The sequence below is a fragment of the Ptychodera flava genome, assembly GCF_041260155.1.
Source record: "Ptychodera flava strain L36383 chromosome 23 unlocalized genomic scaffold, AS_Pfla_20210202 Scaffold_24__1_contigs__length_23054250_pilon, whole genome shotgun sequence".
NCBI lineage: Eukaryota > Metazoa > Hemichordata > Enteropneusta > Ptychoderidae > Ptychodera > Ptychodera flava.
The window spans coordinates 13383418-13513202 of NW_027248278.1; the positions used below are offsets into that span (position 1 = coordinate 13383418).

The 129785-nt window shown below is 37.2% G+C and overlaps 7 protein-coding genes across 8 annotated transcripts; 2 read left to right on the plus strand and 5 right to left on the minus strand.

The window, feature by feature from the left end:
- Positions 1 to 12963: 12963 nt before the first annotated feature.
- On the minus strand, positions 12964 to 13365 carry LOC139124666 (NXPE family member 3-like). The gene has a single exon (XM_070690789.1). The coding sequence runs from the start codon at positions 13363 to 13365 to the stop codon at positions 12964 to 12966; it is 402 nt and encodes a 133-aa protein (XP_070546890.1).
- A 1594-nt stretch (positions 13366 to 14959) lies between these two features.
- Positions 14960 to 17110, minus strand: LOC139124458 (NXPE family member 4-like). The gene is made up of 4 exons (XM_070690597.1): positions 16949 to 17110; positions 16307 to 16629; positions 15591 to 16135; positions 14960 to 15013 (listed from the first exon to the last, which is right to left on the minus strand). The coding sequence occupies exons 1-3, from the start codon at positions 17051 to 17053 to the stop codon at positions 15640 to 15642; spliced, it is 924 nt and encodes a 307-aa protein (XP_070546698.1). The 5' UTR covers positions 17054 to 17110; the 3' UTR covers positions 14960 to 15013; positions 15591 to 15639.
- Positions 17111 to 27012: 9902 nt separating this feature from the next.
- LOC139124668 (NXPE family member 3-like) lies at positions 27013 to 29713 on the minus strand. Its single transcript, XM_070690790.1, has 3 exons — positions 29100 to 29713; positions 28595 to 28647; positions 27013 to 27987 (listed from the first exon to the last, which is right to left on the minus strand). The coding sequence occupies exons 1-3, from the start codon at positions 29711 to 29713 to the stop codon at positions 27257 to 27259; spliced, it is 1398 nt and encodes a 465-aa protein (XP_070546891.1). The 3' UTR covers positions 27013 to 27256.
- Positions 29714 to 39400: 9687 nt separating this feature from the next.
- LOC139124669 (NXPE family member 3-like) lies at positions 39401 to 39802 on the minus strand. Its single transcript, XM_070690791.1, has one exon. It carries the CDS (start codon positions 39800 to 39802, stop codon positions 39401 to 39403), a length of 402 nt encoding a protein of 133 aa, XP_070546892.1.
- Positions 39803 to 41822: 2020 nt separating this feature from the next.
- On the minus strand, positions 41823 to 44821 carry LOC139124670 (NXPE family member 4-like). The gene is made up of 3 exons (XM_070690792.1): positions 44637 to 44821; positions 42545 to 42867; positions 41823 to 42372 (listed from the first exon to the last, which is right to left on the minus strand). The coding sequence occupies exons 1-3, from the start codon at positions 44739 to 44741 to the stop codon at positions 41823 to 41825; spliced, it is 978 nt and encodes a 325-aa protein (XP_070546893.1). The 5' UTR covers positions 44742 to 44821.
- Positions 44822 to 56043: 11222 nt separating this feature from the next.
- Positions 56044 to 114534, plus strand: LOC139124474 (serine/threonine-protein phosphatase 6 regulatory ankyrin repeat subunit B-like). Of its 2 annotated transcripts, XM_070690613.1 has the most exons (30): positions 56044 to 56172; positions 58930 to 59023; positions 59831 to 59926; positions 73670 to 73768; positions 74430 to 74519; positions 75112 to 75210; positions 75967 to 76065; positions 76699 to 76797; positions 78375 to 78473; positions 79154 to 79252; positions 79378 to 79476; positions 79703 to 79801; positions 80529 to 80627; positions 80753 to 80851; positions 81079 to 81177; positions 86694 to 86792; positions 87413 to 87511; positions 88098 to 88196; positions 88732 to 88830; positions 89417 to 89515; positions 89904 to 90002; positions 90381 to 90479; positions 91443 to 91565; positions 94877 to 94936; positions 95534 to 95662; positions 97025 to 97276; positions 98080 to 98206; positions 100755 to 100903; positions 104927 to 105106; positions 113199 to 114534. In XM_070690613.1, the coding sequence occupies exons 2-30, from the start codon at positions 58994 to 58996 to the stop codon at positions 114438 to 114440; spliced, it is 4260 nt and encodes a 1419-aa protein (XP_070546714.1). In that variant the 5' UTR covers positions 56044 to 56172; positions 58930 to 58993; the 3' UTR covers positions 114441 to 114534. The 2 variants fall into 2 exon arrangements, with proteins under 2 accessions (XP_070546714.1, XP_070546715.1); XM_070690614.1 differs by lacking the exons at positions 98080 to 98206; positions 100755 to 100903.
- A 4075-nt stretch (positions 114535 to 118609) lies between these two features.
- On the plus strand, positions 118610 to 120337 carry LOC139124671 (fucolectin-like). The gene is made up of 3 exons (XM_070690794.1): positions 118610 to 118628; positions 119172 to 119414; positions 120117 to 120337. Exons 1-3 carry the CDS (start codon positions 118610 to 118612, stop codon positions 120335 to 120337), a joined length of 483 nt encoding a protein of 160 aa, XP_070546895.1.
- The last annotated feature ends 9448 nt before the right edge of the window (positions 120338 to 129785 follow it).

Sequence of the window (129785 nt, forward strand, 5' to 3'; positions counted from 1 at the left end):
TGTCTTAGTCGTCATAGCCGTCGTCATCATCATCATCATCAATTATGTCGTCGTCATAGTTGTAATAATTGTCTTCACCTCAAATTCGCGACATAGGTTTTGACAATGGCGTGGCATATTTTGTACCTTTACAATAATCAATACTATTAGCCAACATTATTGAAGGTATACTTTGCACCAGCTCCAAGATTTACGTCATTTCCATTCCCCTTCGCTATCAATATTATACGCTTCACTTTCTTTTCAAGTACAGATGTTTCTTCAGATGAACATTATCCAAACCAGTGTGCTGACTTGAAACCCGAAATAAGGCGATGGGCAGAAGTAGGTGCTGAAGCATTGTCTAATCTAATGAAGGAAGAGCACATAAAATGTATCTATGTAGCATGCCCTCTTTGGTCTTTGGTAGGTAGATGTTTTGATCTTTTAAATGGCTGATTGGTCGATTTAGTGATTGATTGACTTAACTAGCTTCAGTGATATGCTCACCAGTTTGTTTGTTGTTTTTGCTCAATATTTGGCTATGATACCCAGTTCAATTAAACGGGAGTAACCGTAGATAATGAGTCAATGTTAAAAAGACGAAGAATCCATGTTTTCGATGATCAACCGTCCCTATGATTCCGATACATTTTTCTTTGTAATAATGTTCAAGTGAGAAACACGTGAAATTCATAGTATTAATCAAGTGGTTATGTATCATTGTATTTCAATAATCAAATAAATTAAAGGGCTGTCTTCGTTGTTGACAGCACGTACCTGTTTTCCAATTTAAAGGTATACTGTCACCTGTTCCAATTTTGCCACAGTTACCATGGAAAGAGAAAATCTAACCAATCACAGATTTTAAGCGGGTGGCCGCTTTTTAAAAACAGCGCCCTCACATGGGCATTTTGAATACCACGGAACGCCCCTTTGACCATATACGGGCATATTTAGATTACAGGTGACTGTATTACTTTAAAGTAAAGGTAGTTTACGCCTTTTGAATATATGATCATTCTCTTTTAAAATGAAGAATAAAACTCAGGCGTTGCCGTGCAAAGTTTGTTACTATATAGAAAACAATAACCAATAATATAAGGCAGCATAATTTCACTCGAATTCATAGGTTTTGGACTGACCACGAATTTTATTTGGGAAGTACTGAATGCTAAGAAGCATATGATTTTGTAAACAATGTAAACTTTTCTCTTCTTTTTCTCCGTGTGGACGTAAAGGTGTTTGATAGCGTCCAATAACACCGAAAGTTATTGTACTCCGCGTCAAAGTTACTGAACTCCGTGTCTTCTGATACCGAAACTTACTCTACGACGAAACTCCATAGGTTCAAATCGCCGCCATCCCTGTGTTATTTTTGTGGAGCAAAATAACATAACCGATTTTTACAATACTAGGCCAATAAAAACTTTATTTACTACACAAACTCAGAAGGAGCCCTCACATGTGGTATGACAAAAGAAAAATATAAAAGTACAATATCTGTACCCGAGGCGCATACTTCGATAGAAGAATTTAACACAGTGCCCCACATATATTGCCAATGTCCTAAGCTATCGTACATGTACCTTTGGACTATAGTAATGTAATTTCGAAAAAAATAAATACAATAAATGAGTCACATTCCTCCAGTAACACAACACGTTAACGACTTGTTTATAGTGAGTGAAGTCTGATTTATATAACGGTAAACCCTGCAACCATTTTTGTTGGTAAATATGCATTTTCGTCAATATATTGCCTTTTAGGAAATTGTGGATGTCTTGTCCAAGTGGATACAAAGAGACCGAATCTACATCTCGGAAGATGTCGTAAAAATGTCTAAGCACAAAACATTACTTGAAGATTTCTATTTGTTGTCACTTGTGGAGCAAGAAATTGCATTCCGTAAGTTTTGATTATATTTGTGAGCGAGCATGAGTGCTTCATGAACAACGTGTGGAGAAGTTGCATTTAGAAAAATGTAACAACTTAGCCCAGCTATTGAACTACTCTTTCTGAGAGTGGGGATTTGCTTCTTCGCTGGTGACTGGATGCCACATCTTGTGTAGCATAAAATCACGATATAGCTGGTGCTCCAAACCCGTTAATATTATGAAGGTGATTTCAACAAACATAACGATGTATACACATGGATGCATCAAAATGAACTTTTGAGTGCTGCAATTATTTGGACAATAATTACAGTGCAACTCTCTTCTAAATCATCAAGTCTGCATGCATTACGTCGGTAAAAATGTGGTAATAGTAACGATTACAAGACTAGTAGCTTAGCATCTTGTCGTTCATAAAAATGACAGAAATGTGTGATTAATAACAGACTTCAAAGAATAAATAGCGAATAAATATAGCATTTTCATTTAATGTTTATTTGGCTATTTCCCAAACTCCATTTCCTCACAAACAACATCCATCCCTTATTGTTACAGAAAATATGCAGATTTCCAAAAAGGTAGTATACAATTGTCGATTTACAGGTCTCTAGGTCATGTGATATTTTGTCAAAAAAATTGTACCCCATAATTATCCCCATATACCAAATGTCTGACATGTGGCTCTATTAGCTTGCCCATAATTAGATATTTGCATAATTAATGGGGTACATGATGTGGCGTTGTAAGATCTCCCATCATACTAAATATGCAGGGTGTACGAAAGAAATTAAAAAAGAAGTCATCCTTCAAACTTTGCAATACATTTTTTTCTATGACTTGTAGAGGATTTTGAAGAGTAACTTGGCAAAATACCTGACTTTTTTGTGAAAATCCAGCTTTTACTTTTCCCTTTAGAGTTTATACATGGATAATGGCCATTTTAAAATATCAATAGTTCATTAATGTTGTTATTTTGTGCTTAGTTTTGTATCAAATTTTGCACCTTGGCTCCTAACCTTTATTCTTGATATCGAAAGAGAAATAGTTTCCATAAGGAAAGTCTGGACGCAAATTCTACAGCATCAAGATTTTAAACTCCGAGGCTCATATTACCTTTAGCAGACAAATTTTATGAAAATTAATCGTACTGTACAATATTGAGTTTACCTTTGTTTTTTTGTTTTGGTTTTACCCAGGAGCCGCGATATTTGTCGCTGCAGGTTTCTCAAACTGGTCAGATTTCGTGACGGAAGGCAGAGGGGCGATCGGAAGACTCACTTACGGCATACGGGAACTCGCAAACATCCCGGATACCGTCGCCATGGATCTGATTAAATAAAAGTCTACTCGGAAAAAGTCAACAAATATAAACATTATAATACAAACAGCCCACATTTGACTCCATATTTCAAGGTTCTAAAACACCGATACAGTCAAGCCTGTCTTGGTGATCGACCTTACAGAGTGGTCATTATATATATAATGGTCACCTTTTGGCAATTCCGTAACATTTTATATATTAACGACCCTCTACAGAACATACTTCTCTTATGTGACCAATGACCACATTTTTGTGGTCCGGTTTGGTACAAACCTTTTTAGATGTTCAGCATATTTGACTCTGAATGACCTAAGTCAAAACATTCTCAGGCTGAAAGCAACAAATGAGTAACACGAGTGGAAACTAATCTGGGATAATTGGATGGTGAAGTAAGTCGTTTTAACCTTCAAATTAAGCTCATCTGATTTTCTTTTTAAGTTACGAACTTGTTTATGAGTAATTTATATTATTGCAACATTCAGATATGGCACCAAATACCGGAGAGAAATTTGAAAATGTGAGAATCCAATTATCCCACATTAGTTCCAATCGTGTTGAGTATATTTTGACCGATTTTAGTAGTAGTAGTAGTAGTAGTAGTAGTAGTAGTAGTAGTAGTTTTTATTAGACTAGTGAAAAAGACACCAAGCAACAACGGATTCATTAGTCACTACAAGCTAAATTGCATACATTCAGGACAAATTTTCCTGGAAGACATATTCATTAGTTGTAAGCTTTCAAATACAAAATATATGAATAAATCAATGCTATCAATAACCCTTAAAGCGATACTAATTAAAAGTATGACACTTTTCGCCGAAGACTGGGTATTTTATCCGGAATTAAAACATATCTGGAATAAGTAAAGCAACACACCAATAATATTGTCGTATTTCAAAACATCAAAGGTATATTGGTAGCACCTGTGACCTTGCCTACATGATGTGGAAAAAGTCTGAAAACACACACATTTTGAAGAGCCGATGTGCTGATCCTGTTACCCAAAGAAACAGAGCCCTCTTGCACCTCTTTACATCCACTTGATAATTGTTTCAGAAGTTACATGCATATTTCATACGTTTAAAAGATTTTTATGATATTGAACTCTAGTATATGTACTATCATTCCTAAATTAACAATCCACTTCCAACACCGAAAATTGTGGAACATAATTTTTCGCTTCCCCGTGATGTCCACTATACCACAGACAAGAACAAAGTGACTATACACAGATTTAACAGTCTGTTTATGGTAGAAAGCATTCAGAGCTTGTGTGAAACATTAGGATTATGACGTAATGACTGCATGAAACTGCTTGAGTTTATTATTATTTTGAATAAAAGTAAAGCCATGATTTGCGCGAGCTAAAAACACTATCAATTTAATCACACAGGTTTTTTTTGAAAGCGTGCTCATCCTTGGTGTAGCATGTTAGCAGTGTACACTTACCCTTTCCGGACACCTGGTACCGACGCTGACAATCAGCAGTTTGGGATGGTCCCACTTAACTTAGTAAATCACAAATGTCCAATGAACCTGGTAATGTATTACCTTGCATGAAAAGGATTATTGGACTAGTTTAATGTCATATTGTTTCGAAATATATACCAGATTAAGGCATTTTTTTGCAAAATCGATGTAAAGATGATCATGGGATTTTTGGCAGCAGCCACTCTAAAGTAATCAATTACAGTTTTCACCTGCAGGCAACAATTCATTTTATTAGCATTCATTCGATAGCGTTCTTAAATAACTTTGAAATACGGTATGCGATGTTTGTTTGTAAAACTGCAGTTGTAACTTCCTACTGATTGTCAAATCTATGACGTCGTTTTTCTGGCATCTCTCACTTCATTCATGACGTCATATATTCAAAACAAAGTCGCCTGCGTAATCTGTTCGGAACTCTCTCGGCTCTCGATGACATTCAGTACGGTGACTAGTAAACCGTCAACAACATTTCGCTCTGAAAAATTTCAAGTTCAGAAGGCAGCTTTCGATTTACGCGCTCTGTTTATAGAATATGTAAACATAGTGTCAAAATGCGTCTCTTAATCCGGTATTTCAAATAAATGGAGCGTAATATGGAAATTGCTTCATGGATGTGAATGAGTTTTTAAACATAACGTTACACTTGTGTTAAAATATTAATCTGACGTTGGATAGGGGTTGTGGGTATTTCAAAATCCAAGCGAAATTCTAAATAACAAAATAGTGCGGAGTAACGGGAAGCAAGATGATTAAACCGTGGAGGAGAGGAGGGTCGAGCAGTGATCTCGTCCTGGGTTGTCTTCAGGTCGTCAAGGGTTCTCCTCCAACGTCGATTCCCAACTATCTTTTTCTCAGTCCCTTTTATTCTTATTCTAACCTATTGTTCATACCCGCACGTTTGCGCCAGTCATGTTATGAATACTTAATTGGTGTGGGCTGTGGCGTCAGCGTCGTTTATCACCAGCATGGGGAATCTTATATGTACGGAAGTTAGAATTTGGCTTTAATTTTGAAATACCCACAACCCCTATCCATCGTCAGATTGATATTATAACACTTAGATAGAAATAAAGGTATACGTTAATTACTGTTAAAAGTGGGTTGTGACTGAAAATGGAAGAGTAGTGTGCAGGTAGTTCCCTTGTAACAATATCTCGCCTATTGAAGCACTGATAACTTTGGAGGTACAAGAGATTTGAAAAGTTGCCACATCATACAGTGTATTCCCACAGATAGTGTAATGACGTGTCCTCTTAGGAATTGGACTGCTCTCTCCTCAACTCATCCAGTTAACTTTGAAGGAACGACTTGGGAAATATTGACGTAACACAGCATCGTCCTCAAGGAAAATTACACAAAATACCTGAACGCACGACGTGTTCATATTTTTAAAAAAAATCAACACAGAATGTAGAGCCCTGCTAGCTATAACTCTTGTTGATCTCAAAATATTTTCTTACTCTCTCCTGTTTTTTTTTCTGAAATCTACGCCATGAAGGGATACGGGCTTTTACTGAACCATTCTTTGTAAAACATTTCACAAGTTAATCAAACTTTAATGGTCATTTTTATTTCCCGCCGTTTTTTCGTAATATTACAAAGGAAACAGAACATGCAATGTCACAGTTGTAAACATTCACGCTATGTATTTCATTGGACTACTCTGTGCAGTCTATGTTTAAGATTTCAGTGCAGTATGCACAGTATCCATGGTTTTTGCTTTTCCACATGGGGCTGCCATTTAATGTTTTGGCTAACATTTAATCGGCTGTAGTCTTTTCCTTGTTCAAAATTGCACATACAGTCCCAGACGGTAGTGAATAATAAGTGTATACATACACCTAGATTAGTTAATTTTCACAAACGTATTTAACCTTGAAAATAAAATCATAAAAAAATAATGCTATAGGATACAGCCAGTTTGGCTTTAATCCAAATAAACAAGAATTTTCCTTTTCCTTGGTTTCAGGAAATTTAAATAATTCGTTCTACTCTTACTTTTGTGACGGTGTTGCCAGCAAAAACGTCATATATTTAAACATGAGGCAGTTGCCATGACGAGGCAATTACACGCATTAACACCGAACGCATGGCATAACACCGAGCGCATGGCATAAGTTGCTATTACGGAACAGAAACGTAAGCTTACATTTTTATGGAAGAGATTAATTAGATAAATCCTGGCCACCATCTGCTATCAGTGTTTCGGTTCGATAATTTTTTCAAAATACATTGAAAATCATGACAAAAAGGAAATCAATATTTTATTCAAAGTCATGGCTGTGGACATTGGAAAAACAATCACTCAAACATGTCGTGCACAATACTGTGCGAATCCATCGTATTCAAAATATGATTGTATTTTGGACTGACAAAATACTACGGAAACTGTTGATCTGTTAGACAAGCTTCTCTATGTTGATTTGAAATGCCGTCGTTGTGCTAACAAAACGTCAGGAATATTGAAATGATTGATCCGGCGATAACATGTGTTCTACAAACTTATTTAATGCTACGTTTCAAAAGTTCTCAGGCAGAATGACGCGTTTGCTCTGGGATACGTACTTTTACTTCTAATTGTCACAATCATGATTGAACAAGAAAATGAATGTCGAAATTTTCTTGTTTACATATACCATATTTTATGCAAACACACCGACTTCCCAAAGGGGTCTAAACTTCACAAGATCTTCAACAGGAACACAATTAAAGTGAGTTATAATTGTATGAAGAATAATGCAAGTATAATCAAATCGCATAATAAAAGGGTAATCACCGTAGATCAACGTGAGGACCAACCAGCTGATTGTAATTGCCGGGTCTAGTCGGCATGGCCCTTGAACAGTAACTATCAGGTCAAAGGCATGGTTTACAAGGCCAAAGAATCAACGGAGGACAGCGCAGAGGTTTACATCGGCCTCACTGACAACACCTCCAAGACGCGCTACATTAACCACATGCATTCGTTCCGGTACGAGAGATACAAAAACAATACCGAGTTGTTAAAGTTTGTATGGAACTTAGAAAGTAAGGACCAAGTCTTTGGCATTTCATTGTTAATCATTGACAAAGCATCGAGCTACTCTAGCATAAGCAAGTGATGTAATCTTTGTATATCAGAAAAGCTGCACATTATCAATGCTGACAAATCTACACTGTTAAACAAACGCTCTGAGTGGGTTCAAAATGTCGCCACCAAAACAAATATTATTTATCAAATTTTAACTCAACCTTTAAATAGAATGGTTCCTCACAATCATATATGTAAGAGTGTCAAACTAAGAATTCTTCCACTTCTACCTGAGGATTGCAGGATGCATGAAACTTAAGTAATTGATTTCATTACTTTGTACTTGAAGAAAATTGTATATATACATATATATATAATATATATATATATATATATATATATATATATATATATATATATATATATATTGAAATATATTGAAATATATATATATATATATATATATATATATATATATATATATATATATATATATATATATATATATATATATATATATATATATATATATATGTACACACACACTGCAAGGACATCCTGTAATACTTACCGTATTAGCATTGATTATCGCCTGTATTTTAGCTGAATAGTGTATACATATATATATGAATACAGTAAAGAATCCATAGCTTGTATTCAGAAAGCCTGTATCCGTGTGGATTCATGTGTATTCACGTGTATTATTCTACAATACAATCAACTCATCAGTGTGAATTTATCTGTATTATTACATTTTGATGCAGTGATATATATATATATATATATATATATATATATATATATATATATATATATATATATATATACATGCAGTGATATATATACACACACACACACACATATATATATATGTATATATGTACATATATATATATATATATATATATATATATATATATATATATATATATATATATATATATATATATATATATATATATATATATATATATATATATATTAGTTTCCCTTCACATCGGCCATGTTCCATTTCAAGTCAAAATTAAAGAGAGACGCCAACGAAACAGAAACATCATATGGTTCAACCTCCTGTTCAGGCCCATCGTAGCCACCAACATTGGGCGAAAATTCCTGCACCACCTCAGAAAGATTTTTAACAGAAACACCCTGAAACTCAGCATTAGTTGTATGCCAAACATCAAAAGCGTCAATTATTCACACAACAAACCAGTGCTTATCAAAGAACTAGACAAAAAGAATACTTCAACCTCAAACACAGAATGCAACTGTAGGCAGAGAAGTCAATGTCAACTATCGGGAAAATGTCTCACGCACGGAGCACTGTAAATAGCCACGGTAGCCAGGACGACAATATGACACAGAAGACATACGTTATACATACATACATACATACATACATACATACATACATACATACATACATACATACATACATACATACATACATACATACATACATACATACATAAGCTTATCTATATCTATATCTATCTATCTATCTATCTATCTACCGATCTATACTTATATATATATATATATATATATATATATATATATATATATATATATATATATATATATATATATCATAACTAAAAATTACTTCAAGTACAAAGTAATGATATTTTTACTTAAGTTTCATGCATCCTGCAATCATCAGTACATGTAACTTAAGAAACTTAAAACAGATATCATTACTTTGTACCTGAAATAATTTTGTGTTATTATTTATAACGCTAAGTATACAGATGTCCTCGCGGGAAATTACAGTGCTCGATGATAAAATAGAGCGTTATAATTATCATACAAATTACTTGAAGTACAAAGTAATAACATCTGTTACTTAAGTTTCGTACATCTTGCAATCATCAGACAGATGATGTGAAAGGATTCTTAGCCCCACACTCACTTTTATATCTTTGGCACGTACCATTCTATTTGTAGGTTGTGTTTAAATTTAATTAATAATATTAGACTAAGTTTTGGTAGCGACATTTCTAAACCAACTCAGAGCGTTTGTTTGACAGCGTAGATTTTTCAGCATTGATAATGTGCAGCTTTTCTGGTATTTAACGATTACAGTAGCTCGATGCTATTCGATAAGTGCTCGTAAAAATATTAACAGCTTCTCTACAAAATCAGAATTTATGTTATATACGCCATCCATAATATGAGGTTAATACTAAAATACCCCAAAGGATTCACGAGGACATTGGCGCCGCGTATCGCCCGACGTGAAGCCGAGGGCGATGCGCGGCGCCCATAGAGAGGTTAGGATTTCACAAGGGAAAGGAACGAGAACGGATACGTCATCACTTTCTGCGCGCGCTTATCATGTTCTGATGATGTCACACATTCTCTTGTCATTTGGCAGTAGTTTTCTACTTGAAACGGCCACTTATCTCGTACACCTATTCCGAAAGCAATGTTCACGCTTGCTTTGCAATACACTTGATATTCAAACTGATATTCCTATCTTTTGTATTGTTGCTCTTGGTTTTATCGGTCGCCTTCTGATTTTGAGATATTTTAGGTAACGAGAAGGATACAAAGTTGCGCTGAACAAATCAAAAGTACCTCCTGCAGTGCACTCGCAGACGACGGCAAGCGCGCGGCAGACATCGCATACACTGCACAGCGTATACCGTTCAGTCTAGATGAAATTAACATTGTCATTTGTTTTTTACACACGCAAGGTATAATTTCAGTATTTTCAAGTTCTTGTCTCTGTGTTCTATTAACCTGAATTCAGAGCAAAATCCTTTAGACAATGTGACTATGTGAATCGAATGTATGAGTAGGGACGAACACGTCTTCATCTAGGCTTGCTTCAAGTCTATGGGCATGTAAAATCAAAACAGAGCAAATTGAAGGTATACACTTCAGCAGATTGTCGCATTAGTTGTAGGCTGTTACGTAGACCTTCAGGTGAACACGATGGCACTCGGACATATGAACCTTGCTCGGCCAGCCAGTTACTGCTGCCGAGGAAAGCCAGGGGATGGGGGCCAGTCAAGTCTTAAACCGAGTCTATGCAGAATGTTACGCGCACGGAACGCGTAGCCACTCTACCTTACGTTCTCGCTACAGATGCAATCTATGTCAGAATCCTTCACTTTCTCGGAAGTCAGTGGGCCGTCGTGTTCACATCACGATCTACGTAACAGCATACCACTAATACGGCAGTCTGTTGAAGTTTATTTCTCTAATCTATTCTGGTTTGACATGGCTGGAAATTTGCGGTAATCCCGCGTCCACAGACTACCAACCTTTCTCTGGGACTAACAAAATCCATGAAATGGTAGCCCACACGGACTACCAAAGCCCGGGACCCGAAATTCAGTCAGTACTTGGCATGCTGTGTCCGGTCTGTCATTTTGGAACAAACTAAATGCAGTCAAACCGGCTGTGCGGTGAAACTTTGCAAGTTTCACTCTGACGTACTTGAATGACAGGCGCTGGAAGAGATGACCACTGAAAACCCATTTTCATTGCATTTTGATAGGGACTGTGAATTTGATCATAATTAATCAATCACAATTACACGATAATTATGCCTCATTCCTACAGCAAGCCCATGGCCTATTTTTAGCCCTGCTACAGTATGTCTCAGTGCTGAGAAGGATGCGTCGTTGTCATGACGACTATCAAAATTTGCATCCAACTCCAAGAGTGAAAGGGGTTGTCAATAGGTCACCAAACTTTTGAATATCACTATCGTCCATTATACCTGTTTCTACGGGTATTAAAGGTGTGCAATATTCACATCAAATGACTAGAAAAATGAGCCTTTTCTTGTCTTGTTCATAAAAAAGGATATCCCTGAAATAAGATATGCATTGGCTATCAGCCACTGTCACTGGGTTACCTACTTCAGAAGACTGTAGCCCAAGTGGACTACCAGGGGAAAAGTTAATTTCAAGCCCTGTTTGATATTAACACGGTCCACAGACTTGACTAGGACATGCCGACTCACTCACCAAACTCACATCGCATATTCTAGAGAATTTCGCTTTGATATCAAGTTAATATAACACATCGATAAAAACTTGAAATACTGAAATTTTAATTTGAGTTTGAACAGCCGGACAAAGCTACGGAGGTAAAACAGATGTTTCAGAAGCCTGAATATCAGCAGTGCGTGTGCGATGTCGTCTTCCGTGCTGTGCTCTGCGAATTCACTGTGATGTTGGGGTTCTGTCTGTGGCTTTGTTCCGTGCGACTTTGTATTTTTTCCGTTACCGAAAATAGCTCAAAATCAAACAGCAATCGATAAAAGCAAGAACAACGACACAAAACATAAGAAAAGTCATTATTCAACATCGACGCTATGACGAAGCGAGCGTACAAATCACTCTCGTTGTATACGTGTCCTAGAAAAGTGGCCGTTCCACGTATAAAACGTCTGCCAAACGACAAGGGAACGTCTGACACCATCACGAGCGCGCAGAAAGTGATGACGTATACGTTCATGTTCCGTTCTCGTATGAAAATGGACAAAATGGTACAAGCATGACGACGTTCAGAAAAGGGCACAAAAGAACGTATATTTCTATACGCGTTCGTACACGATGGAGCTTTGCACATTTGTATACACCCTGGAGATACGCACATAAAATTTCATGTCATTTTTATTTCTGAAACATTACAATCCATTGATTTTGGTCATTTTAACATCTTCGACGGTACATTTACATAACAATCCAAGTAAACACATATTTACGACGCCAATCATTAAAACATTACGAGCAAGGGTAAGTAACACGAGTGTACATCTCTTAGGGAATAAGAAAGATATTGACAATTGCTCGCATTTTGCATAAAGTGTGAGAAATAAAATATTCTTTGTCCCATTTAATGCGCTATCAGCTATTCGGCTAGAATTCGGTAGATTTGCAGTCAGTCAGTGGGATGTCTTGTACTCACAAAATCTGTTTCTCGGGGGTCTATGATCTTTGCTATCAATCCTTGACCATCAACTGTGCAATACCAAGTACTAATCGATATACCATGAGAATTCAGAAACTCGCAGATATTTCGAGAAAACAAATGTTAACTAATAGATTACAAGAAAAATGAATTCTGTTCACAAACTAAATACGGGAACGAAAGAGTTCGTCAGAACTGAAAGTGATCCGTGCCATTTTACACTATTATTCCCTTCTCGTGCCAAGGAAAATGTAACTACATAATAATATAACATTAAACGCTACCAAACCAGAGGCAAAAAATGAGTCTGGAATGGTCTGGATAGGGCCAGACAATTACATCTCCACCAATTCAGGACAAATATAGTTCAACATCATCTGTACCTGTTGGTCGATAACATGGCTTCCCATGTGGACACTATTCGGATCAGGGTGTGAGAGTACCATATCCCAAACATCGATAAATCGGACTCCAATCCCCCCAAAGACATGCCGAATCATTCGGTTCATGTCATACAGAATCCAATCCCCGCTGTGAACACATTGTGAGGGAGTGGTGTTTTCTCTGGGGTTAGCTAATCTTATCAGAACCATCGCATTGGGGCATCTTTTGAGTAATCTCTCAGCAGCTAGTTTTGCATTGTAAATTCTGGACAGATAAGATCTCTTTGACCAGGTGACGAAATGAAAACTAAAATTGACGATGAATACCACGGTTCCCGTTTTACATTCTTCCATCGTGATTCCGTCCATGTAATCGCTTTCGAAGAGCATTTTGGATGTAGGCTGTTCGAATGGACCAATACGGAGAGCTACAAAATAATATGTTTTGTTTAGAAGTGCCTTGTCTACAAGGCGTGAAAAGGCTAGATTTACGTGCCACATAGTTGATCCTCCACTCAGTCGAATATACTTATTCTTGAGACATGCTTCACGTTTATTTTGGGGCCATTGCTGACCTTTGCACATCATGGGTACAAAGGTCAAATTATCACTCCAGTAACCGTCTGTCATTGGAACTTTCAGATCAGGTCCACATGCAGGTAACTTGCGGATATTTGTCGAGCCTGCTAGAAAAATAATCAATTTTAGAGTTTTCATCGAAGTCTACAGTGCCGTAAATGTCTATTTACCAATATATTTAATATATATATATATATATATATATATAATAATATATATAATATATATATATATATATATATTATATATATATGCATCTAAGCATCTACGTATTCATGTACCTGTATGGCAAACCACATTCCAAGCAACCCTCCCACCTACCAATCAATCTATCAATCCATACATCCACCCACCCACTCACCCGCCCACCCACCGATCTATCCACCCACCCTCCCCTTCATCCGAACATCCATTTATCCATCTATCTATCCATCCATCCATCCTTTCATCCAACCACCAATCAATCCGTCCAGTCATCCATCAATCCATCCCTCCGTCAGTCCGTCATAGTCCGTCCATCCATCTTTCCGTCAATTCATCCATCCATCCAACCATAAATCCTTTTATTTATTTATTTATTTATTTATTTATTTATTTATTTATTTATTTATTAACTTAATTACTTATTTATTTATTTAATTATTTGTTTTTTATTTATTTGTTTATTTATTCATTTATTTATTTATTTGTGCTCATAAGTCACTTGTTGGGCTCCGTGCCTGGCACGAACTCTTGCTCATCCTTTACTATGTATATAAGTCTAAACCATACACTAAACATCTGAGGCCGAGTCAAATACTTGCATGCTCCATTTAATTGTCCATCAAATGCTGTTATGAAGCTACAGGTACACATTTACAATATTCGGCCAGAAATTGTTTTTTCAATTTAGTTTCGAGTATTCTACCTATTCGCTATGGAATGGTCTGCCACTGACAAGTAGGTACATTGGTTCGAATTACAATTTTAAGCTAATGGTATAGAGACATCTTCAAATGTTGTATTTTTGCAAATAGATGTGAGAGAATTTCATTTAGTTTTCTTTGTTTCCATAGTTTTCAGACTGATGTTTGGTACTAACATATGTTGCCTCTATTTTCTATATTGCAGTGATGTGTAGTCCTACGTTTGTGTCTGCTGGCCTACTCTTTTTAGTAACGTGCACAACAGAGCTGGTGGAAACAATTAAGGTTTAATGTGTGCAAAGTAAATGACGAAATTATATGAAAAAAATCTGTTCAAAAAAGTGTTTCCCTATCTATGGTTTGTTTGCTAACGTAGCCAGGCCGTTCTAGGGACACTTCAGCGTGCGATCACCTTTAGTATTTGGACATGTCTATGTCTCAGAAACAAGTCTCAATGGTACTCACCGGAAATTTGGACTTTCAATGGAGTAGCACTCAGTAATCCTCTGTAATGACCCCTGCAAGACGAATACATTGACCTCAAGCTTCACGCATGATAAATTGATTAGCGTATACAAAAGGGCTGGTAACTATTAAAAAGTTTCTTGTCCTATTCCCAGTGACATGTTGTGATACATAAAAATCAGCTTGTCAACTCAGGCTGTACGCGAGTAAAAGTATAGTTTTTCTATTTACAAGTGGATTCAGTAAAGAATAGAAATCAAATCTTAAATAATCACAATTCATATAACTGGGTTGACACACTAAACAGAAGATTTGTCGACATTCGTTTCGGCTAGAACAAGTTCTCGTTTATGATGAATCGTCTTTATGTTTATTGACTGGTTAAAATCAAGACGACTCGGCGTCATTCAATAGAGTTTTTTTAAAGTACCGTATGTCACTCTAACACTTTCAGAATGAACTACATGTCAGACTTACAAATTTTCTGAATCATGTACGATATGCTTTGATATTACCCATCAACAAAAGATGATAACACCTTTACTAATGAAGACTTGTTTGAACTAAGATCATAAACTTGATCATGCATTACAGAAAGAGATAGAAGTAAACGATTACAATTTTCCTTACACTGTGAACAGGAGTTCTTTATCTACAATTCTTTCTTCGGTGACGTTGACTACCTTTTTATAGAATGAACGATGGAATCTAGGGTGTTACATGGCAATGATTTCGGTTTATCACATACAAATGCTGTGCCTCCGAGAGCATTGTGGTTAGTAAATTCACACATATCTTCCCATGATCCTTCGCTGATGACGTAGCACTCGCTAGATTCTGACGTGTTACCTTGGACGAAGTTACCTATCCAACCAGGCGGCTCTTTGTACCTGATTTCGTTATCCAGGAAGAGTATAGCTTCGCGTGTGAATGCAAGTGTGATGTTGATGGCAGCAGTACCCTGCCAGGCAGCGTAAAAGTAGACACTGTACGTGCCGTTACCGTAATCAACCACCCTCCCAGCTGTACTTTTTCGGAGTTTTTCATTGAACATGACCGGCTCGAAGAAGTCACCACCTTTACGCCGTTTTCCGCCATATTTGTCGAGACCCTCGATTACAACATGAACGAAGTCACCAATCTCATATTTCGCCTTGCCTTCATAAAGATAAACCCTGAAAATAGTAAGAAAGAAGGGGGAATGGGTTCGTAACTGTGTATTTAATGATAACATGAACACCATTGAGAAGATGATGTTCGAAAATGTATAGTTTGAATAAACAATACTATCTGCCTTACTGCAAAAATTTGTAATTCTCATAGTGAACTAAATAAAACCATCATACCTTGAATTTGTAGCGGACGTCAGACCGGCACTACCAACACGTATACTGAAAGGTTTTGTGTTGTCGTTTCCAGTTTGATGTGAAGATTCACTCGACCAGTCTAATTCGTCTACAATTCCTGTCCATTCTAGCCCGAATCTGGTATATTCATTGTACGGAAAACGCACAGGATTCAATTGTTGTGCTCGTGTATCAGCTTTACAGGTGTTAGAGCAATTCGATCGACTGGCAGACTCAGATTTCGTTTCCTTACAGAGTGCAGGTGATACCTCACGTGATCCTTCCTGAGTTTCTTTTCGGGTGACAGTGTTAGTCTCAAAGATCTGCCAAAAAATTATATGTATAAAGTATTAGTATACATAATGTGTATGTATGCACCAAATCGGGATATGTGCCATGTGTACATCACATATACAAATACAACTCAGATCTCTTCGCTTTTATTAATGTAAAAATCACTGATATTGCAACAATTGATTGAAAGTCACAAACATGAATGGAATAAGACCACAAATTTGATCATACCTACGTTCACCTGTCATGGATAAACTATCCATTAGCCTTTATTTCTAGACCTTTCATATCCAATGCATTACTGGAAAAGTAACTGTCGATCGTAGAAAAGAATGACGATGCACCCACCTGCGTAAAGACAGCGACACCAACGGATAAACCAAGAAAGAAAACGATGATAAATTTAGACTCCTTGAAAAAGAAACGAATGCCGGGATAGAGAATGTTCGCCATAGTGGAACAACTCACAGAAAGCGGTAACGTTTTGCGAGAAGTGTCGGCATGAATAGATGTTGCTGACAAGTGGACTCCAATCACCGAGACGTGGCTGATAGTTTTAATTAAAATCGTGGCCAGCTGACAACGCTTGGAAGACAGATGGCACAGGATATAAGGTAATCTAAATTTGCACCTCAGGTGCACGTCCCCGCTGATCATCTACGAGCGTGGTAAAAACTGATTCATTGCATGAACAATCACACACCAAGCAGTTACTCGACAACTATGGGTAACTTAGCATGAAATAATATCTGTGTAGAGGACGTTTAACAGTTGAAGTGATATCATTATGATGTAGTTTTAATCGTTCCACTAAACAGATAAAGTTACTACAGTCTGTAGCTTTCAGGTCTGTCTGCTGACCCTTCTTCAGCATGAGTGACAGTAGTTGAATGGACAGTTGGCATAAGTCACGTGGTTCAGTGATCACATGTAAATCACATGGCTGAATAAGGCTACTGAATAATGATGGCAAGGCTAGGCGGCAGTGGTAAGTTCGGGATTCGAGCTACAGAAGCATGTCGTTTCTTTTTCAAGGAGTCTAAACTTATCCTCAGCGTCAAGAACGTGATGATCATCCGAACATTTAGACAATTGGTTGCTATTTACATTATTACCGGATGATGTATATGAGTTTCAGAGATTTGCACCTTGGATCGGAATCTCGTTAGAAAGAATGGATAAAATCACGTATGTGTCAACGCAAGAAGTAAGATCACCAGGCCGAGAAATTTCTCAATCGACCAACATCTTCAGACAGAGAACAATAGCCTGATCGCACCAATCAGTGAACGCGATATCGAAAAAACTAAGAAGAAAAGGGTTGTAAATCTGTAAGATCGAATTTAAACACGGGCTGAACGATCAATCTTTAGAAAGGACCAAACTTCACTGTCAGCGAACTCAACAAACCGATGTTTGAATTTATCACCGCCATCGAATCAGTATGTCGCCACATCAGACCCCAGTCTGAAGAGTCCTTTCATTTAAGATCAGAATGTGTTAATATCCTCAAATAGGCGAAACCCCGAGAAGCTATATTACCAAACAAGAGCGGCTCGCTTTGTCATCTCTGAAGAAAGACAGGTCTATCACAATACTGTCAGCTGATAAAGGACGCTCTATCGTTATTATGCCCCGAAGTATGTACCAGAAGAAGACCAGTTCTCTGTTCTCCGATGAAACACTTATAAACCTTTAGCCAAAGACCCTACCCAAAGTAATTCAAATAAAATGATTACATTGTTGAAATCAATTAATGACATTGGTGAACTTTCAAAAGATCAATATCGTCGTCTGTATCCGACCGCTGCTGACATTCCAAAGTTTTATGGACAAAGAGTCAGTTTCACTCCGACCGATCGTAGTATCCAGGGGATTCATAATATATATTATATTATAGCTTTGTCAATACCAGTGAATTTTGTGACGTCATACCCATACATTATTACTGATAATGTATTCCATTATTCAGCGTTGCGGCCCCACAGCGAGCACGTTTTGTTTTGAAAACGGAAAAAGGGCTGCGCATTTAAAAGGAGGGGAAGTATCGGATAACACATGTAATACACAAAACCATAAATCTTGATCATGGTGCACAATATTGATAATAATGTTTTACTGAACGATTTATCACATTTTTTGAGTCCTCACACGACATACTGCTGATGTCCTTGCCCCATTGGAGGCAAAACAGAACATCATATTCACTATAGTGTTGACCTGGTCAACAACCTATCCAAGTTCATCCTCGAATCAGACGAATGCCCTCTGTTCCAATCTCATATTCCAATCGGGGCCGATAGGTAGATGATACCATGTCGATCATCAAGCGATAATTTGTCACAAAATTCACTGAATCATCTCAACAATACACATCCAGCTATTCCATTTACGATTGAGTTGGCGAAAGACATGTCATTCCCTTGCTAGACACACTCATAACCAGGAAACCAATTGGATCGTTAAAGTTCTCTGTACATCGCAAACCCACCCACACAGACCAATACCAAAACTTCAACAGCCACCAACCCTTAGAACACAAGCTTGGCGTGATCATGTCCCTGACACATAGAGCTAATACCATGTATTCGACCGGAGAATTACAACGCAACGAATTTCTCCATATGAAACAGAAGTAGAGTATATGTAATTATCCGAAGTGGTCGATGAATATGCCAAGCAATCAAAAGATAATACCCTATCCCAGCTACAACAGGGATACACATACTAAGGGCCATGTCACGTTACGTCACGTTACCCTATATGGAGGAGTTACAAAAGCACGGAGACGAAAAGTTCGCTCGAAGGGTGTTTGTAAGTGGCTCCCAAGGACAAAACCAACGTATTGGATAAATCTGATGTAATATATAAAGTGCTATGTGAAAAGCGTCCTGCCCATTACATAGGTGAAACCGAGAGACGGTAAATTTTATTATATTTAAAAGATAATATTTGTCGTTGTGGCGATATTTTACAACCAACCGTCGCCACGAAAACCAATATTGTTCATCAAATTTTGAAACCACTTAGAAATAGAATGGTGCGTCCCAATCATGTAAATGAGAGCGTAGAGCTAGGAATCTTTTCACTTGTGTCTGAAGATTGCAGGATGCATGAAGCTTATGTAACATATATTATTACACTTTATTATATGATAAATCTTAAGATCTACTTAATTAATATCCTAGGTATGGGATCCAACTTCGAGAATTTTGCTGGCATAGTATTGATAAGCTTTTCGAATCTTCAATTAATGACAGGATCAGTCGGTTGAACGTAAGACAAATTCTCACGAATCTTCTAAATCTTTGCGCGAAAGAACTCTGCAAAAGTGTCCGGCAAAGTCGATGGATCAAAGTCCGGGACAGTCGAAGAGAGGGCCTCTTTTGTGCCAATAATACTATCGATGATGCGAAAAAGGCTTCTGATGTCAGCGCCAACAATACGACCACGATGGAAGGGTGCGTGTACATCAGGAAATTCAACTGTATATTCACCTCAGGCTGATTTGACGATTTGTCCATGAACCACAATTCTGAATTTTTCCCATCACCTCTCCCATCGGCGCAGATTTTCATGTGACTTAATGAGTTCTAGTGTGAACCATGAAGGCCGCACTTATCTAAAAATTGTTTGATCACGATGGTGCAATTCGGCCGGCAGCCAATGTCAGACGTGATCGATTGCATTGGTGACCTGATTTTCTGTTGAAGATCTTTTACATCTATATTTGCAAGATTTCGAGAAGACCTGGTAATTTTCAGCGGATGGGGTCGCGTAAACGCCACTGAAAAAAATCTACAACACATAGATCATCTGCCCTTGTGATAATTAGATCGAGTGTGCGGGCTTTAGAATGTGTTGGACCAAGAACGTGTCTTGTCGATCCAAGGGAGTCCAGTACGTCAACAAACTTTACAGAATCAGCATTAACAGGATTGTCCTAATGAATGTCCAAATCCCCAACATCAATCAACCTCTCCGGTGAGTAAATCACACTCTCCAATAGATCAACAAATTCATAGAGAAAGTCGATAAGAGGCCCCTTTGGTGGATGATAGACAACAATTAGTCGAATCAAGGATGATGAAAAGATTAGGTTGCCGTCAATGACACCAAACGACTTGAAAGTCATCGTCTTGTTGGGACTAAACTTCAAATTGGACCTACCATAAATGATATGAATGATATGAATGATGAATGATAGCTACACCTCCTCCCTTCTTGTTTAGGCGTGGCACATGATAAGCAACGCAATACCAAATAGTTATCAATATTTGAAATTCAAAATGACCGCCATCCCTGTGTTATCAATAAGGAGCAAAATAAGAAAACCGATGTTTACAAAACCAGGCCAATAAAAACTTTATTTACTAGATAACCTCAAAATGAGCCTTCACATGCCTTAGGCCAAAGAATAATGCAAAAGTTCGAATATCTGTACCGGAGGCGCAAACTACGTCACAAAAATTTAACGCAGTGCCCTACATATATTACCAATGTCCTAAGCTATTCTACAATATCATACATATACCTTTGAACTATCATTAAATTAATGTAATTTGTAATACGATAAATACAATGAATGAGTCACATTCATCCAGTAATACGGCACAACACGCTAACCACTTTTTACATTGATTGAACTATGATTTTTATAACCGTTATGGTAAACCCTGCAACCTATTTATTGGTATATATACATTTTCGTCAATATATATTCCCTTTTAGGAAATTGTAGATGTCTTGTACAAGTGGACACAAAGGGACCGAATCTACATGTCGGAAGACGTCGTTAAGATGTCAAAGCACAAAACACTCCTTGAAGACTTGTGGAGCAAGAAATTGGATACCGTAAGTTTTGATTATCTTTGTCGGGAATGAAGGACAGGTGTAGCATAAAACCACGATTGAATGGGGTTGAAAATCCATTACGATTATAAAGGTTATTTTAACAAACATAATAATGTATACACATGGAAGTATCAAAAATCTTTGAGTGTTTCAATTGTTCCGACAAAAATCACAGTGCAATCTACTTCTAAATTATCATTTCTGCGTTCATAAAATACCAGAAATATGTGATTTATCACAGGTTTTAAAGAATATATAGCGCATAAATATAGCACGTTCTTTTAATCCTTATTTGGCTATTTCTACTAGACTCCATTTCCTCACAAACAATATCCTTCCCTTATTAGTATGGAAAATATGCAAATTATCAAAAAAATAACATACAATTGTTGTATTAAAGTATCTTAAGATAACATTTCACATACGAAGAAATTTAAAAAAGAAGTCACCTCTTAAACTTTACATACATTTTTATTCTATCACATGTAGTAGTATTTTGAAGAATAACTCGGGTAAATACCAGGCTTTTGTTTGTGGAAATTCAACTATTAATATTCACGTGTCTTTCTATACAATACGTAGTACATATCCTACACATACAATATCACAGTTGAAAACATTCATCCTTATGCATGACATTGGACTACTCTGTTCAGTTTATGTGAAGATTTCAGTGCAGATATTCACTGTATCCATGGTTTTTGCTTTTCAGCATGAGGCTGCGATTTCATGTTTGGGCGAACATGGAATCGTACTGTAATATTTGTCATGCTCAAAATTGCACACACTGTCCCAGAGGGTAGTTAATAATATGTCTAAACACAATTTTCACAAAGTTATTTAACCTTGAAAATAAAATCATAAAAAAATCATGCTGTAGGATACAGCCAGTGGGGCTCTAATCCAAATAAGCGATAATTTTCCTTTTCCTAGGTTTCAGGAAATTCAAATCATTCGTTCTACTCTTACCTTTGTGACGCAGTTGCTTGCAAAATAGCACACAGATTTAAAGATGTGGCAGAAGCCATGACGATGGAATTACACGCATGAACACCAAACGCATAGCATAAGTTGTTATCACGGAACAGAATGGTAAATTTTTTCTGGAAAAGATTAATGAGATAAATCCTGGCTACCATCTGCTACCAGTGATTTGCTTCAACATTTTTTTCAAAAGACATTGAAAATCCCTACTGAAAAGAAAACATTTATTTATATTCAAAATCGAGGCTCTTGACATTGGAAAAAGAATCACCCAATCAGGTCGTGGACAATACTGTTCGAAGCCATCGTATTCAAAGTATGGTCGTATTTTTGACTGAAAATGCTACAACTGTGTCTGTATTGATTTTAAACGTCGTCGTTGTGCTAACAAAACGTCAGGACTATTGAAATAATTGATTCGGTGGTAAACTTTGTTCTATAAAGTTGGCACTCAGGGTGAATGACGCGTTTGCTTTCGGATACGTGCGTTTGCTTTGGGATACGTACTTTTGCTTCGATATATGATATTTTATGTAAAAAACACCGACTGGGATAACAGTTAGTGCATATAATTTCAAACAGTCGAACAGGCAAGTTAAAATTCCTTTGACATTATAAACACGGGTACCAATCTAGCACTTGAGAATGGCTCAGTTTATTGAAGAAAAACCACATCAGACCCTAGTCTAGAAGATTTATGAAGAACGGACATCTATTGCTACGTTACATAGCCCTGGGTTATTCACATAATAACGGCTCTCTCTACTATGTCTTCAGAATAAATGCACAAAGCATATATTTCCATTACGTACACACGTGCTAGAAAAAGGGATAGACACACAGATAGACATAAATGGATACAAGATAGATAGGTAGATGCACGCATGTGCATAACAACGTAACAACAAAATCAGAACTTATATTATGCATGTCATCCATATGGGTTATGTGCCATCCACATGTATTTACGCCATCCACAATGACTTATACGCCATCTATGTGCTATACACGCCATTGATAATGTTATATAAGCCATCATTAAGGTAGCTTTCACATTTACTGGGGTATTTTATGTCGAAAACACCGAAATTTGTTTTTTTCCTTAAAAGTATTCCTGTAATATTGATCTTCATGTGTGAAGAATATCTTGGTCTGAAAGTTTCGGTTTCTGGCTGAAATTTTGCGATAAAATTTACAAGAGGAACAGATGCACGTTTTTTGCTCACGTGTTTACACACGTGAGCGTATGTCACAGCGATGTCTGTCTGTGTGTCTGTGTGTCAGTGTGTCTGTCTGTCTGTCTGTTGGTCCGATATCTCAAAAACGGCTCAACATATCATAATCAAATCTGGTACATAGATTCAGTTAGCAAATGGCAAGAACTGATTTGTATTTGCTGGGTGTGGCTTGCATACTTTTTGCCCATTTGCATAATTGATGATTTTAGAAAAAACGGATATACATTAAAAAAGACTACACACAATTTGATGAGATAAGCTACAAATGTCGATCACACCAAGATATATCAGCAGTGGGAACCATTAAGGGGTGACATGAAAGATAGTTGCTAATTTGCATATTTCTAGCTTTCCTAGAGGGATATATTCTGTATTAATTTGATTGTAGTTGTTGAAATTTGCTATATACATCAAAGATACTGTGATATAACATTATTGAAAATCAAAAGACATTTTTACTTCAGCCTATTCCTAATTTGCATATTAAATGAATTTTCATAATTAGGGATATTTATCTGAATTGACTTGATCAAAATTGATGAAACTTGCTATGTACATTAACGACACTATCAATATTATTGAAAGTCATTATAATAAGCATTTTCTATTCAGCCAATTCCTAACTTGCCTATTTCATTAACTTTCCTAATTAGAGACATATATCTGAATCAACTTGACCAAAGTTGATAAAACTTGCTACATATATCGCAGATACCATGATACAACATTATTGAATATCATTAAGTATTTTTACTTAAGCCAATTCCTAATTTACATATTTAATGAACTTTGCTTATTAGGGATATATACTGGGATTTACTTGATCAAAGTTGGCAAAATATGCAATGTACATTGATGATAATACCAGGTTAAAACTATATCAAGAGTCATTTCAGATTTTCATGTCAGCTAATTTATAATTTTCCTGTCTAATGAGCTTTCACAGCTCGGCATATATGGCTTGAAGGACGTGACCAACGGTAATTACACTTGCTATATAAAGTGGTGATACAATGACAGCAGTAAAAGAACTTTAATAATTTTATTTCAGCTAATTACATATTTGTATACTTCATGACCTAATCGGCGGTGATTATTGTTCATTATTTTGATCATAATACTTTCAACGAAGTTGCAAACATGTGGCAAAGGTTAAAATTTACACATAACTGCAATATATAGTGAAACACGTGAGCATTTTCAGGCGGCAGCGCCACTGTATTGTCGCATGCACTTGGACAACATCCGCTGTGAAAATCCCATTGACACCTACCGTAACTGCGTGTTTCAAGATCATCGTCACTGATCGTGTGTATGCGTAGCGATCAGGCGCAGAACAGAACGGTGGATCGTACGTTTTTCTCGTAGGGGTTAACGCTTCAAAAAGATGGCAACTTGTGAGTATTAGCTACACAGCGAGTCCAGACTGACATTTTTGACGATTTTATTTCAGGTTAGTACGGATCACAAATAGCAGCATATATCGAGTGTCACAATCTACAGCATGAGTAATGGCAGGACCTGTAGTTATTATCAAATAAAGGTGATAAAAAGTCACGGTCCACTTCGCTTGTCAGAGATCGCCCGCGCATTGACGCGTATGACGTTTTGTTACGTGGCGAGACCGTGTTTTAATGATCATCAGGGCAGACAGTAGTTTTGATCAGAATCCTAAGACTACATTTGGCAGCGTTATCCCAGTCAGACGAGGCGTGTTGGCAAGCCATGTATTTGTAGTTGCTTTGCAACATACCAAATGCTTTATTTGAGACACTTTTGCGCGTTTGAAAGAGCACCTGGGGCAGTGGTTGGAGCAGCTCCGGCCGTCCCGTATACATTAATGATACGTTCCACTGGAGGCATAGTGACGGCGAATACATGAATACGGCGCCGTACCTGCCATGTTCAGCATCCAAAGCAGAGACAGAAACAGCATCGTGGAAGGAAGAAAACGAAAAAGGGGTCACCGAAAGTCCAAAACAACCACACCGATGTCCTCGAGTGTAAAAGATAGCCTGAGAATGTCAGACAAAGGATTATACTACAGCCAAACTTTAACGCCCAGGGCCGATTACCGTTGAGAGCATTTGTTACGATACCAATGACACAATTTTGGGACAGCCCTTGATAATATGACGTTTTTGTCTTTATGTTCACGTTTTCTCAAATTCTCTCCCCTGACTTTGTTGCCGCTGACCGGCATTTGACTATGTCAGCCAAAATGACTGGAGAAACGGTATTCACCTCAGAAATGTCGTAAAGAGCGACTGCAAACTATTGTCTTAGAAACGCTCGGAGTTGAGTAGTGGGTGTAATGTGTTTCAAGGCGCGTAACGTAACGTAACGTAACGATCAAAAAAAAAATCATAGATAGCTTTCAGGTGATATATAATACAAGGGTAGAAATGCACAACTTGGTTCCAAATTCACGCTCGAAAAGAGGTCGTCGCAAAGGCGGAAACTACCTTTATAGCTTTTATGCCATCAATATGCCATACATACCTTCTTTGGCCATTAGTTGTCCCATCACAGAACTCAATAAAAACAATGTTTCATTATGTTACTCTATACTCCGATAGCTCAGAAGAAAGTTTAGTAACCAGAGACATGCTCCTCAACCACACATTTCCGTGCCCTCTATTCATTGATTTTACTAATCTTCGAGAATATGACTTGAAATATATATTGATGATAACGATTAATATTTTGCGATGAAATGTCTTAGTGTACACATCTAAACGGGGTGATAATAAGCTAGGCATGTTTATTCACGAACATGAACCTTTAACATTTGGCTTACCGTATTGCAGAGACTACCTATATACAGTCTCAAGCATTATCAAAAATATCTCGATTATTAATATACTCTTGGGTTATGCTATTATTCGAATGGACAATGGTACAAACAAAATGACGTGCACAAAAGTGCACAGAAGTACATCTATTTCTTTACACGTTTGTACACGAGCAAGTGTTACGTATTTATGGATAGTCACCCTGAAAATAGGCACAGTAAATTTAACGTCGTTTACACTTCAAGTACATATATGCTTACGACACCAATCATTAAAACGTTATTAGCAAGTAACACGAGTGTAAATCACTTAGGGAAGAAGAGAGATATTGACAATTTATAGCAATTTCGGACGAAAGTGTGAGAACTAAAATAAGTTTTGCCCCATTCAATCCCAACGCAATTAAGTTTTTTAATTAGTCGGCTAGAAATCAGTAGATTTGCTGTTAGTCAGCGGATTGTCTTGTTCTCACAAGATCTGTGCCTTCAATCCTTGCCCATCGATTGTGCAATAACAAGTACTCGCCGATATACCGTGAGCCTTCGGTTTCTCGCATACATTTCGAGAAAATAAATTTTAGCTAATAGATTACAAGGAAAATGAATTCTATTCACAAACTAAGTACGAAAACAAAAGAGTTCGTCAGACCAGAGGGTGTTCCGTGCTATTTTAAACTATCATTACCTACTAGTGCCAAGGAAAAGGTGACAACATAATATGACGTTGAAAGCTACCCAACCAGAGAATGAGTCGAAATACTAAATGGTCTGGATATGGTCGGACAATTACATCTCCACCAATTCAGGACAAATATAGCTCAACATCATCTGTACCTGTTGGTCAATAACATGGCTTCCCATGTGGACGTTATTAGGATCAGGGTGTGAGAGTACCATATCCCATACATCGATAAATCGGACTCCAATGCCTCCAAAGACACGTCGAATCATTCGGTTCATGTCATACAGAATCCAATCCCCGCTGTGAACACATTGAGAGGGACTGTTGTTTTCTCTAGGGTTAGCTAATCTTATTAGAACCATCGCATTGGGGCATCTTTCCAGCAGTCTTTCAGCAGCTAGTTTTGCATTGTAAATTCTTGACAGATAAGATCTCTTTGACCAGGTGACGAAATGGAAACTAAAATTGACGATGAATACCACGGTTCCTGTTTTACATTCTTCCATCGTGATTCTGTCCATGTAATCGCTTTCGAATACCAAGCTGGATGCACGCTGTGGAGCTGGACCAATACGGAGAGCTACAAAATTATAAGTGATGTTTAGAAGTGACTTGTCTACAAGGCGTGAAAAGGCTAGGCTTACGTGCCTCATAGTTGATCCTCCACTCAGTCGAATATACTTATTCTTGAGACATGCTTCACGTTTATTTTGGGGCCATTGCCGGCCTCTGCACATCATGGGTACAAAGGTCAAATTGTCACTCCAGTAACCGTCTGTGATTGGAACTTTCAGATCCGGTCCACATTTAGGTAACTTTTGGGTGTTTGTCGAGCCTGCAAGAAAATCATTCAATGAATTTTACTACTTTTATCAAAGTCGAAAAAGTCGGAAATGTCTACAAATTCATCTAATCTTGTAATTGCATGCTTTCACTTATCTATTTATCTGTCTAGCTACCAACCTATAGACTGACCTGCCTATCTATCTATCCGCCTATCTCTGTCCGTCCATCTAATATCTATCTATCTATCTATCTATCTATCTATCTATCTATCTATCTATCTATCTATCTATCTATCTATCTATCTATCTATCTATCTATCTATCTATCTATCTATCTATCTATCTATCTATCTATCTATCTATCTATCTATCTATCTATCTATCTTACTACCTACCTGTCTACATACCTGCCTACTCACAAACCACACACCTTCCTATGCATCAATCAATTCATCAGTCCGTCCATCCATCAATCCATCCATCCATCCATCCATCCATCCATATCTGTCTATCTATCTATCCATGTGTCCATCTATTTGTATTGGTTGTTTGGTGGACAGTAGTCAAAGCGTTGGAGGGACAATAGAGCGTGCGAGTACCCAGGTATGTGGACATGTACGTCAGTGCCTAAGAAAAGATCTCAAACATTTAGCTCACCGGAAATTTGGACTTTTAATGGAGAAGCATTCATTAATCCTCTGTAATGACCCCTGCAAGACAGATATATTCATCACAAGCTTCATGTATGATAAATTGATCAACGCATGTTAAAGTACTTGTAACTGTGAAGCAAAGTTTCCTGTCCTACACCCAATCAAAGATGCTTGTCCTACCCTTAAGCATGTTTGGATACATAGTAGTCAGCTTGTTAACTCAAGCTGTAAATCATAAATTGTAAGTTAGTTTTCATGCTCTTCTGCAGTATCAAAGAGTCTTGATTACTGTCCTATGTTGGATAACTTTTCAGGAGGATTTATATAGACATCCTATTTCGTTAGACTTCAGAAACATTTTTGAACTATTCGCAGTATCCAAAGACCTTACTGACAGCAACAAAAGATGATAAGATTGTTGCAAACGCTGCCCTATTTGAACTAAGTTCACAAGCTTGATTAATGCATTATACAAACGATAGGAGTAAACAATTAAAATCTTTGCCTACTTTGTAAACATAAGTTCCTTATCTGCAATTCTTTCTTCAGTGACGTTGACCGCCTTTTTAATAGAATGCAAGATGGAATCTAGAGTGTCACATGGCAATGATTTGGGTTTATCACATACAAATGCTGTGCCTCCGAGAGCATTGTGGTTAGTAAATTCACACATATCGTCCCATGATCCTTCGCTGATGACGTAGCACTCGCTAGATTCTGACGTGTTACCTTGGACGAAGTTACCTATCCAACCAGGCGGCTCTTTGTACCTGATTTCGTTATCCAGGAAGAGTATAGCTTCGCGTGTGAATGCAAGTGTGATGTTGATGGCAGCAGTACCCTGCCAGGCAGCGTAAAAGTAGACACTGTACGTGCCGTTACCGTAATCAACCACCCTCCCAGCTGTGCTTTTTTGGAGTTTTTCATTGAACATGACCGGTTCGAAGAAGTCACCACCTTTACGCCGTTTTCCGCCATATTTGTCGAGACCCTCGATTACAACATGAACGAAGTCACCAATCTCATATTTCGCCTTGCCTTCATAAAGATAAACTCTGAAAATAGTAAGAAAGAAGGGGGAATGGGTTCGTAACCGTGTATTTAATGATAACATGAACACCATTGAGAAGATAGTGTTCGAAAATGTACATTTTCAAGAAACAATACTATTCTACCTTATTGAAAAATTTATAGTTTTCATAGTGAACATGATAAAACCCTCATACCTAGATTTTATGCTGGACGTCAGCCCGACACTACCAACACGTATACTGAAAGGTTTGGCGTTGTCGTTTCCAGTTTGATGTGAAGAGTCACTCGACCATTCTAATTCGTCTACAATGCCTGTCCATTCTAGCCCGAATCTGGTATACTCATTGTACGGGAAACGCACAGGATTCAATTTTTGTGCTCGTGTAACAGCGTTACAGGTGTAAGAGCAATTCGATCGACTGGCAGACTCAGATTTCCTTTCCTTAAAGAGTGGCACCTCCTGTGATCCTTCCTGAGTTTCTTGTCGGGTGACAGTGTTAGTCTCAAAGATCTGCCAAAAAATTATATGTATAAAGTATTAGTATACATAATGTGTATGTATGCACCAAATCGGGATATGTGCCATGTGTACATCACATATACAAATACAAGTCAGATGTTTTCGCTTTTATTAATGTAAAAATCACTGATATTGCAACAATTGATTGAAAGTAACAAACGTGAATGGAATAAGACCACAAATTTGATCATACCTACGTTCAGCTGTCATGGATAAACTATCCATTAGCCTTTATTTCTAGACCTTTCATATCCCATGCATTACTGGTAAACTGACTGTCGATCGTAGAAAAGAATGACGATGCACTCACCTGCGTAAAGACAGCGACACCAACGGATAAACCAAGAAAGAAGACGATGATAAATTTAGACTCCTTGAAAAAGAAACGAATGCCGGGATAGAGAATGTTCGCCATAGTGGAACAACTCACAGAAAGCGGTAACGTTTTGCGAGAAGTGTCGGCATGAATAGATGTTGCTGACAAGTGGACTCCAATCTCCGAGACGTGGCTGATAGATTTAGTGAAAATCGTGGCCAGCTGACAACGCTTGGAAGACAGATGGCACAGGATATAAGGTAATCTAATATTGCACCTCAGGGGCACGTCCCCGCTGATCATCTACGAGCGTGGTAAAAACTGATTCATTGCATGAACAATCACACCCTAAGCAGTTACTCGACAACTATGGGTAACTTAGCATGCAAAAAATATCTGTGTAGAGGACGTTTAACAGTTGAAGTGATATCATTATGATGTAGTTTTAACCGTTCCACTAAACAGATAAAGCTACTACAGTCTGTAGCTTTCAGGTCTGTCCGCTGACTCTTCGTCAGCATGAATGGCACTAGTTGAATGGACAGTTGGCATAAGTCACGTGGTTCAGTGATCACATGTAAATCACATGGCTGAATAAGGCTACTGAATACTGATGGCAAGGCTAGGCGGCAGTGGTAAGTTCTGGATTCGAGCTACAGAAGCTAGAGAGCTCAACGAGGACTTACGAATGAGAGAATCAACGGACAACTTTGGTTCCTCACCCTCTAGATTGCGGACTTGAACGAGTTGCTATTTACATTATTACCGGTTGATATATATGAGTTTCAGAGATGTACACCTTGGATGCGGAATCTCGTTAGAAAGAATGGATAAAATCACGTATGTGTCAACGCAAGAAGTAGGATCACCAGGCCTAGAAATTCCTCAATAGACCAACATCTTCAGACAGAGAACAATAGCCTGATCGCACCAACCAGTGAACGCGATATCGAAAAAAACTAATAAGAAAAGGGTTGTGAATCTGTAAGATCGAATTTTAACACGGGCTTAACGATGAATCTTGTAAAGAGGACTCAACTTCACTGTCAGCGAACTCAACAAACCGATGTTTGAATTTATCACCGCCATTGAACCAGTATCGCCACATCAGACCCCAGTCTAAAGAGTCCTTTCATTTAAGATCAGTATGTAATAATATCCTCAAATAGGCGAAACCCCGAGAAGCTATATTACCAAATAAGAGCGGCTCGCTTTGTCATCTCTGAAGAAAGACAAGTCTATCACAATACTGTCAGCTGATAAAGGACGCTCTATCGTTATTATGCCCCGAAGTATGTACCAGAAGAAGACCAGTTCTCTGTTCTCCGATGAAACACTTATAAACCTTTAGCCAAAGACCCTACCCAAAGTAATTCAAATAAAATGATTACATTGTTGAAACCCATTAATGACATTGGTGAACTTTCCAAAGATCAATATCGTCGCCTGTATCCGACTGCTGCTAACATTCCAAAGTTTTATGGACAAAGAGTCAGTTTCACTCCGACCGATCGTAGTATCCAGGGGATTCATAATATATAACATCGCACGACATACTGCTGATATCCTTGCCCCAGTAGGAGGTAAAACAGAACACCATATATTCACTTTAGTGCTGACCTGGTCAACAGAGTATCCAAGTTCATCCTCGAATCAGACGAATGCCCGGTGTTCCAATCTTATATTCCAATCGGGGCCGATAGGTAGATGGTACCATGTCGATCATCAAGCGATAATTTGTCACAGAATTCAAATACAATACATATGAATGAATAAATCAGTACGTCCAATAACCTCTAAAGCGATGCCTATTAAAGCATGAAGAACTTAGTGAGATTTATAAATGACTGATTGTTGTTTCCTATAAGCTGTAGAAACATATTTGCAATTTCAAATAGAGTTTTATCAAGAAAAGTAATCAATCTTTGATTAAGAACAGAACTGTATAATTTTGCAATGACTGACAATGAACTTATTCTTCTGTTGTTAATCAGTAATCTTGCATCATTTGTCAGACACTTGTGTATAAGTAAAATGACACTTATTCGCCAAACACGGAGTATTTTTTTCCAAAATCAAAACACATCTGCAATAAGTGAAGCAACGCATCAATAATATTGTCGTGTTTCAAAACATTATACAGTATATTGTCAATACCAGTGGCTTTTCTACCTGATATGGAAAACAAAAAAAACTAAAATAAACCAAAAATTTTGAAGAGCCGATGTTCTGATACTGTACCCCAGGAAACGGTGCCCTCTTGCACCTCTTTATATCCACTGGATAATTGTTTCAGAAGTTACATGCATTTCAGACGGTAAAAAGAGTTTTATTATGTTGAATTTTAGTCTATCTACTATCATTGCAAAATTCACCATCAGAACACATCCTGCAACGAAAGTTGTGGAACTTACTCTTTCGCTTCCCCGTGTATGTCCACTAAACACAGCTATATCTGTATATCAGTCTGCGTTTGGTAGAAATCATTCAGAGCTTGTGTGGACCATTAGCATTATGACGTAATGACTGCTTGAAACTGTTTGACTTTGTTATTATTTGCAATAGAACTAAAATCCAGGATGTGTGCTAATTAAAAACACTATCAGCTTAATCGCACAGCTTTTTTTCAAAGTGTGAATATACTTGGTGTGGCATGCTAGCAGGGTACGTTTACCCATTCCGGACACCTGGTACCACTACTAACTATCAGTGATTCAGGATGGTCCTACTTAACCGGGGAAATTCATCCAACCTTTCTTAGGTAATCAAGTCGTTATTTAGTGAGAAATAAACAAAATAGCGTTGGTTTCATTCACTTTCACTTGCGCGTATTATCCCAGTGGCCACAAGTTGAACGAACGGGAACCGGAAGTGACGTATCAAACTTGCTCGTCGTCTTGTACACAGCGAGTTCAAAGCGAGGTCACTTACAGCCAAGCTTTTCAAGTAAAGGACGCGTACGCGGTAAAAAAACCTCAGCGCTCGACTGAAAATCATAATGGCGAAGATAATCGGCAATAACTTAGAACCTGAACGAGCAATCGATGATCCAAGACTGACATCGTCAGAAAGTTACAGCGACTCGAGTTCGGAAAGTGACTATTCTAGCTCCGATGACGAAGTTCAAATTCCTCTCGGCGATCAATCATGCCTGTCAACCCATGGATTTGTGGTGCGTCTGCAATCGCTGTGAAATCATGCCTACGCCGAAGTAATGCCAATGCTGTAGAGAGATCGACATTAATTCTAAAAGTGCGAGCATTTTTAATGTGTTACAGAACATCCTGATGTAGCCATGATTAGTCTAGAACTCGCGGACCTGTCTAGAGTGTTCCGTTTCTAGTGCCTGAGCGTACGCACAGTCCCATATGTACAAGCTACGCACTTTGGACTTGATATGCTCCGTACAGTTTTCTTTTAGGCTTGTAGTTCAGTAATGGGGCTTGCAACTTTGCTAAAAACAGTCCTTCTCAAATGGCATTCACAGATAACTTTATTTCTGCTCGACTTAAACATCGACATAGAGTGCTTGGCCCCTATATTCTGGCTACTAGCCATTCTATAAGTGGGAAAGCTTGCAGTTGCATACGTCGACTGCTTTAATGACCAAGTTTACGACGTCACTTCCGGTATTTTAGTAGACCGCTGTTTATTAGCCAGTGAGTGAAAGTGAATAAAATCAACTCTAAAGCCTTTCAATGATCTTATCAGTTCAATATTCCAAATTCATTTTCAAGGTAAATATCCCCTTTAACTCTTTGAAAGGACGCAAAGCTACGGCGGCGTTCAATGTGTAAGTGGACACCAAACAGGCAACACGCGGGCACACACTCCAGAAAATGCCACTTTTTAGCTTTCCCCGGCCGCAAAAACACAGACAGACTGCCAAGCGGTCAGCGCGAAGTTGCTGCCGATCGAACTCTGTGATTATATTCAAAGTCTTACGCGACTGGAAGACAATTTTTTAGGAAATTCGAGCGTTTGTAATGGGGAATCAATGACCGTTGGCGATTGGAACTGACCTTCAATCAAACGCTTGTATAAACTCTGTTTGCAGAATTAGCAAAATGTGACAAAAGGTTGAGATCAGTTTGTGCAATCAATGTTATAGAAATCAAACATGGTACTGGCCTAATGTTTGAAAGGGAGGAGAACGCCACTAACTTTGTAAATCACAAATGTCCCATGAACCTGGTAATGTATTATCTCGAATAAAAAGGATTATTAGGCCATTTTAAGGTCATATTGTTTCCACATATCAAGGTTAAGATCATTTTTTGCAAAAATGCTAAACAGACGATTTAGAGATTTTTGGCGACAGCCACTTTAAAAAATATCAATTAAAGTTTTCACCTGTAGGCAACATTAGTTCATTTCATCGCCATTCATTCGATAGTTTTCATATATAATTTTTATCAAAGTGAGAAGATGCAGACTGTGAAATTGCACCAAACTTGCGTCATTTTATCGATGGATAAATGTTTAGTGTTTTTATGGCCGAACATTATTAAAATGGCGCCTTTGCTATCATAACTGCAATATTATATGTCCGTGTCGTACTTAATAGATAAAGTGAGAAATGAATCTCGAAATGGTGAAGAACGCCTTCTTACATGGTACGAGAAAACCATATTGCAACTCCATTGCACAGATTGTGTCCTTTACTAACTTCAGCCTTTAGAATATTTACGAACCTGATACATGTTTTGGTGTCTGGCGTCATATGTCGGATAGCGCCCTCGACTTTGGGAGGGCCTTTCCTTCGTTTTACCGAGAGTTCCAAATCACTTGTTGGGGCAGTGGAGATTTTAAAATTCATTCAATATGACAATGAGATGTACATATTCTATTTTTCTGGAGATATACGACACTGATATTTAACACAATTGCATTTGTCATTTAAATGCGATATTCGATGTTTATTCGTAAAACTGAAGTCGCATCTTCTTGTGGATTGTCAATTCTATAACGTCGTTTTTCTACACAAGGCATCTCTCTCTCCGTGGCGTCATATATATTCAAAACAAAGCCGCTTGCATGATCTGTTAGGAACGATCTCGTTTATCGATGACATCCAGTACGGTCCCGATAAGTAAACTGTCAATAAACCGTTCGCTCCGGAAAATTGTAAGTTCAGAAGACAGCTTTCAAAGTGTGCGCAGTGTTTATAAAATATGCAAACATAGTATCAGAATGTCTGCAGTTAATCCAATATTTCAAATGCATGGGACGTAATACGAAAATTGCTGGACGGATGTGTATGAGGTTCTAAACATAATGATACAATTGACCATGTTCCGAACCGCGCGTGACATTCCGAGATATCGCGAGAATATGTGGTTCGCAGTGGACGCGTTCTCGCAACACAGGACAAACTGCGTAAAACAGGACAAGTCGCTAATTACGTTAAACACTGCATAAAATATATGAAGTTGCAACCTTTGCTCAGTTCTGCCACTTTTTCTAGTTCCATACAAAGTTTGACTTGTATTACTAAGCTGGAAACCTGTTTCTACGGGCATGTATTAAAGTCTCGCGAGATCTCACAATCAGCGGAAAATCGTCTATTGGATGGAAATAAACGTATATATGTTAATTACTGTTAAACGTGGATTGTGGTGCGCTGAAATGTGAAGAGAAGTGTGCAGGTAGTTTTGTAGTAACAGTATCTCGCTTATTGAAGCGCTGGTAACTTTAGTGGGACAAGAGAATTGAAAAGGAGCCGCACCATACAGTGTATTCCCACAGATAGTGTAATGATGTGTCCTCTAAGGAATGGACTGCTTTCTCATTCAACTCACTCAGTTTATTTTGTAGGAACAACAAGGGAAGTATTGATGTACAGCAGCATCATCCCCAAGGCAAATTACACAAAACCATTGAACATTAGACGTTTTAATATTTTTAAAAAGTCAACACCGGATTTAATCCAAATAAACTCACAATAATATGCCTTCCTTAGGTTTCAGGACATCCAAATGATTCGTTCTACTCTTAATTTTTGTGACGCTGTTGCCAGTAAATATCTCACAGGTTTAAACTTATGGAAGTTACCATGACAAGGGAATTACATGCATGGACATGAAATGTACATTGAACGCACGGCATAAATTGCCTTCACTGACGAGAAATCTGCAAAAGAAAAGTACTGTCCACAGTCTGCTAAATGCGTTTTGCTTCAACATTTTTTTCAAAAGATAATTAAAATTCCTGACCCACAAAAATGGCTCTTGATATATCATTCAAATATGCTATGCAGAATACTGTGCGCAGCCGTAGTATTCGAAACATGTTTGTATTGTTTCTTGGACTGAAAAACTACCAAGGAAACTGTCAATCAGTAAAACACGTTACCCTCTGTTATTTTATACATCGTCACTGTGCTAACAACACGTAAGGAATATTGAAATGTTTGATTCTGTCGTAACATCTGTTCTATAAAATTATTTGACCCTACAAACACTAGGAAAACAACGCGTTTGTTTTTGGATAGATACTTTTGCTTCAAATTGTTACAATCATCTCTTTTGTGATAAAACCACCGACTAGGACAAAGATTACTGCATTTAATTTCCAACTGGCTGAACAGGTAGGTTCTCTTTGACATGATAAGCACAGGTACATATCTTGCTTGCTTGCTTGATGTGTGCAATGGTACAATATGAGAAGTGTTTCAATTCATTTCGCAGGAACAACTGAGTGACCCTCCTTTCTTCCTCTCCACATTTTGAGCAACCCACCTTGAAGTTTTGAATTTTTTGAATGACACGCTTAACACTCCTCCTACCCTCGGGTGCGTAAATAATGACGGCTCCCTGAACATGGATTCTCAACAACTGCTTGATGTGTTGAAACATTGCTGTGCCCTTGTCGGCAACTTCTACTTTGCTCTAGATAATTTCGAGTCCATATTAGCTGTTTGTATATCAAGCGCATATCTGCGCATGCCTGCTTCAGAAATACTGCCATGACCCTCTCGACGGCAAGAATATAATACCATACGTAACAGCTGCATTGTCCCACCGTAATCTTTGTTCCAACGGCTGCATAATTAGAATATAATACGCCGAAATCTTACGCTTCACAAGGGCAGTTGCAATTTTGCCTGATTTTATTGTTTGATGAAAAACTTCCTCCTGTGTCACTAGCTTTGCCTTAAAACCCCAGAATATTACGTTGAGGACGGTCATTATCTATACTGACTTTACAAGACAGTAATAGACATCTGTAAAGTCACTTGATGTTCCGAATTCGTTTTCGGATATATCCGGGTACATTGGCATCCTTTGGAAGATATTTCCATAAACCATCAGGCTGTTACAATATTCCGGCAACCTTTCTCAGCCTTCGGAATTTCACGTATTGACACTAATTACATCATGTCGCTTTGAGGGCTTGTTTTAAGAAAACAAGTAATTTAAAAAAATCCCTACAAAGTTTCAATCAGTGGAGTGAATGGACACTCACTTAACTTGTTGCCATTGATAGCTTAGAACTAGACAGAATGCATATGCTAAATGAATACTTTCATGAGCTAATTCTCGTGGTAATAGAGCATTAACACGATTGGAACTAATTTGGGATGCTTGGATCTTCATAGTTTTCAAATTTCTTAAAAGTTTTAGGTGCCCTATATGAATGTTGCAATATTAAAAATTATTCTTAAAACATGTTTATAACTTAAAAAGAAAGCAGATAAGATTACATTTGCAGATTTAATCTACATTATTTTACCATCCAAATATTCCAAATTATTTGTTTCAGTTTATATGCCATCCATATGCCTTATACGCCATCCATGTTATATATGCCGTCCATAATGACTTGTATGCCATTCATATGCCTTACATGCCTTCAATGGCTATTAGTTAATCCATCACAAAACTCGATGGAAACAATGTTTTACATTGCTCTTTACTCTGATAGTTCAGAAGGAAGTTTAGTAACCAGATGTATGCTCCTCGACCACGCATGTCCGCGCCCTCTATTTATTGGTTTTACTAACCTTCGAGAATATGACTCAACTTCATGACAACGATCCATATTTTGCGGTGAAATGTCTTGATGTAAAGATCTAAAGGGGGCGATAGTTTGCTATGCGTGTTAATTCACCAACATTAACCTTTACCTAGCTTATTGCAAAGACCACATATGTACAGTCTCTTGTGTGGTTTAAGGTATCTCGATTATGAAATATATCACACTGGGTTGTGCTATAATAGGTTAAAACAGTAATTCCAATGGACCAATGTACAAAATGAATAAAAAAAGCAAAAACAGAAAACAACAAAACAAAACAAAACAACGACGTGCACAAAATGAACAGAAGTGTAAACCCTGAAAATAGGCACATTAATGTCATTGACATCTCTGGAAGAATACAATTCATTGATGCTGATTATTTAAACATCTACGACGATACATTTAAATAACATTCAAAGGAAATACGTGCTAATGACACTAATCATAAAACGTCCATATATAGCAAAGGTAAGTAACACGAGTGTAAATCTCTCAGGGAAGAAGAAAGATATTGACAATTTTTCGCATTTTGCGCAAAATGTGATAATTAAAAATCATTTTTATTGCCTTCAATCCGCTATATATTGATTTTTCAAATTAGTCGGCTAGAATTCGATAGATTTGCGGTCGGTCTGCGGAATGTCTTGTTCTCACAAGATCTGTGCCATCAATCCTCGCCCGTCGATTATGCAACAAAAGTACTTGCTGATATACAATGAGAATTCAGTATCTCGCAGATGAAATAAGAGAAAATGAATTTCGAATGATAGACTACACGAAAAATTAAATTTGTTCACAAACTAAGCAAGTTACACTATTATTAACGTCCAGTGCCAAGGACAAGATGACCACATAATATGACGTTCACAGCTACCCAACCAGAGGCAGAAAATGAGTCGCAATACGAAATGGCCAGACAATTACATCTCCACCAATTCAGGACAAATATAGTTCAACATCATCTGTACCTGTTGGTCAATAACATGGCTTCCCATGTGGACATTATTAGGATCAGGATGTGAGAGTACCATATCCCATACATCGATAAATCGGACTCCAATGCCTCCAAAAACACGTCGAATCATTCTGTTCATATCATAGAGAATCCAATCCCCGCTGTGAACACATTGAGAGGGCATGGTGTTTTCTCTGGGGTTAGCTAATCTTATGAGAACCATCGCACTGGGGCATCTTTTCAGTAGTCTTTCAGCAGCTACTTTTGCATTGTAAATTCTGGACAGATAAGATCTCTTTGACCAGGTGACGAAATGGAAACTAAAATTGACGATGAATACCACGGTTCCTGTTTTACATTCTTCCATTGTGATTCCGTCCATGTAATCGCTTTCAAATAACAAGGTAGATGTTGGCTGTTCGAACGGACCAATACGGAGAGCTACATACTGATACATTTTGTTTAGAAATGCCTTGTCGACAAGGCGTGAAAAGGCTTGATTTACGTGTCGCATAGTTGATCCTCCACTCAGTCGAATATACTTATTCTTGAGACATGCTTCACGATTATTTTTGGACCATTGCTGACCTCTGCACATCATGGGTACAAAGGTAAAAGTGTCACTCCAGTAACCATCTGTCATTGGAACTTTTAGATCAGGTCCACATCTAGGTAACTTTTGGGTGTTTGTCGAGCCTGCTAGAAAAATAACCAATTTTACAGTTTTATCGAAGTCTACAGTGCCGTAAATGTCTATTTACCAATTAAATCACATATCTATGCATCTGTTTATCTACCATATTTATGTATATACCCGGCCACCCTCATTCCCAGCCGGTAACTACCAACCCACCTACCAATCAATCCACCCACCATCCACCCACCCACCCGTCCGCTCATCTATTTATTTATTTATTTATTTATTTATTTATTTATTTATTTATTTATTTATTTATTTATTTATTTATTTATTTATTCATCTTTGTGCATTTGTGCTCATAAGTCACTTGTTGGGCTCCGTGTAAGGCACCAACTTTTGCTCACCCTTTGCACCGTGTGTAGAAGTTTAGAGTTTTCACTGAATACCTTAGACTGAGTCAAATACTTATACACTTGGTTTGTATTGCCCATCAAATGTTGTTACGAAGATACAAGTACATATTTACAATATTCTTTTTTGTATCTTGTTTTTTTCATTTCCGATCGAGCAAAATTAATAACAATCTCTCTTTTAGTTTTCAAGTTATTCGCCGTGGAAGGGTTTGCGATTGAAAATTAGGTTCCCTGCTTCAAAATACAATTTTAAGCCAATGTTACTGAGACATCATCAAATTTGGAATATTTGCAAACAGATGTGAGAGAATTTCGTTTACCTTTACTTGTTTCCATGGTTCTGAGTGATGTTTGTTACTTACATCTATTGCCTCTCCTTTATGTATTGTGGTAATGTGTCGTCCTACGTTTGAGTCTGTTGGTCTACTGTTTGTTTACTAATTTGCAAAACAGACCTGGTGTAAACAAGTCTCCCTTCTTCACAGTTAATTGAATGGACGATTTCGGAGTTTTTGTAAACAAGGTTCAATGTGATCAAACTTAATGACGCAATCAAATGGAAAATCTGTTCAAAAATTGTTTCTCTATTCGTGGGTTGTTTGATAGCGTAGCCAGGGCGTTCTAGGGACACTTCAGCGTTCGATCACCTTTAGTATTTGGACATGTTTGTGTCTCAGAAACAAGTCTCAATTGTACTCACCAGAAATTTGGACTTTCAATGGAGTAGCACTCAGCAATCCCCTGTAATGACCCCTGCAAGACGAATACATTGACTATAAGCTTCATGCTTGATAAATTGATTAACGCATATGAAAGACCTGGTAACCATCAAAAAAGTTTCTTGTCCTACTCCCTGAAGCTTTATACATAGTAATCAGTTTGTCAACTCAGGCTGTACGCGAGTAAAATGTTTCGTGTTAAAGATTAGGATTCAACTATTAAATAATAACAATACACATAATGTGTGTATTAAAAGGGTTGAAAAGATAATCATCAGGAGTGTGCACATGTTGTTGGGGCCAGAAAGAGTTCTCGTTTATGATGAATCGTCTTCATGTTTCAGTGACTTGTTAAAATAAAAGAGTCGGCGTCATTCCAAACTTCATGACGGGCAATTGTTCACTCCTCTGCTTTTCACTATCGTACGTCTAAGACTTTCAGAAAGAATAACATGTCAGACTTAAAATTTTCCTGAATCATGTGCAGTATGCTTCGACCGTAACCAGCAACAAAAGAAGATAATGCTTTTAATAATGCGGCCTTATTTGAATTAAGATCTGAAACTTGAAAAATGTATTATAAAGAAGATAGAATTAAACGATAACAATCTTTGCTTACACTGTGAACAAGAGTTCTCTATCAGCGATTCTTTGTTCAGTGACGTTGACCACCTTTTTAATAGAATGCACGATGGAATCTAAGGTGTTACATGGTAATGATTTCGGTTTATCACATACAAATGCTGTGCCTCCGAGAGCATTGTGGTTAGTAAATTCACACATATCTTCCCATGATCCTTCGCTGATGACGTAGCATTCGCTAGATTCTGACGCGTTACCCTGGATGAAGTTGCCTATCCAACCAGGCGGCTCTTTGTACCTGATTTCGTTATCCAGGAAGAGTATAGCTTCGCGTGTGAATGCAAGTGTGATGTTGATGGCAGCAGTACCCTGCCAGGCAGCGTAAAAGTAGACACTGTACGTGCCGTTACCGTAATCAACCACCCTCCCAGCTGTACTTTTTTGGAGTTTTTCATTGAACATGACCGGCTCGAAGAAGTCACCACCTTTACGCCGTTTCCCGCCATATTTGTCGAGACCCTCGATTACAACGTGAACGAAGTCACCAATCTCATATTTCGCCTTGCCTTCATAAAGATAAACTCTGAAAATAGTAAGAAAGAAGGGGAAACGGGTTTATAAATGTGTATTTAATGATATCATGAACACCATTGAGAAGATAGTGTTCGAAAATGTACATTTTCAAGAAACACTACTATTCTGCCTCATTGCAAAAATTTATAGTTCTCATAGTGCACATAATAAAACCACCATACCTAGATTTTTTAGTGGACGTCAGACCGGCACTACCAACACGTATGCTGAAAGGTTTGGCGTTGTCGTTTCCAGTTGGATGTAAAGATTCACTCGACCATTCTAATTCGTCTACAATTCCTGTCCATTCAAGCCCGAATCTGGTATATTCATTGTACGGGAAACGCACAGGATTCAAATTTTGGGCTCGTGTATCAGCTTTACAGGTGTTAGAGCAGTTCGATCGGCTGGCAGACTCAGATTGCCTTTCCTTACAAAGTGCACGTGATACCTCACGTGATCCTTCCTGAGTTTCTTTTCGGGTGACAGTGTTAGTCTCAAAGATCTGCCAACAAATTATTTGTATAAAGTATGAGTATACATTATATATATATATATATATATATATATATATATATATATATATATATATATATCACATACATAGACCCAGTTATCCTTATAGTATGACGTCACACTTTAGGTATATGACTATAATGAATCCATATTCCACATATGGTGGATATGGGACCCCGACTACTTTTAAAACGTAAACAAAAACTCAGCTGTTCAGAACTTAATTTCAAATCCCTGAAATGCAAAAATGGGAGGGTAAAGAAGCATGAGGAAATATGGAGTGTCAAAATATACATTGTATAAAATACAAAATACCGTCGATACTAGACTTTTTTATGAATTTATGTTTCTTTGTCGTTGATTTGGGATTGAAACGTTTGATTTCTACACCACTGACATTTTAATACGCTATGTTACCAGCATGTTTAGTTGTCTACCTCGTCAAAAGAGCCCCTGTAGATGTCCATCAAACAACATAATAAGCACAACCGATAACCCAAGACACGTACCAATCGTCCCTGGAGCAGTAAGAATGTTTTCTGAAGCACCATTGATGGGTTACAAGTTCATCATCATTTCTGACAGAACTTGAGACTCATCAGAAGAAACGCTTTTTTGTCAAGAGCGACGAGTTTACAAGGTTATCAGTGCATTTAAAGGTGAAAGCTATCGTTTTGTCCATGCATATTGTGAACCACGTTTCCTGTATTATACCGTGTTATTGAATTTCCGTCGTCTCGCGTCTGAGCTAAGAAAGACTCGTTGCTTGTAGTCTTACCGATTGAGTCAGAGCCGAACACTGTTCTTCATTATATTTATACAAGCTCATTTTGTTCGTAAAATATTAAACATACCATTGATAATTTCGTAACACATAGTGATTGGTAATTTTGAAAACTTTGCAAAGTAGAATTCTTTTAATGATATTCGAATATTGACAACAACAACCCGTTCTCGGTAGCCGCGGCTGAGTGTCGCGACTCCCCGCTTGCACGTCCAATAATGTTTTATGAATGAATTTTCACACAAATTGATGTTATAGTAAGGACCAAATAAATACCTTGAATTAACAATCCAAAGTCTTTCCTATTTCCGCTTGATTCGCACCGAAAAAGCCATACGAGAGACGCTAATTATCCATAGGAGCATCTTCGGCGTGCTCGAAGTTAACCTCGACATATAGAGCTGACAGTCAAGTCAGCTGTAACTCAGCCACGGCCGCATAACACAAGCGTATGAATTCTTGTAAAATACTCCCTCTCGTTCTTTCCCGGTAAATATCATTCCTGATAAATTTAATCACGGAAAACTGAGTCTATGCATGTGATAAATATATAATTCCCCCCCACCCCGTATTCCGAACGAGTGTGTCTGCGTCGCGGACTCGTGATTCCCCATGTAGCGGCCGTATCCCCCCCTCGCCTATGGCTCGAAGGGATACGGCCGCTACACTGGGAATCACTTGTCTGCGACGCAGCCACACTCGTTCGGAATAAGGGGGATTATATATAAGTATGCGCCAAATTGGCATATGTACCATGTACATATCACATATACATATACCACTCAAATCTCGTCGCTTTTATTATGATGTTACAACAATTGATTAAAAGTCACGAAACTGTATGGAATAAGACCACAAATATCTAAAAAATATGTAAAAACTATATCCATTTGCCTCTCTTTGACACCTTCCATATCCTACGCATTAGTGGAAAAGTGACTGTCGATCGTTGAAAAGAATGAAGATGCTCTCACCTGCGTAAAGACAGCGACACCAACGGTTAGACCAAGAAAGAAGACGATGATAAATTTAGACTCCTTGAAAAAGAAACGAATGCCGTGGTAGACAGTTTTCGCCATAGTGGAACAAATCGCAGAAAGCGGTAACGTTTTGCAAACAGTATCCGCATGAACAGATGCTGCTGTGGCTGATAGGTTTAGTGAAAATCGTAGCCAACTGACACCGCTTGGAGGACAGATGGCACAGGATAGAAGGTAATGTAAACACCTAGGATGCATGTCCTCTTTGATATATTACATACAAGCGTGGTTAAACTATTGATACTGATTCATTGCATGAACGAATACACCCAAAGCAGTTATTCGACTACCATGGGTTGCTTAGCATGGCAGAATTATATCTATGTATGTTCTTAAGTTTCATACATCGTACACTATAACAAATTGGCATAAGACCGTATTCGTTTGACAGTCTACAGTGTGTCTAAAGGGATAAAACAAATGTTTTAGATTACCTGTATGTAAATCGAGACACATGGATTACTAGTGGTTTTTGTCATTTTGGATCTCAGCTTGTAAAAATATTTTTTTTTTCCATGTGTAACATGAAGTACGGCAAAATATATCCCAAAGACGTTAATCGACTGCCATGGATGGAGCTCATTGAGGTGATCCATCAAGGCTTAATTGATAACAATCAAACAAAGTTATCTTTTATCGAATAAATTCACCTTTACATAACGTTTAAAATCTACATAAATGCTTAACACCACAAACGTTTGGTTTCCAATCTTGTCAAGCAACTGTTCGAAATTTTTTTTTTTAGAAGTAGGTAGGAATTTTTCCTAGGGACATTTGGAGCAATGTAAGAGTTGAATAGATGCCTCTTTTGATTGTCGCTTCCTGCTTTCTCTACTCGACTAATTCGTAAATTTGTAATAATTGATACTTATATGTCTTTCTAAATCTAAGCATTTACCCGGTTGAAGCCAGTGAACATCGTCTGACATGATCGGCCCCGAATCTGTATACATATATACATTTACAAACACTCTACACTGCATTATTACACGCCCGTCTAACACACTAAAAATTAGCATTACATTCACGGTTTAATTTGGAAATAAAAAAGATGTATTTTCGAAGAAAATGAAAAGTAATTACATCCGTACCGTCCATATCGAATTTGAACCATCAACTTTCAATATCAGGTCATTTAAAGAGATGAAACGCACGTGAAATGCCTGACATAATACGGATTCGAATGTTCATGTACCGACATCAAGGACTATTGCAACTGTATAGCTACACGGTATCAGGTGATCGATACGACCAGTATATGTCGCTAGTAGTACAACATTCAATTACAAACAATGTCAAAATAGTTCAATAAAGCTATTTAATGTTTACATATAATCGATTTTGAGTCTATAAATTTAATTTTCAGTGCATTCTCAAGAAGATCTACGAGCTATTTATTTAGGCGAAGGGGACAAATCGACGCAAACGGCTTGTTGAAAGGTACAATTGACAAACATACCGGGGAATCTTGTTGGGAACTACTCGGAACCGATGATGAAAGTTGTCGCCAATTTACGGCCAATGCATCAGATATAGGTAGCCCAGATGTTAGGTCAACAAAGAGCCCAAGGGCGTCATGATTGTTGGTCACAGCTGACATTGGACTGAGACACTGAATGGTCTCGAGGTCATTTCCGTCGACGCTTGCTAGCAGTTGGTGTTAGTCCGTTGATGGTTGGTTCGCGTAGCTTATCACGCTTGCCTCGTTTACATGGCCACTGAAGTACAAAATATGCCGTGTGTCTAACCAGGATCATCTAGGAGTTTGCAAGCGTACTGAGTTGTGTTTCACCTACAACGAAGCAAGCAGTGTTGTAAACAACGTAGCACTGTACACTCCCCCACTTTTGTCAAAGACACATCTCATGCCATCAAGATCTTCAACAACTTTAAGTTTACTGGTACCCATAGATATATATTCACACTTGATGTTAAGGCCCTCTATACTTCCATCCCTCATAAGGATGGTCTCCAGGCCCTTGCATATTTTCTTGACCGACGCGACGTTATGGATCCACCCACAAACGTTTTAATTCGCTTAGCTGAATTAGTATTAACTTTAAATTGCTTCACCTTTAATAGTGAATTCTACACACAAGTTCGCGGTGTTGCCATGGGTACACGCATGGGACCTTCTTACGCTTGTTTATTCGTTGGTTACATCGAAAAACAGATAATACAAACATATACCGGTCACATTCCCGAGCTCTTTAAACGGTATATTGATGACTGCTTTGGTGCAGCATCTTGTTCACGCACAGAATTAGATAATTTTATTGATTTCGTTTCACATTTTCACCCCGCACTGGAATTTACTTCCACTATTTCAGACATATCAGTTGCATTTCTTGACATATCAGTTTATATCAATGAGGACTCGCTGTCTACCTCCATACATTTTAAATCCACAGACTCTCATGCATATGTTCTATACAGCTCAGCTCACCCCCGTCGGTGCAAGGAATCCATTCCATTTTCACAGTTTCTACGCGCTCGGCGCATTTGCTCTGACCAAAAGGATTTTGAGCAGCAGCTTGACACTATTAGCACTTGGTTCTCGGCTCGGGGTTATCCCCGCTCTGTAGTGGACAAAGCCAAAGAGCGCGTTGAACCATTAACGCAGGAGGACGCGTTAAAGTCAACTACCCGTTCTCAATGCGATCGCATTCCTCTTGTATTAACATACCATCCTTTTAATCATAGAATCCGTAAAATCATCTTTGAGGAGTTTTCCATCTTAACCAACTCCCCCAACACACAGAATATTTTTTCCGTACCTCCCATCATGGCATTTCGACGTGACACGAACATCAAAGACCGGCTGGTGCGTTCCAGTTTACCTAATCACGATTGTGCTACTGGAACATCATCATGTGGCCGTCGAGTATGTAACACCTGCCCACATACTTTTACAACCAACTTCATTCAGGGCCCGCGTGGTAGAGTCAATGTTTCCGGCGTGTTCACATGCACGTCGGCTAATATCATCTATTGTATCAAATGCAGACGCTGCAGCATGCTATATATTGGCGAAACAAAGCGTCGCCTAGGCGATCGCTTTGCTGAAACATCTTCGCACTGTGACCGACAACAAGCTCGCATATCCGGTGGCCAAGCATTTTTGTACACCACCCCACCGCGGTCGGTCCGACATGGCAGTGTCTGCTATAATCTCCACCACAGACTCTACCCGCCATAAACTCGAACAGGCCACTATTTTTAAACTCGGTACTCTGGCACCAGCCGGTATGAATGCATATTTTAACGCGTTTGATCGTTCCCTTGTTTGATTGGCTGTTTTTCTTTCTTGTGTTTTCACGTTTCTCTAGCGAGTTTTAGTACTGACGAAGGGTTGCACCCGAAACGTCTGCGCTTTTTATTCTCTGCTTTGCAAGTGTTTATCTCCCGCTGGTCGGTTAGTATTTTACTGTATTTATTAGGGGCCCAAGCCGACCGGCTGGGACCCTATTGTTATTGCTCAAGTTCTACTACTTCCTCTTCTTCCTCTTTTTCTTCTTCTTCTGCCGATTCTTTGTCGACCTAGATCTCTAAAACGGCTGAACAAAAACTTCTAAAATTTGCAGGGCTAGTAGGTATCAATTAGTACTCGTGCACCTGACCCTTGAAATTTTGATTGGTCACGTGACCTGGTGGCCATATTGGATTTTCCAAAAACCTAAAAATGGCTTCTCCAGAAGACCTAGGGGTCTAGTCGATTTGAAATTTTTTGTATAGTAAGCATGACCTAAGGTCTCTAGAATTTGCAAATAAAATCGCATGCGGTCACGTGACCTTGGCCACCATATTGGATTTTCTAAAATAGTCATTTAATCTTAAAAATCTTCTTCTCCAGAACCGAAACATCGATTAAGCTAAAATTTTACTCATGTCATCCTTACAGTGATCTCTATTAAGTTTGCAAAAGACATTTCGATCGGTCACGTGGTTTGGCCGCCATATTGGATTTTTTGAAATCACAATTTAATCTTTAAAAATCTTCTTCTCCAGAACAAATTCACCAATTGAACTAAAATTTAATAAATGTCATCTACAGTGTGATCTCTTTCAAGTTTGCGAAAAGCGTTTCGATTGGTCACGTGGTTTGGCCGCCATATTGGATTGTGCAAAAAATCGTAATTTAATCTTTAAAAATCTTCTTCTCCAGAACCAAAACACTGATTAAGCTGGAATTTTACTCATGTCATGCTTACAGTGATCACTTTCAAGTTTGTGAAAGGCGTTTTGATCGGTCACGTGGTTTGGCCGCCATATTGGATTTTGCGAAAATCGTAATTTCATCTTTAAAAATCTTCTTCTCTAGAACCAACACACCGAGTAGACTGCAATTTTACATGTATCATCTATTGTAATATCTTTCAGGTTTGTGAAAGGCATTCGGATAGGTCACATGGTTTTGCCGCCATATTTGATTTTGCAAAACTCGTAATTTAATCTTTTAAAATATTTTGCTCCAGAACCAATACACAGATTGAACTAAAATTTTACACTCATAATCCCTAGTGGTAGTTCTTTCTAATTTCCGAAAGGCGTTTGAGTCAGTCAGGAGGTTTGTTCGCTGTAGTGGATATAGCGAAAATCGCAATTTAATCCTTAAAAATTTTTTTCTCAAAAACCAACACACAGATTTAACTGAAATGTTACTTCATATCTTTCTTAGTGCGAGCACTTTCAAGTTTGCGAAAGGTATTTGGATCGGTTAAGTCGCCCCAATGTTCATAGGCAGCAGTTTAAAACCTCGTCAGTCAGAAGATCGATCGGTGATGTATGTTATATTGTACACTTGAGAGTCAAAGACGGAACAACAGACTGCAATGCCCGCTGTCAAATTCAACTAGCAGTCGCACGAACCCTAATCTCGGCCCATTGTGTATAGTAACTTCAGCGCCCAGGTTTTGTACGCCAGGATGACGTTGTCAAGTATACTGCCACGGAAGTACTTAGAAGAGCGTGCCACTAACTTTAGGGGTGGCCGACTGCTGTGATTGACTGAAATAGAGCGGGACAAGGTCCTGCCACAATTACTGGGGTCTACACACAGCTGTTTTGTGAGTGTCAAGGATCATAAATGAAGCTATTCGGGTAATTTTGTATGTAGGTGTCTGAATGCACGCTCACTTGTTCATCACGAATAAAAAAGTAAGATATATGACATTGCAAGGTGTGGTGATTTTTTTATGTTTCTCTATCTGACAAGCATGGAGTGGCCCTGGTGTGTTGTGTAACTGAGAGCATGTAGCTGATTAAAAATGTAAACAAGACCACATCAAAATTGCTGATACACATCGATTAAAACAACACCTTGTGTAATGAAGTTCGTGGTGACGTTGAGATCTAATTGAAACTAAAATGTCAATATTATGAAGTAAGGGTATGATAAACATTATAGGCTGTTTGTCATAAACATTTTGAAATCGGAAAGTGAGAAGTAAAATACTTGTAGAAAAATGTATTGCGTCACTGTTGCTGAAATAACAGGCTATCGACTCAATGCCGGCGAACTGCAAAATCGTCACTCACAGCCTGCAGGTAAAATGGTTAATCAGAGCTGGACGCTCTTGCCATTGTTCTAGGTCTAATTATATCAGTTGTTAGTGTAGCTGTTCAGAATGTTTGTTTGCGCAGCTTATTACAATGGGAACACTCAGTAAACATGCACTTCCTCAATTCCAAGGTTTGAATATTTAAGCATGTGGACTTGAGTGACACCAACGTTCAGAAACAACAATGCTAGAAACTTTTGCTCCAAGTACCACTACTGTCACTATTCAGTTTCAACGATCAACTCCATGAGTAATTTAGAACGTTCTTGTGTATGTTATCCAAACACTCTACATTAGGTGCCATAAATAAATTCTTTGTTTGCCGTTCGCGTGCTGGTAGGATTTTCAATGGACGAAATCTGAAAAACAAACATAAATCGTCTGCTTGAAATAAGGTGCGTTGTGGCCTTCCTTTGTTCGCAATGACGCAGGCAGTGTTTCCGCTGCCTGCTCGCAAAATCGCAAATGCGAGAAAAACGTAGCGTTTGCCGAGAAGATTTAGGCAAATATTATCCAAACTTGCGGATCGAAAATTGCAGATGACGTCATCACTTTGTCTGTCCACGCGCTGTCCTGCATTCAACTTGAGAAGTAATACTTTATCTCTGTGCACCCCCGACCTTATGCGTCAGAAGATCGTATTTGTAACACATACAGTAATGAATAGAATTGTTACGAAATAGCTAACAAACCAAAAGTACCCACGTTTACCATGACTATTTGACTAAGATGTTACTAAGTTTTGGGTTGGACAACTTCGCACAATGTACCTACAGATTGCTCCGTGCACTGTGCAGTACAACGTCGTCACAGGCGTGCGGTTTACTTGGTAGTTTGTATAAGTATAGTTTATGCTACGTTCCGACGTTCTCTTCCGTAGAACGTCAGAACATAGCATAAACTACACTTATACAAATATCTAGCTCTGCATGACAGGGCTGTGTGTTACCGGCGTTATACGATGTGGTGGGAGGCCGTATAACGCCGGTAACACACAGCCCTGCCATGCAAACAGCACGCCTGTGAGTGTCATCATCAACACTGAAGGATCGTAGTGACGGTGAAACTAAGCAAAAACGGCAAACTTTCGTTTTTGACTTTAGGCAGCTCCACCAATATTGGGGAGAAACCACCCCTAACACAGGTTGTAAGCGCAAGTAAAGCTATGAAATGGAAAGAAAGATTATGATCAGAGTAGGAAAGTCGACTGGAATTTGCAAAGTTAGGAACGGCATGGTTAAAAGCATACGGCTTTTTTTCAACGTTGAGCGAGTAAGGCACTCCTGAACGGCGAAAATGTTGGTGGTGTATTGCTGCCAACAAGAAATATCTGTACTGACGTTAGGAACTTGTGTGAATTGGCTTCCTTAAAGATGAATTCGCAAGAATTTTCAGTGTATTGTGACGTGATATTGTAAACAGATTTTCAGAGAAGGCGCTCGCTCGTCCGCAGAGTATAGTCGACGTACTTAACTTCCGCATTCATATTGTGCAAATGTGCAAGTCTTGTCGCGATATTTGAGCATTTAACTTGACCGTCAGTGAAACAAAATGATGTTTCTCCATATCAAATCATTATGTGTTTTATATTTTCGGGTTCTCTTTACGTATTAGACATGAACATTTGGATATATGATCCGTGATTTTCGCGATCCGTGGCATGATTCATATCAAGCTGGCCGTGAATAGGCACTGACGTTTTTGATGATGACCCTGACCCAAGTGTCATCGATGCGCTGTGCGCTGCCAGTGTCCGAGCATCGCTTGTTAAATTCATAGAGCTACCAAAGCTCCATGCTAAATTCAAGCGTAAAGCAAATTTATCGAAAGTCTATAATGCACACATTTCTCAAGTCTAAGAGTATTTTACTTTTGAACTGCTATGAGAATGGATATCTAATTCGTTTGAAAAACTGGTATGCAGAAGCAGGTTTCGTGCCGTTGTCTATAGCGATATGTGCAGTACAGCATTGATAGCGATTACAGGTTTGTAACTATTAAATATAGCTGCACGCATACGCCTAACTTTTGCCTCAGGACTAGTATTATTTGACACTTAAAAAGGAGGATTCGTACTCAAGGCTGTTATGATTTGTTCAGCTACCCACTCTTCTTACTGCAAAACTTGTAATCTTATAAAAGAGACTGTAGTTTCAACTTTTACCACGATGTTTAGCATTTGTTTCCTGAGTAACAACTCCATACTTTGTTATTGCCAGTAACTTTTGCATTTTAATATTTGGAATTTTCAGGTTTTGAAGAACACCCTTTTGTTCTACCCAACATTTTGAAATTCATAGTGTACAGGTCATTAAAACAACTAGTACTACGCCAAGAAAAATAAAACGTTTCTTTCTTATTCTAGACATATTTCAAAAATTATGTGGTGACGCGGGTTTCTTTTTTCATTCTTCAATCAACAACGCGGGAAAAAATGACAACAACATACGAATGCACGCAGAGACAAATGTACAGCAGTGTTGCTTTATTATTTTTGTACAGCAACAGTTCAGCGGTTTAAGTGCAGCATTTGCACAGTTTTCCAGAGTAATATAAGAGTGAAATATGATACAGTTCTGATCTGAATGTTAGTGTCAATTATTGGTACGGTTCTGTTTTATACATGCACTATCGTGATGTATTTTTGCAGTTTTTTTTTCATGTTTTCCTCATTAGCAGAAAATAGGACGCAGAGGAAGAAAAAAAACTTTTTTTCTTGTCATCACATCAGTCTGTATGGCTGACAAGTGACCACACAATTAATGGACTTTTATTGTAATACTATTTCCCATTTGTCTATGACACACACTTTTCAAAGTCATGTAAATGGGAAATGGGGAAAATGATCTTTGACATGAAATTTTCATGTATAACAACTAGTTCAAGGATATATCAACACATAGGACACATATTAAATTACAGAATGAGCTAGGATGGTATACATCAATTTGGCTAAAATGCTGGTTCGCCTAGACATAAAATGATGTGGTGAGGCAGGAATTTGTTACTGTAATTTTTTTTATTCTTCAATCAACAACACGGAGTTAAACATGACAACATCATAGGAATGCACGCAGACTGCACAGCAGTGTTGCTTAATTATTTGTGTATAACAACAGTTCTTTGATTAACTTAAGCGCAGCATTTGCACAGTTTTGACAGCGCAATATAAGAGTTACATATGAGTACAGTTCTGAATGGAATATAAGTGTCAATTATTTTTTTAAGCTTCTGTTTTATATACTATCGCCGAGTTTTTTGTGTTTATTTTGTTTTTTAATTATTTCCCCATGAGCAGAATAAAGGCTGACGCGGCGGATCAGATTTGACGGGCACGAGGATGACAGACAAAATTTTTATTTTTCTTGTCATCACATCAGTCTGTATGGCTGACAAGTGACCACACAATCAGTGGAAATTTATTGTAATGCTATTTCCCGTTTGTCTATGACACACTTTTCAAAATCATGTAAATGGGAAATGAGAAAAATGATCTTTGACAGGAAATTTTCACTTATAACAACTAGTCAAAGGATTTGTCAACACATAGGACACATGGTAAATTTCCAGAATGAGCTATGATGCTCTACATCAATTGTACTTAAAATGCTTGTTCGCTCTCTCTGTCAAGCATACTTTTCACAACCATTTCACATGGGAATTGAGATGCGTGAGCTTATAAATGTATTTTCACATGTGTTAACAACTAGTCTAAAGATTTCTCTACACATGAGACACATGGAAGCTCAAAATTTGCACATTGTATCATCAGTGCAAGTACTTTCAACCATGGCAACCGCTTGGCCCCGCCAACGCTGCTTGCAGCTTTAATTTTAACTTTGCTCTTTATTTTAACGAGTACTGTATTTCCCGCTAGTCGGCCAATTTTTCACTGTACTGTTATATTGTTTCAAACAAGTTTTTTTTCTGAAAACTTAACATTACAGTAGTTAAACCATGTGAAACATTTCTTCTTCGCAAAAAATTCGAATACCTAAATGTATTTCTTACGATGTTAGCTACGCCATGGCTGTGTATTTATAACTTTCGATATTTGCTAAGGATGCTAATGGTTGAAGCACTCCCTCTATTCGTTAATGCAATTAAATGTGCTCCAGTGACTTATGTAAAATCTCTCTGACAGTTATTCCTATTATATATAGTATCAGAAAATGTCTCACTTGATAAACAAGCCCTGCAAGGCAGTCGTTACAAGGTGTCAACATCACTAGCGCAGAAAATGCCGTTGATGATAATAGAAACAGTAATCGGTCTGGCCAATCATGTTCTCTCCTTTTAAGGTAGAATGCAACTCGAAAGTGAAATACTTAAACGTTTGCTCAATCTTTCTTTAAAGAACCTTTCAAACATTCTCTTTCAAAATCGAGAATAAAAATCGGTGGTCACCTTGCACATTTTGGTACTAGAGGAACATATAACCCAAGATTTACCGATATTAGAAATTCAAAATGGCCGCCATTCCTGTGTTAACTCTCTGGGGAAAAATAAATTTTCTTATTTCGGAAAACTAAGCCGGTGAAAAGATTTCCTTCATCAAGAGTTTTAAAATGGACTGCCATAAGTTGTATATCAGAAAAGAATTGTAAAAAGCTTGAGAACCACAATATCTTTTCCCGAGGCGCATTCTACCTGAAAAAGAAGACAAATCATTTTACATGGTTGTGTTCCGAGATTTAAACGACGTAAACCCATCCGTGTGTATTGGTCTCTCCTATACTAGATGTTTTTGATAATGTTGTACATGTATATACTCAAGTTCAGCTCAAATATTAGCTTAAATGCCAATGATAGCATGGCTTCATAGATAAGTTGCACGATTCCATCCATCCATCCACCTATTCAACCATTCACCCATCCATCCATGTATCCCTTCGTCTATCCACCCATCCATTCATTCACCTGTCTATCTATCCATCCATCCATCAGAACCATGGATGCGGTCAAATTGCACAAGAACAGAATGGAAAAATCACCCTATCCGGTCCTCACCAATTCCGAACGGAACAATTTCGAATATCAGAGTTCATGTAGCATCATATAGATTACATTGAAAAATATATAAGACACAAAAAAAATCGTCTTGTTTTCGGCCAATCATAGTAAATCATTTTAACGAACGATGAAAACATAGAAGGAGAACCGTTTTGAATGTCAGGCGATACAGACAGGGAATGTAACATTCCGCTAAAATTCGAGCTAAGTCTTGACATAGACAAACCCTCTTCTAGTCGCCTTGGCGTAATTATCATGTCAAAACATGATGACAATTTCGCTGAGTTTTAATGGAAACCATTGATCGCAACAACAAATTACCCTGAGGAACCTATTGCTAAGGCAAACTGAAGCGAGCGCACAATGCTTATACCGCTTTGCTGCACTGGTAGAGCAGATAAGTACTCTATGGCATTCTTCGTGCTTCAATAAACCTTTCTTAAATTGTGAATACAGTAAAATCAACATATTTTCAATAAATTAGACGCATAAAAGCAATTCTGACACTAGACTCTCTCACAGGCCCTCGTCCGCTACGCAGCTCTATCCTTAATCATATGGTGATGCGCCCTCAACGGTATTTCTAGCAAGCGATGCTCATCGAGCCAGCCGTGTTATAGCGTAGCGGAACTGACTCATTAGCTGTCGTTGGCAGCGAATAGGGGGAACAAAAGGACTAGCGAATCGGTCTAAATATCTCGAGAATCACTCAAATGTGTGCTGATTCCATACGAAACCCGAAGCTGAAACATAGGGCGTGAACTGTGGCAATCTTACAAAGCTTTGGCGTCGACTTGACATTTATCATAACAATATATCAGGTGACCCGGATGCCATGAAGGGGAAAGTTGGCGCATGCTCTATATAAGACTCCATTCAGGGGGAAGAAGTTCCTGGTGAGTGGTAGTTTTATTTCCTTTAAAAATCACCCAGATGTTACTTGAGAAAGACGTCCTAGAAATACCTATCTCTGAGTAAGACAGCCCACCCGTCAAAGTTACGTTCAAATTATCGTGAAATTGCCTTGAATAATCTGTAGTGGCGTACAGTAACCTTCATTGTATCGTTAAGGAAGTAGCTATCTGCAATTTATTGGCTTGTACATGGGTTTATTCAGCTATTTATCTGAGGAAAAAGTCAGTCCATGACGATAGCGGGGCAAAGGGACCTCAACGTTTTAACTACTAAATGCAAACGTTTCGTTTAGTCTGTACTTAGAGGACAGAGTCCTATACAGAGTCCTATAGAACTTCATTGAAACATGATTCAGAGATCAGACGCCACTTTGAAAGTGAAAGCGCCGATCAGTGAATAGATAAGGGTCATGCTGGGTCACTCGCTTTGTTGGAGCTTTCAAAGAAAAGCACATGATTTATCGTTAGCCAATTGTATTTCGTTACTCACTACTCCGTAGTATACCTACACACCTAATCACTGGCCTGTGCATGGAGATACATATATATCAAACTTTTGCTTGTCTTCACCAGGGAGTACTGTACACATATACCCAATGTAGTATAGCAGTGCATTACGAACATAACATAAATATACATCAAGTAAATAGAATATCCATTTCTTGAGTTTCACGCAATCGCGCGCAAACATAGTGTTAGTTTTTTCCATCAATCGTTGATCACTTGTTTGCAATTCGAAAAATTTATTTCGCCCAGTCTCTTGCTGTCTCCCTCTTTATATGACAAATACAAATATATATAATATATATAAATATATATAAATATAATATATATATATATATATATATATATATATATATATATATATATATGATCTTTATTGAACTGTATGCCACTTTAGCATATTAGCACATACAATAAAGATATTCAACTTCAAGTTGAACAAGTCAGAGTGAAAGAGAAAAGCTTCCAAATTATTCCAATATATATATTATTATTATTATTATTATTATTATTATTATTATTATTATAAGATGAATCTGGCTGTATATTTTCTGTTTATTCTGTTGGTAATTCTGTTGTGCAAATTTATTCATACGCTATTGAAAAACACTACGAAAAGCACTGGGAGCTATCTGTACCAGTCCGGGTTATGTCCATAGAGAGGATATTACGATTGACCAATCAGCGAACCTGCCGCCGCGACGTCATGAATAATTAACCTTGCAAACCTTGGCTCGTACATTGCAACGAGTTTGGAAATTTTCGGCTTGATTTCGCCCTTTATTTTTAGCACTGGGTAGTTTTTAGATGTAGACATTACGCACAATGTTCAGTGCGGCCGAGATGGTGACCGACACAAGTGGTTAGTACATTGAAAATTACTTATTTGGATGAATTTCCTGGCCGGGTACGGCTCCTAGAAATCAGCATTTGACCCTTGTAAATCTACAGTAAGTTATTTGTCGCCAAATATCGCCTATTTTGGTCAAATTTCAATTTAACCTTGCCAACTGCAGTATGGAGAATTTTTCAAGCTTTGCAAAGATGGGTCAACTGTTTTAGTCGGTCATCGGAGCACGATGGAGCACGATTTTTTCGATCACCATGCATTGCCCGGTACGATTGACCCTTCGCTCAGAAAAACGCGCGCCGGATCAGTCGCCGAGAAGTTAACCAAAAGCTGGAAAAGAGAAGGAAAAACGTCCAATAACTCTTTGTCGAATATGGTCAATGGTTGAGAAACTCAGAAAACTATTCCTGAAGAAATCTTACAATTTTTAACACGGTAGAACGTCGCCAATCGACTGGAGCTAAGATACTTCCGGGTAGCCAACAGTCTCACTCGATCGGTGGATCTGTCAGGTCATATCGCGATCTGAACGAAGTGAACCAACGTAACCTTTGACCCTTGTACATATACAGTACGTGATTGGTTCTTGCCTTAATTTCATTACATATACGGTACGCCATTGGCTCTTCCCTACTATCCTCTATATGGACATAACCCGGACTGTGTACAGCTCAAGTTTACCTGATATACTATATACAAATATATATATATATATATATATATATATATATATATATATATATATATATATATATATATATGACAATCGGCATTCATGCAGCTCACAACTTAGATCGGTATATATATACAAGAATTTCGGAATATTACCTTAAAGTATCATTTAACTATACAAGGTTGTCTACGACACAAACTATGAACAAATCGTTCGCTTAGTGCTTTTTTTACAATGTTTTACAATTGACTTAAATGAATGTATTACAATAAAGCGATTAGATGTACTTTAAGAACAACCAAATGACATTGAAGTGAAATTTGTATTCATTTGATGTGAAAATTGCACACCTTTAATACCGATGATAGCCTATTGTTTCTGTCATTTCTCATTCCCACTCTTTGAAATATATCTTAATAGTGTTCACAAGCATAAAATATATATGATATTTAGTCACTAAAACACACTGTCAGCTGTCTTTGGATAACCTCAGAAACCCAGTTTGTTAAAGATTTGTTGTCTGTCCCATTCTGAGTGATTTATCACTATGATTTGCACTGAGTAAAAAGTTGCAGGCTCTCTCATGGAACTCTAGAATTTTGAAGGACCCCTTTAAAAGCCATGTTTTTCCTGCCCCCTGCCTTTAATTGTGCTTATTACCTGGAAATATTTAGTGTCTATTGAACACTGAATCGATATTCTACCTCTGCAGACCGATCACGTTTCTTGGAGATATACAAGATTGCCTTACCCTGAGAAATGAAAGTACAGTAACTATGTCGATGAGAAAAAAGAAGAATCCTGACGTGAGTAAATGTAGATCTAATGAAACAACTTTTGACCCATTACAGGAATAACTGATATCGCGTATGGCAAAAAATAGGACAACTTTCTGTTAGAATTGTTTCTTTTAGAATTTGTTTGAATCACTGTAACCAATTATAAAAAGTGTTGAAAAGTAATGACTGTATGCTTAGACAAAAAAAACACTGTTTCAAGTAATTTAAATGGGCATAAAGGTTACATTCATAAGTTTGTTAACGATCAGTTCAATGTCATTAAAATCGGCATCAGTATATATTGAATTGTGAGACTGTAAATATTGAGAAACTTAGAGGATATCAGGAAAAGGTGATATTTGGTTACCCTTTAATATTTTTGTCATAAAATTATAAAATATTTTGAGGGTAATAATATAACCGATTTATCATAAGGTCATATCCATTTTTGGAAACGAAATGAAGTCAGGATAAAAACCACTGGTCTCAATAAATGCTTTGCTTAAAAGTGAGCGTTCCTTTGTTTAACGTTCTCTAAATAATACATCATTCAGATTAATAAATAAATAGTGATCCGAAAATCTAATAGTTCGTCTTTAAAAAGGATGAGACAATAGGCAAGGAACAACATGAGCACACTCGAAAGTAAAAGGAATATTGAGCTTTAATCAAAGCGCATAAATTTATTTAGCTCAAATAAAATAATAGCTGTGCTATGGGCATTTTCTAAATTGTAATCTCCCGAATCTTTCGAAACCATTGATAAATCTTTAATAGAATTCTACATGATCTTTTGGTATGGTACATAACACGAGATTATTGCTTACATTACAGGATCTCATTAAAGCAGCAAGAGAAAGGGATGTTCAGAGGATACGGTCCTTGTTAGCTGAAGGATATGATATCAATGGTAGAGGTTATGATTGGGCAGTAAGTATTATCAGATTGAGGAATATTTACATGGGCATCATAAACTACAAAATAAGAACAAAATGCAATCATTTCAATTCACACAACTTTATGAAAGCATGAATGAAATATGCAATTGTGCTATTTATCAGTATAAAACGCCCCATGCCAATCCATGGTTCAAAAAGTAACGGAAGATGCAGCTTTGAAAGAATGGTGTGTTATTAGAGTACTATGAGCATCCAGTAAAAGCGACAAACCTCTGACATTTTCCATTCAAACAACGCATGAACGACAGGGGACCCAGTAATCTGGTTGTTGTTGTTGTTGTTGTTGTTGTTGTTGTTTTGATGTTGTTTTGTTCGTTCTTTATTTTTGTCGTGTTGTTGTCGTGCTTTTCCGTCGTTGAATTGTATTGGTCAACAACAACAATAACAATTATAACATGACTAATATAAACATAACCAACAATAAAAAAACAACAACAACAACACAGACATCAACAACAACCAGATTAATAGGTTTTCCTTGCAGGAACGTGAAGAGTTCATTGACGAAAAAACTTCAAATGGAACTAAGGACGTTATGTTTTGTGGTATAGAGAATCGTGCTTCTTTTTCTGAAAAAGAAATGGCACTACTGTTACCGCTACGGAGAATCACAAAGTGAATGTGTCATAAAATGTTGTTTCAGACTCTCTACACCAAAGCACATTGGAAGCAATCACATAAAACAGCATGAATGGGTGTGTTATAAAACACTTATAAACTTGTTTCCATTCGGGTTCTTACGTATTCCCCTATCCCCACCCCCACCCCTGTGGCCTTATTTTACCAGAATGACGTCGCTATATCTCTCGGCTTTCTGGCTTCGACGTTTAGTCGATATCGCATCGTGTTCTCATGAACTTTCCGCATTATAGCTCGTTGCTGCACAGCTCATCAAAACACGTAGGCCGTGGGCTAGAGGGGGTATACGTGCACCCCCCCCCCCACAGGATAACAAACCTGTATTTTTCAGAAGCCTTGGGATCCCTAGAATACGAAATGGAATTTTAACAGAAAAAATATAGGGATGGAATAGCTGTTATGGTCATGTTTTGAAGGGTACCGCAAAATCACGATTTTCCAAGCCAAATGCATTTTCGTCAAATCTGTCCTCTTGTAAGTCATGTGCTGAGCTCATTTTTTAACATAACCTCACTTGTTTGGTATCATTAGAAAGGGAATTTATTCTTCTTTAAGATGACATATTGTACTATGCAATATCTTCTACAGTTTTTGTCAAAATAACCAAAACTTACCCCTTACCCCAAATTTAACATTGCAAATTACAGTAAATCTTAAATTCTACCAATTTTTTAGCGAGGCATAATAAAAAATGCAATGCTTAGTCTGAAATCTGTTTTATTTGATACAGGGACATGTCAGAAATATGAAATAGACTTTTAACAGAAAAAATATTGGGAATCTACAGCTGTAACAGTCATATTTTGAAGGGTACCGCAAAATAACAGTGTTGCAGATTTGCATGCATTTTTGTTAAAACTGTCTTCCTATAAGTTATCTGCTGAGCTTGTTTTTGAATATAACCTGGCTTGTTAGGTATCATTAGAAAGATAATTCACTAATCTTTAGAATGATATATTGTAACATGCAATATCTTCTATACTTTTCATGATATGTAACCAAAACATACCCCTTACCCCAAAGTTTACATTGAAAATTTCTGTCATAGCTAAAACCAAATTCTACAATTTTTTTAGCTTGACACAAAAACTCTGGCCCTTTTTGCTATTAAATCTGTTTTATTTGGTACAGGGACATGTCAGAAATATGAAATAGACTTTTAACAGAAAAAATATTAGGAATCTACAGCTGTAACAGTCATATTTTGAATGGTACCGCAAAATCACGGTGTTGCAGATTTGCATGCATTTTTGTTAAATCTGTCTTCTTATAAGTTAACTGCTGAGCTTGTTTTTCAATATAACCTGGCTTGTTAGGTATCATTAGAAAGATAATTTACTAGTCTTCAAATTGATGTACTGTAACATGCAATATCTTCTATACTTTTCATGATATGTAACCAAAACATACCCCTTACCCCAAAGTTTACACTGAAAATTTCTGTCATAGCTAAAACCAAATTCTACAATTTTTTTAGCTTGACACAAAAACTCTGGCCCTTTTTGCTATTAAATCTGTTTTATTTGGTACAGGGACATGTCAGAAATATGAAATAGACTTTTAACAGAAAAAATATTAGGAATCTACAGCTGTAACAGTCATATTTTGAAGGGTCTCGCAAAATAACAGTGTTGCAGATTTGCATGCATTTTGTTAAATTTTTCTTCTTATGAGTTATCTGCTGAACTTGTTTTTGAATATAACCTGGTTTGTTAGGTATCATTAGAAAGATAATTCACTAATCTTCAGAATGATATATTGTAACATGCAATATCTTCTATACTTTTCATGATATGTAACCAAAACTTACCCCTTACCCCAAAGTTTACATTGAAAATTTCTGTCATAGCTAAAACCAAATTCTACAATTTTTTTAGCTTGACACAAAAATTCTGGCCCTTTTTGCTATTAAATCTGTTTTATTTGGTACAGGGATATGTGAGAAATATCAAATAGACTTTTAACAGAAAAAATATTAGGAATCTACAGCTGTAACAGTCATATTTTGAAGGGTCTCGCAAAATCACAGTATTGAAAACTCGCTTGCTTTTTTGTTAAATCTGTCTTCTTATAAGTCATCTGCTGAGCTTGATTTTTGACATAACCTGGCTTCTTAGGTATCAATAGAAAGGTAATTTACCAGTCTTTAAAATGACATATTGTAATATGCAATGTCTTGTTTAGGTTTCATGAAATAGGACCAAAGCTTACCCCATACCCCAAGGTTTACACAGCAAATTACTGCAAATCTGAAACTCGACCTTTTTTTACAATTTATTAACTTTAAATACAAAAGGCAATGCTTGTATGCAATCTACGAAATCTGTGTTTTTGTTAGAAAAGTATGTTACAAATATGAAATTAACTTTTAACAGGAACATAATATGATTTTGTAGCCTTTTGGATCATATTTGGAAGGGTACCCAGGTATCAGGGCAAATTTGCCGAAACACATACATTTGCAATATTTGGGTTCCCCCTCCAAAATGATCCAAGTGGCAACTAAATTGTATCATCTTCCCGTTAAAAGGTAACTTTATACTTGTAACATACTTTTGTAACAAATAAATCAGATTTTAAATAAGAATTGCCTTTTGTATTATGTGCAGAAAAAAATGGTAGAATTTAAGATAAGCCGTAATTTGCGATTTGAACTTTTTGGGTATGGGGTAAAGTTTGACCATATTCCAGGAAAACTATGAATGACATTGTATATTACAATATGTCATCTTAAAGAAGAATAAATTGCCCTACTAATGATACCTCACAAGCCAGGTTGTGTCACAAAATAAGTTCAGCAGATGACTTACAAGAAGAAGAATTTAACAAAAAAGGTGCCAGTTTGCGGTACTGCGATTTTGCATTTCTCTTCAAAATATGGCTGATACAACTATACAGTCAAAATATTTTTTCTGTTAAAAGTCTATTTCACATTTCTGACATGACCCAATACCATATATAACAGATTGAATACCAAAACAGAGCTATTTTTATCACGTCTAGCTAAAAATTCACGGAAATTGATCACGTTATCTATGACAGTACTTCCAATATAAACCTTGGGGTATGGGGTACGTTTTGGTCATATTCCATGAAAACTATACAAGATATTGCCTGTTACAATATTTCATTGTAAATACCAGTTAATTACCTTTCCAATGATACTAAACAAACCCGGTTATAATCAATAACAAGCTCAGTAGACTACTTATAAGATGACAGATTTAACAAAAACGCATACGAATCAGGAATACTGAGATTTTGCTGTACCCTTAAAAATACAGCTGTTACAGCTATAGAATCCCGATACTTTTACTGTTAAAAGTTCATTTCATATTTCTTATATGGCCAAGTACAAAATTAAACAGATTTCATACAAAAAATTGCCTAAAGTTTTATGTCTGCGTAAGAAAATTGCTTGAATTTGATATTAGCTATGACAGTAGTTTTCGATGTAAATTTTGGGGTATGGGGTAAGTTTTGGTCATATTTCATAAAAATCTGCACAAGATATTGCATGTTACAATATGTCTTTTTAAAGACTAGTAAATAATCTTATTAATGATACCAAACAACTTACATTATATTCTATAAGAAGCTCAGCAGATGACTTACAAGACGATAGATTCAACAAAAATGCACGCAAGTCAGGAATACTGAGATTTTGCTGTACCCTTCAAAATCTGACTGTTACAACTACAGAATTCCAATCTTTTTTCTGTTAAAAGTCTATTTTATATTTTTGACATGACCCATTACCGAATGAAATAGATTTCATACAAATAAATGCCTGATTTTATATGTCTAGGTTAAGAAAATGGTAGAATTTGATTTTAGCTATTACTGCAATTTTCAATGTAAACTTTGGGGTAAGGGGTAGGTTTTGGTCATATTTCATGAAAACTATGCAAAATATTACATGTTACAATATGTCATTTTAAAGATTAGTAAATTATCTTTCTAATGATACCTAACAAGCCAGGTTATATTCAAAAACAAGCTCAGCAGATAACTTATAAGAAGAAATATTTAACAAAAATGCATGCAAATCTGCAACACTGATATTTTGCGGTACCCTTCAAAATATGACCGCTACAGTAGTAGAGTCCTAATATTTTTTCTGTTAAAAGTCTATTTCATATTTCTGACATGTCCCTGTACCAAATAAAACAGATTTAATAGCAAAAACGGCCAGAGATTTTGTTTCTAGCTAAAAAATTGTAGAATTTGGTTTTAGCTATGACTGAAATTTTCAATGTAAACTTTGGGGTAAGGGGTAGGTTTTGGTTATATATCATGAAAACTATAGAGGATATTGCATGTTACAATATGTCATTCTGAAGATTAGTAAATTATCTTTCTAATGATACCTAACAAATCAGGTTATATTAAAAAACAAGCTCAGTAGATAACGTATAAGTAGAAAAATTTAACAAAAATGCATGCAAATCTGCAATACTGTGATTTTGCAGTACCCTTCAAAATATGACTGTTACAGCTGTAGATTCCCAATATTTCTTCTGTTAAAAGTCTATTTCATATTTCTGACATGTCCCTGTACCAAATAAAATAGATTTTATAGCAAAAAGGGCCAGACTTTTTGTGTCAAACTAAAAAAATTGTAGAATTTGGTTTTAGCTATGACAGAAATTTTCAATGTAAACTTTGGGGTAAGAGGTAAGTTTTGGCTATATATCATGAAAACTATAGAAGTTATTGGATGTTACAATATGTCATTCTGAAGATTAGTGAATTATCTTTCTAATGATACCTGACAAGCCAGGTTATATTCAAAAACAAGCTCAGCAGATAACTTACAGGCAGACAGTTTTAACAAAAATGCATGCAAATCTGCAACCCTGTTATTTTGCGGTACCCTTCAAAATATGACTGTTACAGCTGTAGATTCCAAATATTTTTTCTGTTAAAAGTCTATTTCATATTTCTGACATGTCCCTGTACCAAATGAAACAGGTTTAATAGCAAAAAGGGCCAGAGTTTTTGTGTCAAGCTAAAAAAATTGTAGAATTTGGTTTTAGCTATGACAGAAATTTTCAATGTAAACTTTGGGGTAAGGGGTAGGTTTTGGTTACATATCATGAAAAGTATAGAAGATATTGCATGTTACAATATATCATTCTAAAGATTAGTGAATTATCTTTCTAATGATACCTAACAAGCCAGGTTATATTCAAAAACAAGCTCAACAGATAACTTATAGGAAGACAGTTTTAACAAAAATGCATGCAAATCTGCAACCCTGTTATTTTGCGGTACCCTTCAAAATATGACTGTTACAGCTGTAGATTCCCAATATTTTTTCTGTTAAAAGTCTATTTCATATTTCTGACATGTCCCTGTATCAAATAAAACAGATTTCAGACAAAGCATTGCATTTTTTATTATGCCTAGCTAAAAAATTGGTAGAATTTGAGATTTACTGTAATTTGCAATGTTAAATTTTGGGGTAAGGGGTAAGTTTTGGTTATATTTGACAAAAACTTTAGAAGATATTGCATAGTGCAATATGTCATCTTAAAGAGGAATAAATTCCCTTTCTAATGATACCAAACAAGTGAGGTTATGTTAAAAAATGAGCTCAGCACATGACTTACAAGAAGACAGATTTGACGAAAATGCATTTGGCTTGGAAAATCGTGATTTTGCGGTACCCTTCAAAACATGACCATAACAGCTATTCCATCCCTATATTTTTTCTGTTAAAATTCCATTTCGTATTCTAGGGATCCCAAGGCTTCTGAAAAATACAGATTTGTTATCCTGTGGGGGGGGGGGTGCACGTAGACCCCCTCTAGCCCACGGACTAACGGACACATATCTTCGAAAACGGACATGTTGCTTGAATAGAATGCGATATCGACCGAACTGTGTGTAATAACCCCTAACTACTCACTGAACTTTCAATTGTACTAATTTTGACCAAAGTACCTCAAAAATCACATAACATCTAATACATAAAAGGTCTGGTGAAATGAACCTGTACTGCTGAGCTGTTTAGCTTCCGGGTGGCAATATTGTTACATTCGCAACAAAATTTCTACATTAGTGCTATTTTTTATATTTCTATGTGCGGAGTCAATTTGGGGTCAAATCGCTAAACTTAGGCCACGCCCTAAGTTTGGTTATGGCTGGTAAATTCTGACGTCACAACGCTGATCATTTACATTGAATAGCGGTCCCACGCCATCCCTTATCTTTCCCCGTATCAACACAACACAAAGAGTGTGTGATAAGTGCAAATTAACCATGGAGGTAGTACCTCCATTGGGCAACCCACGCTAGCCCTCCGTTTCTCACCAGCAGACTCTCCCGCCAGCGCTACGTCTGATGGAGAATTGCTCGACCAAAAGAATACTACCAGCACCGTCGGCTTTGTTACATGTAAACGAAATCCACGGTCAATGCTCGTTCACGTAAATTGTCAGTAATGACTCTGTACCAGCAATGTATACGATGCACACATGCATACGAATAGCATGGACAATCAGTATTGACGTGACAGACCACGTTTAGGCGCTAATTCACGACTAGAAACGAGATAAAACAACCAGTATACTTCTTTGTGCTTCAATTGCCTTTCCGAACCAAAAAATAATCATTTAGTGCCGGTAATTATCCCTTGTAAAAATCGGATCGACGACGGTATGAACTTCACGACGCGTTTGTGAAAGGCTATGGCAGTTGACTGCACTAAAAATTTTAGCCAATTACAGTAGCCGATGCATGTCGGGGATGTAAACGAACAAATCACAGAATACAATTAAAAGATTGTACGTCTCATGATTGGATGTATATGGAGGACAAGAATGAGACCACGATTGAGCCATAAGTTAAGCGATAAACCCGGAAGTAACTTAGCCAGAAACGAGTATGTTAGGGAACGAGCACAATTAACGGCAGGGGGGGGGCGGAAGAGAAAATACGTGGTGCGTATATTTTTTACAGGCCCCACCCCTAACACCAGCAAAAATTTTAGTGGCCCCCCATCACCGGCAACAAAATTTTTGTGGCCCCCCCCTCCCCAAAAAAGAAAGATTACATAGGTACAAAGTTGTACACATATATATAATCCTTATAACTTTTAATATATGCGTTAGTGAAAACAACATTCTTGCATTCTTGAAATAAATAATAAACAAATAAATATATAAATAATAAACAAATAAAATAACTTTACTTCAACTGAGTATCTGTAGGATGTTTTCAGATGTTGGGGAAAAATGTATAACATGACCGTTGTGATTTCAATGCACTTTCCACAACCCAGTGTCTGCCTTTCTATGACTACCCAAGATATTCAATGTTACTCCACTGTAATGACAGTCTGCCATTGGAATAGTCCTTCATGGGCTAACTATAAAAGACCCATTAATGCCATTTTTTCCTCCCTTTTTTTCAGTATTTTTTCCTGTGTGTCCACTACGTATTCTAGTTCTGAACTGCCTATTAGCCAGTCCACATTCCTGTGTGGAACAGGTTGAATGGTTATTTGAGGAAAAATAGGCAGTCCATAGCAGTCCAACCTGCCACATGCCAGTATTGGAAATATGACATGTTAAAATTTGAACATTCATCACTGGCTATGAATGTGAAATCAGACTCAGCCATGTGAAGTAACCATTCATTAGCAGTCCTATTGAATTCATGATAGAAGGGAAGATTGTCAATGGATTGAATGGTAGCTTACACATGTGGCGGTAAAAATTTAGACATGCATTAATAAACTCCAAGGACTGACTTGTTGTCAATTCTCATGTTCTCACATCCCTATTGTCTATTTAATTTAAATAAATTAGGCGGCACTCATGTGTAGAGTTGATTTTACTTGGGTTAAGTTTTTCAGGTGAAATTACTCATGTTTGCACTATAGAAATGCCACATGGGTCACATTTACCAGTTAAATTGTTCTCAGACTTAAATATTTAGTGGCTACAGAAGCAACGGTTTGCCATTTTAAAGTGACAGTATAAAGCTGTAAGTTTTTGATTTTGTTAATATTTGTGTTATGTATCAACTGCACTTACTTCATTGGTTTACAAATTTAAGTTGAATTAGCTCGTTGATATTATCAATACAACCAACATACACTTTGTGTGCATGTATATTATAAAAGTTCACTGTTATTGTGTTCAATTGAAGTTTAGTCCAGACCAAAATGTGTTTACCAACAATAACAATGCTGACTGTACATAATACAGGTTGTGAAGACCGGATATTTGAACGTGTTTTAGAAAATAGAATAACATTAGCAATACTGGCTAACATGATTTTGAAAAGAGAGAAAAACCTGTAGTCGATGTACGAAGAACACAATTTCTGCCAAAATTATGAAGTTACAGCCTCATAATATAATTAGCATTAGTTTCATTCATCTCCATTCAAAAAAACGAGACCAGGGATTTTCAGTATAAACCAATGGATATGACATGAGGGAATTCATGCAGATGGCTACAAACGTCTGTGAGCAGCCTCTAAATTAAATCAGCACAGATAAAGTTTTAAACATCGTTTATTTTTATTTTCAAAATGTGCAATAATAAACACATGTTCACCGCTAAATATTCCATATGATCGGAACCTGCATTCCATTGAAAGGTACTCACATTTCCAGACGTAATATGGTTGGATCTGTCATTAAATTTTTCTCATACGGTCCATGTTTTCGCGTACGTCCGTCAGCAACTGGCTATGATGTGCAGTCATGTACATGTACGTCAGATCATCACACAACGACGAACACACTTGCGACGGTTCTGCATCTGCCATAGTAAAACTTTCGCGATTACAACTTACATAAAACTTAATGGAAACGCAATACAGGTACTGTTCATCCCCAAACCGTTCAAAAGTCGAGCCGGATGAACTAGCGGTTCTGACGATGTATGATGTCGTGACTTTGGAAAGAGTTGTGTTGGAAGAGTGGACGGGACGCAACAGGGTATGAACGTAAGGGTCCCGTAAATGAGCACGCTTGGATTTAACGAGGCTGATCAGAATTGCAACAGGGTTCACTTAGTGTGTTGGACGTCCGTATTTTAACTGATCTCTTCATATAAAGTCAATTTTTGCTTATTGGAAAAATCTAAAGGAACAGTTTACGCGTACTTGAAATGTCAAAATTTTGCGACGATCACGACCCTTGACCTTTCGAATTTGACCAATGCTTTGTGTTCCCACACGATCGTTGTCGGATATCACATTGCATCTCTCAAATGAGATTGCGCAGATTTTTTTGAAGTAATGGCTGTTCAGACCAGCTGAATCTCACGAATTATGGCTGATTTCTCGGTCATTTCTTCCCCCAGTGACGACACATTTTGAGTCAAAACAGCAAGTGAGTTAGGTCTAAGTGGTAATGTTTCAGTTGGCATGAAGGTAAAGTGTATTTCCCCGCGACAGTGTTGGATGCAGTGGCCGAGATAGCAAGTCGTCGTGGACGATAATTTTCCATTCATCGGTAAGTATTTGAAATGCATATTTATAAAGGGCAATTACGAAATTAGTATGCCTTATAGAGAGGCTTTTCTCTGCACATTGATGTTTTCCTGGGAAGCTTGGTTTTGTATATGGCCCGACATTTTTAACCCGAGCTTTAGGGGTGAAAAGAAAGTACGTATCTGTATACCTCGACAGGGCGGAGGGAGGTGTACAGTGTGGCCATTAACGCAAAACAAAGCTGGGCTTGAACAACGCCTAAGCTTAGTTTGCGTCCATGGTCTCACTCAGTGCAAAAACACTGCTATAAAAAAATAGGCGAAATGAAAATATTTTAAAAAAAAACCAAACTACCGGTAGATCGTAGGATGAACATGGCTATGTAAACTTATGATTGTTTGTACCACCCGGTCTTACTTGCATTTTTTACTTCTTTTGTACATGGTTACTTTTAAAATCCATTGTTAATATGATATTGCCAGGTAAGAAGCCTTGTATTGAAAGACAGAAAAAATGTTTAGAAATGTGATACGTCTTAATTTTCAAGGGACAGCAGCTGTAATTTTTATTGAGTTCAATAACTTGTTTGCCTCATGTATTAACATACTTTCTTGTATTGATTCAAATTATGAATTGTGATGCCCTCACTTTGTAAAGATGTACATAAATTAATCGGTATAGTGGCTGTGGCAACTAGTCAAGTCAATACAACGTACACAAGCACATTTCTAGACATATATGTTACATTTTCAATGTATTAATTTTGCACTCGCAAAGATGTATGTAAAAAATTCCTCTATGTGTATGTAACAAATCACACACATGTTCTGAAACTTTATTGTAAAGTTGTCGTCTTAATAAATGTTGCTAAGTTCATTCTCTCCTTTCTGTTTCATTTCAGTGTGCATGTCAGCCAAGGCCCAAGAGAACTTTGGCAAGAATAATCATGACTTACATAAAGAAATCTTCAATGTCAAATTTCAAAACAAAATAGGACATGAAAGACGAGACTTGGCCAGAGTTAAATGAACTCTTTTAAAAACTAATCTTTGACTAAATCACTTTTCACTGTGTCTATGAAATTTGTTAAAGCCAAAAATTTATTAAATTGTCATCAGACTTACAGATATGTTTTGTGCTTTTTATTTTGAACGTTTGGAAAGGTGAGTCTGCTTGTGTTTGCTGTGTTCAGGTGAGTCAGAGTTGCTTTTAACTCTGTTTGGCCTGTCTTAGTTTTAGGCCAAATATGGTTAAATTACATATCCAACCAATTGTATCTTATAATTCACCGTAAGAGGCTGTGTAAAAGTACTTGATTTTACTGGAATTTGATTTCACTTATTTGATGTTTGCTTACACCTTGCAAACATGCAAATGTAACAATGTTTACCAAATTCATAACGGCAACATCAAAATAAGTGAAATCGGGTGTCAAATCAGTACTTTTCATGGTGCTCTTTTTCTGCCAGGATGACCCTGTCATTCATATGTGCATTCAAAATAACCATTGGTTCACATACATGTGAGTGGATTCAGCATAACCATTCATTCACATGTGTGTGAATGGCTAGCTCATTTAAATATTTCGGCCTATACACATGTTACCAACGTGCTTCTGAAATGAATGTGGACTGCCTGACTGCCTATTCCCTATGCACATGCATTAAGCCATGCCAACTAGCCATGTGAATGCTAATTTCACATGGTACTGACAGGCATTCCTGTTCTATAAGGGATTCCTATAGCATGATGAATAACCAGTTTCAACCGAGCCTCTGTATCATTACCAACCATTATTACTGTTGACAAATGAAGTCAATTTTCAATAATAATATTGCTCATTTTACACATAACAACTGCATTGTGAGGTTTAAGACTTGGTATTTCATCATGCTACAAGAAGTTTAACAAGGAACTCCAGCTTCAACAGGGAACAAAAATGCTGAAAAATATTCTCTGTCTGTCATGGTGTAAAAAATTTTGGTGGCCCACCCCTTACTTTCCCTGGAATTTTCATGGCCCACCCCAAGAACACTCATTTTTTTTCGTGGCTCCCCCATTTTCTCTTCCGGCCCCCCCCTGCCGTTAATTGTGCTCGGTCCCTTATCTATTTGCACTGTTCATCGCTTTAGTTACGTTTTCTTTTCAATTTTATGAAGATTATTGCCTAATCGTCCAGGAACGAGGGTAAAAGAAACGATCTGTGCATATTTCACCCGGCGATCATCCTGCTTTTAGGCGGCGATTTTCCGCCGCCTGACGGCTAGCCCGTAGCCGCTTCGATTAATCGGCAAAACTTGTAGCTTTCGCTGGCGAAACCGAATTTCATGTCAAAATAAACATTCGCAAGCGTGGAGAATCATTTTGATAGAATTTTGGCCGCATTCAATTAACTATTTATCGCATTTTGCAAGTGTTGCGAGTTAGCGTGAACAGAGTATCATACTAATTAAGCTTATGCAAGCGGGAACCCTAGAAGTTAAGCTTACTCCCCGTTGTAAGCTTACGAAGGTGAGAAATACTTACTTCCCGTTATCGGTGTCAGAAGATACGACGTCGGGCAAACTTCGGAAAGCCGCAAAAAGTCGACTGAAGAGAGCTTGGGGACACGCCCACATCGCATTTTCCTTCTGCCATATTTAATAATAGCGCACTAAATGATAAAAGAAATGAACATAACTGTTCTGTAGACCAACCGTTATTCTGTGATTTTGCAACATTGGCATTTCACGAGACCTTTAAGACTAGTGTTGATTTGTAGCCTAGTTAATGAAAAATTGCACATTGGCTAATAAATAATATGCTTTACTCATCAATATTCAGTATTTAAAAAAAATGAATATGATTGAAATAGTGTGTAAAGTCTGTATCCATGCTCAAATATTTGATATATGACCTCGTTACTCAAGTCAAATTAATATGCAATTGAAAATTAAGATACTGTGACCCCCTCATCAAACATTTAACATAACTTAATCTCAATGTAACGAATATTTTTCAGAAGTCGAGAAAAACATCAATTCGGGGTTAATGAAATACAATAAATATGCAAATAAGCCAATTATCTGAAAGTCCTTCTCATTAAACTTTCTGCATTATTTGCGCAGGTATGACAAATTACTCTTACGTACGTCATATACATATAAAACATTTGACTAGATTAAGATGTTCCGATGGTTATGCACAACATTTCGACTATTACCTTTTAACTTACAGAGGAAAATAAAGACTTATGGACGAACAGAATTACACACAGAAATTCACATAGAAAACAAATACAAATTTTCCCGACACTGGACTTCGTAGGGCCTCCGTCCTGTTATGTGTAGAAACAAAAATGTTTAGCCAGTAAAATGTAAATGTGAACCGAAAATAATTGCTGCTATTCACTCATGGTAATGGCTTTTTTGTTATGTAACTATAATTCTAAAATATCATCATTTAATTCTTTCTCAAATTTCGACCCATTTTGCCCATTTTTGAGTGAAACTCATTCGCGTGTGTGGCTTAATATAATATTTGTTAGCGTGGTTGCCAATGTCATTTTCTAGTTATTAAGATAATGTGTCATTCTATTGTAGCAATAAGATAATAACAGAGTGTGCCATGTTTGTTGTAGGACAACGCCACAGCATTGCACGTGGCTTCATTTGACAATAATGAAGACATCGCTGAAGTGCTGATTAGCCACGGTGCAGATGTAAATGCTAAAAATGAGGTAAGTCAATAGAAAACAAAGCCTGGCAGTAATTGGAAAAATATTATTCAATACTGCTGCAGTAAATTGAAGACCATGCGTCAATTAAACTTATAACATGTATTAAGATCATTCAGGGAATTTATATACTGAAGTGGTTATGAAATGCAATTTTTATAAAAACATGATAGAAAAAAAGCTATGCTAAACAATGGAAAAGTTATGAAGTGATAAATATAGTATTTGTCCCGTCTCTGAAACCATCATAATTGATACGTTAAAATCACGTCAATCAGCGTGCGTCAGATAGAGAGAGAGAGAGAGAGAGAGAGAGAGAGAGAGAGAGAGAGAGAGAGAGAGAGAGAGAGAGAGAGAGAGAGAGAGAGAGAGAGAACTGCTTGTATAATTATTGTCTGAATACATAGAGCTGCGACAACGGCTCAGTGGGCCTTCATATTTTCACCTTTCAAACTTTTCACTTTAACAAATTAACAAACAAATTTCATGGCTTCTATGTTACACTGATATGCGCTACGCACGACTTAATATTAGTAACAAATACACGATTTCCCTATTTGCCTAATTATCGGTACCTGTTACAATTATAACCTTTTTTCAAATGGGTAAATTTCAAATCCATTGCACTGTCGAATATCATTAATTTTCCTCCAAATTTAAACAGATGGATTGGACGCCATTACACTTTGCATCTAATGAAGTAATCGTCGGATTGCTGTTAAAATCTGAAGCTGCAGTCGACGTACAGACAAAGGTAACTATAATACTAAGTTATTACTATTGGTGCTTGGATTCATCTTATTGAGGGCATTATTGTGAATATTATGTCCTTGAATTATGCTTGACATTGGCTTCAGTTCACGTAATGTTTAGTTTTGAGACATTTTAATCGATAACCTTTTTTGTTAACATTAACTTTAATCAACGAGTAATGAAATAATCAAAACTTGACCGTTTTTTCATCTGAATTGAGTAAACTTCATAAGTTTATCGCAGAATTCATTCTCTGTCGTTATTTCGCTATACACGGGGTTTTACTGGAAGTCTGCACTTGCATAGATTAGAAACAGTCTGACATGTGAGTCAGCCATCAAAGTTCTACTTAAATACAAAGCCTTAGTTGACATGCAGAACATGGTAAGTTATGATATCATAAATTGCCAGATAAGAGTTCTTCAATATTAGGTCAGATGACAAAAAACTTGTCAAATTATTCTAGGAATACGGGGGGGAGTTGGGGTTGACATGAAAACAAGGTGGGGTAAGAAAGTTATTGAAATAAGATACAAACATCAGTCTTAAATAAATACCCGGGCGAGCAGTTTTTATGATTACATTTCTTGCAGTCTGGTGATACACCATTACACCTTGCAGCAGGGCGCCAGAATGATCACGTGGTCAAACTATTACTTGAAAACAAAGCCTCTGTTGATATACCGAACAAGGTAAGATAGGAAATCTGTTATTTTGTACGACAATATAGTGAGGTATTATTTATATCTTAACATATGCTGGCAAAGATTCCAATCACTTGTTAACTGTAAGTGGGATGTGTTAGCGACAGTATTATTTACGATGCCTGAAACAAGGCTATTATCATTATATGACGGGCATGAGCATTAACCTGTTATATCCGAACAAATGCGCATAATAGTCATGGCATAGGAAGGAGTCGAAGGCAAAGGGTCGCAGCTGTGAACTACTCCGTTATTCGATGGCTTATCTAAATTGCTTTCAAGTAATTTCTGAGAGCAGGTACAGCATTCCTATAGCTAACCCTATGTATTAAAACTTTAATTGTACTTCTATGTCGCCAAATTCAAATGGAGTATCGTACGGCTTGGGTTGTATGATAAACTATGCCTTCTATGCGGCCAATGCACTCGACTCTGTCAATTGAAGTGAAGATGCACACTACCCTAACGTCAAGTACGTCCATTGCTATCACGACTACTTGACCTAGTTGACTAGCGTAATGTTTACAATTTTCAAATCTCTTCCAATAGACAATGCAACTAAGTCGAAATCGATGACGCTGATCGAACGATACGTTGGGTGCTATTATATATCTCCAAACTTCAAGTGGAGAATACTCTGTTATTTAATTGGGCTATTTTCACTTCTCCTCCCTCCAGTCTTGTAATAAACATAAACATAAACACTAGAGCGATTAGTTTTATATATCGTTGTATTTCTTGCAGTCTGGTGATACACCTTTGCACATTGCAGCAGGATATGGTCTTTTTATGGTGGCCAAAGTATTAATTGAACACAAAGCCTCTGTTGATGTAACGAACGAGGTAAGTTAGAAAATGGCATATCTTGTAAAAACAAAACAACGTAGGCTATTATTACTGTAATTATATATGTTGGCAAGATACTTTAACTATCATTTGTTAAAAGTTCAAAGAAAAAATACTAGTGACAATAATGTTGACCATGCCAAAGGCCATGGTATTATCATTATATTACTGGCATGAGTACAATCCCTTGTGTTGTGAAATTTATGCAGCCGAAAAAACTTTCATGTCTGAATCCACGCGTCGAAATAGTAGTTACGGCATACAGCATAGTCGGTAACAAAGGATCAACGCTGTGAACAACTCCATTTTTCGATCGTCTTCCGAAACTGTTTTTAAAAAAAGTTTTGGGAACTGGCACAGCATTGCTTTAGCTAACCCTGTGTATTTTTAATGGCACTGTAGTGTCGTCAAATTCAACTGGAGTGTCGTACGTCTTGTGTTGTACGTAGCTTTGCTTTCGTTGCAACCAGTGAAAAAGAATTTGTCAAGCAAAGAAATGATGCCCATTGACCTCAAATATTGCAAGTCACTGTACTCGAAGAATACGTTAGGTGTATTAATGTATTTTGAAAATTCAAGCTGAGAATACTAAGAAGTTTAATAGACTATTTTACATTCTTCTTTTTACAGTCTGGTAACACACCCTTGCATGCGGTAGCATATGCAGGCAGAGACATGTTGGTCAAATTACTACTTGAACACAAAGCCGCTGTTGACATACAGGACAATGTGAGTTATGAGTATCACAGCTTGGAGATGTCAGGAAATATTGCAACAAAGTTTTATATCGATTTACCTGCACATTGGTCATGTTTCATTCCATAAATGGATGATTTTCATTTTGTTGCCTTGCAATTTGGTGAAACGCCATCGCACCTGGCAGCACTGAGTCCTAATAGTCCTGTTTCATAAGTCAGGTCCATGACATATGTACCAACATCAGTGATTGGTTCATCTGGTAATTTAAGGTCCATTTACGTTGCGCTGATTGGTGGGACCTCATGCGTTGGGTCTCATTACTATGTATTATTCACTTTACAGCTCTCTGATTGGTCAATGTGTAGGTCCGGTCCTCCAGTGTTCACGGCCTCATTATGCAATGTCCTACGTGCTTCCTGGCTACCGCTGAAGTAATACGTTATTCGATTTTCACGGATCGGCCGAAAGTTACAACGAAAAATGCCCGACAAACCTTCATGCGTTAAATTTCCATGTTTTTATTTATCCCTGTCCCTTTATGCATTACAGGTATGTTGGCTCATTGTTTTCCAATTGTCACAAGTTCACATTTTTCATTTTCATTTTTGATTTGACGGGGGCATTGGCCGCATCGACAACAGTGAGGTCTGTGAATGACAATAGGACACAATAGAGCTTCAAGGGAAACACATGGGGTTCGTCATATAATTCAGTAAGCCGTTTACCATGTTCCAAAGATCGAAAATTGTGACCGTGTGAGAACAGTTGTTCGCAGTCAACTGAATACAGCTTGTGCCAGCCGTCATAGATTCTTGTGGGTCAGTCGTACTGGTCATAACCTACATATACCGATCTTTGGACAGACATGTATGAATATCTTTCTCGCAAACTCTTGGAGAAATGCAAAATTGACTAGATCAACCATTTCAACCAACAACTGCAGGGAAAAGGACAAAATTTATCCTGGCAATTAATTCATGTATAGTTCACAGTATCACATACAATGCCATGAATAATGAAGAAACTCTCGAACAAGGTCAAATCTAAATGGATGTTTTGACAAATACTCGGCATGAGTACTTTTCTTCATATACTGGAATCGAGCTGCGACCACGTGCAGGCATCATCCAAAAGTACATGAGATTGCATAATGAGGCAGTGAACACTGGAGGAACGGACCTACACTTTAACCAATCAGGAAGCTGTAAATTGAATAATACATAATTAAATGAGACCTTACACATGAGGTCCCTCCAATGACTGCTCCGAAAGTGGACCTTAGATAAGCGGATTAACCAATCAGAGCATGCAGTACATGTGTGTAGGACGTGTAATGTAGGTCATTTTGAAACAGGACTATTGAAACGCTGTCAATGTACTGATAAAAAACAATGCCTAAATCGACAAACAAAGCAAGGCGAGTTATATGTGTCATACATTTAAAGGAGCAGTATATATCGGCAGCAGGCTATGGTGACACAAAATTGTGAAATCAGTATGAGTGAGTCATGAAAATAACAATCTGTCAGTGACTGTATATAGAAATAGCATTAGTCTAACATATACTCTAGCGCAGGTTGTTTTATTTATCGTTACATCTCTTGCAGTCTGGTAATACACCATTACACATTGCAGCTGGATGTGGTCATGATCACGTGGTTAAAGTATTCCTTGAACACAAAGCCTCTGTTGATATAAAGAACGAGGTAAGTTAGAAAATCCTATAAACTGTAAGACACAACGTAGTAGGCTATTATATATATTATATATGTTGACAAAATACCGTGATCATCATTTGTTAAATGTCTGAGAAATAGTGCTAGTGACAGTAATGTTGACGATGACAAAGGCCACGGTGTTACATTTTGAAATTTATAAAATCGCAAAAACTTGCGTGTACCTATTCGTTAAAATAGTAGTCACGGCATAAGAAGTAGTCGAAGACAAAGGATCAACTCTGTGAACAACTTCACTTTTCATAAACCTACCCTAAATTGCTTTCAAAGAAGATTTTGGAACTGGCTAGGAATTGTTCTCACTCCAATGTATTAAACGTAAATTGTACTACAGTAATGTTGCCCAATTTAACTGGAGTGTCGTAAGCCTTGGGTCGCTAGCTTAACCTTGCTTTCGATGTACAAGCATTTTCAGATGCAGTTAAGACATGCACTGACCTCAATTACGCCTGCACTGATCAATACCACAAGACTTTGTTGGCTGGGGTGTCGTTAACCATTTTTGCCATATTTTTAATATACTAAGTAACTAAGTCTAGGCTAGTCACACTAATCGAATAAAACGTTAGGTGTAACGATACACGTGCACATTTCAAGCTGAGAATACGAAGTGTTTTAACGCACTAATTTAATTATCTTGTCCTTTTCAGTCCGGTAATACACCCTTACATGAGGCAGTAATGGCAGACACGGACAAGGTGGTCAAATTACTACTGGAGCACAAAGCCTCTATCGACATACAGAACAATGTGAGTTATGCGTATCACAACTTGCATATATCAGAAATGTTGCAACAATGTTTGATGTTTGTTTATTCACATAATGGCCATATTTCGTTTCCTAAAGGGACACTCCCCCTTTTTCTGAATTGCAGTTTTATGACACACCTTTGCATCTGGCAGTAAAGAGTGACAAATATAACGCGGTCGATGTACTGATGGAATACAAAGCCTCAATCGACAAGCAGAATATGGTGAGTCATGGATTTCATAAATTGTTACAAGCAATACTTCTTTGCAGCAAGGTCAGGTAACACAGAAATCGTCAATTAGTATTTGAACACAGGGGACCTTTTATCATGCAGAACAAAGTGGATGATGAAAATTAGAATTCGCCAATTGTTATACTGAAATAAAATTCCAACACAGTAAAAGATACAGTAGGGCGAGGTGCTTTATTTATCGTTACATTTCTTGCAGTCTGGTAATACACCATTACACATTGCAGCAGGGCGTGGTCATGATCATGTGGTCAAAGCATTACTTGAAGACAAAGCCTGTGTTGATATACAGAACGAGGTAAGCTAGAAAGTCGTTTAATTTGCTCGACACAACATAGAAGGCTATTATTTACATAATTATGTATGTTTGCATAAGACTCCGATTATCATTTGATAAATGTACGAGGAATTAATTGTTCTAGTGACAGTATTGTTGACCATAGTGTAGGCCAGGGTATTGCCATTACATTACTGGCATGAGTATAATGACATGTGTTATGAAATTGATGAAACCGAAAAATTTCATGTCTGAACCTATGCGTCAAAATAGTAGGCATGGCATAGGACGTAGTCGAAGACAAGGGAACAACTCAATTTTTGAAACACCTACCCCTAAAATGCTTCCAAAAATTTCTTGGAACTGGCAAAGAATTGCTGTAGCTCCCATGTATTAAACTTTAATTGTGCTACACTAATTTTACTAAATTTAACTGGATTGTCATAAGCCTTGGGTCATATGCTAAGCCTTATTTTCGTCAAAACCAATGAAAAAGAATGTTTCAGGTGCAGTTAAGATCCGCACTGACCTTAAATACGCCTGCACTGATCAATACCACATGACTAATACGCTAGCGTCTTGAAAACTTTTTTTACCGTTTTTTTTTTCAATATACTAAGTAACTAAGTCTAGGTTAGTCACACTTACCGAACGATACGTGATGTGTAACGATATATATATATGTCGGCATTTCAAGCTGAGAATACTTTAGTAAAGTAACGGACTTATTTATCTTGTCATTTTTCAGTCTGGTAATACACCCTTACATGAGGCAGCAAGGGCAGACATGAACAAGGTGGTCAAATTACTACTGGAACACAAATCCTCAATCAACAAAGAGAACAAGGTGAGTTATGAGTATCGCAAATTGCATATATCGAAAATTTTGCAAAAAAAATTAATGTTTGTTTACCTACATAATAGCATGTTTTATTTCATAAGGGGATATTTTCCCTTGTTCTTGTATTGCAGTCTTATAACACACCTTTGCACCTGGCAGTAAAGAGTAATAATCATAATGTGGTCGATGTACTAATGGAATACAAAGCCTCAATCGACACACAGAATATGGTGAGTTAGGAATTTCATACATCGTTAGAAAAAATACATCTCGGTAGCAGGGTCAGCTAATGCACAAATAGTCAAATTAGAATTTGAATACAGGGGATCGATCGACATGCAGAACAAAGTGGTTATGAAAGTTATACTCGTTCAGTTACGATATTGAAGTAAGATACAAATATCAGTGTTACATTAAAACAACGGCGGATAGTTTTATTTCGTTACATTTCTTGCAGCTTGGAGATACACCATTACACATTGCAGCAGGGGATGGTCTTTGTAACATGGTAAAAGTATTACTTGAACATAAAGCCAATGTTGACATACAGAACGAGGTAAGTTTGAATGCGTTGTGGCTTAAAAGACACAATAGAATGGTGTAAGCTTATTTTCATATATCAATATAGGTTCACAAAGACATCGATCTTTATATGTTAACTACCCGAAGTATAGTCCTAGTAACATTGATAAGCTTAATTGTGATGCCGAAGGCATGTTTATAATCTTATTACTACTTGCATGAGCACCATCACCTTGTGGAATCAAATTTATGTAACCGAAAATAAATTTCATGACCGAACCTATCAGGACAAATAATAGTCACTTCATGGGAGGTATGTAGTTGAAGACAAAGGATCACCAATGTTAACATCTCCATTTTTTCAATCATCTGTTGATACCCTATGCAACTATAATTCTAAGCCAGTCACACTTATCAAATGTATGAAGTTCATACATTGCTAGAAAAAATACATCTCGGCAGCAGGGTCAGCTAATGCGCAAATTAGAATTGGAACACAGGGGATCGGTCGATTGCAGACCAAGTCGGTTATGAAAGTTATAACCCGTTAGTTACTATATTGAAGTAAGATACAAACATCAGTGTTACATAAACAATCCGTGACAAATTACGTCCACTCCTTCTGATGTCGTGATTCTTGATATATCATATTCTAAAACACTTGTTTTGACATTTTCGATTTGAAATTTTGATGATCTGAGTCGTGACAATGCCCCAGTCCTCAAACGTTCACAGTGAATAAAACAGAAGGCAGATGCAAGACATCCTTCTTTTTATATATATAAATACAAGGGCACTAGTCTTTAAATCAAATAAGTCAAAACGTCTTTTTAGCGTGACCAATCACGTCCAGGTGATGTCATCTTTCAGCTGTTCTGGGCTATCATCGTGCCAACTATATCATTGGGCACATTGCTTTTATTCCTTCTGGCCTATACAAATTTAATATTCGATAAGGTACCCTTTTTGCATGTGAGTTTGACCCCAGGTTTGACCCAGAGTTTGACCCACAGCGCCCTCTATCGTTAATTTGATGGAAACGGGGCAGAATACATGGCAATCTGTTGCTAAAAAGGCTTTGCTACAGCACCAACTTTAATCTTTCATTTTTTCACATTGTTAAAGATGTAATATATATACAAATTATTTTATGAACGTCACATTAAGACCATCAAGATTTTAAAAAAACTAAAATTTCGCTAGTTAGAAAATGTACGAGTCAAGCTCGAGCACGGTAATGAGATCACCCAGCACGGGCGGCCGGTCGCAGCTGAAGCTGTTGACCGGCTTTCATTGGCCGCACCTGCGTACTCGTGTGCGGGATACAGGGTAGCTGTACGTATCCACGGAGTTGTTGTGCGGTCGGTGTTAGTTTCCAGTTTTTATATGCTTGCTAGTTACCAGAATGCGAAAACAGCGAAAGAAAACACTCATAAACGAAACAGCACTGCTAAACAAATGTCAGGACGACGGGTGTATATAAAGAAGGGTAAGCTTACAGCCGCATTTAACGTAGCTCTGCATTGCTGTGTGTTACTGCGTTATACGGCCTCCCACCATAGCCCGGCTGACTGCCATAGACAAAATCGCTGGTAGCACCTCGGAAATACGGCCCGCAGTTTCTCCGCCGAAACAGCCGATTTTGAATCCAAAACTTGCATTGATCTACTTTTTCGAGCACACCCACCTCGCTTAGGTACATGATGACTGTGCTTAGCTGCGCTTGTAAATTTACGCAGAGCCCAATTTTCTCTCTAGGCCTATATGCGGGGGAAGCGTTCGTAATTAGTGTGAGCAGTTTTATTGAAGTTCACTGCGGTGGCTTCGCTATCTATTACTGAAAATGGTTGTAATCTGATTCAACCCATGAGCACTCGGGCGAAAACCAGCCCTGCAAACAACATGAACAAAAGAGCATCGCGATATCGAACTTCTAAAGTCGACGTTCATCGAGGAGTGCAACCAGAGAAAATTATGAAATATGTAACAAATCCGATGAGAAAAAGAAAAATATTTACAGGATAGAAAATGTTCATCGTCGATAGTAAATAGCCGAGTGGTTGTTAGAAATAATGTTAATTATAGACTGTTACATCGCGATGTTCATTTGTTTGCGAGGCTGGTTTTCGCGCGAGCTTGGCCAGATCTTTAAGGTTGAGAAATCCTCGATATATATCAGAAAGTATTTACCGCGATTTGAAAAATCTATAGTATCGTCCGTTTTTCAAAGTTGGGGTCGAACTGAAGAAGTCGTGCTTGCTCAGATCTGTAAAGTGATGAAATCTTCGATATAAGCTTATATTGGATATTTACCCGCGATATGGACAATCCAGTTATGAGTATCGTCTATCGCTGTAAATAATGTATTTCGTGGAAGACCAGCCAAAACTCCCGATGATGTCCGATCGGTCCTCTGTCCAAGTCCCGATCGTCAAGAAAATTTTTTTAAAGCCTACATGTAAAGAATGTATTTCGTGCAAGGCCCTCCCGGAAACTCCCGATGATATCCGATCGATCCTTTCAACGAAATCCCGCTAGTAATTATGTGTATGAAGTTTCGTGTGGACATTTAATGAAAAATTGCTTTAAATGTAAAAATGTATTTCTTGCTTGAATAAATTTAATAATGTAAAACATGCAGGATTCTTAACTACCGGCCATGGATGCTATTTTTGAACTAAGAGTCGGACAGAGGTAGTCGGGTGGTCAGATCTGTTAGGGAGCATTCGTTTTTTACAGGGAGGGGGTCGGTGGAAATCAGGGGGGGTTTTACTTTTACGAAACCGTTTTTAAGGGGGGGGTCAAATTTTGCAATCAATGATTGGAAGGGGTCAAGTTTTACAAAGGTTTGTATGGAGTTATGGAAAAAATTTGACTTTTGATTTCACAGAAATGTTACTTGGTCCTTCATACAAAATCTATGAGTAGTCTATGAGAAGCTATGAATAATTTCCTTTAAATACAAAACTAGCTAAATCTGTGTTTTTATAAACTCTTGATTATTGACATTAACATTCTTGATTAGACTAGGGCGATTACAAGTTCATGTGTGTGCAAGAAATTTGATTTTGGAACGTCATGAAAAAGGTTGATTCTCTTTAAATTGTGGTATGTGAGGAAACTTTGAATATATTTTTTACAATTTTACAAAACTAGCTATTAAAATCAGTGTTTTAAAAAAGTTTGACAATTGATATAAATGTACGTGACGAGAATATTATATTTAAAGGAGCAGATCTGAAAAACCAATATGACAATTTAACCAAGTGATTATTTGTAAAGTTCAAAAAGGATTCTTTGAAAGGTCAAAGGTCAAATGGGAAATTATAATTCAATTAAGATATTATTGATACGGACTGTGACATCTGGGGGATGGTCGCTGTTTTTTGTGCATGAAAATTCAAGGGGTGGGTAGCTCTTTTTCTTGCAAACACTTTTGAAGAGCCTATTTTTTTCAGGCCAGGGCCATAGGGTGCGAAGGTTTAATGAATCAAATCTGATGATTTTTTGAGGGGTCACATTTTACAATTGATGAATTGAGGGGGGGGGGTTAAATTTTAGAAATTTGATTTGGAGGGGGTAGCTTACATTTTCATTTGTCCCTCAAATTCCACCGACCCCCTCCCCGTAAAAACGAATGCTCCCTTAAGTGGTTAAATCTCCGATATACATTGGATATTTACCCACGATTTGACAAAGTATCGTCTAGTATCAGAGTTAAAGTCCGAAATCGCCTATATTTATCGGGTTAATATTGGTAATTTTGAAGACTCGGCGTGTCGAGACACAGTGCAAGGAAATCTAGTATGATCGTCTGGTATCGATATTAGAGTCTCGGAATTGCCGATATTTATAGGGTAAATATCAGCTATTTCTCAGCGTGCCAAGAAACGATAGGCAAGAAGTCGTTCTAGGCTGAGGTGTAGTCCCGAAATTGCCCATATTTATCGGTTTATATCGGCGATTTTGCAGACCTTTGAAAGGTGCAGAACATAACTTAGTATCTTGACAGTTTTTAACATTTTAGGCCCTATTAGGCCTACCTCCGACTCGCCGGACTTTCTTTAGCCACTGTCTTCGAAGGAGCTGCTCTGTGGGAAAACGGTAAAAACTAACACCGTTTTTGTTCTGTCTTTAGTCGTTTTTGCACCCAACTGCACTTTATTCATTTTTCATTCTACTGAGCATTAAAAAGTTGTAACATGCAGAACTGCACTAGACAGTCATAGACTCCGAGTCCAATGCTACGGTAAGCTGTCACACGATAAAAATTACAAACGACCTCAAAAGAGGGCTAAAACTGCAGCAAGTGAAAAATAATACAGTAAAAAATTAGGTCGACCAGCGAGAGATAATACTTGCTAAAACGCAGAGGATAAAAACTGCAACAAGTTAAAACAAATACAGCAAAATACTGACCGACCAGCGGGAAGTAAAACACTTGCAAAGCACAGAGAATAAAAACGCAGACGTTTCGGGTGCGACCCTTCGTCAGTGTTGCACTCGAAACGTCTGCGTTTTTATTCTCTGTGCTTTGCAAGTGTTTTATTTCCCGCTGGTCGGTCAGTATTTTACTGCATTTGTTTTAACTTGTTGCAGTTTTTATCCTCTGTTTTTTTACTGTCACACACGGTCATGTATTGCCGATGACACCACGCACGCTCCTCCCATGAGCCCTTTGGCGCCATGGGATTTCGAGTTTATTTTCGTAAATGTCGTCTACTTCAAAGTCTCCTTCGTCGCGCCGCAGTCGCTGGCGGGTGCAAAGATATGGCAAATTTGAGCTGCATTTTATTCAAGGTGGATTTTACAAGGGATAAATGGTGACACTCCCTAGACTGAGTTTTCCTTCTACAGCGCGGAGAATTTCCGACATCGGGGAGATTACACAGCACGGAGATAAATTTCCCACAGCGCGGAGATTTTTACACAGTGCAAACATATTGACACAGCGCGGAGAATTGTCGTTTTCGTCCACGGTACAAGAAACATTAAACAATCTCACTCTCTAGCAACACCTTTTTAGCAATGATGATTGCCCTGTATATTCTGCCCCGTTTCCATCAAACTAACGATAGAGGGCGCTGTGGGTCAAACTCTGGGTCAAACCTGGGGTCAAACTCACATGGAAGAAGTGTACCTTATCGAATATTAAATTTGTATAGGCCAGAAGGAATAAAAGCAATGTGCCCAATGATATAGTTGGCACGATGATAGCCCAGAACAGCTGAAAGATGACACATCACCTGGACGTGATTGGTCACGCTAAAAAGACGTTTTGACTTATTTGATTTAAAGACTGGTGCCCTTGTATTTATATATATAAAAAGAAGGATGTCTTGCATCTGCCTTCTGTTTTATTCACTGTGAACGTTTGAGGACTGGTGCATTGTCACGACTTAGATTATCGAAATTTCAAATCGAAAATGTCAAAACAAGTGTTTTAGAATATCATATATCAAGAATCACGACATCAGAAGGGGTGGACGTAATTTGTCACGGATTATAAACACAAGGGCGGGTAGTCTTATTTCATTACATTTCTTGCAGTTTGGTGATACACAATTACACATTGCAGCAGGGGGTGGTCTTTATAACATAGTCAAAGTATTACTTGAACACAAAGCCACTGTTGACATACAGAATGAGGTAAGTTAGAAAACACTGTGACTTGTAAGACACAAAACAATGGTGTATTTTTATGTTCGCAAAGATATCAATCATTATTTGATAACTACCCGAGGAATATTCCTAGTGACATTGATATTTGTGATGCCGAAGACATGTTTAGTATCTCATTATTACTGGCATGAGCATCATTCCTTGCGGAATTAAATGTATGTAACCGAAAATAAATTTCAAGACCCAACTTATCAATACAAATAGTAGTCACTTTAAAGGACGTATGTAGTTGAAAACAAAGGATCACTAATGTTGACGTCTTCATTTTTTCGATCACCTACCCAAACTACTTTGAAATAAGAGCTTGAACCTGGCAAAGCATTGCTATAGATAACCCTATGTATTAACAATCTTTGTCTAGTAGAATAGTGGTGCTAAATTCGACTTGAGCATTGTATGCTAAGCCTTGATTTCGTCGCAACCAATCTTATGATCATAGTTTTTGATACCATATGCAACTATAATTCGAAGCCAGTCACACTTATCGGATGTATGCATATGTGATTTATAAAAAAATATATTTCTGAATGTTTAAGCTGAGAATACTAGGTCGTTTAATGAATTATTATACTTTCCACTATTTTCAGTCTGGTAATACACCATTGCATGCAGCAGCAAAGGCAAACAGAGACAAGGTGATGGAATTACTGCTGGAACACAAAGCCCCTATTGACATACAGAACAATGTGAGTTATGGGTGCCACAGCTTGCACAAATTATAAAATATTGTAATAATGTTTAATCGGTCACAATACCTCTCAGTTTATTTAAATATGACTGGTTGTACACAGGTCATTTTGAATTTACATGAGATTATGGATTCCACGTGTCAGTCAATGAAAGGACACAATATCTTGACCCAATGTACCTGGCAAAAGACACCAATGCCACGCTCAGGGCATCTCATGGAGCTGACGTGTGACTTTTACGTGCCTTGGCAGCAATCTTGGTTACTATCTTCAATGTTTCAAAATATGAAAGTTATGGTTGCCAGGGTGTCATCGTTCAGACCCTTATTCAGTAGTCTTTGAAAGTACAGAATACCATAAAGAATGGTTGCGAGGTCAAAATTTGCAGACATTTTGTGCTGGGGAAAAAGCCTTGTAGTAGTAATAACACTCCTCGCAGGAGGGTGCGCACTCTGTACGGGTACGATGCACTTTATATAACACTCACTTTGCACCTTGTGTTATATATCGCATATTGTACCAAAATCCTCTGTATACCCACCTTCGGTTGCATTTTTGCTTATGTAATATTACGTTTTTGCAGTCGGGTGATACACCATTGCACCTAGCTTTATGGACTGGTATTGATAAGGCAGTTAAGGTGCTTCTAAAATACAAAGCCCATGTCGATATACAGAACAAGGTAAGCAATCAGTAATTTTGTTTGTAAGAAATACCACAAAATAACATCATGGTAACATCCAGACGAAAGTGAGTCGCGATTGTCGTACACTTGAAGGTTAATTACTGCATTAAGGTTTGACATATCACTGTATTAAAACATCTCTTAACAACGTTTATATGATATGGATGGCATGTTTTTTTTTCTCAAAAAGAGTTGTAATACATTTAAGGAAAAGAGAAAAACTGATACCTGTAAGTACAAAACAGCAAGAGTGAGTATATTGCGCAAAGATAAGCTTAAATGTAAGTTCTACAATACCATCGATCTTGGAACCAATTTAAAGAAATGTTCATTTTCTATTAGGATTTTTAGCTGTCATTCAAACCTCATACAACAGTTTAAAAACAATTTATGACCTTTACAGCTGCTACATCTTGAAGTCCTCAGTGTTTGGTCGCAACACACCTCTAATGTTTCATGTTTAATTGTAAATTGAAAGGCTGGCATTCTCAGGTATTTAAATGAACGTTTTTCCCACGTCTTACTTTTTCAGTCTGGTGAATCACCGTTGCATATAGTAACAAGGAAAGGTAGTGAGGGCACAGTCAAATTACTACTTGAAAACAAAGCTCCAATAGACATCAGTGACAACGTGAGTCGTGAACATCGTAATATTTTTGGTGAATGGCAGTACTTTATTTTATTTTACGTACAACGAGAAAAGAGTGCATTGTTTGTAGGCTCAAGACACTAAGGGTGAATCCAAATTGAGGGCAGACATATAAGCTTGAATGTAAGAGGCTTATAATGTAGATTTTGATTTTAGAACATATAAAAAATCGGGACAGAAATTGTCCTCTAAGTATTTAAAGGTATATAGTCACCTGTAATCTAAATATGCCCATATATGGTCAAAGGGCCTCTCCTTTGTATTCAAAATACCCATGTGAGGGCGCTGTTTTTAAAAAGCGGCCACTTGCTTAAAATCTGTGATTGGTCAGATTTTCTCTCTGCATGGTAACTGTTGCAAAATTGGAACAGGTGACAGTATACCTAAAAGTGTCAAATAAATTCACACCTTAAGACAACAATGTATGGCCTTTTAAGTCACATCTACGCTCCACCTTTTCAGCCTTTAGTCTTAAACACGGCCTTCACGTTGACCGTATCTCGAAAGTCAATATACAGTACACAGAGTTATTTCAGTGACATTTTCCTAATGCCCCGTTTCTCTTCAGTCTGGGAATTCACCGTTGCATAAGGCTGCGAAGACAGGTAGTTTCACAATAGTCAAAACGCTTCTGGAAAACAAAGCGACAATCGAAATCCTAAACAATGTAAGTCATAACTGTCATACATTTCAGACTTTTAAGAACAGTGCTTCATGTAATGTACGACGGGAAAACGGCTCCCAGTAACTTCAAAGAGTTGAGATGAATAATCAGTGTTAAACAGATAAGACTGACTGTAATTTGTTTCATAGTGAAAGTAATCGTTTAATCAACAAAAAGAAATTAGTCATTTGTCCTTAAGATTTTGCACTCCAATTTTAAAGTTCAAACTCACAATATAATTTATGACCTGTATAACCTCTAATCTCACAGTATGTATGTCTTTTTTCAGCTATGGGTCGTAACATGTCTTTAGTGTTGCTTGTGTCTTTAAAGTGAAAACATAGCCCACTAATGCGTTTCAGTGAACGTTATTCCATATCTGTTTTTTCAGTCTGGTAATTCACCATTGCACCTGGCAGCAAAGATAGGTAGTGAAAAAACAGTCAAATTATTACTGGAAAATAAAGCTTCGGTCAACGTCCGGAACAAAGTGAGTCACGATCTTCCTACAATAAGACAGGAACGTCCATGAAACATTAAATTTGAACATATTGTTTTTCGAAATAAACTGACCCTTCTATTTACGACGTCCGTGTGATATACGTCATCGTCGAGTGAAAGGATAATTGTCAAATTAATACATGTGACTTTGTAGGGGAAGTTCTGCTGTAATTATGTACCTTAACATGAACATTTAGCATATTTCCCCTAGGAACATTTTTTCCTAATTTTTTTTCTTACCAGCTGATAATTCGTTATGATTGCACCAACCTACAAAAAGTCGTGATGGTATATAGGTCAGATGAACAGCTAACTACAAGGCAAATTAATTGGTGAAATAAAACCATTTCTTGTTTCTTCGATGCAGTTTGGTAATACGCCATTGCACTTGGCGGCAGAGAGTAATAGCTATCGCACAGTGAAGTTATTATTTGAATACAACGCTCACGATCATTTAAACAACTGGGTAAGTTATAATACAATAACTCTTCGATTTGCTTCGAACTCATAATGCACGGTACCCAGTCATCTAGCGAAGACGCCACAGTCAAAACCGCTCGGCCAAATCCTCGCCCTTAAAAAAGAGTGGTTCAATAAACGAGCTGAGTTGTAATTTTTTTCTGACTGTGACCCCTTCACGTCCTGAATAGTTCATGAAGCACTCGCACTCACAAACTTGCTATAACATATCGCACACAAACTATTATAAAAAATACTATGAGGTTGAATGAAGCCTCTGAAAACGTCATTCAATAATCATTGACCTTTCCTTGTTATGAGTCTAACAATTTATTTCATATTCGGCAACTTCAGGATGACAGGGCAAAAATTATAAAGATTCATTAACATATTAGGCCTGTAATATTGATATTTTATCTGAAGTGGCAAAAAGTCTTGCCGTATTGTATTATATTATTTGACATAAATGTTCACAGGATGTGTTGAAGCAAAGCAGGTGCTGAGGTGATAAGCTCAGCTATTTCCACAGTCTACAAGATACATGGAGTTATTGGCAATGGGTAGAAACGCCTTGATTCTTGTTTTTAATGAAATCAACAGATAATTTATCAAACGTCAGTCAATGTTTTTTCCTGAACTCCTAAAATTGTAGCAGGGAATTTACTTCTGATCGTGGTATAGATATTTAAATATTGGAAAGCAGAATCTACAGATTGTTAATGGTTCATTAGTCAAAAGAGCATTAGATCAACTATTTGTTGTGTTTCTCAACTTTTAAACAAAAAATACTGAGATAGGCTAGTCAATCAAACCTTTGCTATATAAACCAATTTTATAACCAAACTTTTACAAGTGACATAACGACAAATTATTTTTGACTTCAATTTGAATGTTACCTATTGTGCCATTTAAGCTTAGAAAATTTCGCCTGTGACGAAATCTAATGATAAAGTGGGAATCTTTTCCTTAGAATGGCGAACTTCCTGTCGATGTAGCTCGAGGACAATCACCCCATTGGAGAGGTTTGAGTGGAGCAATAGGCGTTGCAAGAGCTTTCATTGAACATTACTATGACAACAATGATGTATATAAGGTAAGAGATTTAACATTACATTGATATATCTGTACGTTTCAACTTGCTTACAGTTGAAAATAGCCCTTATTGAGCCTTTGATCTATACTTTTCAGACACATATGTTAATCAAAGTTGTAAATCAAAATATTATGAGACAGATCGATACTTTTACAGTCACTGTCAAATTTGAATTTGATAAGAAAATCAGATGGGACGGTTGATAGTGTCAGAGATAAAGGGAGTAGAAAGAACAGCGCCATGACAAGCATATGGGAAAAAAGAGAGAGCCTGATAGGAGTTTTCCAAGGCTGACAGGCAAAACATTTTATGTCTTTTCTAGTAATTCGAGTTGTTAATTTCAATTTATATGAAACTAGCTCTTACAAACCATTTCTTATTGCAGGATCCAGCATATGAATATTTTCATGATCATTTATATATAATCCCCTGTATTCGGTAAGACTATGGCTGCGGCTCAGACGAGTGATTCTCCGGGTAGCCGTGGTATCCATGGGCTAGAAACCATAGACAGATACGGCCGCTACACGGGGAATTACGATGCAGCGACGTAGCCATTGGAGTGAGGAATACAGGGGTTGTATATTTATCACATGAATGGATCCAATAATCCGCGAATATACTTTTCAGGCATATAATGCATGAAAAGAACGGCAGGGAGTATTTGAAAATAATGCATGCGCTTGTGTTATGCGGCGATGTCGGGGCAGCATCTATCATGAGCGGGCGACCGCGTTGAATGTTTTTAAGGAACAGTCGTGGCTAACATGGGGTTCGCCCAAGCTGCTTTTAATGGATATTAGCAACTTTTGTTTGGGGTTCTATGCACATCAAGCAAGGGACAGGAAATTACCAGGGATTTTGATAGCATGATATTTATTTTAAACCTACTAAAACATATATAAGTGTGAAAATTCATTCATCAAAATATACTAAAGAACGTTTCCTGACTCAAATTAAAAACAGATACGAGTGTCGCGTAACTCAGAAGTTCAACAACAGGAAACGATGTATAATGTAAATGCAGGATTCTATGAAAGCCCATAAAGGACATTTAAAAAAATGAGTATTATCTCTTGCGTACGAGATACTATCTGGTGCGCACGAGATACCACCTGGTGCGCACCAGATCTATCTTATTCGCACCAAATTGTATCTCATATGTGTCAGTCAGTATCGACAACCATGGTGATTCCGAAATCAGTACGGTAACTGTCACAGTAACCATCACAACTCTGATCTTTCTATGTACTAGCTGAATTTGTTTGACAGACAGCTTTTGAACAAATCTTCAAAAATTTGCCTTGTGAACTTAGAGATCATGTTGCAGGGCAATCTTGATGAAGCCAGTGAGAAAACATTAAATGATGGGAGCCAGAATACTATGCCTTTGAGGTAGTCAAGTCTACTAATGATTCCTCAGACTGACATTTCTTATCAACAGATTCAAAAGATCATAAAACACTTATTGCAATTAGCACATCTTCCTATGGTATAATATTGGTCAAAAAGGTGCGTTTTCGGGATAAAATGTGACATCGGTGATTTCTCTCAATGTCAACATTCGATATGAATAACCTATATTGCCTTGAAGGAGGGACGCATACTTTCATTTAAAATATCCGACATCGGCAACTGTGTCGTTAAATGGGGATTGCTCATACAATGTCAACTGAGTCAGAAAGGATAGTTTCATCATGAAATAAAACATGTATCACTTCGATGAATTTTCAGAAACCAGACGTAAATTAAATAGCTTTGTTTTGAATTAAACACATTGAATAAAAATAGTTTGAAAAACAAATTTCGTTTAAAAATGATTTAGGAGATGATATTCCTTCAGTACAATCATTTTTTAGCACTAAGGGTGGTTGTTACTCATTGAACAAATTGCAAAAGGAGAACAAGAAAGAGGATAAACCTCAAAATCGGCGAAGTGTGACCAGGTTAATAAATTTAAGATGCAAGCTTGATGAGAGGCAATTATCAACATTTGATTTGCTCTGGCAAAAACAAACTAATACAAAATCTACAGTTACCATTATTTACCGTCTTTACTTTGTTTAGCATCAAGGCAGAGCAAACCGCTCAGTCAGATGATACGCAAGAGGTAGAACAAAGTTCAATATTTGCTTCAAAATTTGCTGTCAATGCTTAAGAAACAAAGAAGAAAACCAATATAGCCAACGAATTACCAATCATAAGTTTAGACACCTTAGCTAGGATTTAGAAGGTTCAATGACTATCTGGTGCGCACGTGGCCGCGAGATACTATCGCGTGCGCATCAGATAATATCACGTGTGCGCCAGAAATTATCTCATGGCCACGAGAAAGTATCTGGTGCGCACGAAATGCTATCTGGTGCGCACGAGATAATAATAATTTGTTTTTTTTTCACAAAAATCGTCCCTTATGGGCTTTCATAGGATTCAGCAAGTTTAGCCTTGCAGTTAAATTTTCTGAAAATTCTGCGAGCGATGGCCATTATAAGGGAATAACCTGGCACTTCTTCTCATACATCTCAAGTAGGGAGAAGTATCCTCGCCGCAGTAATAATTGGCAAATGCTCGTTCCTTCTCCGGCTTTACTCGTTGACAGCTATGCGATATATGCAATGAACGAGCAAAGTCATGCTTGATGTTGGACTTGCGACACTGCAATTTTTTTTCCTCAACAATAATCCAACTGCTGCAGCAGTCACGGTGCTCTGCCTTGGGTAATCGCCAAAGCTTACAATGTTGTTGGTAGACAGCAACAGAGGCTCTTTTGACGATCAGGAAGACATCGGCGACGAAGCAGCTTTACGAGGATACATATACAATTGACATAACAATTAGCAACATACTTGTTACCGTATCACTAGGCTTAAAACCGTTCAAAGGACTTTTAAAAAGTTATGTAACAGATATTTGAAATATTGTTTACATATGATACGTCTGTCTCTGAAATGATGAGACATACAATACTTGACAATGACTAAACTATGTAATTAATTACTTTGAATCACACACATTTTTCAACTTTAGTCCCATCATAACGGTTTTAGCATGCTGACTGCTGCGCGTACACGTAGAAGCACACCTTACAATTCCAGGTTCAGGACGGTCCAACTAAATGTCTTAAACAACAAGCGTTAAACAGATCTGGTAATGTTTGACCTTGAGTTAATGTGTTCATTAGGCCAGTTTGACGTCATATTTTTAACAAGGTGACGTCATCATATCATGGAGTTTTCAGGTATTACATCGGTACTGACTTTAGAAGGGTTCAATGTCAACTTCATAATGTTTGGATATCTTTGTATTTTTAGACCATTATCGACTCCACTGATGACAGAGATATCAGAAGGGATCTGATCGACCATCACAAGGTATTATGATTTTATGTGACCTGACATGACATTGACAAAATGTTAAGGGAAATACCTTTTCTGTAAGTTAAATGAAAGTGTATTTTCTCCAATCGATTGGAATATTTAATTGTCATTATGGTAACACAGTATCGATCAAATGCGATTGTATGCCTTGAATATTCATGAAATATAGGACGCAATCATTCCTCATTAAGGTTGGTTATTGTGTATCCTCTACTAATTTTATTGAAATTTAGCTGAACATTTGTTCATTTTTCTCACAACTCCTCAGTCGTGAAACATTACGATGTATAAAGGAATATATTCAAAGAGTTAAATGTCTTGTGTTTTAGATCCCATGGACTAATGTTAGGGCTTCAGAAGCGTTCTCAAGCATGAACATTATCGGAAATATTACAGATAGACTTCACAACCCTGCAATATCGTTTCAATTTGACAACATTAGTCAGTGAGTTAAGGTTATCCCTAACTAGTAAAAGCTTCAAATACTGTCCATATTTCAGTTAAACCTACTATGTATAAATGTGAACGGAAAATCTACGTTCCGAAATTACATGTGCCTTTTTCTAAGTTTTTAATATATTTGTTCGTAAGCAATATCGCCGGAAGCAAGAATATAATATCCTCATGAGAGAACCAGGTGTCCGACGTAATATTGTGAAAATTTGTCTGTGTGGATACGGTGGTAAAGGAAAGACTACTCTCAAACATGCATTACAGCGAGTAAGTTCCATATTGCTTATATTTCAGTGTGCTCTAACTGTTAAGACTGCTAAATTAAAGTCGCCTAACATTATCCCGGCGGAAGCACCTACGCTTTAGGCTCACAAAAGGTCTGCCAAACCAAGATTGTAAATAAAAATGCTCCCGAAGCTAACTTGGGAGAGCCCTCGCCAATTCTTTAAGTTGTCTTTTCGTTTACTTGGTTTGTTGACTTGTTTATAGTTAAGTTCCAGTCTTCAACCTAGTTTATGGATATACAGTTTGTTAGTACTTTTAGTTGTTCGACACGTTTGCCATCTATGAGGTGATTAAATTTATGCTATCATCTTTACTTTATTTCCTCAACGTTTTTAAAGTGCTGTACTCCTAATTTTGTCTAATACTAAACATTATCTTGACTACACATATGTCCTGCGTAGCAGCATGAACTTACAAAGTAAAGATTTGAATTGTGACGACACAGATCTTGTCTGCAAGTCCACAGGGTTTGCCTCCCCCCACAGGATGCAGCTGTCCTTAGACCACCTTATGTATGTCACATGGTGACAACATTCTTGATTGGGATACAGATATTGAACAGCCAATACGCAGGACGGTTGAACAGACTGGACCGAGAGACTTCCATGGCCAGCTCTGTGGACAAACAAACCAGACCTGTGTCATCAGAGTCTCTCTCTCTCTCTCTCTCTCTCTCTCTCTCTCTCTCTCTCTCTCTCTGTATGTATGTATGTATGTATGTATGTATGTATGTATGTATGTATGTATGTATGTATGTATGTATGTATGTACGTATGTACGTACGTACGTATGTATGTATGTATGTATGTATGTATGTATGTATGTATGTATGTATGTATGTATGTATTAAATATGTATGTGTATTGAAGTGCAGAGTAATAATATTAAATTTAACGCATAACAGAAAAAAATTATTACATTGTACTTGAGGAACTTATTTATATATGTCATATAAACTTCAAGTACAAAGTAATAATATCTATTACTTAAGTTCCATGCTTCCTGCAATCTTCAAACAGAAGTGAAAGTGTTCTTCGCTCTACACTCTCTTTATATATAGTTGGGACTTACCAATCTGTTTCTAGGTGGTGTTAAGATTTGACAAATAATATTTTTGGTGGCAATGTTTTGAAACAAACTCAGAGCGTTATAGATTTGTCAGCTTTTCTGATATACAAAGATTAGATGGCTTGACTTTTTTAGAGTAACTCGATGCTTCGTCCGTAATAGACCAGGAGACGTCAAAGACTTGGTCTTTGTCTTGTAAGTTGCAAATAAACTTTGATGTCTCTGGGCTGGTTAATCAAAAAGCTGTGTTGTGCTTTACGTCACATTGGCTTACAGGGCTTTCTTGAAGCAAAAACAGTAAAACGTTCACAAGAAAAAGCACCAGATTCCGGAGCTGATGTTTATGAACATACACCTGGTATAGACGTGGGCAAAGTTCACATTTCAAAGGTCGGCAAATTCAGCATGTGGGATTTTGCCGGACAAGTGGAGTATTACGTCACTCATAATATGTTCCTCAGAGCTGAGAGCGCTGTCTTTCTTCTGCACTTTGATATCACTGATGAACTCCAAATACAGAAAGAAGAGGTAAGACGACCCTAACTACTTGGTGGGGGGGGGAATAGAGCAAAAACTATTCAAACTTGGTTGTTTAACAAACTTAACCAAAGAATAGAAAGTTTGCAACACACATATCTATATCCTGTCACACTTTGGATGATTTCAGTTGGTAGGTATCAATACATACATAGGGGAGCATCCTGCCTTGAAATAGACATGTTACATTTGTTCAAACCGTGCTAATGTTTTCCCGCAACTATTTAATATGTAATGAAGATATCATATGTCACAAATGATGATATCAGAACAGATATTAGAACACACCTCAAGCTGCTTTTTTGTGCAGCACATTCGGTAAAAGGATTTTCAACACATAAAGCTACGTTGTGTCCGAACAAAACCACACCAAAAATGAAACAAAAGAAAACAACACACACACACTCTTTGGCATATTGTGTATATAATATGTAAACAACGGTAAACCGTCTACAAACACAAGAACATGTCTCTGAATATCATGAATATAGATATTAGGTTATGTGAAGAAAATGCATTTTCCTTTTATTCAGACAACTCAAACGTAAATAACAACGTAAAGTAACGGTAACATAACTATGATAGTCTACAATTAACTTGTTGGTGGTCGTGTTAGCCTAACCGTATGCCAACATTAGTCTTCATTTGTAATACTTTTATAACAATATCGAACTTTGTTCGATAATAATATATTAAAGTTTTAGAATTGTATATTCAGAGAATCTAAACTCAATAGATGCTAATTAATGTAATATTTAAAAGAAGGAAGTTGGGTTTGATTGTTATACTTACAGGTTAATTCGTGGCTTGCTTTCATCAAGGCGGTCATTAAGAAGTTGACTGGAGAAAGCAATGTGAAACCAACTGTTATATTGATAGCCTGTCGTGCTGACTTATTGAAAGTTGGCTGTTTAGTAAAAGGTAGGACCACAACATTGAATAATATAGTCACAAAAAGACCAGCAAACGTCAAACTGCTGTCACTTGAAAATCTCAACATCCTTACCTTGAAACAGACATTTATCACATGAACTGGCCCGTATCTCCACCTGTGTGACGTACACCAGCACAGATAAGAAATCCATATTACCGCTGTTGTACGTCATCAACCGGAACTTTTTTCTGCAATGGTACCACCATTCGTACGTGCACATCGCGACACAGACCGATTTGTCGTGATCGATGTCGTGCTCTCATGGAATTTTGACAAAAAGGTGACCCGATAAATCCAGAACGGAAACATAGAAGGCATGCCCAACGAAATTTCGAGTCGCTAAAGCTTTACTATTCCCAAGAATCGAATGAGGATACCGTCGATCGTTTGGCTTGGTAACGTCACGGCTCCAGTCGCAAGGCTCAATGTGGATATCGTCGTACCTGGCGATCGCCAAGCGACGTCGTACCTGGCGATCCCGGTTGGCGATAAACCCGAAAGATACACCTCAACGAAAGTTCAACTTGATAAATGAATACTGTATAAACTTCAGGAAAGCGACATAGAAGGCACAAATATCGACGAACAACGACAAATTTCCTTCATCACACAAATACTATTCCGTTGTTTCTCGATCGGAATCAAGCCTAAGCTGTCGAACTGTAGCGTAAAATCTGCAGTGCAGCGCTGTAGAATCCGATGCATTTCGAAAGTTGACTCGGACAACACTCACAACAGAACAGAGTTCCCGTCAAGTAACAAAATTGGGAAGTACCTACGGGCGATGTGTGTCACAGCAAATATCAAAGTCCGTATGACGAAAACATTGACGACTGAGATGGCCACCGGCGGAGACCGGTGACAGCACAGTGCCCAAAACAACACAAGCGTACACTGTGTGTGTCATCGATCTCTGACTTTCGGGCTCGCCAAGGGCGTAAACTTGTGATATTTTAAAAGCTACAGCATCTGTAAGAATGATAACTACTGTTTCGATCGTGCCGTTGCATTCGCTTTATAAATACAATTCTAAATTTTCTAAATAACTCGAAATACTATCGTTATCCGTCGCCAGCGCGGTGAAAGCTATGTCCGCCGATGGCAGACTTGCCTTGGCATCGCTCCAGCGCGAGACAATGATTGACACGCGCACGTGACCGAATCCGTATGTCTGATTGGTGGAGAACCATTCCATGTATCAAATTTTTAGCTTAATGGGATTTATGAATGAAATTATACCTGTAAACATTTGCACATCTCCTGGGTGACGGACCGCTTTACTCATTAAATATAAGTAATCCGCGTAAATAAAACACAAAATCGCGATAAAATCATGCAATTTGTTACAATAATTTTGATCCATCCACATCAAAGAAAAATAAGAAGACTGTTCATGTGATAAATATATAATCCCATGGAATTTTTCTCTGTTTGACGTCATCGTATACTCGTGTTTTTCGCGGAGCCGCACAACTTCTCGCCTTCGGCTCGAAGTTGTACGGCTCCGCGAAAAACACTCGTATACGATGACGTCAAACAGAGAAAAATACCATGGGATTATATATATATATATATATATATATATATATATATATATATATATATATATATATGTACACCATTTGTATGATAATTAAATCAAATTGGTTATCATTCTGAAAATTCTCATGCCTTTATGCCTTTTTTTCTGAAAATGCTGTAAATAATTATGCATAATAGTCGCGCCAGCGGCTTACTGACTACGCATGCGCTTATTCATAATATACTATGCGAGTAACCGGAAGTGTATCCTTCTTTCATGGGCGCCGCCATGTTTTTTTTCGAGTACTCGTAAATAAACAAAAATGAAACAAATTACTATTATATAACATGCCTTTTATAAGATATACCTCTTTTATTAGACAGTAAATGTTATAACGCACCTTGTCGCTGATACAAAATATCGTTAATATAGATAAAGGGAGAAAACTGTCGTGCATGTGAATAGGGGCATACCCAAAGAATGCTGGGATTGAATATAGAAGAGCGCCCCCTGTGTCAATAATTAGATTCAAAAATTGCCAGTTTTTAGACGGAACGCTATAGTTTTCAGCTTGCAAGTGGAAGGTGGGCAGTGCGGTTACCATTGCAATGATAATGATTGCATAATACGTCCCTTGTTTATCGCAATAGGCTGTTATCATTGTAAAAATTGCCAATTTTTGTCCAAAATTTTTACACCCTACAGAAAATCTATACCTGCCCTGCTGCAGGGTTTGACGTCGTGTACGTACGTGAACTGCTTTCATCAGAGTGAAACTGGGCATACCGGTAGTTGTCATATAAACGTTTATGAAGTAACAATTACAGTTTATCATGAATCAATACAAATATTATCAATACAAATATTATTTGCCAATCTTTAATAACCCCTGGCGCGACACCAAGGGCTGAGCCCTATATAATATTAATTTTAAAACTGAACGTACCGGCTTTTCCGTGTTTTAATTGTGCTTTGTAGAAATTGGTACGAAATAACGTAATGTTTACTTTCAGCGGAACTGTGCTATAAAGAGATTTATAAGGAAGCTCAGAGGAAGTTTGGGGAGCATCTGAACGTAGCAGATGATATGTTTATACTTAATTGCCATGACTCACAACATAGAGATATGCATAGACTACGCGAATGCCTTCGTGCAGAAAAGGTATGGACCATTACTTACATCGGTCAAGAAGTCAACATGTTTAGTATGCGACGAAGCATAAGTGGGAAAAAATGTTCTAGTTAATCTAGGTGCATATAATGGTGCATCAAAAACCGAAATATGAAAATCATATTAAATATGAAATTAACAACCTCTGCGTTTTATGCATTTCGGTTTAAAAGCAAATTTGTCATGAAGTACTTTGTCATAAAGCTTGTGTATTTTTTTTTATCTAAAATTGCACTAGAGCCCTTTCCATGGATGTTCTCAATAGATCATTAACTCCATTTATTTCTAAGGAATGGCAAACGAGAAACGAAAATAACAGCATAAACAACACCAACACAGAGACAGTAACTAATAAGAACGATAATTTAGAAACACACATACATACATATATATATATATATATATATATATATATATATATATATATATATATATATATATATATATGTATACACTCAATACTCTATTTTTCGAAATTATCTTTCTTATATATATATATATATATATATATATATATATATATATATATATATATATATATATATATATATATATACATGTGTGTGTGTGTTTAGGTGTGTGTGTGTGTTTGTGTGGTGTGAGAGAGAGAGAGAGAGAGAGAGAGAGAGAGAGAGAGAGAGAGAGAGAGAGAGAGAGAGAGAGAGAGAGAGAGAGAGAGAGAGAGAGAGAGAGGAGAGAGAGAGAGAGAGAGGGTATGACCATGATTGTATGAGTGTGAAGATTAGGGCGAAACATCTCTAAACGGCTATTTCAGCACCAGTTGGATAAATGAGAATTTCAGTTTAAATCTTAATTTTTGATCCCTTCTCTATACCCGAAAAAAATCAAATCTATGTTATGAAATTTTTCAAGCCCCCTTTTCTACTTACCATATAGCCGCATATTCGCCAGGGACGTATGCATAGAAAAAAAAACCATGTATTGAGCAGTTCTGCTCGTGAATGTTCAATGTTTATAGAGCCATATTCCAGAGGCAAGTTATTAAATTGATTAATTTTTAGCTTACATTTGGTATACTAATGTGAGATTACCGTATAAGGTGAAGTCGGTGGCGTCTGTATGTGTGTGAATGTATGTATGTACGTACGTATAGTATGTCCGTCAACATCAAAAACTCGCAAACTGCTGCACTTTTCAGCTTGGTATTTGGTGTGTGAATGTCTCCTGGGCTATACAAGGGATTTCGTTCAAATGGAGTTGGCATTGCCCAAAATATTTAATTGAGCTTAAAAATGTGAAAATGGTCAATACTTAAAAACTCAAGAACTGCTCTTTTGATTGCTTTGAAAATTAATGTGCAAGTAAGACCTTATACAATGTTATGTATATCGTAAAGTTATTTTGAATTTTGTATTTTTGCTGAATTTTTTGGTTATTTTATCTTATTTTAAGGTTCGAAGACAAGAAATTGACTCTTTTAAGCTAACAATTCTCTAGAGGTTAATAAGCTCAGAACAATCGTAAATTATATATTTTCGGAAAGCCTAGAGATGGAAGAACACTTTTCTTACGTAGTGTCACCATTGTTTACGTAACTATCACGTGACAGGTAATTTGCATAACCTTCCCAAAATCTGTTTTCCCTATGTTTTGTTTCAATGCTTTGCGGAAGGATCTTCTAAAGTGTGTCTCAGAATTTTTTTAAACCTTCTTAGACAATTTTTATGCCAGAAAAACTTCCAGAGCGGTGAATTTAACCCTTGTTGATTTCTTTAAAACTGTGGTCCGAAGAAACTAAGCAAGATATAAAATATATGAGACACACTTTGGAAGAGCGTTGTGACAGCTTGCATTCCAGCAAGTTTGAGTCAGATATTTTGAAGTAAAGAGACAAAACATAGGGAAAACCGTTTTTTGAAAAGTTATGCAAATTACCTGTCATGTGATAATTATGTTAACAATGGTGAAACAACCGTAACCAAAATGTTCCCCTATATCTAGGCTTTTAGAAAATGTGTAATTAACGGGGGTTCTGAGCTTATTAACCACCAGAGAATCGTTAGATTAAAATAGTCAATTTCTTGTCTTGGAACCTTAAGTGAAAATTCTTCTACTCTGAAATCGCTGACCCAATAGCTCTCGAAATTGGGTCGGATATTTGCTAGCCAGTTATCATTCTAATTTGCTGAAATTACGACAAAAGTTGCAAAATTACTGTTTGGGGCAATTTTTGTCAGTTATGGTAAAAAAAATAATCTTTTTTTCTTTAAAGCTGCTGGAATAACAGCCTTTATATTTGGTGTACAGATGCCCTGGGATGACAATAGTTGGATATGTGGAAATTGGCGTGAAATATGCAAATTTGTATTTTTAATATAAATTTTTCACTTTTGGTCAAGAAAAAGTGTTCTCAAAAACTACTTTTTTGATAGCTTTGTAATTTGGTCTAAAAGTCCCGAAGGATGTTCTGCCCAAAATTTTGGCAAACCCAAAATTTGTATAAGTTTGGTAATTTTATTAGTCTGTGACCCTCAACGACCTATACCAACCCTGGCTATGTTGTGAGACAGTGGTTAAGGCTTAGAAAATAATTTTGTCATATTTGGTATCAATTTGTTGGGAAATTTGACCCGGAAAACAAAGATGAAGTTAATTTTTTTAAGGCAGACTAATTTTTGCAACTTTTCCATGTAAGACACAATAACTGATAAGAAACTTGGATATAGAATAATTCCAGATGTCATAATCATCCCCACAGTGGAAGACATTTCACTATCTGTAGCTAACTTAAGTGCTGTTTACATTCTAATGACAGCACTGATAACAATTAAAAAATCCTCTAGGTTGTAAATAGCTCACCTACTTTACATTTCCTGCCAGTTGGCGATTGTGGCTCTTTGTATAAGCACGCTCAATACCAAGGGGTCGAAAATTTGATATCAAATGGGGGAGGGGTGTCGAAGATTGATGAGGTAGCATTAATGTTTTTTACCTGATCCTGTGTACATTATTTTTCCCCAATCTCCCACCTTTACTTTTTGTCAAGCCTTCCCTGGCTGATTTTAATAGACATTTGCTAACGTATGTAGGATCTGCTTGTCCCATCGCTATAGAAGTTGATATGCATGTTTCTAAAGTTGACCTCAAGTACCTAATTTGCACACCTTGCTTTAGTCATTTTCGTTTTCCTGGCTGTACTGTGTAGACATCATTGTCATGACATCAACGTAGAATTTTGCTGTACTGAACTGATAAAAACAACATTCATCGTTGATCTTTAGTACCAATACTAGTATTTACCAATTCCAATCAAGTGTGAGCAACACCGTATCATGGGCGGTATTTTTATATTATACATTCTGTTGAGTTTTTGTTTTAAGCCGACTTTAGTTAATCCAAATTGGTCATGCAGGCCACTCGAACCCGCATAGCACCCCACATGATGATCAAGAGAGAGTATACGAATTGTGAATTTCTTGCTACACTTTGCCAAACAGTGACCTACTTTAGTGACCGACTTTAGTGATCTACTTTAGTGTCTCAACTTTAGTGACCTACTGAGGAAAAGCTTTTTGAAAAGAACAAAACAATCATGACCTAAATTTTACTCATGAAAGTTATACAAATATATAATAAAGAAGATTGGAACAAATTTGGAACAAATATAAGTTCTCGTTTTTATGAGAAATTTATAACATTGCAACATTCAGCTATAGGGAACTCGACACTTCTAAGCAATTTGAAAAATATGGAGATCCAATTACCCCAAGTGTTTAATCTTGTTAGTACTGGAAGGTTGAGATATTCCATCAAATAAAACTATTAATCTCTGAATTTATTCAAACGTTTTGAAATAAAACCTGACTCAAATGAAAATTTGACAAATATTTTTCTCCAAATTTTTAAGTCCTTTTACAAGGTTTGATAAATGGGGCTAAATGTGCCTGCAAACAACCATACAACTATAAAACGTAGATTGTATAGTGTATAGTTACGTTTCATTGTTCATTCTAATTGCACTTGTTATGTTTGTTTCGTTTAACTCTTCTTCAGAAGAAAGAATATATACCCAAGTTATGTGCGAAAATAAGTGACAGCAAAGAAACATGGGTTCAAAGCTCCTTCCCTGTCCTCAGATGGAATTCCTATGTCAGAGAAGTCAAAGTGATTGATCCTATGGTTGACGAAGACTTCCTTGCTAAAGCCACAAGATTCTTGCATTACTCCGGTGAGGTATGTATGCTGTAACATCATTTTCTTACACACACACACACACACACACATATATCACATATATATATATATATATATATATATATATATATATATATATATATATATATATATATATATATATATATATATATATATATATATATATATATATATATATATCACATGAACTTTCCCATTTCTCCACCTGTGTGACGTACACCGGCACAGATAAGAAATCCATATTTCCCCTGTTGTACGTCATCAACCGGAACTGTTTTCCCTGCAATGGTACCGTTCGTACGTGTCGCGACACAGACCGGTTTGTCGTGATCGATGCCATGCTCTCATGGCATTTTGACAAAAATGGTGACCCAATAAATCAAGATATGGAAACATAGAAGGCATATCCAACGAAATTTCGAGTTGCTAAAGCTTCAGCTATTCCCAAGAATCGAATGAGAATACCGTCAATCGTTTTAAAGGCTTAATAATAAACGCCAAGGCTCCAGTCGTAAGGCTCAATGAGGACGTACGTCGTCGAACCTGGCGATCGCCACTCCGCAAGCGACGTCGTACCTGGCAAAGCGACATAGAAGGCACAAGCATAAAGTCATTCGACGAACAACGATGAATTTCCTTTATCACACAAATTATTCCGTTGTTTCTCGATCGGAATCAAACCCGCAGCGTAAGGCTGTAGTGAAGACATAAGCTGTCGACCTGTAGCCTTAAATCTGCAGTGCAGCGCTGTAGAATCCGATGTATTTTGAAAGTTGACTCGGACAACACTCACAACAGAACAGAGCTCCCGTCAAGTAACAAAATTGGGATGTACCTACGGGCAAACATCAAAGTCCGTAAGACGAAAACATTGACGACCGAGATGGCCACCGGCGGATACCGGTGACGGCAGTGCCCACTATAGCGTATAAGCTTACACTCTGTATGTTATTGATCTGAATCTTTCGGGCTCGCAAAGGTCGTAAACTTGACAATGTGATATTTTAAAAGACACGGCATCTCTAAGAACGATAACTACTGTTTCGATCGTATCGTGCATTAACTTCTAAAATATAATTGTAAATATTCTAAATAACTCAAAATACTATTGTTATCCGTCGTTAGCGCGGTGAAAGCTATGTCCGCCGATGGCAGACTTGCCTTGGCATCGGTCCAGAGCGAGACAATTATTGACACGAGCACGTGACATAATCCGTATGTCTGATTGGTGGAGATACCATTCGATGTAACAAAATTTAGACTAAATCGGATTTATGAATGAAAGTATACCTGTAAACATTTGCACATCTCCTGGGTGACGGGCCGCTTTACTCATTAAATAAAACTAATCCGCGTGAATAAAACACAAAATCGCGATAAAAATCATGCCCTTTGTTACATTGATTTTGACCCATCCACATTAAAGAAAAATAAGAAGACTGTTCATGTGATACATATATAATCCAATGGAATGTTTCTCTGTTTGACGTCATCGTATACTCGTGTTTTTTTTCACGGAGCCGCACAACTTCTCGCATTCGGCTCGAAGTTGTACGGCTCCGCGAAAAACACTCGTATACGATGAAGTCAAACAGAGAAAAATACTCGTATACGATGAAGTCAAGCAGAGAAAAATACCATGGGATAATATATATATATATATATATATATATATATATATATATATATATATATATATATATATATATATATATTATATATATATATATTGCTCGATGCTAAAGCAGAGCGTTATAAATAATAACACAAAATTACAAACTAATAGTATTACTTTATTATTATACACCTTTTCAGTCCAACTTTACCTCAAAAAAGTCGAAATTTAGGCGTGTGTACTGCGGCATTTTGTAATACGACGCGTTTTGTAATAACTTACGCAAAATGTAATAAGGGTATCAGCATTTTGTAATAAAATGGTCTACGCATTTTGTAATAAGGGTATCAGCATTTTGTAATAAAATATTGTTTACGCGATTTGTAACAAGGGTATCAGCGTTTTGTAATAAATCGCGTTTTGTAACATTAGTCAACGCATTTTGTAATAATTATAAACATCCGCTGATATTGTATGTATTTCAAAATGCTTTGTGGTTTCTGAATACGTAAAAATGTAATAGCATATAATGATGTCGATATTATATCTCACTACCAAGGCTAGGTTATCATAATAACGCCATATAAAGGGGTCTGAGTTGACAGTCAAAATGCAATTGAAGACAGAATGTGATTTATTGTATGCGATTTATAATCGAGAAAACAAACCGAGAAAGTTTTAGTAGGTTTTACATACAGTACTGTACTTTGAAAAAACAATATACGGCAGACCTTTCTGCATTTTTTTCTCTTCAATGTTACTGTTGGTGGATGAGACCTTTCTGCATTTTTTTCACTTCAATGTTACTGTTGGTGAATGGAAAGAGAAAGGCTTTGAGATGACATGCAGAGCTCAGAATATGATAAAAGACAGCGACATCATCAACATTGACAGTGTTGAGTTCTAAGACCTAATTTTATTATACTAATTATGTACATGCCACAAAACCCACCTTATCCAGAAATGGTTCCCTTGTGACATTTTGAGGGTTTCCGTCTGATTGTTAGGGCGTTGCTACATTATTTTTACTTTTTTACTAAAGAAAAACAATAAATATTGTTTTTGATGACAATAAAATTGTGTATTCTTATGTTTTTGCATGTATATTGGATGAAGTATACAAAACTCGAATAATCAAATTCTGAGTTTTGCAAAATGATTGTAATGTTAGTGTACACTTAGATTGAACGAAGCTTTTATTTGGTTCATAAAAATGATGTTACAAACATTTTGCTGAAACCATCAGTTGTAGACAACAGAATCTAAAATACATTTAGACATAATTGAGAAATAGGAAGTGATAAATTCTTTAGAATGTCGTCAGAAAGAGAAGCAATATGTGAAAATCATTGTAAATTTAGAATACTGGTTGCCATTTTGAATATTTAATGAGGTCATGTGACCAGTATTTGCATATTTTTGAGGCAATTGTAATACTAGAATTCCAAAAATATCTTGCAATTGAGGACAAAGTTTGATAAATTCAATATTCAGATGATATAAAATAGGATACCTTGACCTGTCTGATCCCTATTCAAAGGTGCTGTGTGTAATTCTTGACTTATGAGTGAAGACAAGAAAATCTGTGTAAGGTTTATCAAATCTGTGTAAAGTTTATCATAATGTATAAAGTTTACATCAAAGTCCATGGTAATGGGACTCTAAAATGTGATTATGCATTGGGATATGATAAAATATCGATTATCTTTTACTGGAAAATTGGAAAACATGTAAAAATAATGATACCATTATATTGTTGGCGACCATTTTGAATACCTAATCAGGTCACATGACCAGTATTAGCATATTTTGGGACAAGTGTGTCATTGTCATTCAAAATATACATACTTACTGTGGGAAATATTTCATAATATTAGGTGCTGGATGTTATGTTACATTATGCTTTGACTGACCTAACACTTATACAGAGCCTTTGTTTACATTACACTTAGCAGGTCAAAATGATACAAAATATCTGTGTTTTTTCAAAATTTTTGTCACAATTTCATTGCAGTCCATGCTGACGTGATAGAAAACAGGTTTGGTGATGAAAAATGATGAATTAATGAGGAATTCCTATAAAAAAAAAGAAATATGTGGAAAAAATACAATATTTTATATATTGGCCGCCATTTTGAATACTTAATGAGGTCATGTAACCATAATTTGCATACTTTTGGCACAAAGTATTGTATGATGATTCCAAAATTATAATGGTATGGGGACAGTCTTTGTTAATTTAAGAAGTCAGACGTCATGCTAGATGGTACTTCCAAATGTCAACTCCACCCCAGGGCCTTGGTATGGGGTGCAAAGGGTTAAAGTCGAAAATAAACGTACAAAAGGTTGCAATAGTCTAAGCAGCTTCTACATGTATGATATGTGTTTCTCTAAAGTTGATTGTCGATAATTTACGGTAATAAGATGGGAGGGGCACGTTAATATGTCAATGCTGACAGCTGATATTTATCAAAATATACTGAAATAAATACTGACGTGAAGCAGTCAATTAAAATACTGAATGATCATTTATTATAATCATCCCATAAACAAGGACAAAATAAAGCTCTATCGACAGACCTCCCACTTTTCCTTGTATGTAAAAGGTGACAATTCATATCTACTGAGCCATGGTTTTGTTTTCTCAGATCTATTTCTTTCCCGTTGTGTTCCTCCTTTGAATCCACGCTATCGCCCAATGGTAAAATTTGTCTAGCCAACGACTTAGGATAAGCTGCCCTGCAATACTATGATTAAGCTACATTTGGTTCGCTATCCTACTGGTCATACCTGCCAAATATCTGCCATTATTATTAAATGATAACAGCCATAGAAAGATTGATAGACAGACAGACAGACAGACAGACAGACAGACAGACAGACAGATAGATATATAGATATGCATACTCAGGCACTCTTTCCTCCCTCCCTCCCTTCCTCCCTCCCTACCCACATACATACATACATACATACATACATACATACATACATACATACATACATACATACATACATACATACATACATACATACATACATACTCAACAGGTCATATATACTTCCGCTTTAGTAGCTAAACAAGTCAAATTACTAAAACATCAGATTATTCTGACTATTTTAGTTTAGTTTAGTTGAGTTGAGTTTAGTTTTAGTTTTGTTTACTTTAGATTACTTCAGTATAGTTAAGGTTATTACGAAAATAACGCAAAGAATGTATAAAGACACATACATGTAGTCATTAGCGCGCTTAGCGCGTCGGGCGATGCATTGCACAAATGTCTGAGTGCTTACTTTGCGGTTATTTGGTAGTAATTATTATCGTACATCTCCTTTTTATCAAGAATATATGCACCCGTCGTTTCCGATGCATTTCATACACTTTAGAGGCATATTCTGCATCGCCCTCTCAACTGCGAGCGGTATAAGGGTAAGCGCCATCTTTGTTTACATGATCGCGCGCTCATCCAACATTCGATGTACGAGCCGAGCAGCGATGCCATGCCATATTTGTACAGTGCCGTCTTGGTGAACTTTCGTTATTACCTCATAATATTTTTCACCTCTCAACAATCGTAATACATTTACTTCTGTTTCTTTAACCAGAAGTTATTTTCAAAGTACAGTATGGAGTTTCAATATGGGGCCATTCAATGACGCACTGTTTATCATCAAATATAAAGGGGTTATTGCATGCCCGTTACATGCCCGTTTTTACGGAAGCTCGACTCTATTGTTTGCGAAGGCAGATGTATAATAATTTATTTTATGTTATTATATTTTATTACACCTCACTCATTCAGCGTGCACTGCCATTGGTTAAACACGACTCACGTGACATGTAAAAGAACGTGATGATGCCCCCTGCGAATGTGATGATGCCCTCTGCATTTGATATTACATGGATGACGTCATTTTACTTACTGCGCATCCTTTCTGTGCAAAACAAACTGTCGTTCGCTTGTTGTACTTTGCAGTCGGCAACTTATGGCCGCGAAACGTCATGCAGAGCTGTCACCGGCACAGTTAGACGATATTTTGATGCAAGTAAACAGCAAACGAACGAAAATGGCAACAAGGAATGCAATTTCTGTATTCAACGACTATGCAAGCAACAAATTTGGATACGCCACCGAAGAGATCGGCACACTTTAGTGGCAACCCTAGACTCGGCACTGACAACATTTTACGCTGAGGTCCGGACTCAGAAGGCGAACTGTACTCGAAGAAGTCTTTGTGTTTTTGTTTCTTTGCATGTTTGCTTGTTAGGTGTAATAAAAATAATAACACATGAGAGCCAGGGTATTATAATATTGCGATTTTTTTGCCTGCCCTCGGGCTTGTGGTCATGATCGAAATACTGATGATGCCCTCGCCTACGGCTCGGGCATCATCAGTATTTCGATCATGACCACCATCCCTTGGGCAGGCAATAAATCGTGATATTGCCCTCGCTCTCATGTGTTATTATTTAATTATTTTACCTGAGTATCTACCTGTTGATTGCTTGTTGTCTGCAATACATCAGAAAGAATGTCGTTATCCTATATTTAATAAATCAACTGACTGTGTATACCAATGATTCTCTCAAATATATGATAATAAACTAGTCAAAATCTAGTAGTTACCTGCCTCAGATGATCAGTTGGTAAAAATACTGATTGACAGCTGTTTAAAATTAAGTCTGTCTAATTTGAAATGGAAGTCAGGGAGCGATCAAATTTTGTACTTACTTAGCGAGTAAACACACTCTTTGTAATACCATTCCAAAGTCAATAAAATATCTGTTAATGCTTTAAAACTGGGGAAAGTTTTTTAAAATTATTACAAAATGCGTTAACAGTTATTACAAAGTGCGAATTATTACAAAATGCTGATACCCTTGTTACATTTTGCGTAGACAATTTTTTATTACAAAATGCTGATACCCTTGTTACAAAACGCGTAGACTGGTTTATTACAAAATACTGCAGACGTTATTACAAAATGCGTCAGTTATTACAAAATGCTGATACCCTTTATTACATTTTGCGTAAGTTATTACAAAACACGTCAGTATTACAAAATGCCGCAGCACAGCTGTGTTTTGGATGCTTCTCGCGCACTTCACTGAGCGATCGCGAGCAGACTGGGAACGCGTTCAGCGCGTCCGCTAAGCGCACAGAACGAAATTTCAACCCGCTCTGTACAGTGCGAGTGGTAGAATTTTTACGTCAGCAGCATAATTTCATTCAAATTCACCGGTTTTGGACTGACCATGTTTTACCTTGTGAAGTACTGAATGTTCAGAAGTATATATTTCCCAAAAATGTAAAATATTATCTTCTCTTTCCTCGTGTTGACGTAAAGGTGTTTTGAGGTCAAAAGTCAAATAGCATCCAATAACAGCTAAAGTTGTTTTACTCCGCGTAAAAGTTATTGGACTCCACGTCCTCTGATACCGAAACTTACTGTACGACGAAACTCCATAGGTCACAGCAGAGGTATATAATAATATCTGTTACTTAAGTTTCATGCATCCTGCAATCATCAGACGGAAGATATGAAAGGATTCTTTGCTGAACACTCTTATATACACATGATCGGGACGTACCATTCTATTTGTACATGGTGTTAAAATTTGATAAATATAATTTGTTTTGATGGCGACATTTTGTAACCAACTCAGAGCATTTATTTAACAGCGTGTAGCTTTTGTGATATACAAAGATTACATCGTTTGCTTACGTTATAGTAACTGGAGGCTTTGTCAATAATTGACCACGAAATGTCAATGACCTCTGTGGTTCTTTCATTTCAAGGACCGGATGTACTTGGATAGCTCAGTGCAGTGTCGATACCTTTTGTTACGGAACGATTACATGTGATTAGCGAAGCGTGTCTTGAAGGTGTTATCAGTGAGATGGCTAGACAGACTGACACCTTTTCCGTGTTGTCCCCCGTTGATACCTTGGCCTTGTAAACCACACCTTAGACTTGACAGTTACCCTTCAAGGGGCATGTACACTTGTCCCGGCAATTGCAATCGGCTGGTCGACCTTGACGTTGGTCTCCGGTGATTACTCTCTTATTATGCGAGTTGATTATAATAGCAATATTCTTCGCACAACTGTAACTCCTTAAATAAATAAATAAATAAATAAATAAATAAATAAATAAATAAATAAATAAATAAATAAATCACTTTAATGGTGTTTCTATTAAATATCTTGTCAACAAGTTGAAGGAATTTCTTGCCGATATTAGTTTCCATGTTCTTGCTGAAAGGGGAGATGAACCACGTGAATTTTGTTCAATTTTTTGTATTTGATTTTCGTGTCTCTTACAGACACAGATGGCTAGACAGACTCACACACACACACATATATATCTAGATATATATATATAAATATATATATATATATATATATATATATATATATATATATATATATATATATATATATATATATATATATATATATATATAATTCTTTACTTTTTTTCATGGTTTACTAGATTCTGCACATTGAAAGTACAATAACAGAGGGAGATGACATAATTGTACTGAACCCTCAATGGCTTTGTAATAGAGTAATCGGACCAATGCTAGCCACCGAAATATTTGAGCAGTACACGAAGCGACTAGCCGACAGAACAAAGACGAGGTATGAAAGAAATGACTTTCAAGACGTGTTCGAAGGCCTGGCTGATATAAATATGATGATAGAACTTCTCAAAGAATTAGAACTGATCTATCAAGACGATGAGATGCTTAACATCATACCTGGTTTGCTGCAGACGCTGATGCCTAAGCATCAATGGAAAATTGACAAACTCAAAACAATCTACTATGGTAGAAGATTCCAATGTCGAGGTGATACAGATAGCTTCTCGCCGGGTTTATTTCCACGTCTTCAAACCCGCCTCGAGCGTCATTTCAGAGGGATGAATTGCCCTAAAATATGTATTTGGAAAAACGGCTTGAAGGTTTGTCACAGGGTGGAATGTTTAGTTTACATGACTAAAGGATGGCGAGCAATAAATATCTGTGTCAGAGCAGAGAAGAAAGAAGACATTGGAGATTGCCATAAGATGTTAGAATTGGTTACAGATGATGTGTACGACGTTGTTGATGTCTGTTGTCCAGGTACCAATCTTGACTACTTTCTGCTGAGTTCCAATTCATTGGCAAATCACGGTGATCTAGAAAGTGTCAGTTACTACCCGATCTCGAGTGTCATACAGGCAGAGCAAAACAACGAGAAAGTGAGCGATGACACAGAAAACAAACAAGAAGATATACGTGACTTGATGTGCACTGGCTACGATACGACAGTCCTTCGTAGATGTGGGTTTCAAAGTGATATCAAATGGATGCTGCAAGATACTCTAGAGAAGGTTTCTCTCATCATGGATGTCAAGAGGGACTTGGGAGGTGACTACAGAATAATGGCTGCTCTGATGGGCTTCCATCAAGCCGAGGTTGCAGCTTGGGAAGCTGCAGCTTTTCCAAAGTCCATCACAAAACACCTCTTTTCAGAGTGGTCAAGACGTTGGGAAAAACGAAAGCAAGAAGGTGGTACGCAATCGGAGGGCGAATGTCTCCATGACAGCAATTTCACCAACCTGTTGAAAATTCTTAGCAACAGAGAATGCTGCGTTGATATCGCCAGAGAAGAGATTGAGCAGATGTTCCAAAAACTTGGAATATCGATTCTTACAAGTCAAATTGATGAAGAAAAGTTGCACAGTAATTAAATATTTGAATATGATGTCTTTTACATGTGCACATTTTCAGTGGAGTCAACGGACTATAGTAATTAGTGCGTGTTCAACAAACTGTAATGACAAAATGTACTGTTTTGTATTTTAAGTTTTGCATTCAACTGTTGAGTACTTTATGTATATTTGTAACAGTCTTTTGATACCTTAGGTCCTAGTGATCTATAAAACGCAATGTCAGTACATAAGTTTTTAACATGTCACAACTAAAAATTTGACATATTTTGGCCTTTTTTGTGAAGTCGCTTCCATGTTATCAATGTAGTCTTACCATTTGTAGCAAATACAGGCAGGCGGGATATTATCCCATGTTAGTCATCACTAATAGAAAAAACTGTACAGTGTTCCAGGTTTTAGTTATTGTAAGCAGTATAATAATCCGTTTACAGCACTGTGCATCTTATGTGTCATTTATCCCGAGCAATTTCCTACTCTACTTTGTATTTGGGTTTTACTTCAAGCAGGTACAAAATAAATGGTGGTTTCCTATAATTGATTGTCATTGCATAAATATACTGTTTGCTATTTCAAAAAACTACAGAAAAGAGAAGAAATGTTTTAATATTTTAGCGATATCGTTTTGCAGAAATGTAACATGCCTTCTTTATTGTTGTGTTCACATAACCGGGAAAGATAATTGGTGTGTCTGTCAGGAACGTTCGCATTGAGAGATGATGGCCATCTTACGCCGTGGTAAGTTCATCAACTTGTGAAGTGTTTACGTAGGCAACAAGAGTGACTATATATTATAGCTAGAGTGTGACAGCGATTTACTTTCTTTCTGAGATAAAGAGTATTTTCAGAGAATCACGAAGCAAATTTGCATATTCTTGTGAAAGCAATATCGAGGGAAAACTTCCGTGGAGAACGTCTGCCGACGATAATCTTATAGTTTCTGCAGTCAGTCGCTATGAGGACATCAGGTTGTTTAAACAAATATTGTACAATCAAGAGGGGGAATAGAACTAGACAATATAGACATTGAAATTTAAGAGTTGAAATCGGTATCTTAAAAATGAAAATTGCATGTAAAGCCCCAACACATTTAGACGTGCAAGTTGTTTTTTCCACCATCGGGGTCTTCCATTCCTCCCAAAATTCACGTTCATCGGCTACAATGAGAAGTAAAGGCATATAAGATCAAATGTTAAAGCCAACTTATCTTTAATTATCTGCATCATATATATTACAAGTGTATTGCTACAACAAAGGGGATTTTCCACGTCTGATCTCAGCAAATGTACTAGCTGAGCTTTTCAACTGTATACTTGTATTTTCCAAGTTATGTAAAGTATGAATTTAAAAGCCTTTCAAGACTGTCTTTTACAAAGGTATCTTACTCTGTATATGTGTTACGTAACTGATCGAATTCGAATGTCAAGCATTTCCACATGAAATAAACTATTTGTGTGATACTTTTCTACGGTCACTGTATCTTTTTTCTCTCCACAAAGTACTTGATACTTGATTTATTTAATTACAGCCCATAATATGTTTTGTAAATGCAATGTACATACCAGTTAAAGGAGACAATGACAATGACAATCATATTTATAACTGTCTTGCTCTTATTTTCATGCATCGTACAAGATGCCCACGAAGACAACAAGAGCGACTATTTTGGTGTCGTGAATATTCGTGTTGTCAAAGAACGTTTCTTTTTTTTATTCAGTCCATCATCCAACAGGCGTTAGCCCAATTACAGGATGAGGTATGCATAACCCACTAACCCCCAATGGGGCACTGAGGAGTAAAGTGCCTTGCTCAAGGGCACAACACCGTGCTGGAGTCTCGAACTCACCATCCTCCGACAGTGAGTCCGTTACTCTGGACCTACCGGGTCTTGAACCGGGTCTCGAACTCACCACCCTCTGACAGTGAGTCCGTTACCCTAACCAATGTTTCATACGGGTTTCATATAAGACTATCATGACTTAAAAAACAAAAAATGAAAGTTTTTCTTCTCTAAGGAAATGTACCAAGGAGAGCCGTATTAGCTACTTAAAACATTATGTTGCTATCTCCAAATGATATTTTCCATTGTAAAACGTTACCATCGGGTGACGCTTGTTTTCTTCCTTTCTTTACAAATAATTTGTTTGAAGTGAAAAGTACGTCAATCTCCAAAACGGTTACTGAATGTCGATATTTCGAAGGATCGAATTCATGAAGATTGCTGAGCGCCCAGATGTAAAGAAACACCGAGAAACACGTCACGTATCTGTGCCGTGTTAATAACTAAATGGTATTTACTGGTGGTAAAATCAGTTGAAGACCCTTGATATTCAGATTTACAATGTCAAAACCTTCTAATTTCCACGTAAAATTACGTAACTCGCTTTCTTATCAAAATTATCTGTCAGATCTAGAAACCACAAAATTTCTGAATCGCAGTAGTCAGGTCATATGTAGACGTCATTGCGAATCAAAATGTGCAATCACTGTTTACTTCACTACGCCTTCTAACACAATTGGAATTTATTGGGGATAATTGGATCTTCATAGTTTTCAAATTTCTCAAATGTGTCATGTGCCCTCTAGTTGAATGCTGCAATATTACAAAGTACTCATAAAAACAAGTGTATAACTTAGAAAGGAAAGCAGATAAGCTTACATTTGCAGATTAAACCGACATGACTTCACCATCCAATTATACAAAAATAGTTCAAATCGTGCTTTCTTTAGTGATATTGTCTTCTCTCTTGCAAATCTGAATGGTAATCTATTTACAGAATGGCATAAACATATCTAGACAAAGTACTATTTGCCTCGTGGAAACGTATTGCCAATTGCAATGATATCCACATACAACATATCTCAATTTGCGTACAAGACTTGCGAAGTATATCATCTACCTTGTAAAACATATTATTTTTCGTTTGCTTCTGATTAACTCTGTTTATGGAGGGTACACTTTGCGAGCGAATACCAGCAACATTTTGTTCCTTTTCCGTTTGGCCGTTTCTCTGACAATACATCTCATAAATAACCTGCCTTTCCGCTGAACTCATCTCTTGCCTACGCGTTATTAAAACTTTATATGTGTAGTGTGGTCGACCCTACCCGTTGCTTTGGTGGATTATAGCTATTATATCAATACGGTATATTGATATTTAGGCGAGAACTGTCCAAGAAATTTTCCCTCGCTTACGAAGAGTCAGACTACATTCATTTTGTGAAAAGATCAATTTCAAAGAAAGGTAGTCAGTATTAAATGTTTATTTTCTTCTAAATACCAATAAGTAATCTAGCATAGTAATTCATGCCTTAGTGAACTAAGTTGATGTATATTTTGTTCGTGGTGTATGAGTATATAGCATGTCTTTAAGACATTGCCTGATAAAGAAAACATGTATTATCGTTGGTGTAATACATCAAATGCATCTATTTATGAGAAAACCATAAATGACACTTTTACGCATGTATGAAGATGTTTCCTCAGATAAACCCAACATCTGTTTGGTATATCACTGTTTGATAATATGCCAGAGTGGACCACATGATGTTAATCACACTCAATGCATCGACTTTCATAAGTGTGTAACAATCGCGTAAGCTGCAATTTAGTTTGGCATACTATAAAAAATGCAATAACCATATATGTCACCGATATTTTTTTCTGAATGTTATCACAAAGGACAGTCGAAGAACAGAGTGAGTACTATTTCTACTTTTTTCTTTTTGTTTTATTAACCTGTACAGCAGTTTCCCTTGTGGACCACGGTTGCTAATGAAGGATTTGTTGAAGTAGAGAACTTCGAACCTAAACCTTGCCCGGTTTGTATTATTTTATTGTGAAAATCACGGAAGCTTTTCGAATGTGTGGTTGGTTAAATATGATTTTAAAACACCCGATCAGCTACCAGATGACCATTGCTTTCGACTACTTAAGCTAATGTGAATAATATGATTGTTGAATCACCTATAAACTTCACAGAAGCTGCAAATCGGCCAGTAGAGGTAGACAGGTATCACGCCGTCATTGATTCAGAATTACAGTACATAGTCGAGTGTCTGCATATAGTATTTTAATAATATTGTCAAATTATCTCATATGATAATATGCATAAGCATGCCCCTCCTTCAACGTTTTTAAGATATGCAGCTGTCTACCATCATCCATTTATTTTCCATTGTAAGCAACAATGATACCTACCCTGCCCCGTAAGTGTCGTATATAGATCTTTGCATGTGTATGGTTTAGAGTACACAGTTTTTGGAGATAAAACTTTTATTTCTTTGGCGTCAGCTAAAGCTCCACTGAAGCCAAAATATTTTGTTCTGACGTTGCCGTTATCGGTAAAGGTTGCATGTTCTGTCTTGTAATAATTTTATATGTCAATTTTAAATTTTATGTTGATAAGTATTGTCAGCAGTAGTCGTGGTGGTCGTGACGTAGCACTTGTGGTGGATGTAGTCATGGGCGCACTGGTGGTTTATTTATCTTGAACAGTATAATATCTAAAGTTTTGCTCAAATATATCTTCAAAAGTTGTTAATGGAACATCAAGTACAGAGGTGATGACAGAAAATAGTTTTTTTTCCCCATTGGTATCTCTATTTTTAAACCAACTGTCTCTTGAATGCCTGCACACCATTGCAAAAGAGAGCTTAAGTACTAATGCATGTGTTAGAACTTAATGATTTAAAACTGAAAGCGGAGATATTATGTTGAGGTTGACTATCAACTTTGTCTTTTTTTTCTAGCCTGCGAGTATCCTGCAGACTTGACGAACGTTGCACTGGGCAAACCGACTAGTCAGAGCTCAACAAAAAAGAAAAAAGATGGGGGACCCGAGAAAGCAGTAGATGGAAACAAGGACAGTGACTTGAAGAAGGGGAACTCTTGTACTTTTACTGACAGAGAATATCAGCCAAGATGGGAAGTAGATCTCGAACAGTCCTTCGATATCTACGAGGTCGTTATAACCAACCGACAAGATTGTTGTGGTACGTTTAGATTATAGTTGTTTACAGATAGGCACTTCCTTGCAAAATGTGATGTGCACAGTAACAACCCCTTTTTACTGTAGTTTAAATAGCCTTGGTAGAGGATGCTTTAGGTTTGTTGGCAGTCCTGGGACGAGGCTATCGTTGCTGCCTCGTGTTCACTTATATTCAGCATTGCACTGTAGTGCACAACATCGTTAAAAGCAAAATTTTCTTTAACATTACGATAATGGAGACTGGAACGGACTTTAAAAACTGGAGCGAAGAGCAGGGTCTCGTAGAAAGTACCCTAGACAAACTGGGTACTGAACAGACTACTTCATTGGAAGTCTTAAAAGCGATGGACGTGGCCGACATCAACTCACTGAACCTGCCGAATAAGTGCAAACGTCAATTGAAAAATGGATATGATTCCTTCCTAACTATAGTTAATTTTGAAAATCAAACTCTGCGCAAAATCAAAACCTCAAAACGGTAAAAGAAACAATCTTTATGCAAATGACATGGTAGACATTAATATTCATGCACCGTTTAAAATGTTTTGCTTCACCTACAAAAAGCTGTCAGGGTTAATGACTATGTGATCAGATGCAAGGATTGAATGCCACTCACTAGCATTTACATGGCGAAGACGTTTGACTTTTCAGTAGCGTGTTACATACTATGTCTATTAATTTTGTAATTTTATGTCATCGTTTTCAGTTCAACGTATCAAGAATGCAGAGATCCGTGTCGCCGATAGTGAAAACTTCGAAGAAAATCCCGTCTGTGGGATGATGATACTTGGAAAAATGGCTAAATCGGAGACCATCACAATAAGATGTGGCTCCGAGACCCCCAGGAGAGGGCGCTACGTCTCGATTCAACTGATCGATAGAGGAAGGAATTTGAATTTGTGTGAAGTAGAGGACATGGCACGTTAGAAGAATTGGTTACATCATAGGACAGGTCGTTAGATTGATTGGCTGATGGAGAAAGTTTAATATTACTTGATTCTTCTTTCCCTTAGGAATGGAAATTAAGGTGGTAAAATTCTAAAAAATATAAAATCAATCGGTGTAAAATATCGATAACATATATCGTTATTGCAATTTTTATAGTATGCACGCTTGTGAATGTTGGTGCATTGAGTGTGATTAACATCGTGTGGTCCACTCTGGCATATTATCAAACAGTGACATACCAAACAGATGTTGGGTTTATCTCAGGAAACATCTTTATACATAAAAGTGTCATTTATGGTTTTCTCATAAATAAATGCATTTGATGTATTACACCAACGATAATACATATTTTCTCTGAAAAATCTATCCATATCTATAAATGTCTTGAAAAAAAGTGAAATGGTATTCGTCGTAATAAACGTCAGATTAAAGTCCGATTACCAGTATGTTTTTGCATGTACTCACCGAGGAAACATCACCCAATCTTGAAACACATGTTTTGGGATCCTCTTCCTATATTGTCAATGACAGTATTCCAATCATTGGTGCTTGATTTGGTCCATTACGTACACGCGCGTCACAAGTATACATAGAATAGCGGCGGCCATATTTTACATGCAACTCGAAAATTATTTGATGTCAAACTCTAAGTTTTGCGTACATCACCATTTTTAGCAACGTTCTGTAGTCACACTTCGGTGATCTTTATACGTAAATTACATTCCATTTCAAAACTTCATATATAAAGTGCAAAAAGGTACATATCGAAAGGGCTTTAAGGATACGATTAAAAGGAACGAAGTATAAATTTGTGTGAATGAAGGAAATTTTAAGGAAATGAATGACCCAGGCTTGTGAAAATTTGGTTAAATTTTATATCACGTTTAAGTAACTGTGCAAGCGCGGTTCAATATAAGCAGACTGTTACCGGGTATCTAAAATTGATCCATGATAAGTAAACGTAACTATTAAACGGTAAGTAGGAATAGAATATCGAGCAAATTAGACGGTGGTAATAAAAATTATGCCAGTGATTTGAGCACATTAGCATTGTGTTAACCACGCCATCAATATAATATGTCTATCACATTCTAATTCATTTATCAACAATGTTGTTTACATAAAAGATTACTGGCTTTGTGAACAAGCTGAATATTATGTGTTTCATCGGCATGCTGTAGGGAGACAGCAAGAAAGTTGTCAACAGTTGCAAATTTTGGTTCTAATTACAGAATATAAATCATGTATATCTACTGCATCTATTGTTGCGGATATAACCTAATTAGCTCGATTAATGCCGTGCTATTTTACTTTTAATGCAGTAAATTAAAACGCTCTGTGCTAACCAAAGGCGGAGTAATAGTTCACACGGCACACTTACTGTTCGATTATCTCCTACTCACACTTTTAAATCGGATACATAAAAAGTCCTATCTTTGGAACAAAAGGACATGCCTGCATTATACCCTCTGCCATATTGTCATATACGTCAATGTATGAGCGATGTTCAATGCATTTCTAACAATAAATGTTCCGACAGACTACACAATATTCGGCCTCAAGAGTCTGATATTCAATCAATGCACTGATTTTGTAGTACGTTATTAAGTTCATTTGTCTCATACACAAATCAACCTATCCAATTCGTTTTAGACCTCCTCATATATGTCAGACCTACCTTGTCAGACTTATGTGGGCCATTATTTTGAAAAATACGCTTCTTATGTTATACATACTTGTCATCATGTAGGGCCCCGTCAAAACGCACCTAAACTTTACATTTGGCTGACGTCACAGTGACGGCAAACTGCAAATTCCGATCGCTTTAGCGCCATAGATCACGGCCTGGAAAAGTTCTATGTATTAGATAAAAGCTTAGAACGTACGGGATATGCTGCGTGGGACTGTTAATACAACTTAAACAAGACAATCATCCTAAGGAATCGAAGGGGACGTAAATTCGATATTACAGACAAAATAATCGATAGACTGATTATAATCTTTGTAATCTCCATCGGAGAATAGTTATCTTGACCAAATGATGAATAATATCATTGCAATTTCAGACATGTCAGAAAAAAGATAGACTTCGAAGGTGTTCCGGACCCGACTATCGTTTATATTAAATTCATGTCAAAAGTGGCAAAGTCTTGTGATAAGAGATAATCATCGAGAATCTGTGTTATACAAATGTCTGTGTCAAATAGCTGTTGGTCGCTCTAAATGCGACTCTGAGAAAAATATTGTAATTTCAATCTGTAAAGCCGATCGAGGCACCTGTTTTGATTCACTTGAAAAGTGTGATACATATATTGTAAACTGGTGAATGACATTTTCATAATTTACAAGACCGACCAGCTTAACGTTTATGAGCGCCGTGAATAGTCAAATTACCTTAAGGGCTATAGAGTGCTGATCTAAATAAAAACATAGAATTACACAGCAGTTGTCCTTACTGTAATAACACAGCAGTCTACAAGGCTTAAACGAGATTTTGGAATGAATAAATAACCGTAACGGCAATTTAGTGACCTTTATCACAAAGTAGGGTCAGTAAATGAAATACACTACCGGGACTGGCGTAAGCTCAATAGCTGCCCAGCGGATGCATTCCGAAGAATTCTGATGTTTTACATAGAACCTTAGAATGATATTTGTTGTTTCATTGGTATCACGTTATTAGGTCAATTGAAAGGAAAGAAGTACATTTCCTGAAATTACACTACATCAGACACGTTCATGTATGAATATACAGGTAAATGCAGTGCAGCCATGAGGCCTACTTCGAAAAATGGTGACCAAAGGTCGGTTGAACTGATGAGAAAGCTGAATGAGAGAGCTGGGTACAGAAAATTTGTTATTCTGTGAGGGGAAAATGAAGCTGGCATTGCCAGGTTAACTTGAAAACGAATACTTCTTCCTATAAAGTGATTTTTATGTACGTCCCTAACCATGACGCCACTTAACTTAACTCGTGGAACTGAGAGCTGGACCAAAGGTTCATGGCAAAGCTGTCAAGCTTTAACACTTTGAAATTTAATTTACGACTCAAAGAACAAGAACCTCGGTTGATTATTTTATGATTAAAAAACAACAATAAATTACTATACAACTGATTTGTACAATAACATCGGGGCTATCACAAAAAAACCGAGAAGTTGTGAACAGCAACACGTAACAAATTTATGGCTTCACTTGAACGGACCGCGGTACAAGTAGCTATCGATTTACAGTTTGATAATCTATGTCACCACTAAAATGTTTTGTCAACACACCAACAGAGTAATAAAACATTGAGTAAATCGATAATTGGATCGCAGCTCCCCGTTCACAGATGAATTTTACAGTCCGGTTGACTGTACTAGGATTTGGGAGTGACCGGCCATTATTACGTCTAACACGTGACGCTTATAGCCAAATTTCGACCATTTTGCCCATTGGTGCAGGTAAATGTAAACCTACTTCTCTAGGGTAGTTTGAGGATTATTATAAAATTAAAGGAGGGGAAAAATAGCTGTCACAACTAACCTCCCCTACCATGGGAAAACGTCTTCCCGCCCAACAGTGGTCCTATCTTCTTCCAATGATAAGTAAATCCTCGATAGCCCATTCCCTAACACAAGAATCGTACAACTTTGGTCTTACCATCTAAATGAAATAATAGTGAACGAAAATATTGCCTCTTGACTATTTAAGGTAGAATACGCCTCGCGGACAGGTATTTTGGACTCTGAAACTTTTACTATTATTTTGGCCTACCATTTGTGGAGATTTATTTTGAAGGTTATGGTGAAAATCTCTGCTTTTGTAAAAACCTGGAAATTTATTTTCCATTGTTGTTAAAACACAATGATGGGAGCCACTTTGAATCGTTTTATATCGGTAAATATTTGGTTACTGTTTTCTCTAGTACAAAACTTTGCACGGTGATCGCTGTTGTCTGTTCTTGTAAAATTCTCATAGAACATAAAGATACGAATATTACAAATATTATTTGAGTTTTAGCATAAAGAACAACTTTCATGTTCTCCTATTCGCAGTTCGGTCATAAAGCTTTAATACATTAATTTAGCAAAATTATTTGAATTATTGAATTGAATTATTGGCATTGACGATTTGAAATCATTTGATTCTTTATAGGATATCCACGTTTGAGGGAAGTGTTGCGTTAGTTTTCTTTTGTGAAAAAAATCAAACATATTATATAACACTGATTGTATTTTTATCAGTAAACGAAATGAATAACATTTAAATAATAACACATGAGAGCGAGGGCAATATCACGATCTATTGCTTGCCCAAGGAAAGGTGGTCATGATCGAAATATTGATGATGCCCGAGCCGTAGGCGAGGGCATCATAAATATTTCGATCATGACCACCAGCCCGAGGGCAGGCAAAAAATCGTGATATTGCCCTAGCTCTCATGTGTTATTATTTTTATTACACCGAACAAGCAAACATGCAAAGACACAAAAACACAAAGACTTCTTTGAATACAGTTCGCCTTTCTGAGTCCGGACCTCAGCGTAAAATGTTGTCAGTGCCGAGTCTAGTGTTGCCGCTGAAAGTTTGTCGATCTCCTCGGTGGCGTATCCAAATTTGTTGCTTGCATAGTCGCTGAACACAGAAATTGCATTCCTTGTTGCCATTTTCGTTCGTTTGCTGTTTACTTGCATCAAAATATCGTCTAACTCTGCCGGTGACAGCGCTGCATGACGTTTCGCAGCCATAGTTGCCGAGTGCAAGTACAAGCGAACGACACTTTGTTACGCGCAGAAAGGATGCGCAGTAAGTAAAATGACGTCATCCATGTAATATAAAATGCAGAGGGCATCATCAAGATCGCAGAGGGCATCATCACGTTCTTTTACATGTCACGTGAGTCGTGTTTAACCAATGGTAGTGCACGCTGAATGAGTGAGGTGTAATAAAATATTTTAGCGCACGCAAAAATTTTTAGTTGCACAGAGTTCCTCAAAAAGCTGAAAAATGATCATCGAAATTTTTAGCGTCATAAGCTAATAATGTGCACAAGTTGTCACTATTTATCAAAAAATAAAATGTGTTTATCTAAAATAGAAAAAAATTATCTTTAACCATAGAATAATTAAGATACAACATATAAGGTATAATGATTGTGTTTTAATGTTGATGATCTTCACCGATCCTTGGCCGGAACCGATGCATTTGCAGTAAATTGTACGGTTTGCTATTTCTGTAGCTTAGTATTTGTTTTTTTTTTGTTTTTTTTTTGCATACTGCTCAAACAAAATGGTGGTAGAATCTTATAATTGGCACTGGGTGTATTATTAATTCTTTATTTGTTTTGAAATGTTTTGGATACAACATTTGCAGTTCGATATATCGAGAAAATGATACGAACAGCGTTAACAGTAAAATCGGCGTGGTCTATGATTTTTCAATTTACATTTTATGACCTTATGAGTGCATCGAATTACCGGTAAACTCAAAGTGATCACCATGGCCGATACAAATTACACTGTGTTTACATAAAACATCACCCGCTAGTCTCCCTGATGTTGTAAACATTGTGTTATCTGTGTGATCACTTCGAGTGTAATGCAATGCAATCTTTTCTCATAAAATGTAATTAAAAATCGTAGACTACATCAATTTTACCATTGATGTCACCAGTTTTTATATACATTAAACTGCAAATGGTAGTAATTTTTCTCACAATATTCTGACCTTCGGTCACAAACAAACTGTGCATCACCATATTTCTTTTGACAAACTGACCAGTAAAGGATCTTCCTAACATAGTAGATATCTCTTCAAATTTGACAATATTTACCAGTAAGAAAGAGGTTTTCTGTTGTTTGTTTATTTGTTTCAAAACCAATCGTACGCCAATCTTGGTGCAGTTTAAGTATCGTCTGTTGTAAACACTAAATATGCACCAGAAACTATCTTCTGCAAAGTTTGGAGCACGAATGATCCAAAGTAATTAGTGTTAGGATTGAAAATCAAACTAATCGGAACGGCTGTTCCAATCAGCCGCCATATTAGCCAGTGATTTTCGCATAGCAACAACTGTAGGTAGAGGTCAAAGCAGAGGTCATAGCCTCATTTCGATGCAACATTTACACACAGTTATAGTTAAACTTTTAACTACCATTTGGCAAGTTCCCGAGCTGCTGACTGGACGTCGAGAAGCAGCTCTCCCTACGACAGAGTTTTTCAGGCTCCAAGCATTGTCCAAGGTTTGAAGTTGATCATGGCTTCCAGCGTACACATACATTCACTGGTAAGCTGACTCTATGATCCTTTCTTACCATTTAACGTTAAAAACCTTCAGATTTAAAACGTTCCTTCCACCGTTTTCAAATACCTTACTTTTGGCATACATGCACTATTTCTGCTCTGCAGTTTTTTACATTATGCACGAAATCTGTCGAGTTGGAAGGATTGGATTTCGCCATTGTACTATTCGTGATTGGAATGTTTTTGTGCCTTTCTAGAAACCATATGGCACTATATATTATTGTATCATGCGACCTTCTAATATTATAGGTTTTCGAATTTGAAGGCAGATGCAAAAATCACTCTGACACAAATTGCAAATTACTTCACATAACTGATACAACCAGGCCAGTAAATGTGTAATCTGGAAAGGCATCAAGTCTAATTTCTGCCAGACATTACACTATATCCTCTTATCTATCTGTTTATCTATCTATATAGTCAAAACTAATGAGAAAAATCACACGACTACATCTGAGTGTCTCTACACTGCAAATTTTTGGAGCTTGAAAAAATGACCCATGTAGGACGTGAACTCACGTCCCCCGAATTCAGTTCGGATGCTCTACTAACTGAGCTAACGGATCAGTTCAAGTTGGTTGACGTGCGCCGTCCTGTTGCCTTTTTCTTCCCCGAAAGTGATCTCAGATTTACTCTGGTTGTTCACTTGAAAGAGTGGTTTTGAGGAACCGTAAATATGTAACTAGAAACGTGTTTTGTAATATGGCAGGTTCCCAAGCCCCAAAAATTTGCAGTGTAGGGACATTCAGATGTAGTTGTGTTATTTTTCTCATTAGTTTCGACTTTAAATTTCCACGCTACACAACACTAGGGAACCTTTCAGGTGGTCCCCGGCCATGTCAATAGGTGATAATGGTCGTCAGTGAATATATATCGGGTAGATAACCATTGACGCTCATGTGCGATAATTCGGGAATCACATAGATGAAACGAACGCGTTACTTTGTGTACACGTTGTCGAAACCAGACATAACGCTACGAGCAATGCAGCTTTAAAGACACGATTAATCTAATTTTGACCAGTCTTGAAAAATTCTGCAACAATAGGAGAAATACGAATAATATGCTCAACAGTAAATGTTGAACTGTATTAAACAAAATGTTCCCTGATTAATCAAATCTGCACATCTTTGGCAGAAAATATACGCAGTGGCCACATTCACGGCATTGCTTATGCACAGTATCCAAAGATATTTTAACTATTTTCTATTTCGACTCTGCTAAAAATCGGTAGATGTGGCCATATTTTGTTTAATTTTTTTTCTAAAATAAATTATCAGTTTTGCTCTATGAAGTCATCGCGACCACTACCGTTATAGGGCTGACGGTGTGAATAAAAGTTGCTGGAGTTTTGAAAGTTACCAATCAATCAATCTACTAAACAGTACCGAACTCTACTCGTTATCTCTATAAATTCCCAACAAAACAGTGGACAGCTGCAGCCAAAACTTGTTTCATCGCATTTTACACATTTATTCTGAACTGGTATTTTCTTGGTTTTATGCGTAATCTGTCTTATTGGCAACGGCAATCAATGTACGAGGAATGGTTTTGGTGCTTTAATGAAAGAGCAACCTGCAACCAAGGTTTTGTCGGCGTATGATATATCACATCTGGTTCACTATCGACTGACGTAAATCAGCTTGCTTAGAGATAAGCACTGGGCCAGAAAAGCTACAGATCAAACTGAGGTCGATCACTTTGAGCCCATAGTAACGTAATATAATGCATAGCATTCCATCTTCAATGTCGCTAATCACTTAGGATTTGGGAAGGCCCTGACAATTTTTAGTGATACGTACACCAACTTAACAATCGCTTCTTGCGTCAAATATCAACAAAGGACGTTCAAGAACAAGATTAATCCGTCTTTTTGGCTATATTACATTTACACATCACTGTGTATTGGTCTATCGCTTTAACATTCAGAATTTGATAACAATTTGATTGTAGAATCTCCCTTCTCTTTATGAACAGGGACTTCTGCTTCATTGCCTACATGGTTGTTTACCAAAAGTATAAACGTATACGTAGGTCGCATTTACTACGAGTCCCTGTTCAGAGCCATCTTGCGTACAGCTCACGGCGGTCAGGGTTTCATTGCTTCGCATGCAATGCTACCTCCACGTACTTACAAATAATGAAATCTAATTATAGCTTTTTTAACTCATAACGTGTTCTCAACTTGTCAAATTTTCTTGTGCCTACATTCTCCTGTTGCTACAATTTACTCAAGTACCTGAACAAGCAGTAAAACATGTTTTTTCAGTCTTGTTCCTTCTTCATTATAATTTCCCGAAACAGAAATTCGACAAAGGTTATTTTCCATAGGCTTCATTTTATTTATCGATAATTAAGGACAGCAATGATCATATTTCTAATTAACACTTTATATTTAAATCTTTATGAACTCAGGTTTAGTAATAATTTTTAAGACTAGAAGTATTTGCTCTTCGGGATCAATAATTTTAAATAACAGATTGAAATGAATAAATTCGGTTCAAATGACCAAAAATGCACAGGGGTAAATAAAAAATGGAACTCCTGGCGTGTAATTTTGATAGCGGAGAAACATGGACGAACAAGCAAGAGGGAGCCGCGATTCGTTCAGGTTTACAGTCCTGAGTAGCGCTTGAACGTTGGTGGTGGTTATTGTGACTGCGCATTGTTGAAGTCTGAGTGGGAGCGTTGTTAAACGGAAGTTACAAAGTTTATTTATCGATAGGGATGGCTTGGCCTAATTATGTGCTTTGAGAGCATATTGTTGTTGAAAATCGCTGATCACAATATTCAGTGCAAACACTAAAGCACATTCCGCCTAGATGTTAAAACCAAAGGCGATCGGTTGTTAGGAAAGGTTATCGACTCTGTTCATGTAAAATGCATATGTTAACAGGATACCTCGTAGGGGATGGGAAAAATCCTGTTCTTCAAATGAGGTTGTGACTTAGAAAGAGCCTGGTGACTTACAATGAATAGATATCCATGCTGTCCGCGTGTTACTACTATTTAGAAAATCATAAGGCAAAGAGAGAGCAGTGGAGCTATATTACTATCATGGAAGCGTTGTGTTGTGTTTTCCCGGGTTGCAGAAGGCAAAATGTTGTTGGGATAGCAGAAAACGTTCGCCGATATGTTAA

Coding starts and splice junctions, on each gene's coding strand:
- LOC139124666 (XM_070690789.1), bottom strand. CDS start 13,365: ATGGAAGAATGTAAAACGGGAACCGTGGTATTCATCGTCAATTTTAGT.
- LOC139124668 (XM_070690790.1), bottom strand. CDS start 29,713: ATGGTGTTCATGTTATCATTAAATACACGGTTACGAACCCATTCCCCC. Junction 28,648..29,099: donor AAGGAACTTATGTTTACAAA/GTAGGCAAAGAT, acceptor TCTGTCTTGCAG/GGGTCATTACAGAGGATTAA. Junction 27,988..28,594: donor ATTAAAAGTCCAAATTTCCG/GTGAGCTAAATG, acceptor ATTTTCTTGCAG/GCTCGACAAACACCCAAAAG.
- LOC139124669 (XM_070690791.1), bottom strand. CDS start 39,802: ATGGAAGAATGTAAAACAGGAACCGTGGTATTCATCGTCAATTTTAGT.
- LOC139124671 (XM_070690794.1), top strand. Junction 119,415..120,116: donor CAACCGACAAGATTGTTGTG/GTACGTTTAGAT, acceptor CATCGTTTTCAG/TTCAACGTATCAAGAATGCA.
- LOC139124474 (XM_070690613.1), top strand. CDS start 58,994: ATGTCGATGAGAAAAAAGAAGAATCCTGAC. Junction 78,474..79,153: donor CTGTTGATATAAAGAACGAG/GTAAGTTAGAAA, acceptor TGTCCTTTTCAG/TCCGGTAATACACCCTTACA. Junction 86,793..87,412: donor CTGTTGACATACAGAATGAG/GTAAGTTAGAAA, acceptor CACTATTTTCAG/TCTGGTAATACACCATTGCA.
- LOC139124458 (XM_070690597.1), bottom strand. CDS start 17,053: ATGGCGAACATTCTCTATCCCGGCATTCGTTTCTTTTTCAAGGAGTCT. Junction 16,630..16,948: donor GTGTCGCTGTCTTTACGCAG/GTGGGTGCATCG, acceptor ATTTTTTGGCAG/ATCTTTGAGACTAACACTGT. Junction 16,136..16,306: donor ACGTCCGCTACAAATTCAAG/GTATGATGGTTT, acceptor TACTATTTTCAG/GGTTTATCTTTATGAAGGCA.
- LOC139124670 (XM_070690792.1), bottom strand. CDS start 44,741: ATGGCGAAAACTGTCTACCACGGCATTCGTTTCTTTTTCAAGGAGTCT. Junction 42,868..44,636: donor GTGTCGCTGTCTTTACGCAG/GTGAGAGCATCT, acceptor ATTTGTTGGCAG/ATCTTTGAGACTAACACTGT. Junction 42,373..42,544: donor ACGTCCACTAAAAAATCTAG/GTATGGTGGTTT, acceptor TACTATTTTCAG/AGTTTATCTTTATGAAGGCA.